This window comes from Schistocerca americana, unplaced genomic scaffold (assembly GCF_021461395.2).
Source record: "Schistocerca americana isolate TAMUIC-IGC-003095 unplaced genomic scaffold, iqSchAmer2.1 HiC_scaffold_24, whole genome shotgun sequence".
NCBI lineage: Eukaryota > Metazoa > Arthropoda > Insecta > Orthoptera > Acrididae > Schistocerca > Schistocerca americana.
Genome location: NW_025725950.1, coordinates 2,568,619 through 2,712,797, shown reverse-complemented (window position 1 = coordinate 2,712,797; position 144,179 = coordinate 2,568,619). Strand labels below are relative to the sequence as shown.

The 144,179-nt window shown below is 40.0% G+C and overlaps 1 protein-coding gene across 1 annotated transcript; it reads left to right on the top strand.

Annotated features, from left to right (window-relative positions):
- The first annotated feature begins 35,757 nt into the window (after positions 1-35,757).
- LOC124575364 (molybdenum cofactor biosynthesis protein 1-like) lies at positions 35,758-108,445 on the top strand. The gene is made up of 8 exons (XM_047131169.1): positions 35,758-35,886; positions 36,993-37,213; positions 44,610-44,865; positions 64,019-64,243; positions 73,204-73,349; positions 78,222-78,307; positions 100,374-100,431; positions 108,338-108,445. Exons 1-7 carry the CDS (start codon positions 35,758-35,760, stop codon positions 100,427-100,429), a joined length of 1,119 nt encoding a protein of 372 aa, XP_046987125.1. The 3' UTR covers positions 100,430-100,431; positions 108,338-108,445.
- The last annotated feature ends 35,734 nt before the right edge of the window (positions 108,446-144,179 follow it).

Below are 144,179 nucleotides of genomic sequence, written 5' to 3'. Positions count from 1 at the left end.
GCTGTTCTTTTTTAATAAAAACAAATACGAAGCACGTGCTTATTCACTCCATTCCTGGCTGATGAAAGTGTCTATTGTAATTATCATCTTTCTCATGTTCCCAGTACCTCGGAAACTCTCCGTCAATTGTATTTCTTTTTATTTGGCATTTATGGTGTAGACATCTTGGAATTCACGAGCATCTATTCTGTTATCAGAAACATTACATTCTCTTCAGACCATTATGCTGCTCAAAGATCTTGAGTTGAAGACAAAAGTTCACTGATGAAACACCAGAATTTAGCTCTTTCTCTCCTGCTCTCACCAATGCAGAGATAATGGAGACTTCGTTTGACAGTTCATCGAAAGACTGATAATGGGCAGAACACTAGTGAACACCTGTGAATGCTAACCAAATGCAACAGAATGGTGTCTGCTTGTGCTCAGCTACTGTTCAGAGCCACAGAGAATTCTTGTTCATTTGTGTCCGCTCCAGTGAAAAATGAGTTTCAGACCTGCAGTCCAGTCTTTTAAGTTTAGCAGGCAGATGGATCGGTCATATTTTGGGCCAGTATGGTATACAGATGTCTGACACATCTCATTTCGAATGAGGCTATTTGAGGGCTGTGCAATGTGATGATAGGATCCTCGAACCTACTGTCCTGTCATATAGTCGACGTTTGGATGATCATTGGTTGTGTTACAAGATGACAATGCACAAGTACACCATGGGATACAAATGATGGAGGAAATCAAAGTCAAAATGAGGGCAGCTCAGTCCGTATTATTGTAAAATATTAGGAGAGAGAGAGTCACGGACATGATATGCAAGTTGAGATGGTAATCACAGTAAGAAATACTTTTTTACTGTGGCAAGATCTTTTCACAAAATTCCAGTCTCCAACTTCATCCTCCAAATGCAAAAACATTTTCATTTTCATAGCACTCACCTTCATAGGGAAATATGATCGTTATAATAAAACACAACAAATCAGAGATCACACAGAGCAATTAAAGTGTTCCTTTTCCCCACACATTGTTCAAGAGTGGAACGGTGGAGAAAAAGTATGAAAGTGGTTTGATAAATCCTCTGTCAGGCACTGAGCTGTGAAATGCAGAGTAGTCATATAGATGCAGACATTTCATATCCCATAAGCACGGTGGTTGTGGTGGTCTAGTGGGTAGCGCACTAGACTCCAATCAGGGGGTCCTGGGCTCAATTCCCAATAAAACATAAAAGGTGGGGATTTTTCCTTGTTCCAGTGACTGCAGGGTGGCCCCAGGTGACGCCAGCCTGTAATCAGATGACTCCTGGGGATATTTCCCAGGGGTAAAAGGAAGCTGGGGTGATAGGCCATAACCCTCTCCCTCCTAGTGCCACGGTGAACAAAGGCTCCACCCTACCTGCTGTCAGGACAACAGCCCAGTCACTGCCTGCCATCATAGACCTTACTTTAACTTCTATGTTGTATGCGTCTGAACAATTACTTTAACACGGAACAAATACGGAAATGAACAAGACCAGAATAATTAACATATTCTGTTGGATTTTCTGTTGCGGCTATATCATAAATTAAACAACAACAGAAAGACATCTTCAATCAATTTTCTAAAATTCATGACATAAAAGTATTGTATAAATCATTAAAATTCTACTATACTCTATCGAAATTGTAATACTCCTGGGTAGATGCCAATGTTAGCATGCAGCTAGAGCCAGTGTGGACATAGTTTTTAGGCTGTTGTCCACATCCGACTAGATGAATAGCAGACTGGTATGCACACCCCACATCAGTTACATGATCCTCAAACATTTTGAAAACATTCTCACACGATAATATTAGATACATACAGATACAGGGTACATAACTTTCATCCTGGTGTGGGTTGGAAGGGGGGGGGGGGGGGGGAGGTGGCACGGAAAGGGCATCTGGCCACAATTTACCACTAATACTACCAAATCCACATTAACATGCTGAGACTGTGATAGCAGGGGATAAAGACTAAGAAAAAGAAAAAGTAAAATGTATCAAAGTTGTGAGGTAAAAGTCTGTGCCCACTGCCAGAAGAAAATTCACTCCAGATTTAATGTTGTAACAGTGCATATGGAGTACATGAAATGATCACATTTACAGATCAATACTGCAAATGCTTCTCAGCTAGCATGTATCGACCCGTGCTAAAACACACACATTAGTATGTGGTGTAGCCCTCACTGGTGACAATGCAGGCACTGACTGTGGCATGCAGTCGATAGTACAGATGGCAAATACTGTCCTGAGATAAATTATGTCACACATGCTCAATCTGTTCACATAGTTATGTAAGAGTTGTTGGTTGACAAGTTGCACGAGTCACTTCTCATCCCATGTTCCCACATGTGCTCGGTTGGAGACAAACTCGTAGAACATGCTGGCCCAGGAAGTCACTGCTCATCTTTCGGAGAACACTGAGATTCGTGGGCAGCGTGTGGGTCAGCACTGTACTGTTGGAACAGTACATTACCTTCCAGTTGCAAGAATGCAAAAATAACGGGTGTAACATCATTCTGCATGTACCAAGTGCAGAAACACAACAGACGAATGAGAGTTGTAGTTTATCGCACCCCAGACCATAAGGCCTGGGGTGGGGCCATTGTATCTTGGACGAATGCACTCTACAAGAGAGTGCTCACCAGATTTATGTCATTTGCTGATACGACCATCACTTGTGTGGGAGCAGAATCTGCTTTCATCACTTACGACCATGGCGTGCCATGCCATCCTCAAAGAGATCCTCTGATGGCACCACTCGAGCCATGCATGTCAGTGCTGAGGCACGATTGGAAGACGGGATAGATGTGTGCACGTCCGTAACGCAACTGGCAATAACTGCTTCGCAACAGTTTGTGTTGGCACATCTGGGGCTCACAAGACCTTTTATCTGTGCTGTGGTAGCCGTACGATCTGCAACTGCTGCCCTTTCAGTACAACAATCCTAGTGAGCATCTGTGCTGTGTGGATGTCCAGAAACTCGACTACGTGTGTGAGAATGTTCACGTGACTACTGATACTAGCAATGTTGCATAACTGACGCAGCACATCCAACTTGTGTGGCAATTCCCCCGAAAGGACCATCCTGCCACTCGGAAGCCCACAATTTGACCCCTTTTTAAACTCACTCGTTGGCTATAAGAATCACAAGTGTGCCTTCCTGGCATGGTTGCCTGCTTGCTTCACATGTCTGCATCACACTGGCTGTGAGCATTTCCTATTAAAGGGTAGACACATATAGCACTCTGATAGCTATGCCATTACACTATCTGTTGGCGGATGACACTGAAACCATTGCCAGTACATCTACTATTCCCAGGTGACATGTGTTGTCATCAGAACAAAATTGACATTGTATTGCCAGGTGTACAATATAAGCTGTATCAGCAGAAACATGTGACTAAAAAGATGCTAGCCTTACATTATTCTTGCACATTATCATTATCTTTGATGTTAATATGACAAGAAACATGAAAAATGCAATATCGAAAGTGAAGTTCATGGGAGAGAACTATGAACCATTCAAAGTAAAGACAGGAGTGAGGCATGAGGAGAAAATAATCAGGACATGGGACAAAAGAGACAGATGGGTGAAGACTGAACCGTCGCCCTCCAAGTGCCGTGCCAAACAAAGACTGCACTCTACGTGTAGTCAGATCATGTCACACACCACACCATGGCTTGCGGAATATATATGCACATGTAGATAAAATGTCTGGCCTTTGCTGATGATATAGCCATCATAACAAATAACAGAAAAGAAGACAAAAAAGCTCTACAAACTATTTATCAAATCTCAGTCAAAACGGGACTACAAATCTTACATGAAAAAAACTTGTACATTGACACAATGTGAAGAGACAGACACCCACTAGTAACAAAGTATGGAACGATATCACATGAAGAAAGTTTCCAGTGCCTGGAAGAGATTACACAGAAAATGGGACTGAACTCAACATCCAATGAAAAAAGAATCACAAAACTACATAAGGTATTCAGACTTATATGGAACAATTATAACAAAAGAAGTTTTTCCATCAATGCCAAATTAAGACTCTGTAGTACAGTAGTTACCACAGGCCTTGTACACCTCAGAACAACAGCCATGAAGGGAAGAACAAAAATCAAAGAGATGGAAAAACAGAAGGAAAGATCTACAGGCCAGTTCAGAGAGAGGGGATCTGGATAAACATATTGACAAAAGAACTGTACAAATACAAACAGAGGATTAAAAACAACACCAGGTAAAGAAGGACAAAGTTCTAGAGACACATACAAATTATGCACAAAAACAGACTTACCAAGAATATTTTTAATATAGTTATGGCTAATAAAGTCAAAACCAACTGGGTATAGGAAACCGTGGAGGACCTCAAGAAACTAAACATCTCCGCAGAAGACATCACAGACAGGAAAAAATACAGAGTAAATAACTGGAAAACAGAAATTTCAGCAGATATTGAAAGAAGGAAACGGGGAAGAACGGTACAGAAGAGAGGAAGAAGAATCACAATGAATATATGAGAAGTTTTTGAAAGACAAATGAAAGAGACAGAAAAAAACCTTGAAAATTGATGGTGCTTTACTGCTCTCCTAAAGGGGGTATTAATTAACAATAATTCAATATAATAATAATAATATTTGTTGTACTTGAGAAAACATCAAACAACAAGTACAAAAAATACTGGAACAAAATAATGTGCAATCAGAAGAGGAAGAAAATACAGTAATGGACTCAAACATCCCAGAGCAAACAAACAAAGAACAACACGCATCAATTAAACAATCAGAGGAAAACGAAATCTTAAGACAGCCACCAGAACAAGCACAAATAGAACATGAAGTGACACACATGTTAGATATAGAAGAAAAATTTCAGCTGACATATATAGAATACAAAGACACAAATACAGACATTAGACCATTCTTGCAAAGACCGCCAAATAACCCACAAGTCGAAACAACGTTAAAAACTATCAACACAATCATACACAACAAAATAAATGAAAACACAACTATGGAAGAGTTACAACTACTGGTTTATACAGGAGCACTCACTACACTAAATATACACACTAGGCAGAGATCAGAACCAACCAACACACACAAGAAACCCACAAAACCAGCATGGCAACACAGGCTACAGATCAAAATAGAAAAACTGAGAAAAGACATCGGACAGCTAACACAATTTATAAGAAATGAAATCTCGGAAAGAAAACGAAAAAGGTTGGGTAAAGTCTCACAACAAGAAGCGACAGAGCAATTAGACGAAAAGAAGCAGAAATTACAAGCATTAGCCAAACGACTCAGAAGATACAAAAAAAGTGAAAGTAGAAGGAAACAAAACCAAACATTCAACACAAACCAAAAGAAATTTTACCAGACAATAGATAACAAACACATTGAAATAGACAATCCACCAAACATAACAGACATGGAACACTTCTGGAGCAACATATGGTCAAACCCGGTACAACATAACAGGCATGCACGGTGGATACAAGCAGAAACAGACACATACAAGATGATACCACAAATGCCTGAAGTGATAATTTTGCAACATGAAGTCACCCAAGCAATTAATTCTACTCACAATTGGAAAGCCCCTGGAAAAGATAAAATAGCAAATTTCTGGCTAAAGAAGTTCACCTCAACACATTCACATCTAACTAAATTATTTAACAGTTACATTGCAGACCCATACACATTCCCTGATACACTTACACGTGGAATAACTTGTCTGAAACCTAAAGATCAAGCAAACACAGCAAAATATCGCCCCATAACATGCCTACCAACAATATACAAAATATTAACTTCAGTCATTACACAGAAATTAATGACACATACAACACAGAACAAAATTATAAATGAAGAACAAAAAGGCTGTTGCAAAGGAGCACGAGGATGTAAAGAGCGACTGATAATAGATGCAGAGGTGACATATCAAGCTAAAACTAAACAAAGGTCGCTACACTACGCATACATTGATTACCAAAAAGCTTTTGATAGTGTACCCCACTCATGGTTACTACAAATATTGGAAATATACAAAGTAGATCCTAAATTGATACAGTTCCTGAACATAGTAATGGAAAATTGGAAAACCACACTTAATATCCAAACAAATTCAAATAATATCACATCACAGCCAATACAGATTAAGCATGGAATATACCAAGGAGACTCATTAAGTCCTATCTGGTTCTGCCTTGCCCTGAACCCACTATCCAACATCCTAAATAATACAAATTGTGGATACAATATTACTGGAACATACCCACACAAAATCACACATTTGCTATACATGGATGATCTAAAACTACTGGCAGCAACAAATCAACAACTCAACCAATTACTAAAGATTACAGAAGTATTCAGCAATGATATAAATATGGCTTTTGGAACAGACAAATGTAAGAAAAATAGCATAGTCAAGGGAAAACACACTAAACAAGAAGATTACATACTGCATAACCACAGCGACTGCATAGAAGCGATGGAAAAAACAGATGCCTATAAATATCTAGGATACAGACAAAAAATAGGAATAGATAATACAAATATTAAAGAAGAACTAAAAGAAAAGTATAGACAAAGACTAACAAAAATACTGAAAACAGAATTGACAGCAAGAAACAAGACAAAAGATATAAATACTTATGCTATACCAATATTGACCTACTCATTTGGAGTAGTGAAATGGAGTAACACAGACCTAGAAGCGCTCAATACACTTACACGATCACAATGCCACAAATATAGAATACATCACATACATTCAGCAACAGAAAGATTCACATTAAGCAGAAAGGAAGGAGGAAGGGGATTTATCGACATAAAAAACCTGCATTATGGACAGGTAGACAATTTAAGAAAATTCTTTATAGAACGAGCAGAAACTAGCAAAATACACAAAGCAATCACTCATATAAATACATCGGCTACACCATTGCAATTTCATAACCACTTCTACAACCCCTTAGATCACATAACATCAACAGACACGAAGAAAATAAATTGGAAAAAGAAAACACTACATGGCAAGCACCCGTATCATTTAACACAGCCACACATCGATCAAGACGCATCCAACACATGGCTAAGAAAAGGCAATATATACAGTGAGATGGAAGGATTCGAGATTGCAATACAGGATCAAACAAAAAACACCAGATATTACAGCAAGCATATTATTAAAGATCCCAATACCACAACAGATAAATGCAGACTTTGCAAACAACAAATAGAAACAGAGATCACATCTCAAGCGGATGTACAATACTAGCAAATACAGAATACCCCAGAAGACATGACATTGTAGCAAAAATAATACATCAACAGCTTGCCTTACAACATAAAGTTATAAAACAACACAGTCCCACATACAAGTATGCACCACAAAATGTACTGGAGAATGATGAATACAAATTATACTGGAACAGAACCATTATAACAGATAAAACAACACCACATAACAAACCTGACATCATACTCACCAATAAAAAGAAGAAATTAACACAACTAATCGAAATATCCATATCCAATACAACAAATATACAGAAGAAAACAGGAGAAAAATTGAAAAATACATCCAACTGGCTGAGGAAGTCAAGGATATGTGGCATCAGGATAAAGTTGACATTATACCAATTATACTATCAACTACAGGAGTCATACCACACAATATCCACCAGTACATCAATGCAGTACAGCTACATCCAAACATATATATACAACTACAGAAATCAGTAATTATTGATACATGTTCAATTACCCGAAAGTTCCTAAATGCAATATAACACATACCATACAGTTGAAAGGAAGTGACGCTTTATCAAGGTCCACGTCACTTTCCATTTTTAACCAGACTTAACGTCTGAGGAAGTAAAGAATAACAATAATAATAATGACACTGTCTCTGTCTCAAGAAATTGATCTTCGAAGATCAGCTGAAGTTATCTCCCATGTCTTACTCTGCCTCTGTCCATGTGAATAACAGTAAAATTTAGGCTTATTTGGGAAAACAGCATCAAAGAAATTGTTTATTACAAATGGAACAACAGTATTATAGATTGCACATGACAAAGATTTATTGTTACAAATTGATGTTATCACCACTCTTGATAAATCCTGTTAATACAGTCCAATAAAAAATAACAACACCCGATAAATCTCTGTACACACGCCACATTACCACAAGTGAAAACTACATGGAGTGGAAACAGAGGGAGATACTACGATGCAAAATTGTTTCCATCTTATGACCTTCTTGTTGTTGCTGTGGTAGTCTGAAGATTGGTTTGCTGCAGCTCTCAATACTAATCTATCCTGTGCAAGCCTCATCACCTCCACCTCTACATATCTATTACAACACCCACCCATTTAAACCTGCTAGTTGTCGTGAAGTCTTGATCTATTTCTACAGTTTTTATACCCCTTCCCTTCCAACACACACACACACACACACACACACACACACACACACACACACACACACACACACAAGCCACCAAGGAAGAGCCTACAGCTTTGATTCAACCTCCCCCCAGTCATACCCTCATACCTCCCTAACTATGCTTTGTTCATTACTCCATCTTCCACAATCACTACGAATTCCTCCATCCTCCACGAGATATATACATCCTAAGCACCAATCCTGTAAAACTGTTGTCAACCTTTCTGCCACAACTCTTAGCCCTGCAGAAGTCTTGGTACTTTCTAAAGGCCTCACCTTTAGCCCAAAACCTAAATTCAAGTGTGCTGGACTTGTAAAGGACCTTCTTTCCTTACCTAATCTCTGCAGCTGAAATTTCTTCAATGTGCATTAGAGAGGTATGAGGGTATGACTGGAAGAGGGGGGGGGGGGGTGAATCAAAGCTGTAGGCTCTTCCTTGGTGGCTAGTGTGTGTGTGTTGGAAGGGAAGGGGTATAAAAACTGTTGAAATAGATCAAGACTATGCTCCAGACTGAATGCGGAAAGGCATAATCAGTCTTAAATGATGATGATGATGATGCATCCCACTAATAACAGCCAACAAAAACCTCACATAGAACCTTGCTTAAAACAGTTCCAGCCTCCCTCCCACCCTGAACCTCCCATTCCAGCCAGTCATCTCTTGGTTATCTTTCAGGAATTCGTCACTTCTAACCCGGCCTTACTTTCCTTTCCTAAATTCTCCCTAGTGAGACCAACATCACTCCTATGTAACACACACCTACCCATATCCTGAAAATCAATCCCTGCCTTATCATCTTCCCTACAGATAAAAGCTTCATCACAGTGTTCATGAATCATAGTGACTATGTGGCTGAGAGTCTTCACCAACTTTCTAACACCTCTGCATACAAACCTTACAACCATGATCACATCCTTGAATTCCAACAAGACACCAGCAGCTCTCCAAGACCTTAAGTCCATCCCATAACCTGACTCCTGGATCTATCTCCCTCCTCACACCACTCCTTCCTTTTTACCTATTCGCCAAACTACACAAACCCAACTACACAGGTCTCTCCACTTGTCCAACTGTGGCTGGGTACAATCCTCCCACTGAACATCACATGCAAACCATTGTCTGTAACCTCCCATCCTACAGTGAAGACAATGCTCACTTCCTTCACCGCCTTTCTGCATTTCCTGTTTTGCTACCACATGACTCCTTGCTGGTTACTATGGATGCAACATCATTTTACAACATCCCCCATGCCCGTGGCCTCACTTTCCAAACATCCTCCTGATACCAAACCCACCACCTCTTTCCTAATCCCCCTACCCAATCACATCCTGACCCACAATTATTTCACTTTTGAAGACCAAGTCACAGGGTGAAATGCCTAAAGCTCGCACCACAAGTATGAAGTGCTATTGATTTGCGGCTTTGACAGAATGGATTGGTTGTCAGGGACTCATTATTGTTACCCAATCAACAGATTGTAAAAATCCTTTCTTGTGCAGATGTACACTTTTTAAATGAAACTGTGCTTACTGACATTAACAAACTAAAAATATGGTAAATCAGAATGTCAGTGGGGTTTGTTGCAGGATTCTAGTACAAGTTGTCAATGAGATACAGTATGTTTAAAAGTTTCCACACCAATACTAGTTTGTGCCACTCAATCTGGGTAGTTGCTAGGTATGATGTTATCAACCTCTTCAACCAGTTATGTGGAAGTCATAGCCTAACTCTTAGCAACATAACAGATGAAACAAGTAGTTGATCCACATGCTACCTCTTGCACAATCGCATGTGGAAATGGCATTAATCGGGCAAGTGTCCTATGCATTCTCCATTGATATAGGTGTATCCCTTTCTATAAAGAGCTGCATGGAATTGATCAACAGAATTGTGTTAACTTCCATACATGGCCATTAAGACAGGATACTCCAGATGTATCATGTATCTTGTTTAGTGGTGAAGGAAATTTTAACAATCGTGGCCTGGTAAAGTGCTGAAATAAGCACAATTGGTCTGTTAAAAATTCTCTTTGGCTGTGGCAGGTGGAATGTCAGCATCCTTGGAGTGTAAACGTGTGGTGTGGGGCAGTGAACATTCAGCTCATAGGCCCGTTTTTCTTAGAAAGAACACTGGATGCGCACAAGTATCACAGCCTCCTAACAAATCATCTTCCACGGATGCTAGAAGAGATTCCTCTGCAGACTAGGAGCAACTTGTGGTACCAATACGATGGCTGTACAACCCACAGTGCACGAAGTACAACATGGCTTCACAAACTGTTTACAAATCATTAGATTGGATGTAGAGGACCTGTATCTCGGTTGATCCATTCGCCAAATTTCATGCCTGCAGACTTTTTTTCTGTGGGGAAAGCTGAAAGACTGTCTACAAGGGCATACCAACTACATCTGATGATATGCAATGATGTATTACTGCAGCCTGTCGGATTGTCCCTGCTGAAATACTGGTTTGTGTGCAGCAGTCTTTCCATACCAGAATGGGAGCATATACTGGTGCTGCCAGTGCTCATTTTGAACACAGCCTGTGATGGTCAATTGTCTCATTACTGGTCACAATCCACATAACTAGTGTATGGACTTGGACTGTTCTTTGGTGTGTGCTACCGCAGTACATTGTTGTACCACACATTACGGTTTTTCCCCATTCAATGCTCATGTGGAGTGTGGGAAGAATGATTCTTTAAATGGTTCTGTGCATGCTGTAATTAATCTTGCCTTCATGGTCCCTATAGGAGTGATACATATGCGGTTATTGTATAATCCCTAAATACCTCACTTAATACACGTTCCTGAAATTTCATAAGTTAGGTTTTGTCATATATTTGGTGTCTATCTTCACTTGTCTGGCATTTCCAATTTTTAGCAGCTTCTTGATGCTCTCCCATGCATCAAATAAATCTATGATCAATCATGCTACACTATTTTGTATACATTCAATGTCTGCCATTAGCCTTATTTGTTATGGGTCATACTTAAGCAATATTCTAGAATGGGCCACACAAGTATTTTGTAAGCAATGTCCTCTATAGACTGATTGCATTTTCCAGTATCTTACCAATGAATTGAAGTCTGCATTCTGCTTTGCCTACAAGTGAGTCTATGTCACCATTTCATTTCATCCTGATATTTGAATGAGTTGACCAATTAAAACTGTGATTATTTGATAATGTAGTCATACAATACTGTCTTTTATTTGTTTTGTGATGTGCTCCAATTTACATATCTTTGGATGTTATGATCTGACTCAAATTTGTGCAGATATTTTTTGGGTAATAATTCATTATAGACAACTCTATCATCCAGGAAAAGTATGAGGTTCCTTATAATATCGTCTTCCAGAACATTAAGGTACAACATTAATGTAATGGTATAAATTACTATAACTGTATAAATAAGTTTATAAGTGTGTAAAATACATTGAACTATTTGTTACAACAAAATATTGTACCGGTATACTCAGCAAGATGTTAAATCAGCAGATAGCTACATTTTATGTTAAACATTTTGTGTACAGCATATATGCTGGAAAGGATTTATACCCAAATTAAATAAATCTGAAGAAATGGTAGTGTGTATCTGGAAAAAATATCCGTAAAAACTCATACAGTCCAATTTGCTATTATGTCACTGTTACTGAAATATAATACAAAGTAACTGAATTCGATGAACATTCTCAGAGTGCAATATGCCTCAGAGTGAAATGCACAGTAATGTCAACATTATTTTTTAGGCTATGTTTGTGAAAATGGATGAAAGCAAACCACACATTTTGTTCTCAATCTGCGGAAGCATTATGCACTGTGAAACACTGTACTGCTGTTATACATAAAAGCTGTCTCATTGCCAACATCTTTCCCCTGCTGGCTGTTCTTCACTTCTCATCACTGATTCAACACATTGTAAGATATTTTATGCTGTATGACACCACAGTCCAATCTGGTTAGGATAGCATAAAAATAATATATGAATTTCAGTATTGAAACTGGAACAGCAGAACAGCTCTCATCACACTGGATATCAAATCGAGGTTGGATTACAGCCATGGGTACATCATTTCATGCTACTCAACTGTATGTCGTATGTCAGAGTTCATCAACAGATTTGAAGGAAATGCTGGATACGGCAACAGTGGAACACTCTCTGTATCGAGGTAGCTCAGGTGATGTGTAGTCTTGCATTATCTTGTTAAAAGATAACATCACGGAGCCCTTGAAAATAGGGCACAGCGATAGGCCTTAACAAAACACAAATGCAATGGCTGCTGTCCAAATTACTGGCTATGTGAACCAGAGGTTGTGACATGAATCCAGTTGCACCCCATACCATCACATCACGTGCTGGACTCACATGAGAATGACAGATACAATCTGGCCAGGTCTGTTGGCATCAGAGCCTCCACACACATGTACATCAATTGTGACGATGTTGCAGAACCGAGACTCATCCGATACGATGACACAGTGCCATTCCTGTGCCTGGCATTGTTGTCAGTTGCACCGCTGTCAGTTCACCTCTCTCTAGAGCTGCATTAAGGGCTTGACAGTCTGTGCTGCTCCAGATGCCATCACATTGTCTGTGTGGATACTTGTCTCACTGTATACAAGCCCACTTCCTGACTAAATGTACACAACTTCACTGCAGGATCACGTACGCATGAGCGAACACTTGTCTGCCCTCTCAGGTGCTAGTTGGGTGGCACTACTGAGGCCCTGCAAGGCATTTAGCATGGCCCTCCTGAACCTACCAATTCTATGTTCGCACAAAATGAGATTCTGAGCAATGCAAGCAGCAATATAGTGAAACAATAAACCAGATTCTCAGCAGACCATGAGCCTGCCACTGCCAAATCTGGAATGCTGATAAACATTTCTCCTTCTTCCATTATGCTTAACACGGTCTTCGTGTAAACAACCAACACTGAAATAGAATTTCTGAATGAGAAACCTGCTCCATATGCTTTTCTTGCATACAGAATATGCATGGGAGTGCTGAAAAGTAATGCCTCTGAATTTTTTATTCTGTTCTCAATATCGGTCGAGGTATGACACGTCACACATATTACTTGGTCAGCTTTTCCACTTCACTGACTCGTGGCACACCCCCCTCCCGCAAACAGATGGAGTCGCAATAGGCAGCCCACTCTGACCAGAGATTGTGAATATGTTTACGGTGCACTTCGAGGAAGAGGCCCTGATGTCATCCAAATGGAAATCCATCTTCTTCTTCTTCTTCTTCTTCTTCTTCTTCTGTTATGTGGATAACACACTTGTCATCTGGCCTCATGGAAGAGACAAACTTCTTGACTTCTTTGTACATCTGAACTCCACACGCCACAAAATCAAATTCACTATGGAGACCAAAGAAGAAGGAAGACTACCATTCCTGGACATCATAGTCAGGAGAATAACGGACAGCACCCTGTGCCACAGCGTGTATCTGACTCTATAAAACACATAAACTCAGTTCTCCCTATGGCACTGTGAATAATTTCAATAACAAAAAGTGAGATGAATGTTGCAGCGGATATTTAATTTCCTCTGTGGCTTTGCATTCAAGATCAGTCTTACCTGATAGTGCAACATTACATCTTTGGTTAATTTAATTATATGTTCATTAGATTTTGGTTATAAGGCACGTTTTGGTGCCTAATGTTTCATCTCCAAATGCTGGAAACAATCCATGGAGGAAGAGGAGTATGTAAGACATTGGTGGACCAGGTTGGAAGAATCTGTGAATTTCAATACTCTGTAGAAGAGCTCAATCATTTGAAAATAACTTTCAGACCTTGTGGCTATTCTAACAGATATACATAAGGCACTACATTCTAAAATATTTGCATCTGTCACTGAAAAACAAGCAACTAGAGGAAAAGTTCTCTTGCCATTTGTAAAAACTGTCGCAGATCATGACCTCCGAGTGCTATGAAGAGAAGGTATTGACGCAGTGCTTAAACCAAACTGAAGACCACAACAGCAGCCATACTCAAGTAAATTGCTATGCAGTAGTTTCAGTGAATTTGACAATGATGTGGCTGCTTTCATGGTGGCCCAGTCATATTGTGGGGTAGGGAATGCCAGTGACAGGGCTGGAATTGTAGGTGACAGATGGATTTTTGGCAAAGCCTTGTATCAATACCTCCTTAATTATTGAGCTGAAAAACTGTAAAAAACATTCATACAGTAAAATCACACAAAAAAATTTCCTATTTCTGCAGGTATTGTGCCTTCTGGTTCTTTTTCATTACAAAAACATATTGATTCATGTTTATAAAGTCGCAACTATGTCACTGTGATTTGTGTAACACACATTCTAGAACATGTTCCAGGAATGTCATGAAACAGACAGCTTTAAATACTTACTCTAGCTCATCTTTCAAGACTTGCATGCCAACAACGACACCATCTATCCAATCTGTTTTTATTTTACTTTCATGTAAAGATTTCTCCACAAAGGATATCATCTGCCATGTAGGCAGTGCAAGAGGAAATTCCACACTAACATTTGGGTAATCAAGTGGATTCTGTGTCTTGTCAGAACCAAGTACAATCAACCCAATTTCATCTTTACCACTGGTAAATATCTGGAAACATATTAAATGGTAAAAATAAGTTTTGTTTATAACAAGTTGTATACCAATAAAAACATCACACACAGATACTCTTTATAAAATTATTTAATTGGATAGATAAAAAATCTACTCACCAAGCAGTGGCAGAATACACACATAAAAGACTGTTGTGATAGGCATGCGTTTGGAGCCAGTGACTCCTTCTTCTGGCTGAAGGGTTGCAGGGGAAGCAAGAAGGGTGAAGGAAAAGGACTGGAGAGGTCTAAGAAAAGGGGTAGATTTTGAGAAAGTTACCCAGAACCGTGGGTCATGGGTGACTTACCGTACAGGATGAGAAGGAAAGACTAATTGTTAGGGACTGCATCAGGCAAGATTCGGAAACCTGAGAGCTTAAAGGTGGAAGACAGGGTAATATGCAAGACAGAGATTACTACTAAAAGTGTACATGAGTTCATAAGAGTGAGAAGCTAAGTGTATTGTATGCAATAGCTGTGGGAGGGGGCAGTGAAAATAGACGATAAAGACAATGACATATGTAAAAAGCTAAAACGGAGTGAAGCAAAGAGTAATTACAGTGAAGAAAAGCTGAGACAGGAGAAATTAACGTAAATTATGGTGAGGTGGGTGGTGAGAACCAAGGACACGTTGTAGTGCTAGTTCCCAGATGCGGAGTTCTGAGAAACTGGTGTCTGGCGGAAGAATACAGGTGGCATGTGTGGTGAAACAAGGGCCGAGGTCACATATGCCATGTTGTAGAGCATGCTCTGCAACAGGATATTGCGAGTTTCCAGTATATACACTATGCCTATGCCCATTTATCCTAACTGATAATTTGGTGGTAGTCATGCAGATGTAGAAAGCTGAACAGTGTTTACATAATAGCTGGTATATGACATGTGTCATTTCTATTTTTCGCCTGATCCGCAGTTCTGGGTGACTTTTCCAAAATCTACACCTTTTCCTGGAACTCTCCAGGCCTTTTCCTTTACCCTTCTTCCTTCCCCTTCAACACTTCTGTCTGGAGGAGCCATTGGCTCCGAAAGCTTGCCAATCACAACAGTCTTTTATGTGTATGTTCTGCTGCCGCTTGGTGAGTAGATTTTTATCTATTCAATTAAATAATTTTATCAATAATTTATTGTTTTTGTTGTTATAGTTACTCATTATAACCTACTTAAAGTACATCACGTACCCTCCTCTCCACAATTCTTCGAACACATAGTTTTGCCTTTTGCAAAAAATCACTGCGTTTCTGTATAACATACTTGGAGTCAAAGTGTCCAACATCTATTACAATTATAAACAGAAGAAAGAAAGTCATTGTATTTATTGGCAGTATTACGCAATCAAATATTTTGAAAGAGTTCCAGTGGTATAAATTTACAAAATCTTACAAATAAATATATACGTTTATTCTTTAATTCAATTCTTAGCAATAACATAATAGTATAAATTACAGAATCAATATAGCCAATTTTAATGTAATGACTGCAATACATATACAATATAACAGTGGTAAGTTATAACAAATGAGAGAGAGAGAGAGAGAGAGAGAGAGAGAGAGAGAGAGAGGGGCATTTAGAGAATGTTTCATTACAGTGTGAAACTTATTAGAATTAAAATGAAGCCATAGTGAATTATTACATTCCAAAAATAATAATTATTGTGTTCTTTCACCCCAAAATAATACATTCATTAGGTAATATATACTTTTAATTTCAGAAATTTTTACAGCTCTGAACTTCACTGCTTCGATGAATTTATTACATGTGTCAATGAATGAGGGTTGATAACACTGCTTTAGTCATTCAATTGTTCGTCATGTGATATTCACAATGTTCTTAATAACTTCTTATGTAAAGTTCTATCATCAAAAAGATAATCTACATAAGTTGTAAAAGTTGCGAATCTTTAAACAACAACTTGAAAATGGGTGTATCAGTATTTTGTATACATTCTAGCATTGCTAGATTTACTTTTAAATTTTAAAGTATATGAGCAGATTGAGCGACTTTCCATCCAGAAAATTTACTGTTGGCAAGACCTCACTACAAAGAAAAATGGTCTTTCCGGAGTCAAATGCTAAAAAATTCATAAATACCAGCATTGTAAGTGATACAAACAGGTATTAAGCAACGGGCATAAATATCGTTCTGCTTGATGAGAAAAAAAGTAGGTACATGAAAGAGTAAATTGGGTGCAAGGATTGAACATAAACTGCAAAGGTTAAAAAAAAAAAAAAAAAGAGGGTCACTGCTCAAGAATTGAGAACTGCCCCCCCCCCCCTCCCCCCCCCCCCCTTCCTTTTACAGGCTTACTTTCACTTTTCAGATGAGACCATGTCCCCCATATGTGAAGAAAATAGCCAATATGTAAAGAGAATTACAGATAAAGCGTTTTCTAGAATGAGATTTTCCCTCTGCAGCATAGTGTGCACTGATATGAAACTTCCTGGCAGATTAAAACTGTGTGCTGGACCAAGACTCAAACTTGGTGATCGTAACCCCAGACCTGTGTTGCCGTTTTGGGAGGTAGATCTTGTATCTGGAAAGAGGAGATGACAGTTAGGATACTATGGGCGAGCAGCTGCCATCAATTTTTGATGGTGCAGAACCCACAATAGTGGAACTGCTGCCTAGTCCAAAGGCACCTATTACCAGTCTTACCCCACAATAGTGTATCAAATCCAGAAGTAATGTCGAAGCTGATAAAAAGTCATATGAGAGATTCCTGTAATCTAGGTGTGACTGCACCAATGCTGCATACAGCCATATCAAAGTAGAGTGGACCACACCGCTGAGGCATAGAAGAGCATTCAGGTGCGACCTACATGTCTGCTTTAGTTGGCAAAGACGGGGAAGCCATGTCAACTAGGCATCAAAGACCAGTCCTAAAAAACACAATGACAGAAATGCATAACGTAGGTCATGGCAGCCAAAAAATGGATGCTATGAGTGAAAGCCCAGGATTGTGCTTGGTGTATTGCTCCCTGCATTCTGCCTCCAGCAATAGCCGTCACGGATGAACAAAAACGATGGGGACACCATATGTCATGCAACTGCCGCCAGATCATTGATAGCCACAAAAAGGAGAGTGACACTCAAAACAGAACCTTGTGCAAGCCCCTTCTCCTGCAGGGGGAGATGCTACAGGAGGCACCAACCTGTACCCAAAAAGTGTGACATGGAAGAAAGTTCTGGATAAAAATCGGGAGTGGGCCATGGAGGCCCCACTCCTTTAAGGTGGCAAGGACGTTATGGCACCATGTGGTATCATAAGATATACACGCAGATCAAAGAAAACTGCAACAAGGAACTGATGCTGAGCAAAAGCTGTTCAGATAGCACACTTCAAGTGGACTAAATTATCTTCAGTAGAGCGCCCTTGGCGAAAAGCACCCTGGATCGAAGCCAAAAGATCCGGGGATTCAAGGACACAATACAGCCTTCGACTAACCATATGTTCAAGTAACTTGCAGGACACTGAGTAAACAAGCTGGACGACAGCTGTCCGTTTGAAGAGGCAATTTATCTGATTTCAAAATTGGAATAACAGCATTTTCTCGCTACTGGGAAGGGAATTCTGCATTGCACCAGGGATGGTTAAAGAAAGGCCAGGTACACTGATGGAAAAATTTGCAACACCAAAAAGTAATTAATGTAGAGTAATGAAATACCAGGAATATATTTGTTGAGACAACGTATGTAAAGTGATTAATGTTGCAGGATCAATGTGAGTGTGAGATAAGCCACTGCAAGACATTGCTGAAGATGCCACTAAGTGAGACAAGTTCATAGAGAATTGCAATAGAAGGCAAAATCGTCAAAAAAAAGGGAGCCGGAGATGCCCAGTGGGAGACAGGCCATTATAGGGTTTATGGTGATAGCAAAGAGAATGACACTCAGAATGGAACCCTGAGACACACCATTTTCCTGGATAAAGGTGTCCGACAAGGCAGACCCTTCATGCACCTCGAAAACTCGGTCTTTTAAAAATGTCTGAAGGAAACAGGGTAGGTGGCCACGGAAGCTCCACATGTGAAGAGTATGGAGGGTACTAGCTCTCTAGCAGGTGTCATAGGCCTTTTCCAAATCGAAAAACACAGCGACAATCTGGGATTTCTGCAGAAAACCATTCATGACATGGGTGGGCAAAATAATGAGACGGTCCACTGCAGAATGCCCTGTTGAAAGCCACACTGTGCATTCATCAAAAATTGCGAGACTCGAGCCACCATATCATCCGGGCATGAATCATATGTCCCATCACCTTGCGAACACACTGGTAAGAGAGATGGAGTGGTAGCTAGTAGGAAGAGTGTGTGTGTGTGTGTGTGTGTGTGTTTTTGTGTGTGTGTGTGTGTGTGTGTGTGTGTGTGTGTGTGTGTGTGTCAGAGAGAGAGAGAGAGAGCTAATTTCGGCAAGAGCTAGATTTCCATCAATAAACTGAGTTGAAGCTGCTGTTGTGGTCTTCATCCAACTACTGCTTTGGTGCAACTCACCAGCCTATTCCTGCCTTTGTAAGCCTCTTCATCTCTGCATAGTATTTCAACCTAAATCCACTTAGAATGGTGAACCACCATTCAGAGAATAACTTTTTAACAACACAGTTTGACTTCTGTAAAGGCTTCTATACTGAGAATCCAACATAATGTCTCACAAATTCAATTCCAGTAGAATTAAATAGTGGAAATTATCCCCTCTGTCATCTTGCCAAAGCCTTTGACTGTTTAGATTAAAAAATTCTGTGAGGGGGAGCAAAAAAAGTATGGCATTAAAAGTCTTCCCCTTGCATGGATTGAGTTGTACTTTAACTACAGAAAATGGAAGGTCACATTAACAAATGATAAGACAGGAGTAAGATTAAACTCAAAAAGGGAGAACATAAAATATGGTGTGGCACAAAGTGTTTGCTGCAAAGTCCACAAAAATGATTTACTTGGGGCACTGGAGGGCTTTGGAAAAACTCTAATGTTTGCAGTGTCACAAACTTATTGATGCAAGATCTAAACTCATCCATACCAGAAACATCCAGGAGAATAACAGAACAGGCTTGTACTGATCAACAGATACCAGCTTAATGCCTAAAAACTTGTATTGTGCAGTTCTAAAGAAATAAAAGTGACTTACAGATACGAATATCAAAAGTAGGGATAAATGGGTAACTAGGCTCCCATGTTCTAAGTTCCTAGAAATGCAGATACCACTCACATGTGAGACCAGCATGTGAGTCAGTTAACCGAGAAGCTCAGTTCTGCCCATTTTGTGCTTAGAAATCTCTTACTGTATCAAACTGGACAAAGGATTGCTAACACACTTTCACTCAGTTTACTCATATGGCATAATCTTCTGAGGTACTTCAGCTAAGCGGAAAAAAATATTTATTCTACATCTTGAAAAAGCTTCTTCAGGGACCCATGGATTCTCACACTTACATGCCTATAGAAGTTATATTCCCTAATGGTATTTGTGATTAATAACAAGAGTTAGTTTAAGATGAACTCAGCAATTCAGAACTGCAATACTAGAAGCAAAAATAATTTCCATATATAAAAACTTAAAATCAGGGTTGCCACAAGTTTCTCCAAGTGAAATTCCCTGATATTTCTCTGATTCCACAGACACGTTTTAGAATTTTTTCCCGACAAATTTTGAGGTCTCAAGGGGAGGTAAAGACATAAGTCGACAAAAGAATGTATTTGTGATTAATAACAAGAGTTAGTTTAAGATGAACTCAGCAATTCAGAACTGCAATACTAGAAGCAAAAATAATTTCCATATATAAAAACCTAAAATCAGGGTTGCCACAAGTTTCTCCAAGTGAAATTCCCTGATATTTCTCTGATTCCACAGACACGTTTTAGAATTTTTCCCCGACAAATTTTGAGGTCTCAAAGGGAGGTAAAGACATAAGTCGACAAAAGAATGTAAGGGCTTTGTATTTCTCCCCCATTTTGTTTTAGGGCGCAAAAACAACTAGGGTCATATGTGTCCATGCCAAAACTGTGAAACACAAAGATGAAATGAGGAGTTAAAAATGATAACATGTCAACGTTTAATGACAGAAGATAGGACAGCTACAAACAGGGACGTGGAGAAAGCTCTATGAAGTACGCAATAGGGAAATGGAGGCCCAGAACTAAAAATTAAATGGCCTTCACTATATTGCTACAACTGATAAAAAGTAAAACACGGTCGACAGCCCACGGATTGTTCACTAAAATGGCCAATAACTCAGATGGCAAACCCAAACGGGAATGTAAACGGTAAAAAAAAAAGGGCATCCCTTCAGGAAACGGCAGACAGTTAAAAGTTGGGTGCAATGTGCACAAAGTAGTAGGGGAGCACCACTTAACAAATGGTGATGGCTAAAAAAGCAGTGCCCAATATGCAACCTAGTTAAAATGACCTCCTTGCCGCAGGAGGACTGAGAGGAGGTTGTCCAAGCCACTGGGAGAGGCATAATAACCCAGAGTTTATTCCTATGAATGGAGGACCAGTGGCGATGCCAAAGTGACACCACCTCCTGACAGAAAGCAACAAGAGATCATCAGAGGGAATGCAAGAATTATTGGGCTGAAGTACGAGGAATGCAGCTTTGGCAGCAGTGTCAGCAACCTCTTGGACCGATATGACCTGGAACCCACATAAACATCAGAGTGGCTCCATAAAAAGTGAGCAAGTGGAAGCTTTCCTGGAATGGGTGCACTAAGGGATGGACATGTCATAGGCTTTCTCCAAATTGAAAAACACAGCCAGTCTGGGATTTCCACAAAAAACCATTCATGACATGGGTAAACAAAGTGGGTGATAGCCAGAAGGAAGGTGTTTGTCCTTACCGGGCTTAGGTGTGGGTATGACAGTGGCTTCACGACAGTGGCTGGGAAACATGCCCTCTGCCCAGATCCGGTTGTACGTATTAAGCAAAAAGTGTTTGCCCACAAGAGAAAGGTGCTGCAACTTTTGAAAGTTAACAGTGTCTGGTCCAGGGCGGAGGATTGAGATGAAGTGAGAGCATGATCTAGCTTCCTCATAGTAAAGGCAGCACAGTAACACTCACGATTCTGAGAAGAGAAAGGCATTGTTCGAGTCTTCTCTGCTCATTTCCAATAGAGGTAGGCAGGACGATAGTGGGAGGAGCTCAAAATTTCAGCAAAATGGCGACCCAAGGTGTTGGAGATAGCAATAGGGTACACGATGATAGTGTCTGCTACTGTCAGGTCGAAAATTGGGGAATGGATCTTGCTCCCAGAGAACCGTCGGAGGTTGGTGCACACGATGGAAGAGGGGGGTGAAACTGTTAAAAGAACTAGTGAATGAAGTTCAGCTGCCTTTTTGGTTATCCCGAAGAATGCGAATTGCATTGCAGCTGGCTTCAGTCCACCAAAGGACTGGGACACAGCATGGTAAAGAGGAAGTGTGAGGAATGGAATGTTCTGCGATGGTAAGGATAATGTTTGTAAGAAATTCCACCTGGTCATGACAACTGCGGAAATCGTGTTCGTTGAAGGTCACCAGGGAGGAGTAAAGTCTCCAGTCAGCCTTAGTGAGCTGCCATTTCGATGTGCACGGAGGTGGGGTAGGAGTTAGCAAATGGATAGCACACAGGAAATGGTCGCTCGAGTAGGTGTCAGAAAGAACGGACCGTTCAAGATGATGTGCAGGACGGGCAGTGAAGAAGGAAAGGTCCAAATGGGAATAGGTGTGTGACGAGTCTGAAAGCAACATGGGTGCTTCTGTGCTAAAGAAGAAAAAGTTAAGTTGATTAAGAATGGCAGCGAAGAGGGCACCTCTCGGATAGGTTCTGGAAGAGCCCCAAATGTGATGGTGTGCATTAAAGTCCCCAAGCAGCAGAAATCGGCGAGGAAGCTGTCCAATAAGCTGGAGGAAGTCGAACCTGGTGACATCGAATGATGGAGGGATGTAAATGGTAGAAAGGGAAAAGCTCAAGTGAGGGAGGAAAATACAAACTGCAACAGCTTGATGACAGGTAGTCAGGGAGATGGATGGGTTGACTATGAATGTCATCCCATAAGAGCAGCATGACTCCCCCATGAGACAGAATGCCAACCTCGAGCGGAAGGTCAAAACAGACCAGGAACAAATGTGAAAGCTCAAAGCAGTCGTGAGGATGAATTTTGTTTCCTGAAGACAGAGTACAAATAGAAGCTGCGATTCTAAAAGCAGTCATAAATCCTCTTTGTTGGATCAAAGGCTGCAAAAGTTCCATTGGAGGACAGTCACGATGAGGACAATAGGAAGGGGTGTCACCTCGGCAGCTGCCGAGTGCCAGTCTGCGAAAACTCACTGCTACAGGGCACAGAGGCAAGGGGATCCTGCTCCATGAGGTCCTACAGAAGTGTCGGCTTTCTTCTGCTGTCGACATGAGGAATCCAGGGCATGTTGTCTGTAGTTCAACAATGCCTAGATGATCAATACTGCAGTTCGATTACATCTGCATTATTACACTGTGCCAAGAAGGGCTCTCAACAAGGGTAGTGTCCAGACATCGTGGAGTGAACCATGGCAATGTTGTTCGGACATGGAGGAGAAACAGAGAGACAGGAACTGTCAGTGACATACCTTGCTCAGGCCACCCGAGGGCTACTACTGCAGTGGGTGACGCTACCAACGGATTATGGCTCTGAGGAATCCTGACGGCAATGCCGCTGTGTGGAATAATGCTTTTCGTGCAGCCACCTCACATCACATTACGACTCAAACTGTGTGCAATGGGCTGCATTATGTGCAGTTTCACTCCACACATCCATGGCGAGGTCCATCTTTGCAACTGCAACACCGTGCAGCACGGTACAGATGAACCCAATAACAAGCTGAATTGGACTGCTCAGGATTGGCATCACGTTCTCTGCACCAATGAGTGTCACATATGCCTTCCGACGATTGTCAGAGATGTGTTTGGAGGCAACCCGGTCACGTTGAACTCTTAGACACACTGTCAAATGAGTGAAGCAAGGTGGAGGTTCCCTGCTGTTTTGGGTGGGATTATGGGGGGCTGATGCACACTGTTGGTGGTCATGGTAGGCACCATGACAGCTGTGCTATAAGTGAATACCATCCTTATATTAGAACAAATAAGCCCTCGGTCACAAATATTAAGTCAAAATTGACCAGGTTTCGATGCTACTATGAGCGTCGTCTTCAGAATTACACTAACTGTTCTAAAACATATTGTGTATATAATACATTAATAAAATTAAAGTTTGTACTGACTGGAAAAGATGAAGTACAAACTTTAATTTTATGAATGTATTATATACCCAATATGTTTTAGAACAGTCAGGCTAATTCTGAAGACGACGCTCATAGTAGCATCGAAACCTGGTCAATTTTGACTTAATATTTGTGACCGAGGGCTTATTTGTTCTAATATAATTCTGACACGGGCACTGAACCTTAGCAGCTATGTTCAAAGTTTTATGAATGCCATCCTCCGACCAATAGTGCAGTCATATTGGCAACATATTGGCGAGGCATTCGTCTTTGTGGATGACATTTCGCATCCCCATTGTGCACATCTTGTGAATGACTTCCTTCAAGATAATTACATCACTCGACTAGAGTGGCCAGCATGTTCTCCAGACATGAACCCTATCGACCATGGCTGGGATAGATTGAAAAGGGCTGTTTATGGGCATGTGATTTGCCAACCACTCTGAGGGATCTACGCCGAATCGCCGTTGAGGAGTGGGACAATCAGGACTGACAGTGCCTTGATGAACTTGTGGATAGTATGGCACGACGAACACAGGCATGCATCAATCCAAGAGGACGTGCTACTGGGTATCAGAGGTACCCGTGTGTACAGCAGTCTGGACCAACACCTCTGAGAGTCTCGCTGTATGGTGGTACAACATGCACTGTGTGGTTTTCATGATCAATAGAAAGGGCGGAAACGATGTTGATCTCTATTGCAAATTTCTGCACAGGTTCAGGAACCGAGGGGATGCAAAACGTTTTTTGATGTGTGTATGTATGTATGTATGTATGTATGGGATGGGCATCAGTTGTTTGGTAAGTGGTGCTTAGGTGTGTGTGTGTGTGTGTGCGTGTGTGTGTGAGAGAGAGAGAGAGAGAGAGAGAGAGAGAGAGAGTGGAGGGGGGGAAACTGTGTTTGGTAAGACCTTTTTCCTTTTTGTAATGTAGTGGATTTGTTTACGGTTCATTGAGATAATTTATGTTTGATTAATTTGGTATTATTTTTTGGGGGTATTTATTTGCTTATATCGGTGGGTTTTATGGAGTGTGGTCTGGTGTTGTTGATTTGTGGCAGTTGGTAGTATTGTGCACCTTGGTTGAGCTATATAGGTCAAGTGAAATTTGCAGTACCAGGTTTTTGTGTCTGGTTTCATGGTATCTCTGGCTATGTTTGAGCCGTATAGACCAAGTGAAAGTTTCAGTGTATGTGTGGGTTTCTAGTATCACTGTCTTCATTGGAGCTGTTTAGTTCAGGCAAAATGTATGATACCAATAGCTGTTATTCGCAGTTTTGGGGTGGGATGATTGTTGAGGGTTTGTTGAGGATTTTGTGTACATAATTTTTGGTTTGATATTTATTTTGGAATGGTGTCATCATCCTTATTGTTGTGTGTGGTGATTGACACTGCCCAAAACCCCTACTTCGAGCGGTTCCCCCATTAGTTTCACTTTATTTCTGGTGTTAAATATTCCACTTGTTAGGGCCTGTTTATGTTTGTTCATGGGTGTAGTGATAGATGTCGTGGTCTCCATATTGAAAACGCTTGAAATAGGAGTGTCACCATCTTGAAGATGCCACGGGTTAAAGCAAATAAGAGAACAAGAACTTTTGGTAATCCCCTGCTGCCTATGTCTGTAAAATATGCTAACAACAAATTATGGCTAGTGCTACTCTGCTCGAATTGATAATTATGAAATTACTTGTAGATTTGTTATGTCAGGGGTAAAACAGCGATTTTGAAAATATCCACTGCTCGTCCTATACTATTTAGCTGCTATTTTTATATAATACTTCAAACAAAACATTCATGTAATGGGACGCAGACTACTGTCAGCTCTCTATATATGGGTAAAGTCAGGATCTATATAATAGTATTAGTATGCAGAATTTACGTTCTGGAGCCCAGGTATTCTTATAAATTATGGACACCTTGTCTCATGGGGTATTTTTTTACTTCATTTTTAAGGATTTGGGGATTTTTGTTTGCCTGTCCGTCTCTTGTCATACTGTTACACTTTTCTAGCAGAATATAAAGCTGTAATCTGAACCGTACGGAGAGGTGCACAGTCTACATGGAAATATGCCATTGGTACTTGAGGGAACATAGATATATTAATGCTTAAATTCACATCATTGATTTTCCACAATAGTATTTGTTTTATAGTCAGTTATAAACCAGCTTTTGGCATTCTGTGTCATCCTCAGACAATTTCTGATGATGTCCAAAAAAGCCAAAATCTGATTCATAACGAACTGTAAAGTAAATGACTTTGATCATGCTGAGCACCACAGCTGAGACCAATATTAATGATTATATGTGTTATTACATATTTATCATGTTGCAGTTGGTTTCACTGATTGAACATCTTCAAATTGCCCATTTGTGTCATGACTTTACACATGTAGGCCACCTGAATATGTTTAGTGAACAAATCTGGTCATAACACAATAAATGTGTAATAATACAGCTTAGATGGTTATTAATATGAAATAAATATTATTATGGCACATCAATCATGTGTATTTCCAGGGTTGCCACATGTTCTGGAAATCAGGGAATTTCAAATGTATCAGGGAATTTTGAAAAGAGCACTGGAAAAATCTTGTTTTTGTCTCAGTAGATGAAATGGTTTGTTTACTGAGATGTCATGTGTCATCACTGGCTGGGTGCAGCTGAGTACGTGCGTAACTTCCGTACTCCCTTATTCTTACTGCTTCTCCCCTTTATACCACTCCCCTCGAATTGCAATCAGTACCACCACCACTTCTTGCCACTAGCCTAGCAGCTATCGACAAGAGACAGGGAGGCAGGAGGAGTGGTTATTTGAATCTGATTCTCAGAGATTGTTGATGCAGCAGCCAGAGGTGGTGATCACGTATACATGAGTTGTGTCTGGGTGACTGTCTGAATATCTGTGTGCTCTTGTTTTCTGACAAAGGGTATGGCGGAAGTTTAGTTGTGAGAATGTTATTGTCTTTTTTACATGCCTGGATGTGGCTCAGCAATCATCTTTACTGTGAGTTGCTACTATCCTCATTAGCGTTGATTCTCAGAGTATTTGTGCAACACACCAGCTACACAACCGGCAGGCCGGAAAGGACAGAAGGAAGACTCCCTTGAAGACTTGCTACATCCCTCCAGCCAATCAACACATGAGTCTCCCTCTGCCAACTGGAAAGGCTCGAAAAAGTCCAACAAAGGCAAATGGTCTTCTGTTTCGCTGACACAAAGATCCTCTTTGATGGTGTCGCCATGTGATACCTTCTCCTGGCCGGACACCATTTCGCCAGTGTGCCCCACCAACCTTTCTTGTGCCCTGGATTCCTCATGTCGACAGCAGAAGAAAGCCGACACTTCTGTAGGACCACATGGAGCAGGATCCTCTTGCCTCTGTGCCCTGTAGCAGTGAGTTTTCGCAGACTGGCACTTGGCAGCTGCCGAGGTGACACCCCTTCCTATTGTCCTCATCGTGACTGTCCTCCAATGTAACTTTTGCAGCCTTTGATCCAACAAAGAGGATTTATGACTGCTTTTAGAATTGCAGCTTCTACTTGTACTCTGCCTTCAGGAAACAAAATTCATCCTCACGACTGCTTTGAGCTTTCACATTTGTTCCTGGTCTGTTTTGACCTTCCGCTCGAGGTTGGCATTCTGTCTCATGGGGGAGTCATGCTGCTCTTATGGGATGACATTCATAGTCAACCCATCCATCTCCCTGACTACCTGTCATCAAGCTGTTGCAGTTTGTCTATTCCTTCCTCACTTGAGCTTTTCCCTTTCTACCATTTACATCCCTCCGTCATTCGATGTCACCAGGTTCGACTTCCTCCAGCTTATTGGACAGCTTCCTTGCTGATTTCTGCTGCTTGGGGACTTTAATGCACACCATCCCATTTGGGGCTCTTCCAGAACCTATCTGAGAGGTGCCCTCTTCGCTGCCATTCTTAATCAACTTAACCTTTTCTTCTTTAGCACAGAAGCACCCATGTTGCTTTCAGACTCGTCACACACCTATTCCCATTTGGACCTTTCCTTCTTCACTGCCTGTCCTGCACATCATCTTGAACGGTCCGTTCTTTCTGACACCTACTCGAGCGACCATTTCCTGTGTGCTATCCATTTGCTAACTCCTACCCCACCTCCGTGCACATCAAAATGGCAGCTGACTAAGGCTGACTGGAGACTTTACTCCTCCCTGGCGACCTTCAACGAACACGATTTCCGCAGTTGTCATGACCAGGTGGAATTTCTTACAAACATTATCCTTACCGTCGCAGAACATTCCATTCCTCACACTTCCTCTTTACCATGCTGTGTCCCAGTCCTTTGGTGGACTGAAGCCTGCTGTGATGTAATTCGCATTCTTTGGGATAACCAAACAGGCAGCTGAACTTCATTCACTAGTTCTTTTAACAGTTTCACCCCCCTCTTCCATCGTGTGCACCAACCTCCGACGGTTCTCTGGGAGCAAGATCCATTCCCCAATTTTCACCCTGACAGTAGCAGACAATATCATCGTGTACCCTATTGCTATCTCCAACACCTTGGGTCGCCATTTTGCAGAAATTTTGAGCTCCTCCCACTATCATCCTGCCTACCTCTATAGGAGATGAGCAGAGAAGACTCGGGCAATAACATCTCTTCTCAGAATCCTGAGTGTTACTGTGCTGCCTTTACTATGAGGATGCTAGACCACGCTCTCACTTCATCTCAATCCTCCGCCCTGGACCAGACACTGTTAACTTTCAAGTGTTGCAGCACCTTTCTCTTGTGGGCAAGCACTTTTTGCTTAATACATACAACCGGACCTGGGCAGAGGGCATGTTTTCCAGCTACTGTTGTGAAGGCACTGTCATACCCACACCTAAGCCCGGTAAGGACAAACAACTTCCTTCTGGCTATCACCCACTTTGTTTACCCATGTCATGAATGGTTTTCTGTGGAAATCCCAGACTGGCTTTGTTTTTCAATTTGGAGAAAGCCTACGACATTTGTTGGAGGACTGGTATCGTTTGTACTCTCTACACATGTTGCCAACTGCGCCATCTCCTTGAGGAATTTTTAAAAGACGAGTTTTCGATGTACGTATGGGGTCTGCCTCCTCAGACACCTTTATCCAGGAAAATGGTGTACCTCAGGGTTCTGTCCTGAGTGTCGTCGTCTTTGCTGTCGCCATTAACCCTACAATGGCCTGTCTCCTGCCGGGTATCTCCGGCTCTCTTTTTGTTGATAATTTTGCTATCTACTGCTGCTCTTCATGAACCTGTCTCATTGAGTGGTGTCTTCAGCAATGTCTTGATCGTCTTTACTTATGGAGCATGGACAGTGGCTTAAGTTTTTCTACTGACAAAAACATTTGTATGAATTTCTGGCAGCACAGCTGGTTTCTCCCACCATTTTTACATCTTGGGCCTGTTGCTCTTCCATTCATTGAAACTACAAAATTCCTGAGGCTCCTGCTTTATACAAAACTATCTTGGTCCTCCCACTTCATTCTCCCTGCAGCTTTTTCGATGGGTGTGAACCCTTCACCATCTTGGCTTCGTGCGGCAGCCCATCTTCACCTTGACCTTCATTCACTTTCTAAAGACACTGCACCAGGCTCGGTCTATTGCCTTCAGTTTCACGACCTATGCATGGAATTTTGCAGTAGTATCTTTGTGTACACTGATGGCTCTTGGACTGACCATGGTGTCGGGTGTGCCTTCAACGTCAACCAACATTTTTTGGTACTGACGTCCGGCACATTGCTCAGTATTTACAGCAGAGCTCTCCACCCTGTATCAGATCATCGAGTACATCTGCTGACATACTCTTTTCACTGTGTCACTGCTCAGACTCTCTTGGCACCCTTCAAAGCCTCTGTGCAGTGTAGACTGTCCATCCCTTAGTGCACCGGTTCCAGGAAAGCTTCCACTTGCTCACTTTTTATGGAGCCACTCTGATGTTTATGTGGGTTCCAGGTCATATCGGTCCAAGAGGTTGCTGACACTGCTGCCAAAGCTGCATTCCTCGTACTTCAGCCCAATAATTCTTGCATTCCCTCTGATGATCTCTTGTTACTTTCTGTCAGGAGGTGGTGTCACTTTGGCATCGCCACTGGTCCTCCATTCATAGGAATAAGCTCTGGGTTATTAAGCCTCTCCCAGTGGCTTGGACAACCTCCTCTCAGTCCTCCTGTGGCGAGGAGGTCATTTTAACTAGGTTGCATATTGGGCACTGCCTTTTTAGCCATCACCATTTGTTAAGTGGTGCTCCCCTACTACTTTGTGCACATTGCACCCAACTTTTAACTGTCTGCCGTTTACTGAGGGGATGCCCTTTTTTTTTTTAGAGTTTACATTCCCTTTTGGGTTTGCCATCTGAGTTATTGGCCATTTTAGTGAACAATGCGTGGGCTGTCAAATCTGTTTTACTTTTTATCAGTTGTAGCAATATAGTGAAGGCCATTTAATTTTTAGTTCTGGGCCTCCATTTCACTATTGCGTACTTCATAGACCTTTCTCCACGTCCCTGTTTCTAGCTGTCCTATCTTCCGTCATTAAACGTTGACATGTAATCATTTTTAACTCCTCTCTTCATCTTTGTGTTTCACAGTTTTGGCATGGACACATATGACCCTAGTTGTTTTTGCGCCCTAAAACAAAATGGGGGAGAAATACAAAGCCCTTACATTCTTTTGTCGACTTATGTCTTTACCTCCCCTTGAGACCTCAAAATTTGTCGGGGAAAAATTCTAAAACGTGTCTGTGGAATCAGAGAAATATCAGGGAATTTCACTTGGAGAAACTTGTGGCAAACCTGATTTTAGGTTTTTATATATGGAAATTATTTTTGCTTCTAGTATTGCAGTTCTGAATTGCTGAGTTCATCTTAAACTAAATCTTGTTATTAATCACATATACCATTAGGGAATATAACTTCTATAGGCATGTAAGTGTGAGAATCCATGGGTCCCTGAAGAAGCTTTTTCAAGATGTAGAACAAATATTTTTTTCTGCTTAGCTGAAGTACCTCAGAAGATTAAGCCATATGAGTAAACTGAGTGAAAGTGTGTTAGCAATCCTTTGTCCAGTTTGATACAGTAAGAGATTTCTAAGCACAAAATGGGCGGAACTGAGCTTCTCGGTTAACTGACCCACATGCTGGTCTCACACGTGATTGGTATCTGCATTCCCAGGAACTTAGAACACGGTAGCCTAATTGCCCATTTATCCCTACTTTTGATATTCGTATCTGTAAGTTGCTTTTATTTCTTTAGAACTGCACAACACAAGTTTTTAGGCATTAAGCTGGTACCTGTGGATCTATACAAGCCTGTTCTGTTATTATCCTGGATGTTTCTGGTATGGATGAGTTTAGATCTTGCATCAATAAGTTTGTGACACTGCAAACATTAGAGTTTTTCCAAAGCCCTCCAGTGCCCCAAGTAAATCATTTTTGTGGACTTGGCAGCAAACACTGTGTGCCACACCATATTTTATGTTCTCCCTTTTTGAGTTTAATCTTATTCCTGTCTTATCATTTGTTAATGTGACCTTCCATTTTCTGTAGTTAAAGTACAACTCAATCCATGCAAGGGGAAGACTTTTAATGCCATACTATTTTAGCTTCCCCTCTCAGAATTTTTTAATCTAAACAGTCAAAGGCTTTGGCAAGATGACAGAGGGGATAATTTCCACTATTTAATTCTACTGGAATTGAATTTGTGAGATATTATGTTGGATTCTCAGTGTAGTAGCCTTTAGAGAAGTCAAACTGTGTTGTTAAAAAGTTATTCTCTGAATGGTGGTTCACCATTCTAAGTGGATTTAGGTTGAAATACTATGCAGAGATGAAGAGGCTTACAAAGGCAGGAATAGGCTGGTGAGTTGCACCAAAGCAGTAGTTGGATGAAGACCACAACAGCAGCTTCAACTCAGTTTATTGATGGAAATCTAGCTCTTGCCGAAATTAGCTCTCTCTCTCTCTCTCTCTCTCTCTCTCTCTCTCTCTCTCTCTCTCTGACACACACACACACACACACACACACACACACACACACACACACACACTCTTCCTTCTAGCTACCACTCCATCTCTCTTACCAGTGTGTTCTCAAGGTGATGGGACATATGATTCATGCCCGGATGATATGGTGGCTCGAGTCTCAAAACTTTTGATGAATGCACAGTGTGGCTTTCAACAGGGCATTCTGCAGTGGACCATCTCATTATTTTGCCCACCCATGTCATGAATGGTTTTCTGCAGAAATCCCAGATTGTCGCTGTGTTTTTCGATTTGGAGAAGGCCTATGACACCTGCTAGAGAGCTAGTAACGTCCATACTCTTCACATGTGGGGCTTCCGTGGCCACCTACCCTGTTTCCTTCAGACATTTTTAAAAGACCGAGTTTTCGAGGTGCATGAAGGGTCTGCCTTGTCGGACACCTTTATCCAGGAAAATGGTGTGTCTCAGGGTTCCATTCTGAGTGTCATTCTCTTTGCTATCACCATAAACCCTATAATGGCCTGTCTCCCACTGGGCATCTCCGGCTCTCTTTTTTTTTGACGATTTTGCCTTCTATTGCAATTCTCTATGAACCTGTCTCACTTAGTGGCATCTTCAGCAATGTCTTGATTGTCTTTACTCGTGGAGCATCAACAATGGCTTTCGCTTTTCCACTGACAAAACTGTCTGTATGAATCCCACGAACGCTGACTGCAAATTTGTATGTCCGTCTGGTTATTTGACCTGTTGTGCTGCCATTCACAAACAGCATTCCAGGAGGTGTTTTCCTACAGGATAACACTTGCTCACATACTGCTGTTGTAAGCCAACATGCTATAGTGTGTCAACATATTGCCTTGGCTTGCTCGATAACCAGCTCTACCTCCCATCGAGCACGTATTGGACATCATCTGATGACAGCTTCAACCCATCCACAAACATCATTAACTGTCCTTATATTGGCCAACCAAGTGCAACAGGCATGGAACTCCATCCCACAAACTGACACATGACACGTGTACAATAGCGTACCAGCATTTGCATTTACATTTGCAGTGGCTTGTCTCACACTCCCATTGATCCTGCAACGTTAATCACTTTACATACGTTGTCTCAACAAATATATTCCTGGTATTTCATTACTCTACATTAATTATTTTTTGGTGTTGCAAATTTTTCCGTCAGTGTACCTGGCCTTTCTTTAACCATCCCTGGGGCAATGCAGAATTCTCTTCCCAGTAGCGAGAAAATGCCGTTATTCCAATTTTGAAATCACATAAATTGCCTCTTCAAACGGACAGCTGTCGTCCAGATTGTTTACTCAGTGTCCTGCAAGTTACATGAACATATGGTTAGTTGAAGGCTGTATTGTGTCCTTGAATCCCCGGATCTTTTGGCTTCGATCCAGGGTGCTTTTCGCCAAGGGCGCTCTACTGAAGATAATTTAGTCCACTTGAAGTGTGCTATCTGAACAGCTTTTGCTCAGCATCAGTTCCTTGTTGCAGTTTTCATTGATCTGCGTGTATATCTTATGATACCACATGGTGCCATAATGTCCTTGCCACCTTAAAGGAGTGGGGCCTCCATGGCCAACTCCTGATTTTTATCCAGAACTTTCTTCCATGTCACACTTTTTGGGTACAGGTTGGTGCCTCCTGTAGCATTCCCCCCCTGCAGGAGAAGGGGCTTGCACAAGGTTCTGTTTTGAGTGTCACTCTCCTTTTTGTGGCTATCAATGATCTGGCGGCAGCTGCATGACATATTTTGTCCCCATCATTTTTGTTCGTCCGCGACGGCTATTGCTGGAGGCAGAATGCAGGGAGCAATACACCAAGCACAATCCTGGGCTTTCACTCATAGCATCCATTTTTTGGCTGCCATGACCTACGTTATGCATTTCTGTCATCGTGTTTTTTAGGTCCGGTCTTTGATGCCTAGTTGACATGGCTTCCCCGTCTTTGCCAACTAAAGCAGACATGTAGGTCGCACCTGAATGCTCTTCTATGCCTCAGCGGTGTGGTCCACTCTACTTTGATATGGCTGTATGCAGCATTGGTGCAGTCACACCTAGATTACAGGAATCTCTCATATGACTTTTTATCAGCTTCGACATTACGTCTGGATTCGATACACTATTGTGGGGTAAGACTGGTAACAGGTGCCTTTGGACTAGGCAGCAGTTCCACTATTGTGGGTTCTGCACCATCAAAAATTGATGGCAGCTGCTCACCCATAGTACCCTAACTGTCATCTCCTCTTTCCAGATATGAGATCTACCTCCCAAAACGGCAGCACAGGTCTGGGGCTACGATCACCAAGTTTGAGTCTTGGTCAAGCACACAGTTTTAATCTGTCGGGAAGTTTCATATCAGTGCACACTATGCTGCAGAGTGAAAATCTCATTCTAGAAAACTCTTTATCTGTAATTCTCTTTACATATTGGCTATTTTCTTCACATATGGGGGACATGGTCTCATCTGAAATGTGAAACAAGCCTGTAAAAGAAAGGGGGGGGGGGGCAGTTCTCAATTCTTGAGCAGTGACCCTCATGTTTTTTTTTTGTGCAATTTGGGTTGGTTTATGTTCAATCCTTGCACCCAATTTACTCTTTCATCTACCTACTTTTTTTCTCGTCAAGCAGAATGATATTTATGCCCGGTGCTTAATACCTGTTTGTATCACTTACAATGCTGGTATTTATGAATTTTTTAGCATTTGACTCCAGAAAGACCATTTTTCTTTGTAGTGTGGTCTTGCCAACAGCAAATTTTCTGGATCGAAAGTCGCTCAATCTGCTCATATACTTTAAAATTTAAAAGTAAATCTAGCAATGCTAGAATGTATACAAAATACTGATATACCCATTTTCAAGTTGTTGTTTAAAGATTCGCGACTTTTAAAACTTACGTAGATTATCTTTTTGATGATAGAACTTTACATAAGAAGTTATTAAGAACATTGCGAATATCACATGACGAACAATTGAATGACTAAAGCAGTGTTATCAACCCTCATTCATTGACACATGTAATAAATTCATCGAAGCAGTGAAGTTCAGAGGTGTAAAAATTTCTGAAATTAAAAGTATACATTGCCTAATGAATGTATTATTTTGGGGTGAAAGAACACAATAATTATTAGTTTTGGAATGTAATAATTCACTATGGCTTCATTTTAATATTCTAATAAGTTTCACACTGTAATGAAACATTGTCTAAATGCCTCTCTTTCTCTCTCTCTCTCTCTCTCTCTCTCTCTCTCTCTCTCTCTCTCTCTCATTTGTTATAACTTACCGCTGTTATATTGTATTTGTATTGCAGTCATTACATTAAAATTGGCTATATTGATTCTGCAATTTATACTATTATGTTATTGCTAAGAATTGAATTAAAGAATAAACGTATATATTTATTTGTAAGATTTTGTAAATTTATACCACTGGAACTCTTTCAAAATATTTGATTGCGTAATACTGTCAATAAATACAATGACTTTCTTTCTTCTGTTTATAATTGTAATAGATGTTGGACACTTTGACTCCAAGTATGTTATACAGAAACGCAGTGATTTTTTGCAAAAGGCAAAACTATGTGTTCGAAGAATTGTGGAGAGGAGGGTACGTGATGTATTTTAAGTAGGTTATAAAGAGTAACTATAACAACAAAAACAATAAATTATTTGTGATTGGCAAGCTTTCGGAGCCAGTGGCTCCTCCAGACAGAAGCGTTGAAGGGGAAGGAAGAAGGGTAAAGGAAAAGGCCTGGAGAGTTCCAGGAAAAGGTGTAGATTTTGGAAAAGTCACCCAGAACTTCGGATTAGGCAAAAAATAGAAACGACACATGTCATATACCAGCTATTATGTAAACACTGTTCAGCTTTCTACATCTGCATGACTACCACCAAATTATCAGTTAGGATAAGTGGGCATAGGCATAGTGTATATACTGGAAACTCACAATATCCTGTTGCAGAGCATGCTCTACAACATGGCATACGTGACCTCGGCACTTGTTTCACCACACATGCCACCTGGATTCTTCCGCCAGACACCGGTTTCTCAGAACTCCGCAGGTGGGAACTAGCACTACAACGTGTCCTTGGTTCTCACCACCCACCTCGCCTTAATTTACGTTAATTTCTCCTGTCTCAGCTTTTCTTCACTGTAATTACTCTTTGCTTCACTCCGTTTTAGCTTTCTACATCTTTCATTGTCTTTCCCGTCTATTTTCACTGCCCCCTCCCACAACTGTTGCATACAATACACTTACCTTCTCACTCTTATTAACCATATACAGTTTTGGTAGTAATCTCTGTCTTGCATATTACCCTGTCTTCCACCTTTAAGCTCTCAGGTTTCCGAATCTTGCCCGATGCAGTCCCCAACAATTAGTCTTTCCTTCTCATCCTGTACGGTAAGTCACCCATGACCCATGGTTCTGGGTGACTTTCCCAAAATCTACCCCTTTTCTTAGACCTCTTCAGTCCTTTTCCTTCATCCTTCTTGCTTCCCCTGCAACCCTTCAGCCTGAAGAATGAGTCACTGGCTCCAAACGCTTGCCTATCACAACAGTCTTTTATGTGTGTGTTCTGCCACTGCTTGGTGAGTAGATTTTTTATCTATCCAATTAAATAATTTTATAAAGAGTATCTGTGTGTGATGTTTTTATTGGTATACAACTTGTTATAAACAAAACTTATTTTTACCATTTAATATGTTTCCAGATATTTACCAGTGGTAAAGATGAAATTGGGTTGATTGTACTTGGTTCTGACAAGACACAGAATCCACTTGATTACCCAAATGTTAGTGTGGAATTTCCTCTTGCACTACCTACATGGCAGATGATATCCTTTGTGGAGAAATCTTTTCATGAAAGTGAAATAAAAAGAGATTGGATAGATGGTGTTGTTGTTGGCATGCAAGTCTTGAAAGATGAGCTAGAGTAATTATTTAAAGCTGTCTGTTTCATGACATTCCTGGAACATGTTCCAGAATGTGTGTTACACAAATCACAGTGACATAGTTGTGACTTTATAAACTTGAATCAATATGTTTTTGTAATGAAAAAGAAACAGAAGGCACAATACCTGCAGAAATAGGAAATTTTTTTGTGTGATTTTACTGCATGAATGTTTTTTACAGTTTTTCAGCTCAATAATTAAGGAGGTATTGATACAAGGCTTTGCCAAAAACCCATCTGTCACCTACAATTCCAGCCCTGTCACTGGCATTCCGTACCCCACAATATGACTGGGCCACAATGAAAGCAGCCACATCATTGTCAAATTCACTGAAACTACTGCATAGCAATTTGCTTGAGTATGGCTGCAGTTGTGGTCTTCTGTTTGGTTTAAGCACTGCGTCAATACCTTCTCTTTATAGCACTCAGAGGTCGCAATCTGCGACTGTTTTTACAAGTGGCAAGAGAACTTTTCCTCTAGTTGCTTGTTTTTCACTGAAAGATGCAAATATTTTAGAATGTAGTGCCCTATGTATATCTGTTAGAATAGCCACAAGGTCTGAAAGTTATTTTCAAATGATTGAGCTCTTCTACAGAGTATTGAAATTCACAGATTCTTCCAACCTGGTCCAACAATGTCTTACATACTCCTCTTCCTCCATGGATTGTTTCCAGTATTTGGAGATGAAACATTAGGCAGCAAAACGTGCCTTATAACCAAAATCTAATGAACATATAATTAAATTAACTAAAGATGTAATGTTGCACTCTCAGGTAAGACTGATCTTGAATACAAAGCCAAAGTGGAAATTAATTGTAAGCTGCAACATTCATCTCACTTTTTGTTATTGAAATTATTCACAGTGCCATAGGGAGAACTGAGTTTATGTGTTTTATAGAGTCAGATACATGCTGTGGCACAGGGTTCTGTCCATTATTCTCCTGACTATGATGTCCAGGAATGGTAGTCTTCCTTCTTCTTTGGTCTCCATAGTGAATTTGATTTTGTGGCGTGTGGAGTTCAGATGTACAAAGAAGTCAAGAAGTTTGTCTCTTCCATGAGGCCAGATGACAAGTGTGTTATCCACATAACAGAAGAAGAAGAAGAAGAAAAGAAGAAGATGGATTTCCATTTGGTTGACATCAGGGCCTCTTCCTCGAAGTGCACCGTAAACATATTCACAATCTCTGGTCAGAGTGGGCTGCCTATTCCGACTCCATCTGTTTGCGGGAGGTGGGTGTGCCATGAGTCAGTGAAGTGGGAAAGTTGACCAAGTAATATGCGTGATGTGTCATACCTCGACCAATATTGAGAACAGAATAAAAAATTCAGAGGCATTACTTTTCAGCACTCCCATGCATATTCTGCATGCAAGAAAAGCTTATGGAGCGGGTTTCTCATTCAGAAATTCTATTTCAGTGTTGGTTGTTTACACGAAGACCGTGTTAAGCATAATGGAAGAGGGAGAAATGTTTATCAGCATTCCAGATTTGGCAGTGGCAGGCTCATGGTCTGCTGAGACTCTGGTTTATTGTTTCACTATATTGCTGCTTGCATTGCTCAGAATCTCATTTTGTGCCAACATAGAATTGGTAGGTTCAGGAGGGCCATGCTAAATGCCTTGCAGGGCCTCAGTAGTGCCACCCAACTAGCACCTGAGAGGGCAGACAAGTGTTCGCTCATGCGTACGTGATCCTGCAGTGAAGTTGTGTACATTTAGTCAGGAAGTGGGCTTGTATACAGTGAGACAGATATCCACACAGACAATGTGATGGCATCTGGAGCAGCACAGACTGTCAAGCCCTTAATGCAGCTCTAGAGAGAGGTGAACTGACAGCGGTGCAACTGACAACAATGCCAGACACAGGAATGGCACTGTGTCATCGTGTCAGACGAGTCTCGGTTCTGCAACATCGTCACAATTGATGTACTTGTGTTTGGAGGCTCTGATGCCAACAGACCTGGCCAGATTGTACCTGTCATTCTCATGCGGGTCCAGCATGTGATGTGATGGTATGGGGTGCAACTGGATACATGTCACAACTTCTGGTTCACATATCCAGTAATTTGGACAGCAGTCATTGCATTTGTGTTTTGTTAAGGCCTATCGCTGTGCCCTATTTTCTAGGGCTCCGTGATTGTAGATTGTATTTTATTGGTCCTGTTGTCTACATAGCAGCTTATGCATAAGACATTGGACAAGTCAAGTTATAAATATACAGGCTGAAAGTAATTTCAAAGCATACATATTTAAGCTTACAATAATACACTTTACACACAAGTATTTATATAACACATTTCATAAATTTAAATATTCTTCAATGGAATAAAAGCAGTGATGCTGTAAATATGACTTTAGAGATTTTCCAAATGTATTGACCTCAGTGATAGCTTTTATGTTTTCAGGAAGTTTGTTATAAAGCTTAACTCCCATGTGAAAAGTACCTTTTTGGCACAGTGCTATGCTGATTTGAGTCATATGTAAGTTCCTGTTTTGTCTGGTAAAGTGCTCATGTATATCACAGTTTTTTTTAGCCTCTGGTCCTTGCCTATTACATTTAATTTAAAGAACAAAAGGGTTTCCATAATGTATACACACGGTAATGGGAGAATACCAGATTTCTTAAACAGGGGTTTACAAGAGTCTCTAGGCTTGCACCCAAACAAGATTCTAATGGCCCTTTTTTTGTAGTTTAAAAGTGCTATTAGCTATTTTAGAGTTTCCCCAGAAGGTGACCCCATATCTAAGACGAGAATGAAAGTACGCATGATATGCATTCAATACTGTTTTCTCACTACAGCATGATTTTAATGAACAAAGAAGATAACGTGTTTTGGTCAGTTCTGCATTGAGACATTCAATATGCTTGTTCCATCTGATGTTACTCTGCAGCCAAAGTCCTAAGAATTTGGTTTCAGTACTGTTACCAACTGGTTCGTCATTGATAGAGACTGATGGGATAAACATGTCCTTGTTAGGAACATTGTGGAATTTTAGAGCAACGGTTTTCTTACTGTTTATTACAAGCCGATTACTCTGTGCCCAGCTGCTAAGTTGTTTCGTGACTGTGTTTACTGTCTGCTGTAACTGTTCATCGTCGTCTCCTTTTAGTAGAATCGTGGTGTCATCTGCAAATATGATTGATTTGTGTGCATCAATATTTAAGCTTAGATCATTTATGTACAGAAGAAACAGAAGGGGTCCCAATACGGATCCTTGGGGTACACCACATTTTATTTGTTTGTAGTCAGATAAGTGATTAGATACAGTTTTTAGTTCAATATTTGTGTGCTTGACGCACACTGCCTGCATACGATTTGTCAGGAAGGAACTGATCCACTTGTTGGACAGACCTCGAATACCCTATCTTTCTAGCTTTGATAGCGGAATTTTATGGTCCACCATGTCAAAAGCTTTTGACAAGTCAATAAAGACTCCTATTGTTTCCTGTTTTTTGTCCATCAGGTTTAGGATGAAATTGATGCACTCATAGACAGCAGTTGTCGTTGACCTCTTATTTCTGAATCCATGTTGTTCATTACATAGGATGCTGTTTTTATTTATAAATTTCATAAGTTTCTCATACATAACTTTTTCCAGTACTTTAGAGATGCAGGAGGAAATTGTGATGGGTCTGTAGTTATTTACATTGTCTTTATCCCCTTTTTTATATACAGGAATAACTTTTGATGTTTTTAACACATCAGGGAAAGTGCCTGCCTGAAGTGAGCAGTCGCATAAATGTGTGAGTACTTCAGTTAGGTTTGATGCGCTCTTCTTTAACACTGTTGCAGGTATACCATCAATACCTGCCGATTTGGAATTTTTTAGTCCTTTTATTGCTTTAGCTACTTCATCTTGTGAAACAGAACCGATGTACATTGATCCTCTACATGTACTTATTTTATATTCATTTGCCTGGATGCTCTTAAAGTTTGATTGTAACATATTTTCAGCAACACCTGTGAAAAAGTTGTTAAATGTGTTAGCTACTTCTAAGGGGTTTGTTACTTTTTTATTTTTATGTGATAGTGTTATATTTTTCCAAGGTTGTCTGTATTCTCCACATTCTTTTTTTATAACACTCCACATAGCCTTTGATTTATTAGCTGAATTATAAATGATTTCATCATTATGCATTATTTTTGCTGCTTTTATTACTTTTCTTAATATTTTGGAGTATTTTTTATAGTATGTGCGTACTACAGGTGAGGAATTTTTCGAGTTACATATTTCATGAAGTAGTCTTCTCTTCTGGCATGAAACCCTTATTCCCTTTGTGATCCAGCTGTTTGTTCTAGAGTTTCCCCGTATGGTTAATGTTTTCAGTGGGAATGCAAGTTCAAAGAAATGGGTTAATGTATCAATGAAAGTGTCGAATTTTTCATTAATATCATTCATTTTGTACACTCCTAGCCATTTTTCTTTGTGTAATAAGTTGTTGAAGTAGTTCACATTATGCTGATTATAGCTTCGATATGCTGTTCTAAAAGACATGTTGTTAATAATACTGCCTTGTACTTTTATGCTTAATATTTGAGCAAGATGATCACTAAAACCTGCATTGAAAATTTTTAGTGAGGTGTTGTGTAAACTCTTATTTACTAGAAACTGATCAAGAGCTGTTTGACAAGTTTCTGATACTCGGGTAGCTGCTTTTACTTCAGCCTTTAAATTGAAGGACGTTGCAAGGTTCAAAATGGTCTCCCTATTTCCACTATTCGTGAGGAAGTCAATATTGAAGTCACCACAGATTATAAATTCACAATCCATTTTATTTACTTTATTTAGCAATGACTCCATTTTGTTTAAGAAAAGTTCAAAATTCCCAGACGGTGATCGGTAAACTGTAGCAATAACCAGGTTGAACTGAGTAATTTTTATAGCTGCAATTTCATAATCCTTTTCGACATTTGCCCTAGTTAAGTCAGGTAGTGTAATAAAATCTACATTGTGTAAATTGCTACCCCACACTGTTTGCTGTTTTTCCTGCAGTAGTAAGCAGCCAAGACAAATTTGTTTATTTTAGTATTCTGGATCAATTCTGGGTTAAGCCAGTGCTCAGAAATGCATAACACTGAGATATCATTAAGTTCATGTGTTAATAGAATGTTAATTTCATCGATCTTATTACGCAGGGATTGCACATTATGGTGATAAATTTTTAAATCGGGCGTATTCACAATTTGGTAATTGGGAATCATATTTACAGCATCACATACCTCTAGTTTAAATTAGGAATGTCACCAGCGTTGTATTTTTGTTCTTCTTTCTTGTTTATTTTGTTTTCCTCGCTGTTGGAAGGATGTTCAGGAAGCTGATAAATTGTTCTATCCCTTACAAGTCTTTCTTTGATGTTATCTTTTAACAAGATAATGCAAGACTACACATCACCTGAGCTGTACTGAGCTACCTCAATACAGAGAGTGTTCCACTGTTGCCGTATCCAGCATTTTCTTCAAATCTGTCACCTGTGGAGAACGTCTGTTCACAGGATGCCAAGAGATGGGTATGCCACCAGCCGCCAGCCACCAGTCGCCAGCCACTACAGTTGAAGAACTCTGACATATGACATTCAGTTGAGTAGCATGAAATGATGTACCCATGGCTGTAATCCAACCTCGATTTGATATCCAGTGTGATGAGAGCTGTTCTGCTTTTCCAGTTTCAATACTGAAATTCATATATTATTTTTATGCTATCCTAACCAGATTGGACTGTGGTGTCATACAGCATAAAATATCTTACAACGTGTTGAATTAGTTATGAGAAGTGTAGAACAGCCAGCAGGGGAAAGATGTTGGCAATGAGACAGCTTTTATGTATAACAGCAGTACAGTGTTTCACAGTGCATAATGCTTCCGCAGATTGAGAACAAAATGTGTGGTTTGCTTTCATCCATTTTCACAAACATAGCCTAAAAAATAATGTTGACATTACTGTGCATTTCACTCTGAGGCATATTGCACTCTGAGAATGTTCATCGAATTCAGTTACTTTGTATTATATTTCAGTAACAGTGACATAATAGCAAATTGGACTGTATGAGTTTTTACGGATTTTTTTTCCAGACACACACTACCATTTCTTCAGATTTATTTAATTTGGGTATAAATCCTTTCCAGCATATATGCTGTACACAAAATGTTGAACATAAAATGTAGCTATCTGCTGATTTAACATCTTGCTGAGTATACCGGTACAATATTTTGTTGTAACAAATAGTTCAATGTATTTTACACACTTATAAACTTATTTATACAGTTATAGTAATTTATACCATTACATTTATGTTGTACCTTAATGTTCTGGAAGACGATATTATAAGGAACCTCATACTTTTCCTGGATGATAGAGTTGTCTATAATGAATTATTGCCTGAAAAAAATCTGCACAAATTTGAGTCAGATCATAACATTTCAATTTGGTCCAAAGATAGGCAACTGAGTTTAAGTTTTCAGAAATGTAAATTGGAGCACATCACAAAACAAAAAAAAGACAGTATTGTATGACTACATTATCAAATAATCACAGTTTTAATTGGTCAACTCATACAAATATCTGGATGAAATGAAATGGTGACATAGACTCACTTGTAGGCAAAGCAGAATGCAGACTTCAATTCATTGGTAAGATACTGGAAAATGCAATCAGTCTATAGAGGACATTGCTTACAAAATACTTGTGTGGCCCATTCTAGAATATTGCTTAAGTATGACCCATAACAAATAAGGCTAATGGCAGACATTGAATGTATACAAAATAGTGTAGCATGATTGATCATAGATTTATTTGATGCATGGGAGAGCATCAAGAAGTTACTAAAAATTGGAAATGCCAGACAAGTGAAGATAGACGCCAAATATATGACAAAACCTAACTTATGAAATTTCAGGAACGTGTATTAAGTGAGGTATTTAGGGATTATACAATAACCGCATATGTATCACTCCTATAGGGACCATGAAGGCAAGATTAATTACAGCATGCACAGAACCATTTAAAGAATCATTCTTCCCACACTCCACATGAGCATTGAATGGGGAAAAACCATAATGTGTGGTACAACAATGTACTTTGTCGGACAAACCCACAGTGGTTTATACAGTGTGCATGGAGACATGGAATCAATTGACAGTAGCTGGGTAATGGTTCATATTGATTCCCATTTCCCTGTTGCAGTAGGTGATCTTATGCCTCTAATTATTTTTTCATTGCTATCTTAACTTGCATTCTTCAATTCAGTTTATTAACCCTTCTTATCTCTTTGTATTAGGGCAAATGTTCAGTTAACTTTTGAGGAATTTGTATTTTCAATTTATCAACTGGAGTTTTGTTTCATATGCAGCAGCAATGTTACAAATTATTTGTTTCAGTTTCTTTAGAATAATTTGCTGTTTCACGGGTGCCTTGAAGGAAATAAAAGATCTCGAAAGTGTCTTAATGACAACCGATGGCCTCATGTTGACAAGACAGCTGGTTGCCTTGCAGAGGGCAGGGCTTGACGGTCTGAACATCAGCTTAGACACCCTGCAGTCCCAACGCTACAACCAGATCACGAGGAGGAAAGGCTGGGAGCGTGCCATGGCTGGCATAGATCTAGCCTTGCAACTTGAATACGACCCTGTGAAGGTATTACTAGTGCAGCTGTCATCGCATGCAGACTTTCATAAACAAAAGATATAAATCTGTTGTTAAGAATATCAATACAAGAATCACCATTTTAAAGCAGTATGCCCACACCCTCGCCCCCATCCCCGCTCCCACCCTCACCTCTGTCTCCACACTGCAGCTGTAAGTGAAGGAAGGTATATTAAGACAGAAGAAGTAAATTTTAGCTGACGATGCTAACAGTTTCGTAGTTTATACAACATAAAAAGGATGCCTTGCAAGTTTACCAATTAAAAATCTTATATTTTCCTCCCAAGAGAGTCTTATGAGACTCAAGATCTTTACAGTTTCTCTTTTTTTCTTTTGTGTCTTTAGTTTAAAATAAGTTTCCACTATTGTGGTGTTGTTTTGGTAAAAATACTCGATTGTTTGGAAAAATTATTCTTAATTCTGTAGTCACATTTTTGTTGTGTCTAAGTACTACTGGTTTCAGTAGCAAGTGCCAGCATCAGTTCATCTTATTATCAAACATTTCTGTGCAAAATAAAAGCTGACCACTGTGGCCGAGCGGTTCTAGGCACTTCAGTCCAGAACCGTGCTGCTGCTATGGTCGCGGGTTCGAATCCTGCCTCAGGCAGGGATGTCCTTAGGTTAGTTAGGTTTAAGTAGTTCTAAGTCTGGGGGACTGATGACCTCAGATGTTAAGTCCCATAGTGCTTAGAGCCATTTGAACCATTTTGCAAAATAAAAAGCTTCTGTACAACTGCAAACTAGACATACCATTTTCAGGGTGCAGTTCACATCTATTGAAAGCACAACAGTGACCTTTACTTTTAGTAGATAAGACACCTACTGAGGTAAGTGACTTGATGACTGCACACAAGAAGTTGTCATTTATTCCATATGTAGCTACCATGTAGACTCATATTTTGTATTAGTTTGTCCTTACTCTTCCAAAAGGTTAAACCTTGTCTCTGCAGCCACAGCTTCCTCTCTTCAGCAGTTGTCTTCATCTCCATGTGTGAAGAAAATCCCATTCATTGATCATATTGTTTAAGTAGGATGTTCTCAGTCATCCCCTTGTTTTCTTACCTATGATCTTGCCTTCAGAAATGTTTTTTAAAAGATTATCGTCTCCAGTTAAGTGTCCAGTGTATTTTGCTTTGCCCTGGCCTATAACTTTCAGTGGTTCTTTCTTCTCTCCTATTTCCTTTAATTTTTCTGTCAATGCAGATAGTTCTTGTACTTCTCCTCCAGAACCACATTTCAGCAGGTCTGAGGCGAGCTTCCTTTGGCTTTTCTAATGTACAGATTTTGCATCTGTGTGTCAGAACACTCCACACAAAGGTCTTTACAAATATTTTCTTAATGTGGAAGCTGATATGTTTATTCAGTTGCAGCTTCTTCTTATTTTGGAAGGAACTCTTCAACTGTGCTATTCTTTTCTTGAATGCCTTGAAATATTGATTGTTTTCTTGCAAAATGCTACTGAGATATTGAATTTCAGTTCCTTTCTTGAGTTGCTCATTGCCTGTTCTTGTGTCAGTCCTACCTCCTCCTCCTTTCTTGTCTGTAGCCATAACTTTTGTCTTCTTTGTATTCATTTTTAGCTTTAGTTTTACCACTTCTTGATTTAAGGCCTGAAACATTTTATTTAGTTCCTACTCTGATTTACTATTGTGATGTCGTCAATCTGCAGTGTATATGCATGCAATTAAGTTTCCATATCGACATCATGCTCCAAAAACCACCTAACTGTGTGTGGCAGGGGGTACGTCTCATGCCACCAACTGATCCCCTCTGCCTTGTTCCACTTGTGAACAGTGCTTGGGAAGAATGACTGTCAGTACACTTCTGTATTATCTCTAACTTCTCAAATTTTCTTCTCGTGATCATTTCGTGAATTGTATATGAGAGAAACTATTATGTTGTCAGACTCTTCTCGGAAACTACTCTCTCGAAATTTGGGTAGTAAATCTTTCCGTGATGCACAACTGCTCTCTTATGGCATCTACCACTGGAGTTGCTGAGGATCTCTGTAATGATCTCACAGCGACTAAATGATCCTGTGACAAAACACTCCGCACTTCATTGCATCTTCTTTCTCTCTTCTGTCAGTCTTACTGGGTAAGGGCACAGGGGTAATTTACATTCACTTAAGATTCTTCCTGTGAATCTTAGTCTGGCATCTGCTCTTCTATTGCTGTTTTATGTGGTCATTCCACTTTAAGGTTGCTCTGGATAGTTACTTCTAGATATTTTATGGTAGATTCTGTTTCCAGCAATTTGTCATTAATAGTGTAGTTGTACAGTATTGGATTTCTTTTCCTGTGTGTGTGTGTGTGTGTGTGTGTGAGTGTGTGTGTGTGTGTGTGTGTGTGATATGTTACATTTATTTATGTGCAGGGTCAACTGCCAGAGCCTACATCATTCACCAATCCTCTGCAGGTCATTGTGCAAATTGATACTGTCTTCTGTTATTGCTACTTTCTGATGGACAAGTGTAGTACCTGTGAACAATATTAAGGAGCCTCTGACACTTTCTACTGGATCATTTATATACATTGTAAATGTAATGGTCCTATCACATTTCCATGGCGTATTCCAGAAATTACCTTTTGATTCTGGTCATCTTTTCTTTGTTGTTGTTATTACTTCCTAGATGAACATATTAAGGAAGTAAGGTGATAGAAGGCACCCGTCTCTCACTGCCCTTCTGGTTTTCCTTCTTTCATATCCGGTTCAGTACTCTGACTTTAGTATATACTCAAAATTAATCATCTGTCCTTCCACTTTGGACATTACTTTAAGGAATGATGATATAATGGTAATCTGTTTATTAAACAATATTTTAACGATACACTATGCTTTCTGATCATATAGTGGCTTGATGATGGAATTTGATACTGAAATTAGAAATCATTAGACAAAATAAAAGTGTAGCTATAATAAAAGAAAGTAATATTTTGGATCATGTCAGTTGTTGTTCCAAACAACAGCACGTCAGGAATAGGTTCAAATGGCTCTGAGCACTATGCGACTTAACTTCTGAGGTCATCAGTCGCCTAGAACTTAGAACTAATTAAACCTAACTAACCTAAGGACATCACACACATCCATGCCCGAGGCAGGATTCGAACCTGCGAACGTAGCGGTCATTCGGTTCCAGACTGTAGCGCCTAGAACCACACGGCCACTCTGGCTGTCCAGGAATAGGTACTAAATTATTTGTCCGCTGATGACCTCACAGCTTAGAACACTAAAACACAAATGTTAATTGTTTGTTATGTGCCCTGGTAGAGTTTACAGCTGTTTACAGTTCACGATTGGTTGTTGGAGATTGGACATTACTCACATAGTGTATTTAGTGCACAGTGCAGAAAAAGGCAGTGTCCAGAAAAGTAAACAAGTGTAAAGGCAAAAGTTTCATGACAGGATGTTGTGTCACCATACTTGGAAGACAATTATAGCCAAAGACAGAAATTTAAAAGAAACTGGCTCATTTGAGCTGCGGAGACCTAGTCGAGGATTCTCAGTAGATAATTGTTAGCACAGTAGAATTTATAAAGAGACAATGTCAGTTCGTGTCAGGGAAGGTTGATTGGTAAGTATCTATCAGCTTTCTCGTAAAACTCACAATTTGAAGAATACACATCAAGGAAAAGGTAGAAGTCCAACAGTGTCAAATCTAGACAATAATATCGATCATCCAACAGTTTTGCAAAATCCCCAGTTGTACTTTACTTACTTACTTACTTACTAACTTACTCAGATTTGCTGTGTACCATACAAGGAACTGGTTTCCACTAGTTCACTTGATCAGCTGCCAAGTTCTCACCTTCCTCCAAGTTTGTGTCCATGGATTGAAGATTCATTGCAAAAGTTCCAGGTGTTAAAAGGTCTTCCTGTACATCTGTATCTGTCCATTGATTTCAACAACAGTGTTGATTTTGGGATTCTTCCACCTTACATGCGTAGAACATAACCTGCAATCCTCAGTCTTCTTTCAACAATAATTTTGTGCAGGCTGTGTAGACCTCTTATTCTCAGCACTTCATCGTTTGTAACTTGGTTGGGTTAACATCTTCAGAATTCATCTCTAGCATTGTTGGTGAAAAACATGGAGACTGTGTGCTGATTTTACTGACATTTTCCAAGTCTCACACATATAAACGATAAAGGAGTGCAGTCAAAGCTTTGTTGGCATATTACAGACCTAATTGCCATATGGACTGATTTTCCAGTTCTGCTGGTGATTTCTGCATCTGTGACCTCATTATTACATATAAAGCTACCGAGATATGGCAATCTGTCAACATCTTGTATTATCTTCTATTGCACTGTAATCGGGGAAGAGACGAGTAATTTCCACTTACTTTGCACATTCTGTTTACCTCATCCCTATTAATTTTCAGCCCTACACAATAGGGCATTTAATGAGAAAGCATATAAAAATTAACTTGATGCCTTCCAAAGAGACGGTCTCTACTTAGTCTCTACTCCTTCAAGCCTGACTTTGTAAGTGTAGACCAGACATGGCTTAAATTCAGAGAAATAGTATCGACATCAATTAAGAGATATATACCAAATAAATTGAAAGGATACCAAATAAATTAAAAGGGTGGTGCACAAAATATGTCAAAACTCAGTTGCAGAAGCAATGAAAAAAAGCATGTCAAAATTTAAAAGAATGCAAAATCTCCAAGATTAGCGATGTTTTACTGAAGCTCGAAACTTAGGGTGGGTTTCAGTGCAAGATGTGTTTAATAGTTCCCATAGTGAAACTTCGTTTTGAAATCTGGAAGAAAATCCAAAGAGGTTCTGGTTGCATGTGTAGTACACCAATGGCAAGACACAACCAATACCTTCACTGCGCAATAGCTGTGGTAATATTACTGATGACAGTGCTACTAAAGCAGGGTTACTAAACACGGATTTCTGAAATTTCTTCACCAAAGACAACAAAGTTATTATTGCGGTATTCAAATCAAGAACAACTGCAACTGTGAGTAACTTAGTAGTAGCTCTCCTCAGTGTCATAAAGCAGTTATGTTTCTTTCAGAGTATGCTGATACAACAGCTCCATTAGAAATCAGATATAGCCCTGGAGATTCTAAAAGGTATCAGATAGATTATATAATGGTAAGACAGAGATTTAGGAACCAGGTTTTAAATTGTAAGACATTTCCAGGGGCAGATGTGGACTCTGACCACAATCTATTGGTTATGACCTGTAGATTAAAACTGAAGAAACTGCAAAAAGGTGGGAATTTAAGGAGATGGGACCTGGATAAACTGAAAGAATCAGAGGTTGTACAGAGTTTCAGGGAGAGCATAAGGGAACAATTGACAGGAATGGGGGAAAGAAATGCAGTAGAAGAATAATGGGTAGCTTTGATGGATGAAGTAGTGAAGGCAGCAGAGGATCAAGTACGTAAAAAGACGAGGGCTAGTAGAAATCCTTGGGTAACAGAAGAAATATTGAATTTAATTGATGAAAGGAGAAAATATAAAAATGCAGTAAATGAAGCAGGCAAAAAGGAATAGATTGGTCTCAAAAATGAGATCGACAGGAAGTGCAAAATGGCTAAGCAGGGAGGGCTAGAGGACAAATGTAGGGATGTAGAGGCTTATCTCACTAGGGGTAAGATAGGTACTGCCTACAGGAAAATTAGAGAGACCTTTGGAGATAAGAGAACCACTTGCATGAACATCAAGAGCTCAGATGGAAACCCAGTTCTAAGCAAAGAAGGGAAAGCAGAAAGGTGGAAGGAGTATATAGAGGGTCTATACAAGGGCGATACACTTGAGGACAATATTATGGAAATGGAAGAGGATGTAGATGAAGATGAAATGGGAGATACAATACTGCGTGAAGAGTTTGACAGAGCACTGAAAGACCTGAGTCGAAACAAGGCCCCTGGAGTAGACAACATTCCATTGGAACTACTGACGGCCTTGGGAGAGCCAGTCCAGACAAAACTCTACCATCTGGTGAGCAAGATGTATGAAACAGGCGAAATACCATCAGACTTCAAGAAGAATATAATAATTCCAATCCCAAAGAAAGCAGGTGTTGACAGATGTGAAAATTACCGAACAATCAGTTTAATAAGCCACAGCTGCAAAATACTAACACGAATTCTTTACAGACGAATGGAAAAACTAGTAGAAGCCGACCTCAGGGAAGATCAGTTTGGATTCCGTAGAAATACTGGAACATGTGAAGCATTACTGACCTTACGACTTATCTTGGAAGAAAGATTAAGGAAAGGCAAACCTACGTTTCTAGCATTTGTAGACTTAGGGAAATCTTTTAACAATGTTGACTGGAATACTCTCTTTCAAATTCTAAAGGTGGCAGGGGTAAAATACAGGGAGCGAAAGGCTATTTACAATTTGTACAGAAACCAAATGGCAGTTATAAGAGTCGAGGGACATGAAAGGGAAGCAGTGGTTGGGAAGGGAGTAAGACAGGGTTATAGCCTCTCCCCGATGATATTCAATCTGTATATTGAGCAAGCAGTAAAAGAAATAAAAGAAAAATTCGGAGTAGGTATTAAAATCCATGGAGAAGAAATAAAAACGTTGAGGTTTGCCGATGACATTGTAATTCTGTCAGAGACAGCAAAGGACTTGGAAGAGCAGATGAACGGAATGGATGGTGTCTTGAAGGGAGGATATAAGATGAACATCAACAAAAGCAAAACGAGTGTAATGGAATGTAGTCGAATGAAGTAAGGTGATGCTGAGGGAATTAGGTTAGGAAATGAGACACTTAAAGTAGTAAAGGAGTTTTGCTATTTGGGGAGCAAAATAACTGATGTTGGTCGAAGTAGAGAGGATATAAAATGTAGACTGGCAATGGCAAGGAAAGCGTTTCTGAAGAAGAGAAATTTGTTAACATCGAGCATAGATGTAAGTGTCAGGAAGTCATTTCTGAAAGTATTTGTATGGAGTGTAGCCATGTATGGAAGTGAAACATGGATGGTAAATAGTTTGGACAAGAAGAGAATAGAAGCTTTCGAAATGTGGTGCTACAGAAGAATGCTAAAGATTAGATGGGTAGATCACATAACTAATGAGGAAGTATTGAATAGGATTGGGGAGAAAAGAAGTTTGTGGCACAACTTGACCAGAAGAAGGGATCGGTTGGTAGGACATGTTCTGAGGTATCAAGGGATCACCAATTTAGTATTGAAGGGCAGCGTGGAGGGTAAAAATAGTAGGGGGAGACCAAGAGATGAATACACTAAGCAGATTCAGAAGGATGTAGGTTGCAGTAGGTACTGGGAGATGAAGAAGCTTGCACTGGATAGAGTAGCATGGAGAGCTGCATCAAACCAGTCTCAGGACTGAAGACCACAACAACAACATATAGCCACTCATTTGATAAAGATCCATACCTAGAGACTGAAAAGTTGCTCAGGTCACACCAATGCTCAAGAAAGAAAAGAGGAGTAATCTACTAAATAACAGACTCATATCACTAATGTTGATTTGCATTAGGATTTTGGAACATATATTGTGTTTGAATATTATGAATTATCTCAAAGATAATGATTCATTGATAAATAGCCAAGATAGGTTCAGAAATATTGACCTTTTAAAACACAGCTAGCTCTTTAGTCACACAAAGTAATAAGTGCTGTCGACTGGGGCTCTCAAATTGATTCCATATTTGTAGATTTCCAGAAGACTTTTTGAAACAGTTCCTCACAAGTATTTTCTAATCATATTGTGTGCCTATGGTGTATTGTCTCAGTTGTGCAACTGGATGTGTGGTTTCCTGTCAGAAAGGTCACAGTTCATAGTAATTGATGGAAAATCGTCAAGTAAAACAAAAGTGATATCTGACATTCCTCAAGGAAGTGTTATAGACCACCTGCTGTTGCCGATCTACATTAACAATTTAAGAGAGAATCTGAGCAGTCCTCTTAGATGATGCTATCATTTACAGTCTTGCATATCATTTACTGTCTTGTAAAGTGATCAGATGATCAAAACGAACTGCAAAATGATTTAGGCTACCTATCCATATGATGCAAAAAGTGGTAACTGACCTTAAATAATAAAAATTGTTATGTCATCCGCATGAGTAGTAGAAGGCATCTACTAAATTTTGGTTACATGATAATTCACGCAGATCTAAAGGCTGTGAAGTCTATTGAATACTTTGGAATTACATTTACAAATAACATAAATTGGAATGCTCACATAGATAACGCGGTGGGAAAGCAAACAAAAGACTGTGATTTAATAGTAAAACATTTAGAAGGTTAGGATTACTAAAGAGACTATCTACAACTATACTTGTCTGTCCTCTTTTGGAGTATTCTGCATGGTGTGAGATCCTTACCAGATAGGACTGACAAAGGACATCATTTAAAAGTTCAAAGAAGGGCAGCTCATTTTGTATTATTGGGAAACAGGAAAGTGCATGCCACAGATATCGCATGTGAATTGGGGTGGCAGTCATTAAAGCAAAAGCATTTTGCTGGAGCAGGTTCTTAAAATTTCAATCATCAATTTTCTCCTCCGAATGTGAAAATATTTTGTTAGAGCCCTCTTACATAGGGAGAAATGATCATTGTAATAAAATAAGAGAAATCAGAGCTTGTACGGAAATATTGAAGTGTTTGTTTTTCCTCAAATGCTGTAGGGGAGTGGAATGGTAGATAAAGAGGTTGAGGGTGGTTCTCTGAACCCTCTGCCAGCATTTAATTGTGAATTACAGACTAGTCATGCAGATATAGATTATGTAGATAGGCTTTCAATATTGTGCACTGATTCTCTAATTTTATACATTGCTCAAATACTTTCGTGGCGCTTTGGAGTGACCCCTTTAAAATAACACTTTACCAGTGTTCTTAATATGTATTTTGGTAACCAGGTTGATAAGAAGTTACAACAATACTCTCTTATTACTCCCCAGTTTTGGGTTTTATTAATGAACAAAATCGCCACAGTGTTCCATAACAATTACGGGCTGAAGTTTCCTGCTGATGGAACCAATATGATTTTCTGTGTTTCTGAGCATACAGGTTGTGTACGCTGTTTGGAGTCTGGTGTATGCTGAATCAAATGTTTTTATTGTTGTGATCTTCCATCTGAAGATTGGTTTCATGGAGGTGACCATGCTAGCCTATCCTGTGTGACCCTCTTCACCTCTGCATAACTACTGCAGCGTACAATAACTTGAACTTGCTTACTGCAGTCAGTTTTTGGTCTCCTACAGTTGTTACCCCCATTATATTCACAGATGACCACATATTGTGGAAATTGCATATTGTAATGTAGGATGCAACAATAAGGTACAGAAAGTTTCTGTTGAAAATTACGAATTATTTAGGAATAAAGGAGATGGCTCACCAAAAGGCAGAAGCACTGTCTCATCGATAGGCACACAAACAAAAGGTATGTAGAATGAGATTTTCACCGTTCAGTGGAGTGTGCACTGATATGAAACTTCCTGGCAGATTAAAACTGTGTGCCGGACCAAGAGTCAAACTTGGGACCTTTGCCTTTCGTGGGCAAGTGCTGAGCTATCCTTGCACGACTCACGACCCGTCCTCACAGCTTTACTTCCACCAGTACCTCGTCTTCTACCTTCCAAACTAAAAGGTACGTTACTTGGCGAGCTTCCAGAATGCACTTTCTTTTTCTAGCTGTAGGGAAAACATGTGCGCGCGCCCACACACACACACACACACACACACACACACACACACACACACACACTCTCTCACATGCGCATGCATGTCTCCTTATGCTGTGGTCGCTCAACTGCCAGCTCTTTACTGGCCCATGGTGAGTGTTCTGGAGTGAGGTGGGGCTTTAGAGTGGGGTAGGATGGGGTGGGTTGAGGCAATGTGAGAGATGGAGAGAGATGGGAGGGGTTTGGAGGGAAGCATTTAGTGGCTCGTGGGAGAGTGGGGAGCCATCTGTGGGCTAGCTAGGGGTGCAGGTAGAGGGGTCAGGTGCCAGACAGCTGGGCACTCATAGACTAGGGTGTGACGTGAGATAACAGCACACAACTAGCTGATTTGCGAGGGGGGGAGAGAGGGGTGTGTGTGTGTGGGGGGGGGGGGGCTGGGAGTTAACTTGGATTTAGGCCAGGAAGCAAAGGATGTGCTGTAAGTATGGCTACGAAAGTTGAGTATTCTTAAATAAGATCAGCTGGTGCCAATGTATTGGAAAGTAACTGGCACACAAAGTGCAATTGTGGCTCCTTTTTCTTCAAAAGTTTTAAATAGTCTGCAGAGCAAATTGAATTAGGAGGATCAGGCATTTGTGTGGGTCTAGGAAAGTAAGTTGTAGAGCCAGATAAAAGGCGCACAAGACAGGAGGGGTACTACTACTCATCACAGCTGTATCGTGCTACTAGTACATGTCAGTGTGAGTGCACCGAGAGTGGTGTTGCCGTACATGCGTCTTTAAATTGGTCACCGACTGATCATTGCAGGCTGGCTGCTGGAGGCCGTCTCTGGGAGCCAAGCGTGCCGTGCGGTCCCTGCCGTGCCATCTGCTGGTGACTCGCACATATGTTAGTGTGGAACAGTGCTGACTGACTCTCTGTGTGATTCTAGTTTGCAATGTGCACATCAGTGTTCTGTGTCTTGTTGAGTCCTTAGAGGCATATTGTTCGGAGGTTATTATTAAAGCCATATTTGTGCGACTTGGATCACACTTCAGTATTTATTTATTTATTTATTTCTTGTTCCATAGATCCAGTTAGTGAGTCAATCACAAGGATATGGAACGTGTCAAATTGTACAGGTTTCAATTTAAACTATACAAGGGCAATTCAATGGCAAATTGTACATAGTTTAAGTAAGACATACTATAAATACAGTAACAGATACAATATCAGCTAGATAACATAACAACCATTTGACAGAAAAAGGAGTTTCAAATAAAGGTTAAAGGCAAGAGCACAAAGTTAAATCAGATATTAGGCCTACAAGAGTAAATACATGTACAGCCAATCTGTTGTTACAAAAAGTGAGCTAATTCCCAAATGCACAATAAAATCAATTGATCTACTTCTAGACACAATAAGTTTAGTGATGCTATACATTTTCTTTCAGGTATTCATCCACAGTATAATAAGATTTCTCTGTCAGGTAATCTTTGAGAACTCGTTTAAATTTTGGCAGTTCTGTATGAACACATTTGATATGTAGTGGTAGAGCATTGAACAGCTTAATGCTGGAGTAGTAAACTCCTTTTTGTACCAGAGTGAGACGTTTCATTTCTAAATGTAGATTGTTTTTGTTTCTGGTGTTATAACCATGGAATTTACTGTTGTCTTGGTAGATGGAATAATTTTTGCACACAAAGGTCAGCAAGGAAAAAATATACTGTGAGGCAGTTGTTAGGATACCTATCTTCCGAAACAAGTGCCTGCAAGAGTGTCTTTGATTAACCCCACACGTTATTCTGATTGCTTTTTTTTTGGATGGTGAAAACTTGTTTTGCAAGTGGTTGGTTCCCCCAGAATATGATAGCATATGACATCAATGAGTGGAAGTAGCCAAAGTAGGCAACCTTAATAGTGTCGACTTCAGCCACTGAAGAAATTACCCGTAGTGAAAATGTTGCCGAGCTAAGTTTTTTACATAGATGAAGAATGTGAACTGACCAATTACATTTACTGTCTATGTAAGCACCCAGGAATTTTGTTTCTTCAACTTTCTGTATTGGTTGATCTCTACATTTTATGTCAATTTCATTGGGATTACTTTGTGATGTATGGAACCTCATATAATGAGTTTTATCTGCATTGAGTGAGAGACGATTTGAGGAGAAACAATTTAAGATGTCATTAAAAACAGTAGTTGTAGTTTTTTCAAGATCATGATCAGTCAAATCGTCAATTAGAATTGTGGTATCATCGGCAAACAGGGTAAATTTGCTGTTTGTCTCAGAACAAAGAGGAAGATCATTAATAAAGATGAGTAAAATCAGTGGGCCCAAAACGGAGCCTTGAGGCACACCACACGTTATCATGCCCCATTCAGACGAGGCAGGTTCTCCAGAAGAGCCATTTAGCATTACAGTCTGCTTCTGATCCTGTAGATATGATTGTAGCCACAAGCCAACAGTACCACCTAAACCATAGTATTCTGCCTTTTTCCAAAGAATTTGGTGGTTTACACAGTCAAAGGCTTTCGTAAGATCGCAAAAAATACCCACTGGAGACATTTTTTTGTTAATGGCTTCCAAAACTTGGTTGCTGAAAGAGAATATTGCCTGTTCAGTACAAAGACCGGCACGAAAACCAAACTGATTTTTGCTTAAGATACTATGGAATTTGAGATGGTCTACAATCCTCCTGTGCATGAGTTTTTCTAGAACTTTCGAGAAGGTAGTTAATAGGGATATTGGGCAATAGTTTGTAACAATGCTTTTATCCCCTTTTTTAAAGAGAGGAATCACTACAGCCAACTTAAGTCTGTCAGGGACAATCCCATCTTGTAGGGATGCATTGTATATGTTGCATAAGGTGGGACTAACAAATTTATAACAGTGTTTCAGTATTTTACTAGAAATATTGTCCACACCAGCAGAATTTTTGTTTTATAATGATCTAATTACTCTTATGACTTCGCTTACAGTAAATGGAGATAAGGATAACTGTGGGATTCTGTTGCTAATAGCTTTCTGTAGGAGGGACAATGATTCTTCCATAGAACCATTACAGCTTGTCTTCTCTGCTGCTCTCAAAAAGTGGTTATTAAATATTTCTGCAACCAACTCAGGTTTCTTTATGATATTGTCCCCTGTTTTAATCTCTACCTGAGACATGTTCCCTGTTGTCCTGCCAGTTTCCCTCTTTATTACATTCCTTATAGTTTTAATTTTATTTTCTGAGCTTTCAATTTCTGACTTTATGCACATACTTTTAGATTTATTTATAACCTTCTTGAGAATGCTACAGTAAAGTTTGTAGTGTTGTCATTTCTTTGGATCATTACAAGTCCTGAGAGAACTGTATAACATCCTTTTTGTTCTACAAGATGTTGTTATCCCTGTAGTGATCCAAGACTTCTTGGCATTGCCTATATGACTATTTCTAACTACTTTTTTTGGGAAAGATGGACTCAAATACAGACATGAATTCATTTAAAAATGAATTGTACTTTTTGTTTACATCTGTTTCCCTATCAACTCGGCTCCAGTCTATCTCTTTTAGGCTATCACTGAATTTTTTAAGGCCCTGTTCATTTATTATCCTAAAAGATTTCCAAGAATGCTCGGAACTGTTGCACACACTGATGTAATTGAGCCTAAGCAATTGACCACCATGATCAGAAAGGCCAAGGATTGGATGTACAGTGATCTCATTCCATGTAGACTTATCTATAAATATATTATCTATCAGACTTTTACTGTTAACAGCAACCCTAGTTGGGAAATCTACTATTGTCATCAGATTATAAGACTCCATTAAATGTACTAAATCAGCTTTACTATTGCTCTCATTTAGGAAATCAACATTAAAGTCACCAGTAATTATCAAGTTCTTGGACTTTGAGTACAGTATGGATAATAAAGAGTCTAAGTGCTTAAGAAATACATTCAAATTCCCTGAGGGAGATCTATACAGTGCTAACACTACAGCCGTGAAGTCATTTACAGTAATCTCAACACCACATACTTCAATTTGTTGCTCTATACAATGGCTCTTTAAATCTAATGCATTGTAAAATATGTTGTTTTTTACATAAATTACCACTCCACCTTTTTCCATGATGGTTCTTGAGTAATGCGCTGCCTGACACACAGTATTACTTGGTTAGTACATCACCACAAACATATGGACCGGGACTGTACATGCTTTGACAGTTTGCTACGTCTCTCTCTTCTAGGACTGACATGGTAGCTGCCTTGCATTTCTTAATGACTCTGACCTTGTCAACCACAAACCGAATCTTAGTACAGTCATGATTTCCCTGAAGAGATTACATGACAGCAGAGACTTGTAAAATTGTGTTACCCATTTCTCTAGCCAGTGAAGATTCATTCTATACCTTCAGATACAGTGTCATTTAGGAGTAGAACAGCAAGAAATACGTAGCTCCTCTAACAGTAATGACAGTTTATCACCTCCCAACACTACATGTGCCAATGTTTCAGTGCATTTTTGAATATGTTTGTTAACAGATTCATCAACACAACAAAAATTTACGATCTCAGTAGCATCTTATTTCTTAACTCATACTTTACTATTCATCAGAATCTTCATCGCTGCTCTTTGATTCGTCAGAGCTCCCTGCTGTACTTTGTTTTATTTCATAGTCAGAATTAGTTGAAATACCACCTACCGTATTTACCCAAATCTAAGCCGCACTCAAACCTGAAAAATGAGACTCGAAATAAAGGAAAGAAAAAAAAAAAAAATTCCCGAATCTAAGCCACACCTGAAATTTGAGACTTGAAGTTCAAGGGGAGAGAAAAGTTTTAGGCCGCACCTCCAAATCGAAACAAAGTCGGTCCATTGTAATATGAGACACAATTTAGGTCGAATGAATGACGATACAGCTACAGTAGTTTGGTTCGAGTCGTAAGCTTAGCAGTTAAGCTTTACCAGGTAGCCTTTGCTATGCGTCAGGCGCTCCATCCGTATTTATACTGGTACCCTTCCTTTTTCATGTGCTTCATCTGGTTTGAATCAATTGCTTATTTTGCTTTGATCTGATAAGTGCCGTTTTCCTTGTTATAGGCGTTTATGTCACTCTAAGCTGAAAATGCATTACTGTACTGTGTCATGCATTGTTTGTTGCTAGTGCGTGTTTGCGGCCTGTCGTCACTCGTGGCATGGCTTGCTTTTGTGCACGCTACCGCTGCCTAAAAAAAAAAAAAAAAAAAAAAAAAAAAAAGAAGAAGAAGAAGAAGAAGAGTGAGAAATCATCTCATTAGCGAAACAATGGCAAGAGACTACTATTTGTTGTTCCTTACACTGCTGCTTTCTTTGATAATGATCAACAAGAACCAAATAATAGACTGCGTATGATAGAACATGTTCTGAACGAGAGTTAGGTGAAAATATTTCTCCATTTGAAAATCTTTGCGGCCGCTTCTTTAGTACATCAAATTCTGCACAGAAATTAGAGTCATCTTGGATCATCTTGGATATAAAAATCTAGTCAGTTGCCGTGCTTCATTTCTGACTGTATCACTATTAGGCATAAGAATAATATGAATATAAACATGACACGATACGTATATTCCTCCGCGTTTGCTGTTGTCTCACTCTAGTTTCGTAGTTTATTAGGCAGACAGGATTTAAATAAGATAGCAGCAAACACGAAAGAATATGTGGCAAAATGTTTATATTCGTATTACTCTTATGATGAAGAGAATACTGCATGTGATTCACATTTCATCAGGTTCCTATTAGCAACCGTCTCTTCTCACAGGTAGGAAAAAATTCAGAACATTGAGTTGGCCATATTGACAAACATCCCAAACAGTCTTGCCGGTCGGATTTTCGTAATACATTGAAGTTCTGCTACATTCGAAGATGAACAATACGGAATTTGTATTTACTTCGTTGGATAATGTATGAAAATTGTCTTCCACCTTTTTTTTTTTAATTTATTTACTGACGCAGAGGTTTTGGCGCCAGTATTTATCTTTGTGCCTACGAAGCATGCCTGTGTAGCGCTACATATATTCGACGGCAGAAATTAGTTCTTTCAGCACCTACTGACATTTTTCAGAACTTCCACTTGCTTTGCACTCGATTCCAAGCCGCATGCGGTTTTTTGGATTACAAAAACCAGAAAAAAAGTGCGGCTTAGATTTGAGTAAATACAGTACATCCTCTCCTTTGGATTCAACTTCTTAAGTATTATATTTCAAGTCAACACCTGCTAATCTGTGAGACCGAAATGATGAGCCATACTACTCTATTTCACTGTACCTGTATGTTTCATTTGTATAACATTTTATTCCATCATAGATGCTGCACTTATAGTTTCATATATGCATTGCAGCAGCAGACACAATAAAAGTAGCAATCAGCAGTGCTTAGTTTGTTGAATGGGTAAAAAATATGCCATTGTCCCAGTTCCACATATCCCCAAAATTTGATTCTGCCAAATTCTGTACTCTCTGAAATCGAATGTTTAATCCAAAGATGAAAGTGAACAAGTTTGATGCAGTATTGCTAATATTGTTTATTACTCATCTTGCTGAATGAAGTGCATACCGTATCCTTTCTGAAAGGTTTGCAGAAGTAATGCACATACCAGTTTTCTAAAAACTTACATTGAGATTGTGCTCTCCTTCCTCTTGTACAAATTAGTAGAGCCCTTCGGATTACTCCACAATATGCCTCTTGGCAAGGTGGTAACGACAGTATTATGAAAAGGATAGATTGGCACTCACTGTATAGTGTAGATGTGTTGCTGGCAGGGGGGGGGTGGGGGTTGGGGGTGGGGGGGAAAAGGAACACCACCTATTATTAAACACGTAAGCTTTTGGTGCAAACCCCCCCCCCCCCCCCTTCCCTCACACACACACACACACACACACACACACACACACACGCACACGCACACACATGCGCGCAAATGCAGATCACACATACATGTCCACTGTCTCCGGCTGCTAGGGCCAGACTGGAAGCAACTGTGCATCATGGGAGAAACAACGGTCGGGTGTGTGTGTGTGTGTGTGTGTGTGTGTGTTTTTTTTGTCCACTTTGGAAGAAGACTTTCTGATGGAAAGCTTACGTGTTTAGTAGTCTTTTTGTTGTGCTTGTCTGTGACCTAACATCTCCTGTATACAGTGAATAGCAATGTATCTTTTTTATAATATGGTCATTACTCCAGCCTAGATTTCTATTGTTTGTTGCCTTTTAAGACCTTATAAAGACAGTTACTGACAATTTCTTTTTTCTTATTGGGGAAAAGTAAAACCATATGGGGGCCAGACGTAGATTGTAAATGAATATGGAATAGAGTATTTTTATTCTCCCTGTATGCAGTGTCAATAACGTCACCTCACACACTTCATTTCTGGCAGCACCTCCTTCTCAACACATGACTGTCCCCCACCACCTCACCATAGTCTTCAAGTTATATCCTATAGCACTTCTGGGTGGACAAATAGATGAAGGATGTAGTTTAAAACAGTATAACTAAACTTAAAAGTCAAACTGCCCTTTTATAGAGACTGCCATCATTATTTAAACATACTAAACAACATCAAAACAGTCAAAAGAAATTTTTTTTCAAAAGAGCGGAAAATTGTAGTGAAATTCATGAGAGGATTGTTTTAAATTGTTATATCTTAAATCAATAAGTATGTCAGCATTTCCCAGGATTTTCTGGCTTAATTAAGACTAGGTCATGCCACCACAGTGGTCAGACAGTGGACTTGACTTCCAGAGGACAACGGACCCGAATCCCATCGGGCCATCAAAATTTGGGTTTTCCTTGATTTCCCTAAATGATTTAAGACAAATGCTGGGATGGTTCCTTTGAAAAAGATGACATTCGGCTGAGGAAGCTAATTTCTGTGGCATGTCTGATGACACAGTGCTGGTGGAAGCACAAGTATTTCAGAGCACACCATTCATTGCACATTGTTAAACATAGGGCTCTGCTGCAGACAACCCCTGTATGTTCCCATGTTGACAACACAGTTGAATTACAATTTCTGTGGCTCAGGAGCATTGAGATTGGGCAGTGAATCAATAGAAATGTGTCATCTGGTTGAGTCATTCGAGTTTTGCATTACACCTACTTGACGGTTTTGTGCACATACACTGTCAACAGAGTGAATTGGTGCTTGAAAGGTGCACTTTGCTACAGACTTAGGCCAGTGGGAGCAATATTATGCTATGGAGGACATTCACCTGGTCTTCTATGGGTCCTGTGGTAGTAACTGAAGGCTCCATAACAGCTTTGTTCTGTGTGAACATTATTGTGCACTGTCCGCACCCTGTCCCTAATGAAGGTGACATGTTTCAACAATATGACTTTCAGTGTCACGAGGCCAGAATCAAATTCACCCCTTCTGAATCTGATGGAATACATCTGCGATGCTATCAGATACCAGTTCTGCACCCAGAAACCACTGATCTCCAATTTATGGGAATTACATGTCCTGTGCTTAGACATGCGGTGCTGCATAATGCTGGGAACATACCTCACATAATGCTGGGAACATACCTGAAATTTGTTGAACTTGTCTTACACAAAATCACTGCTGTATTGTGTTCCAACAGTGGACAAACACATTATCAAACAGGAGGTCATAGTGTTTTGTCTCATCAGTTTATATATTCAATGCTTGAATGAAAGGTGTGCTCTTTTCCTTTTTTCTGCCATTGCGTGTATGTGTAAAGCAGGATGTTCTACCATTTGGGCTTGTTTATATGATGGCTGTCAGTGTTACCACCTGCACAGATACTAAATGCTCCTTTTCTGAAGACCTTTTATCTTGAGAACACTTTCAACTTTGTTTCACAAATGGCAGCACAGTTTCATGTAATTGTTAAAATAATACTTTCAGCAAAAGATGTGTGCGTTGGAGTGGGGAAAAAGATTGGAGATGTATGTAGTTTAATTTTCATAAATTGTTAAGAAGGTTAACAGCTTGGCATGCTAAGATAAATTCAGACATTCTCTAAAAAGAGAGAAAAAGATTAATTTAACAGAATCAGTGAGGTATACAAATATAACAACAGACTTGTAGAACCATTATTTTGTAGGTTAGATTAGATTAGATTCAGCTTTTGTTCCAAGACCCAAAACATGAGACGATTCTCATGGGTGAGTAACATGCCAGAAAGTATAACATAAAAAATATAAAACATTTGAATACCCTGATCATTTGTCAGGAGATTGTCAAACTAGGTGAATACAATACAAACTGGAACAGCTAATATTTTCAGAATTGATACGCTGTCAGACTGAAACATTGTTATGCACTATTCATAAATTTATCAAACAAAAAGTACATAATCTTGACTGTTATGACAAAGTGCTCTCAGAACTGAAATCTAACAGACATTCTTATTTAAGCTGGCCTAACAGCCACTGTTAAGATATTCATGTATAGAGTAGGATGAGTTGCCTATCAAAAAGTCTTTCAAACTCTGTTTAAACCATGCTTTATCTGATACCAAGTTTTTAATGGTGTCTTTCTTCCACAGATAAATTGTGTTGTAATGCGAGGTTTTAATGAAGATGAAGTGTGCAGTTTTGTGGAGTTAACAAAAGAGAAAAATGTTGATGTAAGATTTATCGAGTACATGCCTTTCAGCGGCAACAAATGGAATGATGGGAAGATGGTCTCATTTAGTGAAATGGTCCAAATAATTAGAAAGCAGTGGCCTAATTTTGATCCTCTGCCCAATGGGCCCAATGATACCTCAAAGGTACGTGCAGTATTACATATGAACATACATTGAAAATAATTTAATGTTTATGACTTACTACCAATCACAATAATACTTCACATCTGCTGGTGGTATGAGAGATGGACTGGTTTAGTTACATATTTCTCATCCCATTCAGTAAGTCTGTCCTGGCCTGGGTTTCTCTGCAGCTTTTCTACAACTCTCCCCATTTCCTAAACCTTGACAATCCTTTTCTTTCTTCCCTTTTCCGTCCCCTTATTGTTTCTGCCAGAAGAAGAAGCCACTGGCTCCGAAAGCTTGCACATTTCCATAACTTTAAGGGGAAAACATTCTTTTTCACTTTTTTGGGTTTTTACCTGATTATAAAATTTGCAATTTTCCAAATAAAATGATATGTATATTACTTATAAACTTGCGTGGGAAGTATTTTATTTTATTTTCTAAAATATAATCTACACTAGTTGAAAATGTTAAAATTTTGACACACATTACTTCAAGACCTAATAAAATCGGTAATTTTTTATATACAGGGTAGTCCATTGATCGTGACCGGGCCATATATCTCACGAAATAAGTGTCAAACGAAAAAACTACAAAGAACGAAATTTGTCTAGCTCAAAGGGGGAAACCAGCTGGCGCAATGGTTGGCCTGCTATAAGGCGCTGCCATAGCTCAAACTGATATCAACTGTGTTTTTTTAAATAGGAACCCCATTTTTTATTGCATATTCATGTAATACGTAAAGAAATGTGAATGTTTTAGTTGGACCACTTTTTTCGCTTTGTGATAGATGGCGCTGTAATAGTCACAAACATATGTCTCATAATTTTAGACGAACAGTTGGTAACAGGAAGGTTTTTTAAATTAAAATACAGAACGTAGGTACATTTGAACATTTTATTTTGGTTGTTCCATATGTGATACATGTACCTTTGTGAACTTATCATTTCTGAGAACGCATGCTGTTACGGCGTGATTACCTGTGATTACCACATTAATGCAATAAATGCTCAAAATGATGTCTGTCAACCTCAATGCCTTTGGCAATACGTGTAACGACATTCCTCTCAACAGTGAGTAGTTTGCCTTCCGTAATGTTCGCACATGCATTGACAATGCACTGACGCATGTTGTCAGGCATTGTCGGTGGATCACGATAGCAAATATCCTTCAACTTTCCCCACAGAAAGAAATCCGGGGACGTCGGATCCGGTGAACGTGCGGGCCATGGTATGGTGCTTTGACAACCAATCCACCTGTCATGAAATATGCTATTCAATACTGCTTCAACCGCACGCAAACTATTTGCCGGACATCCATCATGTTGGAAGTACATCGCCATTCTGGCATGCAGTGAAACATCTAGTAGTAACATTGGTAGAACATTATGCAGGAAATCAGCATACATTGCACCATTTAGATTGCCATCGATAAAATGGGGGCCAATTATCCTTCCTCCCTTAATGCCACACCATACATTAACCTGCCTAGGTCGCTGCTGTTCCACTTGTTGCTGCCATCATAGATTTTCCGTTGCCCAATAGTGCATATTATGGCGGTTTAGGTTACCGCTGTTGGTGAATGATGCCTCATCGCTAAATAGAATGCATGCAAAAAATCTTTCATCGTCCTGTAATTTCTCTTGTGCCCAGTGGCAGAACTGTACATGACGTTTAAAGTCATCGCCATGCAATTCCTGGTGCATAGAAATATGGTACGGGTGCAATCGATGTTGATGTAGCATTCTAAACACCGACGTTTTTGAGATTCCCAATTCTCACGCTTTTTGTCTGCTACTGATGTGTGGATTAGCTGCCCCAGCAGCTAAAACACCTACTAGGGCATCATCATTTGTTGCAGGTCGTGGTTGATGTTTCACATGTGGCTGGACACTTCCTGTTTCCTTAAATAATGTAACTATCCGGCGAATGGTCTGGACACTTCAATGATATCGTCCAGGATACCAAGCAGCATACATAGCACACGCCCCTTGGGCATTTTGATCACAATAGCCATACATCAACACGATATCGACCTTTTTCGCAATAGGTAAACGGTCCATTTTAACACAGGTAATGTATCACGAAGCAAATACCGTCCGCACTGGCGGAATGTTATGTGATACCACATACTTATATGTTTGTGACTATTACAGCAGCTGGCTGGAGTGGCCGAGCAGTGCTAGGCGCTACAGTCTGGAAACGCGCGACCGCTACGGTCGCAGGTTCGATCCTGCCTCGGGCATGGATGTGTGTGATGTCCTTAGGTTAGTTAGATTTAAGTAGTTCTAAGTTCTAGGGGACTGATGACCTCAGAAGTTAAGTCCCATAGTGCTCAGAGCCATTTGAACCATTTTTGACTATTACAGCCCCATCTATCACAAAGCGAAAAAAGTGGTCCAGCTAAAACATTCATATTTCTTTACGTACTACATGAATATGTAATAAAAAATGGGGGTTCCTATTTTAAAAAAATGCAGTTGATATGAGTTTGACCCATGGCAGTGCCATCTACCAGGCCAACCATAGCGCCATCTGGTTTCTCCCTTCAAGCTAGACGAATTTCGTTCTTTGTAGTTTTTTCATTTGATGCTTATTATGTGAGATATTTGGCCCGGTCACTATCAATGGACCACCCTGTAGAAAGCTGTGGATTGCTGTGTTATAAAGGTTAAATTATGTGTTTGTATTGGTAGCTCTGTCAAAAATAGTATCGTATCTTTTCATAGTATAAACATGCTTTGTATATCGAAGTGCTAACATTTTTCTGAGGAATAGTGACGAATAGACTGGTAAATCTCTCAAAAAGTATGACTCCAAAATGAAGTGTTTTTAAGAAATGTGGGTTTCATGGTAATAAATTTTTGAATAAAGAGAAACATTGTGTTCAGCATGTGGTGTGTGAAGTTACAGACAATGAAATACTCGCAAACTCATGAGTATCTAGAGAAACACCCATTAGTGCTTCGAAGATTAAAATAAAACATAGTGATAACACAGTTATCTCAAAACAAAACTCATGTAAATGGTAGGTTAGGTTATATTCTGATACATCTACACATCGTAACAGGGGTGTTATGTGAATGTGTGTGTTGTACGTATGTGGAGGGCCAGTTAGTTTACATGAAGACATTGAGGTATCAAATGGACTAGCCAGGAAACTTATCATTAATTCTGCCAGTTGTAAATATACTCATTCATTTTGGAGTTCTGATAAGTGTAAAGATAATTATTTTGAAATAAATGTTAGGTGGTTTTATGGATTGAGAGCTATTGGCAAAGGACACACTGCAGCAGAAACAATGTGTGTCGTGATGTATATGCCACGCCCACTTTGTAAAATGGACAAGTATGCAGGATTTATTGGAGCTGCTGTGAAATCCACTGCATGTGAGTCAATTAAGGGTGCTGCAAATGAAGCTGCTGAAATAAACGATGGTATGATTGACATATCAGTAGCTTTTGGGGCACTTGGTAGAAGCGCAGCTGAAGTTCTAAGAATTCTGTTGCTACAGTGACCAGTGGTGGATACTGGAAAGCTAATAGATTTCCAGATTTTAACCAAACATTGTTATAAGTATAAATCAGGTAATGAAGAAGGGCATATCTGTGACAGAAATTATGAAGGACAACTAGTCGTACGGAGGCCTGTGCAGCTGTTGAAATGTATAATCGATCTGTAAACTAAAGGGGAGTGTGTTACACTAAGTTCTTAGGTTGTGCAGACTCAAATGCATATAACAGTGTAGTAGCCACTCAGCCTTATGGTGAGAAGCTTATCACAGAACTGGAATGTGTTGGTCATGCCCTCCTGGATCTGGTTCATGGTGCAATTACCGCAATGCCCAGTACTCAAACAGGTCATACAGCCATAAACATTATATCCCAGCAGCAGTTGTGGATATCATAAAACCTGTTTACAGAGACCTGGCAATCCTGAATTATTGAAGAAGTGTCTGCATTGTCAGACTCAAAATCCCAATGAGTCGTTCAATAATCTTATAGCGTCAGTGTCGTCGTAACTGCCGTCTGCGTCACGTCTGCTGTGCAGCGAGCTATGCTGATTTAAGTATTAACTCTATTTTTCTTACTTGTAACTTCTTCTTCCGTGTGTTTTTGCTTTTAGGAAGCTTTAATTGTCGAGTGCTAGTAACAGTGTTCCATAGATTTTGTGTTTGTTTTGAATACAGTCAGAGAAAGTCCGTATAGTCAGCCATAGTGCCAGTAGTGCTAGTGTTTGTTTTCAATACAGTCCAGAGACAGGTAGTGCTATTTTCATTGTTTTCTACAGGAAGTGTCTAGTAACCACAGTGTAGTCAACTATCAGCCGCCTTTAGTGAATTAGCAGTCTAGTTATAAGTTGATTAACTCTCTACAGTAAATTGATTTCTTAAGATGGATAGGATGTGAGACTGCTGTGTACGGACACAGGAGGAGCTGGCCACTGTTCGCAAACAGCTGAACGTGTTGATGGCCGCGGTTAGCCGTCTTCAGGCAGTGGTGAGTCTGGTGCGTTGCATGGTACACCCCAGGTGTTACATGCTTCACCCACTGACCCTGCTGTCGACACATCTTTGCGGATACCGGGCGCGGTTGTGCCACCCTCTTCCCAAGGGGAGTGGCGGGTTCAGCGGCGTTCGCGGCGCACGAGGTGGAGGGTCAGTGTGGAGGCTGGCCGTGTGGCATCGCCCGTTCTGCCTGTGAGTGGACATGTGGCCACTCCTTCAGCAAGGTCCGAGCAGGCACATGGGGGGAGGGGTTTATTAGTTATTGGGAGCTCCAACGTTAGGCGGGTGATGGAGCCGCTTAGGGAAATAGCGGAAAGGTCGGGGAAGAAGGTCAGTGTTCACTCTGTCTGCTTGCCGGGGGTCTCATCCGAGATGTGGAGGAGACCGCGCCGGCAGTGATAGAGAGCACTGGGTGCACCCGACTGCAAATTGTTGCTCATGTCGGCACCAATGACTCCTGCCGTCTGGGTTCAGAGGTCATCCTCAGTTCGTTCAGGCGGTTAGCGGAGTTGGTGAAGGCGGAAAGCCTCACGGGGTGGAATCTGAGCTAGCTATTTGTAGTATCGTTCCCAGAACCGATAGTGATCCTCTGGTTTGGAGCCGAGTGGAAGGCTTAAACCAGGGACTCAGACGATTCTGCGGAGATCTGGGGTGCAAATTTCTCGACCTCCGCTATCGGGTGGAGAAATGTAGGGTCCCCCTGAATAGGTCACGCATGCACTACATGCAGGAAGTGGCTACAAGGGTAGCGGAGTATATGTGGAGTGCACATGTGGGTTTTTTAGGTTAGAGAATTCCCTCCCTAGGCCCGACAAGACACCTCCTGAGATGCGGCAAGGTAGGAGTAGACAAAATGCAACAGGGAATAACAATATTAATGTGCTAATAGTAAACTGCAGGAGCGTCTATAGAAGGGTCCCAGAACTGCTCTCATTAATAAGTGGTCACAATGCCCACATAGTACTAGGGACAGAAAGTTGGCTGAAACCAGATGTAAACAGTAATGAAATTCTAAACTCAGATTGGAGTGTATACCGCAGAGACAGGCTGGACAGTGAAGGGGGAGGCATGTTTAAAGCAATAACAAGTGCAATAGTATCGAAGGAAATTGACGGAGATCCGAAATGTGAAATAATTTGGGTGAAGGTCACGGTTAAAGCAGGCTCAGACATGGTAATGGGATGTCTCTATAGGCCCCCTGGCTCAGCAGCTGTTGTGGCTGAGCACCTGAAGGATAATTTGGAAAATATTTCGAGTAGATTTGCCCAACATGTTATAGTTCTGGGTGGAGATTTTAATTTTCCGGATATAGACTGGGAGACTCAAACTTTCATAACGGGTGGCAGGGACAAAGAATCCAGTGAAATTTTTTAAGAGCTTTATCTGAAAACTACCTTGAGCAGTTAAACAGAGAACCGACTCGTGGCGATAACATATTAGACCTTCTAGTGACAAACAGACCTGAACTATTTGAAACAGTTAACGCAGAACAGGGAATCAGTGATCATAAAGCGGTTACTGCATCGATGATTTCAGCCGTAAATAGAAATATTAAAAAAGGTACGAAGATTTTTCTGGTTAGCAAAAGTGACAAAAATCAGATTTCAGAGTACCTGATGGCTCAACACAAAAGTTTTGTTTTAAGTACAGATAGTGTTGAGGATCAGTGGACAAAGTTCAAAACCATCGTACAATATGCGTCAGATGAGTATGTGCCAAGCAAGATCGTAAGAGATGGAAAAGAGCCAGCGTGGTACAACAACCGAGTTAGAAAACTGCTGCGGAAGCAAAGGGAACTTCACAGCAAACATAAACATAGCCAACAACTTGCAGACAAACAAAAATTACGCAAAGCGAAATGTAATGTGAGGAGGGCCATGCGAGAGGCGTTAAATGAATTCGAAAGTAAAGTTCTATGTACTGACTTGGCAGGAAATCCTAAGAAATTTTGCTCCTATGTCAAAGCGGTAGGTGAATCAGAACAAAATGTCCAGACACTCTGTGACCAAAAAGGTACTGAAACAGAGGATGATGGACTAAAGGCCGAAATACTAAATGTCTTTTTCCAAAGCTGTTTCACAGAGGAAGACTGCACTGTAGTTCCTTCTCTAGATTGTCGCACAGATGACAAAATGGTAGATATTGAAATAGATGACAGAGGTATAGAGAAACAATTAAAATCACTCAAAAGAGGAAAGGCCGCTGGACCTGATGGGATACCAGTTCAATATTACACAGAGTATGCGAAGGAACTTGCCCCCATTATTGCAGGAGTGTACCGTAGGTCTCTACAAGATCGTAGTGTTCCAAAGAATTGGAAAAGGGCACAGGTCATCCCCGTTTTCAAGAAGGGACGTCGAACATATGTGCAGAACTGTAGACCTATATCTCTAACGTCGATCAGTTGTAGAATTTTAGAACATGTATTATGTTCGAGTATTATGACTTTTCTGTAAACTAGAAATCTACTCTGTAGGAATCAGCATGGGTTTCGAAAAAGACGATCGTGTGAAACCCAGCTCGCGCTATTCGTCCACGAGACTCAGAGGGCCTTAGACACGGGTTCCCAGGTAGATGCTGTGTTTCTTGACTTCCGCAAGGCGTTCGATACAGTTCCCCACAATCGTTTAATGAACAATTTAAGAGCATATGGACTGTCAGACCAATTATGTGATTGGATTGAAGAGTTGCTAGATAACAGAATGCAGCATGTCATTCTCAATGGAGAGAAGTCTTCCGAAGTAAGAGTAATTTCAGGTGTACTGCAGGGGAGTGTCGTAGGACTGTTGCTATTCACAATATACATAAATGACATTGTGAATGAAATCGGAAGTTCACTGAGGCTTTTTGCGGATGATGCTGTGGTATATCAAGAGGTTGCAACAATGGTAAATTGTACTGAAATGCAGGATGATCTGCAGCGAATTGATGCATGGTGCAGGGAATGGCAATTGAATCTCAATGTAGACAAGTGTAATGTGCTGCGAATACATAGAAAGAAAGATCCCATATCATTTAGCTACAATATAACAGGTCAGCAATTGGAAGCAGTTAATTCCATAAATTATCTGGGAGTATGCATTAGGAGTGATTTAAAATGGAATGATCATATAAAGTTGATCGTGGGTAAATCAGATGCCAGACTGAGGTTCATTGGAAGAATCCTAAGGAAATGCAATCTGAAAACAAAGGAATTAGGTTACAGTACACTTGTTCGCCCACTGTTTGAATACTGCTCAGCAGTGTGGGATCCGTACCAGATAGGGTTGATAGAAGAGATAGAGAAGATCCAACAGAGAGCAGCATGCTTCGTTATAGGATCATTTAGTAATCATGAAAGCATTACGGAGATGTTAGATAAACTCCAGTGGAAGACTCTGCGGGAGAGACGCTCAGTAGCTCTGTGCGGGCTTTTGTTGAAGTTTCGAGAACATACCTTCACCGAGGAGTCAAGCAGTATATTGCTCCCTCCTACGTATATCTCGCGAAGAGACGATGAGGATAAAATGAGAGAGGTTAGAGCCCGCACATAGGCATACCAACAATCCTTCTTTCCACGAACAATACGAGACTGGAATAGAAGGGAGAACTAATAGAGGTACTCAAGGTAGCCTACACCGTCAGGTGGCTTGAGGAGTATGGATGTAGATGTAGATGTAGACCAAAAAATGTTTTTCTTGTAATGAAGGCACTAAAGTGGGGGTCAGTCATGCTGTTATTGCTTTTAATGATGGCAACATTGGTAGCGTGAAAGTGCTACAACATATGGGAATTAATTCTGGAGCAAACTGCATCAGAGAATTTGAATGGATGGACAAGGTTTGCAATGGTAAAGCACTGTATGCAGCACAGTTGGCCACTACGGAGTCCAGAAAGAAGAAAACAAGAAAAAACTTAAAAAAGGTCAAGAGGATGATATACAGTATGGTGCAGGGTGCTTCTGAGTGACTAAAAATAAAATGTTAAGCATATATTGAGTTACAGTCTATTAAAACTTTAAAAACTCTTCTTGAAAATTTAGATTTTCTCTTGCATTTTTCCCTAAATCTCAGAAACTACTTCGAGTAGCGAATTAAAATTTTCAGGGAGTAATAACATACGTATTCTGAGTCTTCTGAACTAAAAGAAGAACATAATATTATGCATAAATAAAATTATTTAGAATAACATACAAAAAAGTACACAAAATTTTAACTGTGTAATTAAAAAATTGCATTTCCAAAAGCAGTGGCTGAAATGCAATTATTGTAAGACTCAGAACATATAGTTTAATGTCCTGTAAAAGTTTCTTGTCAATGGCTACAGTTGTTCCTGAAATACGGGGAAGTTAAGTCACCAAATTTAACATTGTCAGGATAGGGCGTTCAAACTCCCCTTAATGCACATTTTCTCCTTCCTCCACTTGGTGAGCAACACATTTATAGTATTTACACAACAGCAGTAGCTATTTTCTTACAATTTCTTTTTGCAGGCATACCATGTCCTGGGCTTCAAGGGACGTGTGGGATTTATTACCTCAATGAGTGAACACTTCTGTGGCACGTGCAACCGTTTACAGATAACAGCTGATGGCAATTTGGAGGTGTGTCTCTTTGGGTATTCAGAGATATCTCTCAGGTGAGTGATGAAACATAGAATAATCATGTCCAAGTGAAAATTCATGCGAGGAAACCATAAAATTACTAGAAGACTGACAGACTGATCAGTATTTTACCTTCAGGAGGTGAAATTCCAAAACTTCTTATAGACACATTCGTTCCTCTTGTCCTCACATTAGTCATGGAGTCCGAGTGACCTTTGAGACCTTCAGAAACTTATCCCTCTTTCCTCTCTCATGAAGGAACTGATAGTTCCAAATGCTGAGTATAGAATAATACTTTCAAACTGTTTGCCATGCACATTAGGTATGTGGTTGGTATATGGAAGAGATAAACTGCAGTTAAATCCAGCAGGTATGAAATGAGTAATCTTTTCTTGAAGTTTTCAGCTTGCACCCTCCTCCCTCCCAGACATACAAACCAGATACCTCTAGCTAAATAATTTGTGAGTATATATAATTTGCCTCTGTCAACATCATGTTACACTAACCTATTTGTGAGATTAAATTAAAGGAAAGTAATCAGAACTGGAAATTATGTAAAGACATTTTTGGCTATGTCCCTGTGTTGTATTAAAGTTAACACAGTATTTCTGTCCATGTGATGGTAACTATGATTCGCCAGCCACCGTTGCTGAGCGGTTCTAGGTGCTTCAGTCCAGAACTGTGCGACTGCTACGGTCGCAGGTTTGAATCCTGCCTTGGCTCAGATGTTAAGTCCCATAGTGCCCAGAGCCATTTCAACTGTGATTCATGATTATCAGAGTCTATATGTTCCAAATAAAAATTGGAACTTCATGTGTATAAATGTACAAATTATTAGACAATGGGACCAACAACTGACACTTTTAAATTGATGACTAGACTAAGACTTGGCGATAAGTTTGTTTCAGGACATGGTAAGGGGGGTGAGGGGTGGGAAGAATCAGCTCTCTCTTTGTGAGCATACCAGAAATCCTTTATCAACCGAAGGCAAAATAAGATATAAAAATACAGGGTCAAACAATTAATTTAAGTATCTTAAAAACCAAATGACTAATAAAATTGGAAGCTAAGAAAAGTAAGTTCATAGTAAGTAGGGTGAAACACAGGGGGCTGCAACATATTGCCATTGTTGTTTGACTTGTCTATCAAAGAAAAAAGAAATGGATCAAAAGAAAATAAAAGTGAGAATGGAAATGTATCAGAAGCAAATAGGAATAAGCAAGGAACATATTCTTTAATTAAAAAAAAAAAAAAAAAGACATGTGAGGCAGATGTTCCTACAATTTTATGTTCAAAGCACAGCAGCCTGTGAAAGCAAAATATTTATGACATTGAAAAAAGAAAATCAGTGAGTGAAAAGTGTGTGTAGGTGAATTGTGGTGAAAGACTGGATATTGGAACTTCTGTTATGCTGCCCAGTATTAGTTGACTTGGTAGTAAAGGAGCAAGTTTGCAAGGGCAGATAACTGTTTGGCTACGTAAAATAGAGTGGGAGTATGGAAAAGCTAGTCCAACATAGGATGAAAAAGATAACAGCAACTTAAAAAATGAACCCCATGAACCCCATTCCCATCTAGTGAATGCAGTGGTTGACAATATCTTGTGACATTCACCTATAAGGCTCAAACTATAATTGCTAAATAAAAATACAAAATGTTGACAAGACTGTTCTAAGCTGTCACTCTCTTTTGAAACAAGGGTGTTTAAACCAACAAACACGCAGGAAAGCAGGGACAACTCACACACTAGAGAAGGATGGGCAGTATCATTGAAGGAGTGAGCATGAACCGTGTGGAATATGTGTGGTACAAGTAAAAAAAAAAAAAAAAAAAAAAAAAAAAGGTAATGATAGTAAAATTCCAATCCCGGGAGCGGAAAGACTTACCTTAGGGGGAAAAAGGACAGGTATACACCCGCACACACGCACATATCCATCCACACATACAGACACAAGCAGATAATATATGTCTGCTTGTGTCTTTATGTGTGGATGGATATGTGCGAGTGTATACCTGTCCTTTTTTCCCCTTAAGGTAAGTCTTTCCACTCCCGGGATTGGAATGACTCCTTACCCTCTCCCTTAAAACCCACTTCCTTTCGTCTTCCCCTCTCCTTCCCTCTTTCCTGATGAGGCAACAGTTTGTTGCGAAAGCTTGAATTTTGTGTGTATGTTTGTGTTTGTTTGTGTGTCTATCGACCTGCCAGTGCTTTCGTTCGGTAAGTCACCTCATCTTTATTTTTATATATAGAAGTTTATTATTTTATTTACCGGTCTTGCAGTTTCCTTGATTTCTTGCAAAGTACAGTACAATGAAAACCTACCATATTGCATAACAAGTAGATGAGTATAAACTTCAGAATAGCATCATCGCCATTAAATGACCTATGTTTTCTTTACTAACAAGAGAAGGGACAGAAGCAATAAACACAAAATCAGAACTGCTTTTGCTTGATTACAGCAGGGACAATAATTTTTAACATCTACATTTACAACAGATCATATTTACAAAATGTTTTCGAAATTTGCTCTGTTTGCTCAAATGAAAGTATTGCACTGCTCAATCATTCATTTACACTCAACCCCGACTGCTGCACATGCTGTAGGGTGTGTCATCTGGTTATGTCATATGTTCAGTGTTTCTCACCAATTTTTGGGGTATTTTGAAATGTACAAAAAGGAAAATGCAGAAAGTTATCACATTTTGCTGCACATTACCTGCGTCACAGAAAAATAATGTATACAAATCTTCTCAGATTTGCCACTGAATAACTTTGTCCAAGCCTCACAATATTTCACCAACACAACTGTTCGTCATCTTCAGGTAGTGGTGGGTCCTGTCATCACTGCTGCAAGATGTGGCTGGTGATATTCGCACAGCAGAATTGAAATTTGTCAGGCTAGAAGCAGGAGTACGAATGTGTGGACAGGCACTCCCAGTTGGATGTAAATGCCATTCATAGTAGCCTTCTGCTTATGTGTTGTGGGCAATGACTGCACTTCTGGACACTCGTGTGGTTAAGAGCTGAATTAACTCTCTGCAAGGTACTGCATCAGGTCATACATCGGAGGATCTGGTTTCTACTGTTTTAATTTCATGGCAGTCAGTGCTGGATTCTGGGCAGTGCTTAGTCAAAATTCCATATTCCTGTTGGTAAGATTGCCCACCGTATGGATACATGCCTCATTCTTAAAAACACAGTCCTAGAGTGATGATGCTGAGGATAAAATTTCAGTCCTCTTGGGAAACGTGTGGTGCCCTGTATTCAGGCAGTGTTCTGCTACCATTAATTTACTGGGTGGCATTTTTGTCAGCGCTGTTGAACACAGTGTTCTTGCACAATGTGAGGTGTCTGCCCTATATAAGGTTTCCCATAATGGCATCAGATCTTATATATGATCTGTGTTTTCTAAGGTCAAGATTGTCTTTAACTGAACACAAACAATTCCTTAGTTTTGCTGGTAGACGAAAAACACACTTGATTCTGTTTCTCTTAGCGATTCTTTTAATTTTGAAAACATGCCACTGAAATATGGCAAGAAAGCCATTTGCAGTGCTTGTCTAAGTATCTTCATTTACATCCCTACACTGAACTTGCTTTGCTCAGAACACATTGCAAATCTGTTTACAAGAATAAACATTCTGCTGGAACACTGTTCTTAGGTGTTACAGTTCACCAGGCAGACTGTCGGTATCTGAAATCACGTGTGCTCTATGTGCCAGGGAGTGTAAGACACTACCACATTGTGCAGGGTGACGGCAACTTTTGGACCTCAAATATAACTCTGCGTGTATCAGTTTGCAGTAGAGACTAAGCCCCAGTGCTATGTCAGCTTTTCTTCTAACCGTGACATCCAGGAATGGTAAGCTGCTATCTTTTTGTACTTCCACAGTGAACTGAATATTCAGATGGAGCGAGTGCAAATGCTGCAGGGACCTAGGTAGTGTCTGTATTATGTGGGCCACACCACAAATGTCTCTTCAGCATTCTGCCAGAAGGAGGAATGTTGGATATTTACTAAGGGAAATAGAGGATCTCCCATGGGAACACTGTCCACTTGATTAAAGTAGTTGGTGTTACATAAGAAATAGGATGAGGTATGCACATGTTTAAACAGCATCACAATTTCTTTCTCGAACTTGCTGCTAATAACCTCTAATGAGGGCTGCAGGGACACTTTTGTAAGTAATGATATAACATTTGAGCTAACTAAAAGATCTGAAAGTTCTAGTTTAAGCATCTTCAGGTATTCTATGAAATCCTCTGAATTCTAAATATGATGGTCATAGACATCCACATGATAAATTTCAAAGCTGTCACGTGGAAATTGCCAGTTGCATCTTGCAGCAGTGATGGTGGAAATCACCACCACCTGAAGATGCCAAAACGTTGTGTCACTGAAATATTGAGGGAGGGGCTTGCATAATGTTATCTGGTGGGGAACCCAAAGTGTTTTTGCAACAGATCTATCAGGCAAGCCTGAAAAGTCACATATACTCCAAGCAGTAAGTACCTGTCGTAAAATGATCACATTAGTGAGCTTGGCAATTAATTAAGAGTTTATCAATAAATTTGGCTTCATTTTGCAAGAAATTGTGCTGTGTTCCAGTACTCCCTCTTCAACAAAACTAATGTCAGTTTCTGCTCCACCTCTTCAGCCCGAGATCCTATGTATACTCTTGAGCATTTGTGTAAGATACCTGTTTATTTATAAAAATAAAAGTAACTTCTATCATGACTTTCCCATTCTTGTCCAGTGGGTTTGTTATCCTGCTGTTGCCTACTGCAGACTACAAGATTACTGTTGAAGATTTCTGCAAAGTTTTTCTTCCTTTTTAGTGTACCAACATTTCACTGTGTGGTAATTGCCTGGTACTGTTTAACGGGTGTTTTAACTGTTGTTTCAGAGATGCAATACGAAGCAAATGCAGTGAGGATGACTTGCTTGCCATGATTGGGGCAGCAGTGAGAAGAAAGAAGAAACAACATGAAGGTAAGATACATTACAGCAAATGTAACTCTGTAGATAGAAAGAAAATTTCTGCTTAACAAGTCATAGCAAACATAAGAGCAAAATAGAATGAAAAGCAACAGTGATAGAACCTGTGTTTTTTGTGTAAACTTGGATTTAATTTTTTATTTAGTATTCATTCTGATTAATGCCCATTGGTCAACAGTATATTTCAGCCCTAGAATTTGGTTCTGCAAGGTCCACCAGATAACCATATATGGCTGTTGTAACTCCTTTATTGGACTTCAGAAGTTTTCCAGCAACAAATCTTTTTGTTTCTTTCTTTCTTTCTTTTTTTTCTTTTTTAAAAAAAAGCTAAAATGCAGAAAACATCATAAAGCAAACACTCACAGAAAAGCATCAGTGTCCTTGAAACAATGGAAACTCCAGTAGGAATATCAACAATGTTGGAAAAGACAGATTACTACTTACTGATGAAGGCTGTGGCTGAAAGCTTTATGTAAGTGTCTTTTAATTCTTCCCATCTGCAGCCTAAGGTATCTTCTTTATGGTAAGTAGCAGTCTGTCTTTTCCTTCATTATTCATTAGTGTTCTTTTTTTTTATTGCTGTTTAGCAAGCATCGTGTGGTATATAAGGGATGTGAATAGCGTCAGATGTTGAATCATCACTCTGGAGGATATGAAGGTGCTGCATATTGGTGTGAGACAGCATTATCTGATGAGAGTTTGAAAGAAACCTCATTGTGGATGTCCATTTGGTCCCCTGGTTAAACCTTGCAACATCTGTATTTTTGGAGTATTTGGATCTGACAGTGGCCTGATGTTGGAAAGTAAGGGCTTACTCATCATCAATGTTCCAGTTGACTACATCAGACCACTACAAGGGAGCATCACTGTGTAGTGTACTGAGTACATTGTAACCTGTTCACGTCTGTGACTGCCATCTGAGAACAAGTACAGTAAACTCTTGTGCAGCTACACTTTTGGCTAGCTAGATTGACACTTGACAAATTTCAATTTGCGTGCACCTGGAGCCAAGCATTTGCTGGTGTTTTTTGGCAATCTACTGCTAATCAGTGCACTGGTGCGTGTCAAAAGTCCAAGTATCGTCAATTCGTGCGTGTGTTGGTTGAAGCTCTAGTGCGTTTCTTATTTGTATTGCATGGTTTCATGCCACTGCCATCTATTGGAACTCCTTGGAAGTACAGTACATACAGTATTGTTCTATGGAGCGCAACGTAGGCCTGTCGAAACTGACAATTAGAGTGCGCCGCCTAACACTTTCCACTTGTTGTCGGTACATCAAAGCTGAGTGTTTAACAGTGAACGTACAACACCCTGTTGTGTTGCCACGTGGGCTTGGGTAGAACAGAGGAAATGGCATAGATGTATCGAATGCTTTCATTTGATGGCTGCCACAGCCTGGTTTCAAAAATCAAAAGTTTGTCTAGTGCATCTCGAGTGTTGTCAAGTTGTGCATTTGTGTGTTTCTGATTTGAGGTTTTGTGCTCCCACTATGTGCCTTAAAGTGTCCAGAGATAAAAGGGGCCAAAAACCATAAAGGACTCAGTCGAGTGTCTGTAAAAAGAACACTGAACGTGACTACGGGCACGTAACATAAAATGAATGTGATCTTGTTGGAAAAAGAGCATCACACTTTGCAGAGAATTGATGCTGGTGAGCCACCCACAAAAGTTGCTGCAGAGTAGGAGTACAATTACTGATCGGAAGACAAATCGATCAGGAATTGAAAAATTTTTGTTCCATCCAAGCATTGGGCAGCGCAGTGAAATCTTGAAAAACAATGAGAAAAGGTGCACATCCTCAGTTAGAAGAGGCATTATTTTTGTGGCACGAATAAATAAGAGCCAAAGGTGTGTCAGTTTCAGGTCCTCTAATTTGTCAAAATGAGCTAATGAGCTGATAGAAGGAAAGAAGCAAGAATTCCTCGGAAGTAATGGCTGGCAGGATCATTTCAAGAAGCAGCATGGCAGCCATGAAATTGCCATCAGTGCCAAATCATTATCTGGGGATGAAGCTGCTATGCTGATTTTAAGAAGAAACTGCACACAATCATTGACAAAGGAGGCTATACTGACAATCAACTTTACAAATGTGATGAAACTGGGTTGAATTACAAAATGCTGCCAACGAAAACCCTTGCCTCTAAAGAAGAAGAAATGGCTTCCAGATACAAAAAAATCAAAGAAAGATTTACTGTCCTCGCTTGCAGTAATGCCACTGGCAATCATAAACTGTGTCTTACTTTAATTGGCAAATCCAAAACACCAAGAGCATTTAGACACCAACCAACCAGCTTTCCCACTGAGGTACACGAATCAGTCTTAAGGCATGTATGAACAGTGCCGTGCCATCTTCAGAGAGTGGTTCCAGGCAGAGTTTGTTTCAGCTGTAGTAAATTACATGGAAGGAAAAGGACTTCCTTGAAAAGCGCTACTTCTTGTGGACAATGCTCCTTCTCACCCAGGTGATCTGCAAGATGGGGATATCAAAGTTGTATTTCTTCCACAAAATGTCACATCTCTATGTCAACCGATGGACCAAGGTATTCTTGAGGCGATGGAAAAACATTACAGACACAAGATGCTGGAATACTTAATAGGTGTGATTGATGCTGCAGATGATTTTGTGGAAGCTCTTAAAAAAATTGATGTTTTAAGTGTCATTCATTGATTGCTGAAGCTTGGAATCTAATTCCTCCAGTTCCTCTTGTTAGGTCTTGGAAAAAACTCTTAGATCGTAAGGCAACCTAAGTGGTGGGAAGGAGGAGACAACACCGAAACTCAAGCTGACATAATTTTGGTGAATTTACTGGAGAAGCTGGTTGTAAAGACACACACTTCGAAGACATTGAAGAGTGGATGGAAAATGGCATTTTTTCATGTGACTGAGGATGAAATCGTCCAAATTGTGACCGATCATAAAGCGTTAGAAGACTATGTTTCTGATGATGAATCAGAGAAAAATATTCCTCACACATTCTGTTACGAAGTGATCCAAACTGCCCTGGAGTACATCAGCCAACAGGAGGAGACGATTTATCCTGAAATAGTTTGATTTCAACGTTGGAGATGTATTGTTGCAGCAATAGTTTCTCAAGCAAAAAAAAAAAAGAAAAAAAGACATTCGTGACTTCGTTACCAAAAAATAAACTCTAATGAAGCATCCTAGAACTTCTATGTCCATAACTTAAAAAGTTTTTTTTTTTTTTTTTTTACTTTTCTTGAAAGTTCCTCTGAACAGACTTTTCGTTCCTTTGAGTAATCTCTAGATTTGTTTCATAATTTTGTTCAGTAGTTTATTTTTTATTCAAAAGAGTAGGTAATAAAATTAAAACTCCTGTTTTTTCCTGCTGCCAAATAAGGGAGATTTTTTCTGTAAGAATGCAAAATAAACGAGCTTTGTTATACAGCATTTAAAAACTTTGAGTTTTCAATCATAGTTTGGTGCCTTTTTAACATGTCAACACAATTTTTTCAGTAAAAAAGTGTAGGGTTATTTGCAACCATATCAGTAATGTTTTACATACCCTACGCACGTTTTACGATCGTATTTCGCAATATTGACGCAATTTGGAGTGTTCACATGTGAAAACAGGGGGACTTTGATTTATCTGGAATTTTCGTTATCGGAACTGACCACCGTCCTGATCATTTCGGATAAACAGGAGTTCACTGTAATAGTCTCCTTGCAACATGCTGTGTCATACAGCTAGGAGCAGCCAGACTATGGAATTGCCGTCCTGCGCATAGGCTGCCATTAACACCCAAGCAAATGACTGCATGTGAAGTGGTGCCATGATCAAGAAGTACGGACTGCTAATGAATGGCGTCACATTATGTTCACTGATGAGTCCCAGTCCTGCACTGCTCCAAATGACTATCGTGGAGAAGTTTGACAGTGACCCGGGGAGATGGGGAGAGGTCCCATTCTTCCACATTTTGGGGGGGGGGTGGGTCACAAAGAAGTCCCATGGTGTGGGGAGCCATTGGGTATGACTTCAGGTCACGGCTTGTAATGGCCGTGGGAACTCTGATGGTACAGCAGTGTGTAATAGTATTGTGGTGCTATTTTTCAACAGGCCGGTGCTTGTCCACATGTAGTATGTGTCTCTTTAAATTGTCTGTGTGATGTTGATATACTCCTGTGGCCAGCAAAATCCCCATATCTGTCCCCGATATAACATTATGGGACCAACATGGACGTCAACTCCATCCCACTGCCTGTATCCATGATTGCAATGTCCAGTTACAACAGTTGTGGATCACCTTTCTCAGGAGGGTATGCAGCAGCTTTACGACATCCTCCCGCACTGTCCAGGCCAGACAGGGTGCATTGCTGTATTGATAAGTGGGCTCAAACTGATAAGTTCTGTGTAAATTTGACTCTGTTTTGTTGTCACTGAAATAACATCACATACCCTCTAAATTAGCTATGTTTCAATTTGTTTTCTCCCCACCTTCTGAGTGTCTCACTTTTTTTCAAGCAGTGTAATTTAAGACAGACATAAGAATATGAAAATGGGATGGCATATCACATTGCTATTCAACTATGCCCCTAAGAAAATTGTAAGATAATGGAGAAGAGCAGGTGCACTATTACACTGACTAGAACGTAAACTTAAAGATAGAATTATATTGTGTAACCTATACCGATGACATAATACTAATTGACAAAAACATCACTGATATGCTAAAGCAATTTGAAATATTAAGGGAGCAAGCTAGGAAAATTGGACTACTAATTTCACCTGGAGAAAAAATTCTTGGCTGATACCAAAATGGCACTGGTTGAACTTATATAGGCAATGACATAGTATTCGGTGTTAAATAGTTTAAATAATTTGGTGAAAAAGACCACTGAACATCATAATGAAAAGAAGGCCATAGAATCCAGACTTCAGAAAGTACAAACTGTCTCTCAGTTAACTAAAAGTATTTTTCCTGGAACTCTAAAATCTAACATTGTACAACAGTGATCAAATTAGAATTTCTTTATGCATGAGAGAGACTCTTTGTCCAACACAAGACATGAAAACAGCAAACTGAATTAGAAGAATGTAAAATTGTAGTAAAAATCTTAGGTCCAAGAATAAAGGGTGGGATACATCACACAGAACCCAGTGTGAAATCTCCAGGCAAATTCCTAAAAGCTCTTGTTACAATGTGTCTCCAAGGAATCCAACTTGTGGGACATACAGAAAGAATGTATCCAAACAGGCAGCTCATTGGATTCCCACATACTTGAAAAATAAGATCCTACTGATGAAAACAAACAGGAAGAGACCTTAAGAAATTGGAATCACCACATTTACAGTATTCTGATGTAGTGATGAGTCACACAGAGTGCAGTTTCGCGGTAGCTTGATCGATGCTTGTACTTGTGTATGTAGTATATGCAAGTGTGTACAGCGTCTCTTCTGGTGTACTCACGATATGCTAATTTAGTGGCCGAGCAGTAAACCGGATCCCTACTCGGTTCCAGTGTGCTGTGCTAATTATTCTTCTTCACTTGACATTTATGCCTGGAGCTGCAAGAGAGGCCATTTTCCAGATAATGCCACAAAAACAACAAATTCTCAGATATCAGTTTAACTTACACGCTTCAACATCATAGACAACATTTCACATTAATATGTTGCAGAACACTAGATTAGTGTTAAAATTGCCAGAGTAAACATTGTTCTCCATGTGACAGATTGTCAAAAGATGTCCAAAATCGATAAATTTTATATCTCTGCACAGAGAAGAAGCTGGTTGCTCATTGTCATCTGTGGTGCTAATCAATGGGTCGAGCTCGTTGCTGGCACAGCGCCACCTCAGAGAAAGTGGCCCCTCATCCCAGCAGGTGTCGATGTTTAAACACCCGTATAGCTCCCAAGACTTACTGCGTCTGTGGATAACTCCATCTCTGCACAGAACTTCCCACATTTCCCACACAGTGGGCCCTCGTGTCTCTTACACACAATAAATCTTCAAACTTATTTCATTGGCTAAGTTAAATTTCGAGTGTGATGTGCTATTTCGTAAAAAATAGCAAACGGTAGACATGGATGTTATTGTGACTCTTTCCTAAGGCAACATTTGTGTATTACACTTGTAGAAGTGCACTGCAACATAAAACAGTAGACCGTAAGTTCAAACAATGGAAACTCCAGGTTGGAATATCAGCAGTGTAGGAAAAGATAGAGTGCTAATTACCATAAAGATGGCACGTTAAAATGCAGACAGGCACAGTTAAGACACTTACACATAAGCTTTTGGCCACAACCTTCATCAGAAAAAGAAATAGAAATACACACCATTCATTCACACAAGCAAGCACACCTCACACACACATGACCGCCAACTCCGACAGCTCAGACCAGAATGCTAGTCTGTAAGTTTGCTACACAATAAAATAATTATTCTGAGCTACAAGAAAAATGGATTCAAAGAACTAAACAGCTTGAAGAAAAAAAAGGGAAGCTCCCTGAAGCAACGTAGTTTCACGAGTGTGCATACCAGTGGTAAATTATGAGAGTCGCAACTCTCTGAAATGGATACAAAGGCCACCAGATTGCATTAGATTTGTTTGTGTCTTGGATTGTTACCAAGAATGGTAGGAGCTATAAGAGATGTGAAGAGTGTAAGATGTTGAGTGATCCCTGTGAAGGACACAGATGCCCTGTACTTCTGTGAGTCAGCATTATCAGCACGCAACAAAATTTGAAGGGGCCTAATTGGGTGTCTCCATTTGCCAGGCTGATTGAATTATGCAATATGCAGATTTGTGAGTCATTCAGATGTGGTAGTGGCCCCATGTTGGACTGCTTGGGAACGTAAGGGTGGTGTGCTTGTCAGCAAGCTTCCGGTTTACCGTGTCTGACGAGCCCATGGGAGAATTGCTGTAATGTACGCCGAGCACATAGTAACCCTTTCACACCTGCACCTGTCATGTGACCAGCAGTGAGACATTCTGCAAGACCCGCGATGACAGTTGTCAGTGAGTATGACAACGACATAGGGAGAGGGCGTGTGGGGCAGCATCGGATATGACTTCAGGTCACTCTGACAGCACAGCAGTATGTCATGGACATCCTACATCCTCATTTGCTACCTCCGTGTCCAACGGAGTTACAAGAGACAGACCAGTGAAAACATATCCAGTTGTTGACTCACAAAACGGTTTTGAGCTGTGACGCATGTAGTCTTAAGTGAATCATTCATACAAAAAGAAAAGAAGAAGAAGCTAAAGTCAGAATGTGAAAAAATTGGAGAATGGAATAGATATTTGAAGACTTCACACTTGAAACTCCCAGTTTTCCTATTGTGAAAGTGCCTTTGTGACCATATGCATTTCACTGACAATAAACTTTTTTTTTCCCCCTGGGTCTTGGCTCCATATTTTTTCATCCAGTTGAGTCAGAATACTTGCATTGTATTTGTGAGGTATTGTTTCAGTCTTGCAAGCTAATCTAAAATAGAAATCCCTTTTGCATCCTAGAAAACAATGACCACTCTTTCTCTCCGATTAAGTCACCTTGGCTATTTTTGTGCAACTGCTGTTTCATTTCATCCACGGGAACAGATTGGTGCATAGAATCAGTTGTGTGTCAGATTGTCCCAAATTGTTTTTCACATTAGGTTGTAGTCAGGCTTCAACAGACATGCCACTCACTTTCTGGTATGGCCATGGCATCAAATGTTTTGCACATCTTTTTAATTACTGATCTTGCAATATCACACTGTGTTCTTTCTCAGCATTTTCATATTTGATTGTAATTCTAGGAAGTTGTTCATGAGTCATCTTACAGAGACATATGCTACATATGAATTCAGCCATCCATTCCTTAACTGTTGACTATGAAGGAACTCCCCCCATGAACCATGGACCTTGCCATTGGTGGGGAGGCTTGCGTGCCTCAGCGAGACAGATGGCCGTACCGTAGGTGCAACCACAACGGAGGGGTATCTGTTGAGAGGCCAGACAAACATGTGGTTCCTGAAGAGGGGCAGCAGCCTTTTCAGTAGTTGCAGGGGCAACAGTCTGGATGATTGACTGATCTGGCCTTGTAACATTAACCAAAACACCTTGCTGTGCTGGTACTGCGAACGGCTGAAAGCAAGGGGAAACTACAGCCGTAATTTTTCCCGAGTACATGCAGCTCTACAACTTGACTAGAAGAAGAGATCGGTTGGTAGGACATGTTTTGAGGCATCAAGGGATCACAAATTTAGCATTGGAGGGCAGCGTGGAGGGTAAAAATCGTAGAGGGAGACCAAGAGATGAATACACTAAGCAGATTCAGAAGGATGTAGGTTGCAGTAGGTACTGGGAGATGAAGAAGCTTGCACAGGATAGAGTAGCATGGAGAGCTGCATCAAACCAGTCTCAGGACTGAAGACCACAACAACAACAACATGAAGGAACTGACTCCTAATAAGTAAGATGATGCCTGTAGAAAAGTACAACAAAACAGTAATCTCAAAAAAGGACAGGATAGACAGTACATTCTGTAGGACATATTAAAAGTGATTGGTAAAAGAGACTTGGTGTGTTAAATGCAGCTTTTGGTTACATGATAATTGAATTGGATAGATAAACAATCTACTTGCTAAGTGGCGGCAGAACACACACATAAAAGAAGATTATAATTAGGCAAGCTTTCAGAGCCAGTAGCTCATTCTTCAGGCAGAAGGGTTGAAGTGCAAGGAAGAGGGGTGAAGGATAGGTCTAGGAAAAATTGTAGATTTTGAGAAAGTTACCCAGAACTGCAGATCAGGGGAGACTTTCCAGATGGGATGAGAAGGAAAGACTGATTCCACATCTACATACATACTCCACTAGCCACCATATGGTTCATGGCAGAAGGTACCCTGTCTCACTACAATAGTCTGAATAAAATTACTTGATAGTTGACATCAATCACTTGCCGCAACAATGTTGCCACATTGGCTACCAGCTACCGTTTGGTTACAGGTGACAACAAACAAGCGGCTCACTTCACAAATTATGTTAAACGTTTAACACAGAGCAATTTTTCTAGTGGCTGGTGCAAGGTATGTCAGAAATGTCGGATACTCTGTCGACTATTGATTTAAAGTGACCAGTGACTGAACTGGGGAAGATGACCCGTTTTGTATCCCTGACTGTAAACTTGTGTCCTAACCCAGCCGAGAAAATTGTGGTCAACAGTCTGCAGCAGTACTAATATCATGATCGCTTTGTTCATGGCGATTAAAGCTAACGCTTAAGGGTAAACTCAAGACAACAAAAACTCAATTTCAGGGCTGAAAGCAAATTAAAATTTCTCCGTTTCATTTGTTACCTGTAACTATCCTTACTCTAGCTGCACATGCTGCCATGTTAGAAACCAGTGAACAGTCCATGTGGGCACTTGTTCGTGGATTATAGATGACTGAGGCAGATTCCAAATGAAGAAATAGTGACAGGAAGAAAAATAAGACCAAATAGAACAGTCAAAACAATGATGAAAAATGATGCAGCAAAGTATTAAAAATAAAAAAATACATTTAAACCAATTAATTGAATGAAAATAATAATCACACTCTTTTGGTTAGATTTAGAAATAAAAATTTTGCTACATTGATGAGATTCAAACCTACGACATGCTACACATTAGATTAATCTGCCAACCATTGTGCTATGCCACAGCACTGCATGAAGTATTTATATATGTGAATGTAGTGACCCAGTTGCAACTATGAACTGCAACCTTAAAAATTTCAGTTTCACACAATGTAGTGAAAAGCTTATCTAATGTAAGATGATCTCTGTGAATATGATAACTATATGTATGATACTGAATTACACCTTGTGCTGAGTTATTCGGTAGTGTTTGGTTAGTGCTATGAATGAAATGTGTGTCTTTCATTAGCATTGTTAATGTGTGTTGTTTTTGGTGTAGCTATCGCGTGTCATGAAATACATAATAAAAGTGTCGGGCTCGTAATTCGGGATACAAATACATCAAGAAAGAATGCTGAACCAGGAATTGGAAGTGACTGGCCAATTTTGGTGGAGTTTGGCAACAGCAGACAGTTCAAGTGTGACGCTGACTACTCTTATTGGCGTTTGAAGTGCCAACTATCAAGTAATTTTATTTCAACTGTAGTCAGTTCCTTTTCCGTTCCATCTGCCAATCGATTGAGGAAAAAGTGAATGTCTATATCCCTCTCTATGAGTCCTAATTTGTCGTCTCTTATCTTCGTGGTCCTTACGCATAATGTATGTTGGTGCAATCAGAATTGTTCTGCAGTCAGCACAGTGTTCCTCAAAATCCCTCCAGGGATTCCCATTTGAGTTCCAGAAACATCTCCATAATACTTGTATGTTGTTGTTTCGACCTACTGTTAACAAATCTAGTATCCTGCCTCTGAATTACCCCAATGTCTGCTTTAATTCGACCCCTTGTGGATCCCAGACACTAGCATCCTATATGTGATGTCCATCACAGCTGAGCCACACTGTAGTAAAATCCACCCAACAAACGAAAGATGATTATTCGCCCTCCCTACCATGACCCTCACAAGTTTGTTCCATTTCATATCACATTGCAACGTTATGTCCAGATATTGAAACAATGTGACTTCATTCATGACACTACTAATGCTGGATTCTGGCATTATGGATTAGTTTTTCCAACTCATCTGCAGTAACTTATATTTTTCTACATTTCGGGTTAGCTGTCATTTATCACACCAACTGGGAACTTTGCCCAAGTCATCTTTTATCCTCCTAAATCACTCAACGATGACACCTTCCATACACCACAACATCATCAGCAAACAACCACAGATTACTGTCCACTTTGTCCATCAGATCAGTTATGCACATAGAAAATATGAGTAATAGCGCTCCTATCACACATCCCTGGAATGATCCTAATGATACCCCAGTCACTGATGGACACTCACCGTCGGGATAATGTAGTGGGTTCTATTACTTCAGAAGTCTTTGAGCCACTCACATGTCTGGGAATGTATTCCATGTGCTTGTACCTTTGTTAAAAGTCTGCAGTGAGGCACTATGTCAAATGCTTCTCGGAAATCAAGAAATATGGAATCTGGGTTTGTGAATTTTGTGATGGCAAAGTTAGAGGAGCAATGCATCTGCATTAAATTTTGCGTGAAACTCAAGAAAACCTTTACACAGACACACCAAATGATGCAGGGAGCCTATAGCGATGAGTGCTTAAGCCATACTTGGTGTTATGTATTATTCACACGTTTTAAAATGGCTTTACAAAAGTCAAAAATAATCCTTGTTCAGGATGCTCTTAGATGTCCCCTGATGTTGCTTGTGTCAGGAACGTCAAAGAAATTGTGTGTGGCAGTCGAAGATACACTGTCTGAGAGATTGTAGTAGAATGTAACATTTCAATTGGATCATGTTATGAAATGACACAGCATCTTGGAATGCATTGTGTTGCCGCCAAGTTCATTCCACGGCTCATGAGTCAAGACCAAAAAAACTTTTGGATCTCACAAATGAGAATGAGATGTTCCTTGCGAGAATAGTATGACCCCTGCAGACTTCTTTTTATTTCCAAAGTTGAAAAGGATGAAGTTTTGCAATGGTAGATGAGATAAAAGAAAATTCGCAGACGGCACTTTATGCGACCCAGCAAGAGGTGTGTCAAGACTGCTCCTGGAAGTGGAAATGATATTGGGAGCAGTGTATCAATTGTGGAGGAGAGTATTTCGAAGGAGACAATCCATAGTAATTAAAAGATAAGCATAGAAAATTTTGTGGACAAAGTTTTGGAATTTTTTGAACAGACGTCGTATGACAAAAGGGCATGCTGAGTTGCCCATGAGCGATGCTTTGTACTGATTTGTGGACATAAACTTATTGGTCTCTATGAAACTGATTAGATTCAAACCCAGAATATGTTCAAGAATTCTGCAGCAAACTGATGTTACGGGTATTGGGCTGTAATTTCGCGGGTCTGTTCTTTCGCCCTTCGTATATACAGGAGACGCCTCTGTATTTTTTTCCCCAGTTGCTAAGTCTTTCTGCTGGGTGAGAGATTCACAATAAATACAAGCTAAGTAAGGGTCCAGTGCCATATAGCACTCTTTGTAAAACCAAATTGAGATTCCATCTGCAACTGGCGACTAATTTGTTTTTAATTATTTCAGGCGTCGGGGATGCTTACGAGGGTGGTTTGAAAAGTTCTTGAAACAGAATAGAAAAAATGTACTTATGTCACTGAAACTTTTTTATTTTTCAATGTACCCTGCTTGTAGATTAATTCACTTGGTCCAACAGTGTTCCAATACCTCGATCCCATCTCGACAATGATTTTCCTCCAGGCCTATAAAATAGTTGTCAACTCAGGCTATCAATTCTTCATTTAAGTGAATCTTCATCCACAAAGAAAAATTTTAAGTTTAGGGAAGAGGCACGTGTGGCAACAATTCATACCTTAGTTTGTGTAATTTTACCATGGCGATGGTACATGCATGCGAGCGTGCATTTGCTTGATGCTAGACGACTTTCTTCCTTATTAAACCTGGCCTTTTTCGCATATCATTTGTTGCAATTTGTCCAGAAGGTTAGCATAGTATTCTCCAGTAATTGTTTGCCCAGTGGGGAGATAATGTACAAACAGAATCCCCTTCTCATCCCAGAACACTGATGCCATGCCCTTCCCCGCTGAAGGAATTTGGTGGCGCATCCCAGAACACTGACGCCATGTCCTTCCCCGCTGAAGGAGTTTGGCGGCGGAGATTCAGCATGTTTCCACTGCCTTGATTGTTGCTTTGTCTCTGGGGTATAGTAGTAAACCAAAGTTTCCTCGTGGTCACAAACCAGCACAAAAGATCTTGTTTGTTTCTCCTAAAACAGGCCAAACATTGTTGTGATATGTCCATTCTCATGCGTTTTTGACACAGCGTCAAGAGTCGCGGCACCCATCTTGTGAATACCTTTCAGATGACATCTGGCAAGCGTGAGCAATTTCATGCACTCTAAATTGGTGATCCTCCTTGATCATTATGCGGACTTTTGCAATGATTTCTAGAGTAGTGACACGTTTTGGCTGACCTATTCATGGATGATCATCATCTAAGCTCTCCTGACCAAATTGAAATTCATTTATCCACTTGGCAACAGTTGAAGACAAAGGAGCAGAGTCCCCTGGTGTTTTCTGGAAATCGGCATGAATGTCCTTCACTTTCATACCTTTCTTTATGAAGTATTTAATCACTGCTTGAATCTCGACCCGACCCCCCGTCCCGTACCGTCGCGTCTTTGCAGATCACTGCACAGGAACAACAACAGAGCCGTGTCACTGCCACAGCTCTCTTCCAAGAGCACTGACATGGGACGGGTTTACAGGCAACAGTCCAATGAATATCATGTGAACAACTTGTGCTAGTGCTGGCCTCTTGTGGTGATTGTTGTTAGGTGTCTTTGTGCTATTGTCAAATGACGGTATGTTTATATGATTCTCTTGCATGAATGATTTCTTAAATGCAAAATTTAAAACATTTATCTCCTACTGCCACCCCAGACTGGTCAAGTGACTTGATGGAATTCTTTGACTCACTTAGTGATTTTACATAGGACAATAAATTCCCCTGCTTCTCAGCCAGATCTTTTGCTGAGGTATGACAGTGGTAGTAACCTTTCCTTGTTGCCATTTGGCATTCTCTTTTGAACCAAGAGTGCAGTAGCTTTTCCTTCCTCAGTATTTTCCAAATTTCATTGTTAAACCGCAGTGGCTCTTTTGCATCCTTAATTCGTTTACTAGGTACAGACTTGTTGAGAGTGCAATTCACGATCTGTTTAAGGTTTGACCATAATCTCTCTACGTCCGTCTTAATGGAACTAAGTGATGTCAGTTCTGTCTAAGTAAGATGCTAACATCTGCTTATCTGCTCTTTCTGGCATGAACATTTTCCTAGCCTTCTTGACTGATTTATTAATTTTTGTAACCTTAGTTGTTATGATGTTATCATGATTATTAATCCCCATCTCTATGCTGAAGTCATTGATGATATCTGGCCTGTTTGTAACTACAAGGTCTAAGATATTTCCATTGCATGTGGCATGGCAAACTAGGTGCTCAAGACAATTTTCGAAAACCACATTCAAAAGTGCTTCACAAGATTGACTGCACCCCCTGCAATGAAGCCATAGGCTACCATCTATACTCAGTAGGCTAAATTAACCTCCAACTAGTATTGCATGATCTAGGTATTGACGTGCTACTGTCTGTAGACTTTCTGTGAATGGCTCCAAAACTGTCATAGCAGAACCGGGTGGCTGATTAAAACATTCATTAATTAACTTGATTTCACGTAGACTTGTTATATGCAACCAGATAACTTCACTGTCACAATCAGCTTTGACCTCAATAGAGACAATGGACACTCCCTCTCCTACAGTGTCTAACCTGCCTTTCCGATATATATTCCATTAATCACTAAATATGTCAGAGCTTTCTACTCTGGGTTTCAGCCAGCTCTCAGTCTCTGAGAATAATTTGAGTGCGAGACTTTCCTTGATGGCAGTAAATTCGAAAACTGTGTTACAAGTACTTTGACAACTGATAAAATTTTGACAATCTACACTGGAGTGAATTCAAAAGATAAACCTCAACCAACATTGAATGTATCTTGGTGATAAAGAGCCCAAATAAATAAATAGATGATTTTATTCCATTTCATCTGATTGAATGAAACACACACAGCATAACTACTCAGAAAACAACTATAGTGCTGATTACATTTACTATCATACATGTAGCACTCTGAGAACATTTCACCTTGTCATAGTAGTCCTGTGTTTTGGAACTAGGCAGTGCTTCATTTCACAAAGCGAAAGGAATAGCTTGTGTAAAAAACAAAAGAAGGGGAAATAGTGGTTGCTGGTGTTTTTAACACTATCATTCAATTTAGTTCCTATTGTGAACTTTGCAGCTAGGATATGTAAATGCTCTGAGACTGCTATTGATAATATCTTTATGAACAAATCTAGGGGAAAAACGTCATATCGCAAAACCAGTAGTAAATGGACTATCTGATCACGACGTGCAGCATCTTGTGTTAAATGTTGAAACTTGTCAGGATAAAAAAATATTAAATCTGAGTACAGGAGGATAATAAATAAGCCAGAAATTGAGGAATTCAGGAAATTGCTCAAAGACATGAACTGGAGAGATGTTTACCTGACTCAAATGGAAAATGCAAAGCATTTATTAATAAAGTTACCTCCTCTTTTGAAAATTGTTTTCCCCTAAAGGTAACTCAGATCACACAGAAGTCAAAAGATAAACCATGGATTATACAAGGAATAAAGATATCATGTGGGGCAAAAAGGAGACTGTATCTACTATCTAGGAACGTTTCTGATATTAGAATTGTAATGCATTACAAAGAATACTGCAAAATATTGAATCAAGTAATCCAGAAATCGAAGTAGCTTTATTAAGAGAAAATGATAATTGTATCGGGCAACAAAATAAGAACTGTTTCAGATATAGTGAAGACAGAGAGAAGTGGGGCCAAAAAGGAAGTGGAACAGATAGCTCTAAAAGTAAATGAGACTTTGGTAACAAGTGCATGTAGTGTTGTAAATCTCTTAAGCAAGACTTAATTTTTGTTACTGACGGCTCGGGGTTATCAGGTTCGGTGAATGGTGCAATGGAGTATCTGGGACCAGTCTTTGAAGAACATCGTGTAGAACCTATTCGAGGAACTTTGAATTCCAACCATTGCTTCTCAGTATACTTACTCCTTAATGAAATTTGTTGCAAGTTATATATCTATATTTCCAACAAGTAGCTCAATACATATTATCAATACTAGGAATAAGAAAAATCTACATAAAGACCTAAAATCACTTATGTTGGTCCAAAAGGGGGTCCAATATTCAGGAACACACATTTTCAATAAATTACCAGCAACCATTAAAAACTTGGTTTCAGATAAAGCACAGTTTAAACAGAGTTTGAATGACTTTTTGATAGGCAATGCCTTCTACTCTATAGATGAATATCCTAACAGAGACTGTTAGGCCAGCTTAAGTAAAAATATGTTAGATATAAGTTTTGACAGCACTTGGTTGCAACAGTCAAAATTAGGTATTTTGTGTATGATAAATTTATTAATAGTGCATAACAATGTTTCATTCTGACAGCGTATTAATTCTGTAAATATTAGCTTTTCCAGTTTATTGTATTGTATTCACCTATTTTGACAATCTCATGACAAATGATCAGGGTAGTATTCATTATATTAAAATGTTTTGTGTTATACATTCTGACATGTTCCACACCCTCGAGAATCATCTCATTTTTTCGGTGTATGTAATGAAAACTGAATCAAATCAAATCCAATCACCATCTCTCATCATGTAATAACTTCACTTCTTCTTCTTCCCTTGTCGTCTCCTGTTTTTCCAGTACTCGTCCATCTCCTCCTCATGTTTTTCCCCCTTTATTCTATTCGTGTTGTTCTCAATCCCCTATTTCTTCTGCATTGAAAGCCTTTTATTTTTATTTACTTACTTTTTTTTATTGAGGTGAGTCTCTACGGACTGCGTGGTAACAACCGACTTCACTCTAGTGTCCAGGTCTTGTTCTTGCTCCAGCTTTGACTTCCTGCCAGTATCTTCTGAGCCCCTGCAAGAAGTGCCTTTTTATGCTCTTCAGATAATGGTCCTCACTGTCTTTCGGATGTTGATGCCATGTTAAAACCTTGGTAGTTGGTCACCAATCTTCTAAATTTGTTCCTTTCAGGAATTTCTCTCTGAGATACCAATCTGCTTAAGATCTTTTTCACATTCTTTGAACCATCTCGGCCTCGTTTTCTTAGATGGGATGAAACTCCATATTCTTTTTGTTAGTCGATCACCGTCCATTTTCATGAGATACCATAAAATAACAATCATTTCTTCGTAATGGATGCTGTGATAGGTTCTGTCTTGCTGCACGAGTCCTCATTTGCTCTCATTCGCCATTGTCCATCGACCCATCTATTACCTTAGGATTTTCCTTAATATCCTACACTCACGCTTTTCCAGCCGCTCAGCTTACCTTGTCTATTCGTGGTCAAAGATTTGGATGCTTATAAGCCCTCAGGTTTTACAACTGTATTATAATGTTGGAACTTGGCCCATATACTCATAGACTTTTTGTTATAAGTATTCTTTGTCAGTTGGTATGCTTGGTCTAACTTCCTCATCCCGACAATTGCTTCTTCTTTTAATCCATTCTCCAGGTGGATGACTTCACCGAGATACCTGAAATTCTTAACTCATCCAATTTTTTCCCAGGTTGGTTATCATCCATTCAGGTCCATCACAGATGTTCGTCATATGTTTTGTCTTTTGAATAGAGATCTGGAGTCTAACTTTTTTCAGCAATTTCTGACAGCCTATTTATCTTGTTGACTGCTGACTCTATGTTGTTAGCAAAAATGGCTAGGTCAGCCGCAAAATCTAAGCAGCCAATGCACACCCCTTTGTTCTTAGGACCAAGTCTGAACCACTCTTCATTTGTTTCTCCTTGGGCTAATAACTTTCTCCACTCTTGAATGACCTTTTCCAAGACACAATTGAAAAGGTTCAGATACCTCACCCATAAATTTAATTTTTGACACTGTGTTAGTAAGAGTTTGTTTGATCAGCTTTCTTGATGTATTATCCACCCCAAACTTTTCCAAAATATTCATTACTGCCTGTCAGTCGATGGAGTCATATACTTTCTGAAAATCAACAAATATGACCACATAGTTATTTTTCCAATTTTTTTTGTACCTGATCATGCTCTTCAGGTTAAAGATCTGTTCTGCGCAAGAATCGCCCTTTCGGAAACCAGCTTGATAGTCCCCAATCAGTTGGTTACAATGATCTTCTATTCTATTCTGTATCACTTTGGAGAGAATCTTACATGGAACAGATACTAATGAGGTACCCTTATAGTTATTGACATTCTATTTATCACCTTTTTTGTGTATACGATGGATTAAAGCTGACTGCCATTCAGTTGGTATCATCCCAGCTCTCCAGATCTCCTCAAAAAGTTGGACTAGTATATCTAGAGTTTCATTATTTGCCAGCTTCAGTAGTTCCACCACTATTGAATCCTCTCCAGCTGCCTTATTATTCTTAAAGTTGTTGATGATCTCTTTGGTCTCTGCTTTACTAGATGGAGATGAGGGGTAGTTTGTGGATTGGGGCACATACAGGGAATCTTTCTTTCGGTTCATCACAATTAAGTAGGTTTTCAAAGTAACGAGACATTATCTTGCAGTTCTCTTTGTTGGTCAGGCCGAGTGTGGTGTGCGTACTGTAAGATCTTCAGTACACACACCATCAGATTATTTGACTTGTTGCTCTAACAAAGTAAGCGAGTGTCAGCAATATGTCTCGTGGTCTTATCATGGCATGTTTATCTTCTGCCATTAGGTCAGACGATAGAAATGCCACTTGCACACTTAGAGTAGCAGATTGATGGTGACCAACTTTAAATAGAACTTGATTAATTTTCACACACATTTATTAAAATAATAACAAATATAAAAATTATTTAACTTGGTTCTGGATGCTATTTACAATTGACAATCTGAAGTTCCTTTGGTATTGGTACGTTAATCTTATTCTTACATATATCTCGGATACTTGACAAAAGTGTCTATACATTTATCTTCATGGCTATGTACAGGAATATGGTAATCTTATTAGGCACAGACTGGATCTTGACTATGGACTGGCACAGACAATTGTAGAACTCGTACAGACTGGTACAGACTAATGCAGACTGGTACAGATTAATGCAGACTGGTGCAGACAAATGCAGACTGACTGATCGAAGGTCTTTACACCCGTTATAATACCTCGCACGTTCATGTATCACTGCGTGAGTGTGATGCGCGAGGAGAAAGTGTTCTATGTTAGCAGCAATCTCATTGGCTGCGTTACATATTAATTTGCGGATCGGCGGAAGCAGAATTTGGTCCGTCTCTATGGCAGCGCCATCTCGTAGTGGGGAGATGGACGAGTGCTGCGCCTGCGCTGTTGTGCTTAGCGGGGCGCACTCTAGTGGGAAATTTGTGTACGCGCTGAATACGCGGAACTATGTACACAACACTGAGCTTTCCATTTTCGTCTCTAAAACAAAAACTAGGGGCTTGGTATCCTTTCAAATTCGATTTGAACGTCTGATAGAAGTCTCTGACATTGTTTATCTGGAAACGCTGATCGATCTGTTCTAACTGCTGTTTCTCATGCAGTAGAGTTCTGGCTGCATATTTTTGAACTTCATGGAATACATCAAAATCATCAGGTCTCCTGGTAGAGTTCCACTATTTCCATGCACTTGCTGTTTGGGCCACCACCTCACCACAAACCTCATTCCACCATGTATGATTCCTCTTTTTAGCTGTCAGGATTGTAGTATTAGCTGCTTGTTGGATCATGGAGGCAATGTCTGCCCATTTATGGGATTCAACTGTCAGTTACTGGTGGCATTGTTCCAATACGTTTTGATTGATTTTGAGCTTCGCAGTATCATATTTATGAAATTTATTTCCGGTTTTCACAGTCTTATTGAGAGGGATGAAATTAATTTTGATCTTGGAGAGGTGATGATCCTTTTACATTCAGTATGTTATCTGTAAAAAGTTTCTTTCTATTATTTCTGATTGTTTGATGTTGTTTCTTTCTTATTTCTGTAATCCATGCTATCATTGATTCCTTCTTCCAGAACTACTCATTCAGTAGAGGTCTCTAAAAAAAGATTAATCTTCTTTTAGCCATTACTTCTGATATTTTCTCAAAATTTTTGTATATCTCCTCATTACTTCTCATTTTCCAGCCATCTGTAGCTTGTATTGCAACCATTATTTTCTAATAATGCTCCTTTGTGGAACCTCTGTTCTGTCCAGCTTATAGTTCATCATTAGGCATCCTCATCCATGTAAACATCCTGGTCATACCACTGTGGGATAGTGTTTAAATTTGTTTTTTTTAGTTGTACATTTCTTGTTGTAAATATCCTTTGTCAAACGATTTGCTCTTTCCAGTTTGCTGACTCTTGCATCTACTGTTAATTCTTCTAGTCCATTTTGTTGTACAGTTTGTCCAATATATTTAAATTTACTTACTAATGCTATTTTACATTTTTGTTTTTCTAAGAATGTTGATGCATTGTTTGAAATTGTCATCAATGTTGTTTTTTTGGCTGAAATTTTGGGACCAACTCTCTTTGCTATTTCTTCCAAAAGATTTCTTTTAATAACTGTCTGTCAGATTTTTTGAAAGTATATCAGAATCATCTGCAGAAGCCAGGCAGTTTACCTTAATTCCATTTGTTTTTCGTCCTAAAACTATTGGTTCAATTTTGTGATTTTTTTTCTCCAAATTCCAATAACTTTCTATTTTTTCTAGAATGTAGTTTTACAGCAAAGGTGATAAACTGTCCCCTTGTCTAACACCAGTTTTTATTTCAAATGGTTGAGATACTTCCCCCATAAATTTAGCTTCAGTCACCCTATTTGCTAGTGTTTTGAGGATTATGTTTGCTTTAACACAAAATTCTTTGATGATTTTACCCATAATTTCTCTGCCTACCAAATCAAATGTTTTCTTGAAAGCAATATGTGATACTATTATTGGTTTGGTGATTAACAGTCTGTGGAGAATTATCAATTTTCTAATAAACATCTGTTCTGTGCAGGGTCTTCCCTTTCTAGAGCTCCTTGAGATTCTCCCAGTTATTTGTCTAAAGTTTCTACAACTCTGTCCAGAGAATTTTTGATAATATTTTGTATACCACTGGCAGAAGTCAGGCATCTCTGCAATTGTTGACATTTTGTGTGTCCCCTTTTTTTCACAGCTGTGGATTAATGCTTTCAATAATCTCTTCAGCTTTCCAAATGTTCTCAAACAGCAGTTGTAGATCATTTGTGTGTTCTGACTATTTCAATAATTTTGCTGTAGTGGAGTCTTCATTTGTTGCTTTGAAGTTTTGGAATGATTTGATGGCTTCATGAATTTATTGTTCTGTTAGTGGAAAATCTTCCTCCAGATGTTGTGGGACTGCTATTATATATTGCTACAATGTGCTGTTATTGTTATTGTTGTTGTTGTTGTTGTTGTTTGGTTGCCTGTTCTTCAGCACTATCTTTCTGTTTCGTTTATCTATTTGCCGCCATTTTAGCCCATTTACCGGTATTTTCAGCTTGTTCTTCACTTATTTGACCTTTTGGTGGCTCCTCTTGAAGAGATCTTATTTCTCAGCATTTAAAATTACATCATCTGCTGCTCTTTCGCATCTGAATTTCATCATGTCCAGTCTAGTTTTTTCATTCATTTAACCATCCATCTTCCATGACTCAAGATCCTAAATTATCATCCTTATTTCTTGAACAGTCTCATTTCTCTTTTTACATTTTCCAGATGAAGAAACTTTTGGTCCTCAAAGCTAAGATTAGTATCAGTTTTTTTATTTGTTTCTGCCTATGGCTGCTATATCTCTTTAGTTAGAATATTTTCTCTCTCTGTATTTGATTATAGTCTAAGTCTGAATATTTTTATAAGTACATTTATTGCTGTAGCAATGAGTAAAATAAATTGTATTGCACTGCCTGTAGCATGTAGCACCATTTTGACTGTTAGTCCTCTTGCTGTACAAAAAGTAGCTTTGATGATTACTTAATGCAAGTATTTTGTAAGAGCTGTGGAATGGTTAGTATCTGTTTATATTTTTCTGATTAATTCAAGCTCGTCAATGCACATCCTGTGTTAAGGAAATATTTGCACTGAATTTACTGTGTGTTAAATATAAGCAGTGGATCCATTGGGGTAGTCTTTTTGGTAGAAATATGTCAAGGTGAACAAAACAGGAGATGGTGAAGGAAGAGAGGGAAAAGATCAACATTTGCTTCTCATCAGCAATATAACTGGGTTGAAACATTCAGTGAAAATTATCTGTGACAGGAAGTTGTCAGAAATACATTTTTTGAAGAAACTTTATGTTTGTATAAGCATTTATTAAATTTAAAAATTGGATTTCATGTGTTAATACAAAAGGTAATGTTTTGCATTGCAGGCATGCTGAACCTGTCAAAGATGAAGAATCGGCCAATGATTCTTATTGGAGGATAACAGTATGTATAACTTAAACTTGAGATTCTTGAAAATAAAGCTAGTCAGTATTTCTTAACAGTACTGATTTAAATACATCTAAAAGATCGCTGTTACCTAAATGAAAGTTGACGAGCAAAGTCTTAGTGGACATTTGTATAAATTTGTCATAGGTGTTATTTACAAGAAGAGTAGGTGGTGGTGGTTAGTGTTTAACGTCCCGTCGACAACGAGGTCATTAGAGACGGAGCGCAAGCTCGGGTTAGGGAAGGATTGGGAAGGAAATCGGCCGTGCCCTTTTTTTAAAGGAACCAACCCGGCATTTGCCTGAAACGATTTTAGGAAAATCACGGAAAACCTAAATCAGGATGGCCGGAGACGGGATTGAACCGTCGTCCTCCCAAATGCGAGTCCAGTATGCTAACCACTGCGCCACCTCGTTCGGTCAAGAAGAGTAAATAGTTTCAATAAGAGTAAATAGTTTCAATAGGAATGTGGTGAGACATTTAACAAATGTGATGACCACACATTAATAGGACCTTGTAACACTACCATTATGATATTAGTATGCTTTTATGTAAATAACAGAAACCCTGTCTCTATGTTGCCACGTATAACCCTCTTACTAAAATTTAGTTTAGTTTCCAAATAAAATACACTGTGGACGGATAGTCCTGTTTATAGGAAAAGATAATCAATAGAGTTATCCTTCTTACAGGATTTACCGTTTGTTGCGTCTAATGGATAAGTAAATTGGACTATTCACTTCTTTTCCTAAGATCTTACCCAGTGGCTAGATAGAAACACAGTATGAATAATAATATACTGAAGCTAGGACAACTCATTTCCAAGTTCATTTAGTGGTTTAAAACATGTACTTAATGGTCACCAACCTATCCTGGCAATGAAATAGTGAAGTATTGGAGAAGCAGAAATGTGAATTTTGCCTACTTTCTTGCTACTGTTTAGTTTGGCTCTTCGAATAAATTACCCCACTTAAACAATTTTGGGCTACATCTTTATACATTATGATTTAAAAAAAGAAAAAGCCCAGTACATAACTTCAAGGAAGGTAAAAAAAATTAGCCGGGGATGGGGGGAACAACCTTTAGATAAGCACTTTCCATAATCAAGAAACTTAAATACTTAGACACTAAAGCACACACTTTTTAACTGAACATTTCACTTAAAGAAAACCTCTTTCTTGGTGGAATTTACTTTCAAAAGCTATTATTCTTTGAACTAATTCTGTATAGCCATCTAACAGGTTCTAGTAACTTGGCTTCACTCTGATTGAATTTTATGTAAGCAAACTATAACACTTTGCAATAGTTAAGAAAACATTTTTATTATTTACACTAAAGCAATTTAAATGGTGCCTCTTTATATTAACTTGGTACTTCACTCTGATTGAATTTTATGTAAGCAAACTATAACACTTTGCAATAGTTAAGAAAACTTTTTTATTATTTACACTAAAGCAATTTAAATGGTTCCTCTTTATATTAACTTGGCACTTCATAAGTCTGTAAAACAGGACACTCGGATCAATCAAACACCAGGAAGGAACCCTATACAGATGTATGATTAGGATGAAATGACAGGGTGAGCCAGTTTCCGTAAATTTCAAGAATGATTATTAAATCACAGTTTAAATTAATGGTTCATGCTGTACAAAGGTAAAAATAGAAAAAAAATCTTATCTGGTGGCTATAGGCTTGGGTTTGGCGAACAGTTATGACGGCTACACTACCCACACTATGGCCTGCAAGTTTCTTGCTGTATGGGCTCAATTTCTCTTCTTGGCTTCATTCAGTTTTACATACAGTAGCTCAACAACTCGCAGCTATGCTGTAAGCTGTTTGCAGTCTTCAACCAAGGCATTTTTATGAAAATTTGCAGGCAAAGCTTCTGCTCCACAAAGGAGTTACCTCAATCACTGCTGCCTACAGACTGTGTGACTTACTTCCCACACTTGCTCAAGGTAGCACGCCAATTCGCCTTTCGCACCTTTTCCACTCCCCACAGCTATTTTCGTTTCAAACAAAAGCACACTGGCTTTTACATAACACCTATTTCTTACATTGTTCCTAAGCATGACCATTTCTTAAATTGTCAAATTTACATCAACATGAACAATTTATACACACAAATATTTTTAAATACAAAATGTTATCAAAACATTATTTAGACCCTTGGTATCCTTTGTAGAGGACTTGGGCAGGTTTGTCCCATCCTAGTACACATTATTTTGTTACCTCCCTTCAGATATTCCATTTAGCTACATCTACAATAATTCCCAATGTTCTGCCTTTTGAGGTGTCCAGTGCGGGTTGTTTTTATTTTTTATTTGATATGCGTATTCCATAGATCCGTACATGCGAGGGATTCGCCTGGATGTGGAACGTGTCAATACAATTGTACAAATACAATTAATGCTACAGAATAGTAATATAATTCAATGATATAGATATTACAAGCTGTCATTAAACTAGTATAGCAATTCTCAACATAACATTATAACTATAACATTAACACTATAACATTAACATAATATTGTATCATCCATCTAATAACTAAGAGACTAAATACATCTATTATTAAGGGAGGGCATTACTTCTGGAAAAGAATTCATCTAACGAGTACAGTGGATGGTCGAGCAGGTATTTTTTTAACATACCTTTGAACAGCGTTTCATTTTCTATTGTACATTTAATATAATTAGGCAATGCATTAAAAGTCTTTATAGCCGCATACTTTACTCCCTTCTGTACAAGTGTTAAATTTTTTAGTTCAACATGTAGATCATCTTTACCTCTAGTATTGTAGTTATAGTATGAACAATTTGTTTCATACTGAGCATAGTCTTTATTAACTACATTCATCAGAGAGTATATGTACTGACATGTTGTGGTCAGAATACCTAACTGTATAAAAAGTTTTCTACATGAGGTTCGTGGAGGAACCCCACACATGATTCTGACTGCTCTCTTCTGAGCATTTAAGATTTTTTTTGAGGCTGGTGAATTACCCCAGAATATTATTCCGTAACTCATTAATGAGTGAAAGTACCCAAAGTAAGACGATTTTAAAATGTTGATGTCCCCAAAATGAGTAATTATTCTTAGAGCAAAAGTTGCTGATGAAAGCCTTTTTAGAGTAAGGGACACATGCTGTTCCGAGTTGAGCCTACTGTCAATGTGAACCCCCAGGAATTTAGTGGATTGCACCTGTTCTAGTTCCTGGTTGTCATGAGCAATTACTATACTTTCTAGAGTTTTATTTTTGTGTGGAACTGTATAAAATTAGTTTTTTTAATATTAACTGAAAGAGAATTAATTGAAAACCAAGCTGTAACTTCTCTGAGTATATCATTAACATCAGTCTCCATATCAGCAGTAGACTGACCATCAACGACAATGCTTGTATCATCAGCAAACATTGTGAATTCACAATTTTTACTAATGGACAGGGGTAAATCATTAACATATATTAAAAACAGCAAGGGTCCAAGGACAGATCCCTGGGGAACTCCATGCTGAATTTTGCCCCATTCAGAATCCACTAGATTAGGAGATCCTTTGTTGCAGCCATGTAGAACCACCTTTTGTTTCCTGTCTTGAAGATATGATTTTAGCCAGTTACCTATAGGCCCTTTGATTCCGTAATGATAGACCTTCTCCAAGAGTATCTTGTGGTTTACACAATCAAAGGCCTTGGAAATATCACAGAAGACACTAACTGGTGACTTCTTACTATTAATAGACTCCAAGACATCATTTGTGAGTGAATATATGGCACACTCTGTGGAAACCCCTTTTTGAAAACCAAACTGTCTGTGGTTAATAATATTAAGTTTATCAAGATGTGCCACAATCCTGTTATACACTGCCTTTTCAAGAACCTTTGAGAATGTTGTTAAGAGAGAGACAGGACGATAATTTTTTACATCTGTAGCATCGCCAGACTTGAAAAGAGGTCTCACAGTGGCATATTTCATTCTCTCTGGAACAACTCCCTCATAAAGAGACATGTTGCAAATGTGAGCAAGTACTACACTTACATCATTACTGCAGGCTTTCAACAGTTTATTAGAGATGTTATCTATACCTGAAGATCCTTTACTTTTCAATGAGTGAATTATTTTTTTTATTTCATTAACAGTTATGGGTGTTACATTTATATCATTAAAACATTGTGGGAGGTTAAGTTTCAGAATATCTAAAGCTTCTCTTAGGTCACCACTGAACCTATTTGAGAGGTGACACTTAGAAAGTGGTTGTTAAATGTGTCTGCTATCTGTTTACTATCAGTTATTTCCAAATCGTTAATTTTTAGGACAGCAGATTTTTCATTGTCAGATGGTGAAGTACCTGTTTCCCTCTTTATTACATTCCAAATCGTTCTGATTTTATTGTTTGAACAGTTAATTTTAGATTGCATGCACATACTTTTAGATTTTTTAATGACTTTAGTTAAGATTTTGCAGTATGTCCTATAATATTTCATCTGCAGGGGATTATTGGATTGTCTAGATATTATATACAGTTCCCTTTTTCTCTGGCATGATATTTTTATGCCCTTGGTGAGCCATGGTTTTTTGCTTGATTGCCTGTTCTGTAGTCTACAGACCTTTTTTGGAAAGACATTTTCAAATATATCTGATAATTCATCAGTAAATAAATTATATTTTGTATTAACATCATTTGCAAGATAAACATACCTCCAGTCAGTCTCCCGAATGCATAATTTGAATTTTTGGATATTTTCCTCATTCATGTTTCTAATGGTTTTCCACTGTGCACTAGCTTTGTTCTGATTTGTATTAAAGTTGTCAATTGTGAGTATTTGCCCATCATGATCAGAGAGTCCATTTATGACTTTTTCAACTTTGATGTGATTAGTTTTACTCATATCTACAAAGATATTGTCTATTAGAGTGCTGGAAGTGGCAGTAGTTCTTGTGGGAAAACTGACAGTGGAGACAAGGTTGTAGGTATGCATTAAGTTTGCAAACTCTGTCTTAGAAGATGAGCTTCCTAGGAAATCTATATTAAAATCTCCAGTCACTATAATGTCCCTATTTTTTCTTGTGAGATACAATAGCACAGAATCTAATTGTTTCATGAATACTTTAAAATTACCAGATGGAGCCCTGTATACTGCTACGATTACCAGTTTCTTGTTACCTTCTACTATTTCTGTGACACATGCCTCAAAGTCTTTCTCTACACAATATTTCTCTACATCTATTGTATCAAAGGACAGGCTGTTTTTCACATAAATAACTGCCCCACCTTTGCACATATGCTTTCTACAAAATGAGGTAGCTAAACCATAATTTGGTATATTGAGCATTTCAATGCCAAAAGTGATATGGTGTTCTGTCAGACAGAGAATATGAGCACAATTTGCGCCTGTTGGTTCATCAATAATTACAATAAATTGGTCTAACTTACAGAGCAGGCTTTGAATATTTTGGTGAAAAATTTTGAGCTCATTTTTAATTACATGATTAGTTGTGGTGTTACCATTGCTAGGACTGAGTTTTATTACTTTTGACATACCAGTATTACAGGAACAGTTTTCTGCAGGGAAGAGGGAGCTGTTGTGCTGGTAACACCCACATTTGTTGTTATTAACTACATTACTTACATTCTGATTGGAACCTTCCCCCTTCTGCCCCAGTACCATAAAAAATCCCCATTTGCAGCTGAGGACTTTCTTGATCTCAGGCACATCCTATGTGGAGCAGCTGCAGTCACTACTGTTCTCCTTTTTGCCATAGAGGGTGGATCTCCTGTTGGTGAGGTTTCTACACTGTCGGCTTGTACACTTGATCCTGTGGGGGTTGGTGTTGCTGTTTCTGCTATTGATGACTGTTCTTCCTCCTTAAATGCTGCTGCTTCACAAGTTGGCGGTGGACTAACGTTTCCCACTTGAGTTGTAACTGCTGGTGCTGTCTTGCTTTTGTATAAAAGACCTGTTTGTGTTGATTCACATACAGGTGCTGCTGCATATGAAGTCTTCCCTTCAGCTGTTCCATTAGGTTTGAAGGAGTATTTTGACGACACTGTATGTATTTCTTCCAATGGTACAGTTTCAATGGGCACAGGTGCTTTTAGAATGATTGGAGGAGTGGTGTTTTCAAATAGTTTGAATGTTTCTGCTAATAATGCTTTAGCGAGTACACGTTTTCCTAGCCAGTTCCTGTGCATTCCATGCCGAGTAAAATGGTTTCTCTCTTCGGAATTACTGTCCAAAAACTTCACGTCCTTGAATGCTTTGCATACCTTTTGAAACATTCTGTTTGTGAATTTGATTTCATTATTTACACATGAACTGTTTATTAGGTCATGTCTATATGGGATGCTAACGATGATTGTTTTTCTTGGCGAGATTCTTTTCAGTGCATTTCGCAATGCTGTGATTGCATTTTTCGACTCATTTTTATAAACATCGTTAGCTCCAGCAATAATTACACAAACATCGTTTGGTTGAGGGCTTAAATCTTTAATTATTTGCTGGAAAGGAGCCCCGGGTTTTACTGTGGCAGTAACGGAAAATTTAGATTGCATATTCGTAAGAATAGTGGCTAAATCTCGTCCATGGCTGTCTGCAAAGATATAAACTTTTGGTTTTGTCTCGTCTTCTCTCAATAATTTCGTTTGTCGGTGTTTCTCTTGTGCAATGGGCGCAAACGAGTTTTTCGTAACTATAGCAGATATTGGAGCACTTTGAATTTCAGTAACGGTTTCTTTGAGAGTGTTGTAGTTTTCACTTTGTACATTTTTCACAAAAGGATTAAAATCGACATTCAAAGAATTAATTAACGATTCGATGTCATTCATATATTTTTTAGCTATTGCGAGTTCTTCTTTCAGCACATCAGAGATGAGTTCTTCAGTACCAGCATTATACATCTTGACTGCACTTTTTCGAGCACTGCACTTAACAAAGCCACATACACAATTCGGATTTATCACTTTTCTGTTGTTCATACACGATAGATGGATCCATATATGTGAAAAAGAGCACAAACAAATACCGCTATGAATACTGTTTTGGCAGACTATGCACTTTAAACTAAATGTAATACGATTTTCTATGGCACGATTTACTACTGCTTGCACACTCGACGCCACTTCCTGGGTGTATTGTATCGAGTTAGCTTTTTCAAATTTCCATGTGGGTTTATCAATGTATTTTGTAACTGATATTTCAGCACCAATGATAACTTATGTGAGCCAATGTACACTCCTTGAAAAATGTTTCAGTACTACTATTGAGTGATTCAGTGGTAATTTGTTCTCATCAGTGGAAAAGATGGATGGGTAAGGTTTTGTATCAGTTTCCATCTGCCTGCCCAAAACGTTTTAAATTCCTTGGCATCAAACTTAGATAATTTCTTGTGTGTTGATCCATTCGAACAATGGTTCTCTATTTTTGTCTCTATTTATGTATCTCCGGGTTGTGTTTTGGAATTAAAATCTTAAACATATACGTGCTGTCTAGTTGCTGTGTGTAAGACTAGTGTCAGACACTTTCCGTTAGGTGATTTGTGGACTGATGTAATAACCAGGCCTTTGAGTTTTATTCTAATTACTTCTACATCACTAATTTTCTGACAGCTTAAGCCAGCATAATCCAAGAGCTGTTTCTTTTTTCATTTATTGTGGTAGCACCTAACAATTGAGAGGAGTATTGATATTGCTTTATATTGCGTAATCTTGCATGTAGCTTCTGAATTATCACCTAAATGCATTTCCTATAGAGCTATAATACTGATGGCATGCTCATCATCTAATTTGCTTTGGTAACTGCATTTGTCACTTGTTAATCCTACGTTAATTTGCATAATATGGACACCTAGCCTGATAATTTTTGACTGTAAGCTCTGAGAAGTGCTGGACCATCTTTTGTGTACAGTTTTTGCTGTATGCTCCTGCAGTCACACTGCCTTGGTGGACCATCTCGGGGGTTGTCTACATGCCACACAACAGACTTTTTGGTGTCCCTTGTGAATGATTCACTGGTAAATATCCTGTCCCATACACTTTTGTTTGTAGACAATACTTCTGTGTTAGCTGAAAATAGAGCCAGGAAGCAGTAGTCTCAGTACCTCAGAGAATTAGTTTCAGGTAAAGTATATGGATCTAACATATCTAAAATGCACATGGTTTAGTTTGGAAACCACACAAACACCCAAATGTACACACCCGCAGTAGCTGCACGGGGTGGGGTGGGGGGGTTGGGGGGGGTGGGGGGGAGGGGGGGGCAGAGTGATTGGAGAAGACAGTACATTGTCTGAATGGGAAAAGATTGGTGGGTACAGAAGAGAGAAGGGAAAAGGTGAAGTGATACAGTGGGAAACAAATTAGCAGAGGTTTAGGTCAGGTGGATGGCACTAGATGTGCTGGAGAGACAATTTCCACCTGCGTAGGTCAGAGAAACTTGCACTGTAAGGGAATATCCAAATGGTATATCTAGTGAAGCAGTTGTTGAAGTGGTGTACAGCCTCTTGGCAACTGCAATGTCAAGTCTGTGGTTTGCCACAGTTTGGTGCTGGACATTACTGCGAGTGAACAGTTGGTTACTTGTCATCCCTACATGGAAAATTGTATGGTAATTGCAGCATAGCTGATTTTTAACAGGTTGCTTTTGCACATGATCGTGCCTTTTATATGGTGGGAGATTCCTGTGACTGGACTGCTGTAGGAGGTGGTGGGTGGATCTGTGGGACAGGTCTTGCACCTGGGTCACTCACAGGATTAGGGGCGGACAAGGATGTTCTCTAGATTGTGTGGGCAGTGGAACATTACTTTGCAGGAATAGGGTAGTATCTTGAGTATAGTATACCCCATCTGAGATAGCCAAAGCCCCAGTGAAGGATGTGGTTGAGCTTTTCAAGGCCTGGGTGATTAGATGAGTGCTGACCATTGTCTGGTTAGCAGGGTTACAGGTGTGAAATGAGGAGATGGCACGGGAGATCTATTTATGAATGAGACGGATAGGATACTGTGGCTCTGGTAGTGCTATTGCCATATTTAGACAACTTCTGCTTTCCACTGGGGATAGTGAGTCCACGTGTGACAAGGCTGCATGGAAGAGCCTTTTTGACATGGAATGGGTGACGGCTGTCAAAGTGGAGGGAGGTACTGTTGGTGGTTGGTCCATTTGACATGTATTTATGGATATCGATGTCTAGTGATATGGCGCATTGAGTTGAGAATAATCAGGTTAAGATGATTTGGGAGTAGGTTTTTAGGTTATGGAAGAAGCAGTCTATACCATGAGTCCAGATCATGAAAATGTCTCAATTACTCTGAATCAGACAATGGGTTTTAGGTGTTGACAGGATAGGAAGGACTTCTCCTGATGGCCAATATAAAAGCTGGTATAGGATGGCACCATGCGAGTACCCATGGCAGTACTACAGATTTGTTTATACAGGGATAATCACTTAAAACCTGCACGACAAACATTGCAGAAATGGAAAGTGCTATTGATGTGTGGTTTTCACAGAATGGATTGGTAGTTGGGGGCTTATGCTAGTAACCAACCAACAGGTTGTAGTGATATTAGAAAGTGCATTTTTTGTGCAAACATAAACTTTTTTAAATGAAACTATGCCTATCGGTATTAACTAAAAGTAGGGTAAATTAGTCTATCAGCGGTGTTTGTTGCAGGAGTCTAGTGTGAGCCATTCATGAGATATCATATTTTGAAAAGGTCCCACGCCAACACTTGTACATTAGCTGTAAAGTTCCCACACCAACACTTGTACATTAGCTGCGGTAGCACACACCAAAGAACAGTCCAAGTCCATACACTAGTTATGTGGATTGTGACCAGTAATGAGACAATTGACCATCACAGGCTGTGTTCAAAATGAGCACTGGCAGCACCAGTATATGCTCCCATTCTGGTATGGAAAGACTGCTGCACACAAACCAGTATTTCAGCAGGGACAATCCGACAGGCTGCAGTAATACATCATTGCATATCATCAGATGTAGTTGGTATGCCCTTGTAGACAGTCTTTCAGCTTTCCCCATAGAAAAAAAGTCTGCAGGCATGAAATTTGGCGAATGGATCAACCGAGATACAGGTCCTCTACATCCAATCTAATGATTTGTAAACAGTTTGTGAAGCCATGTTGTACTTCGTGCACTGTGGGTTGTACAGCCATCGTATTGGTACCACAAGTTGCTCCTAGTCTGCAGAGGAATCTCTTCTAGCATCCGTGGAAGATGATTTGTTAGGAGGCTGTGATACTTGTGCACATTCAGTGTTTTTTCTAAGAAAAACGGGCCTATGAGCTGATGGTTCACTGCCTCACACCACACGTTTACACTCCAAGGATGCTGAGATTCCACCTGCCACAGCCAAAGACAATTGTTAACAGACCAATTGTGCTTATTTCAGCACTTTACCAGGCCACGATTGTTAAAATTTCCTTCACCACTAAACAAGATACATGATACATCTGGAGTATCCTGTCTTAATGGCCATGTATGGAAGTTAACACAATTCTGTTGATCAATTCCATGCAGCTCTTTATAGAAAGGGATACACCTATATCAATGGAGAATGCATAGGACACTTGCCCGATTAATGCCATTTCCACATGCGATTGTGCAAGAGGTAACATGTGGATCAACTACTTGTTTCATCTGTTATGTTGCTAAGAGTTAGGCTATGACTTCCACATAACTGGTTGAAGAGGTTGCCTAGCAACTACCCACACACACAAACACACTGTAAGCAAACAACATCATACCTAGCAACTACCCACACACACACACAAACACACTGTAAGCAAACAACATCATACCTAGCAACTACCCAGATTGAGTGGCACAAACTAGTATTGGTGTGGAAACTTTTAAAAATACTGTATCTCATTGACAACCTGTACTAGAATCCTGCAACAAACCCCACTGACATTCTGATTTACCATATTTTTAGTTTGTTAATGTCAGTAAGCACAGTTTCATTTAAAAAGTGTACATCTGCACAAGAAAGGATTTTTACAATATGTTGATTGGGTAACAGTAATGAGTCCCTGTCTACCAATCCATTCAGTCAAAGCCGCAAATCAATAGCACTTCATACTTGTGGTGCGAGCTTTAGGCATTTCACCCTGTGACTTGGTCTTCGGAAGTGAAATAATTGTGAGTCAGGATGTGTTTGGGGAAGGGGATTTGGAAAGAGGTGGTGGTTTTGGTATCAGGAGGATGTTTGGAAAGTGAGGCCATGGGCATGGGGGATGTTGTAAAATGATGTTGCATCCATAGTAACCAGCAAGGAGTCATGTGGTAGCAAAACAGGAACTGCAGAAAGGCGGTGAAGGAAGTAAGCACTGTCTTCACTGTAGGATGGGAGGTTACAGACAATGGTTTGCATGTGATGTTCAGTGGGAGGATTGTACCCAGCCACAGTTGGGCAAGTGGAGAGACCTGTGTAGTTGGGTTGGCGAATAGGTAAAAAGGAAGGAGTGGTGTGAGGAGGGAGATAGATCCAGGAGTCAGGTTATGGGATGGACTTAAGGTCTTGGAGAGCTGCTGGAGTCTTGTTGGAATTCACGGATGTGATCATGGTTGTAAGGTTTGTATGCAGAGGTGTTAGAAAGTTGGTGAAGACTCTCAGCCACATAGTCACTATGATTCATGAACACTGTGATGAAGCATTTATCTGTAGGAAAGATGATAAGGCACGGATTGATTTTAAGGATATGGGTAGCTGTGTGTTAGATAGGAGTGATGTTGGTCTCACTAGGGAGGATTTAGGAAAGGAAAGTAAGGCCGGGTTAGAAGTGATGAATTCCTGAAAGATAACCAAGAGATGACTGGCTGGAATGGGAGGTTCAGGGTGGGAGGGAGGCTGGAACTGTTTTAAGCAAGGTTCTATGTGAGGTTTTTGTTGGCTGTTATTAGTGGGATGCATCATCATCATCATTTAAGACTGATTATGCCTTTCCGCATTCAGTCTGGAGCATAGTCTTGATCTATTTCAACAGTTTTTATACCCCTTCCCTTCCAACACACACACACTAGCCACCAAGGAAGAGCCTACAGCTTTGATTCAACCCCCCCCCCCCCCCCCCCCCCGCCTCTTCCAGTCATACCCTCATACCTCCCTAACGCACATTGAAGAAATTTCAGCTGCAGAGATTAGGTAAGGAAAGAAGGTCCTTTACAAGTCCAGCACACTTGAATTTAGGTTTTGGGCTAAAGGTGAGGCCTTTAGAAAGTACCAAGACGTCTGCAGGGCTAAGAGTTGTGGCAGAAAGGTTGACAACAGTTTTACAGGATTGGTGCTTAGGATGTATATATCTCATGGAGGATGGAGGAATTCGTTGCGATTGTGGAAGGATGAGTATCGAACAAAGCATAGTTAGGGAGGTATGAGGGTACGACTGGGGGGGGGGGGGGGGGGCGAGGGGGTTGAATCAAAGCTGTAGGCTCTTCCTTGGTGGCTAGTGTGTGTGTGTGTGTGTGTGTGTGTGTGTGTGTGTGTGTGTGTGTGTGTGTGTGTTGGAAGGGAAGGGGTATAAAAACTGTAGAAATAGATCAAGACTTCACGACAACTAGCAGGTTTAAACGGGTGGGTGTTGTAATAGATATGTAGAGCTGGAGGTGATGAGGCTTTCACAGGATAGATTAGTATTGAGAGCTGCAGCAATCCAATCTTCAGACTACCACAGCAACAACAAAAAGGTCATAAGATGGAAACAATTTTGCATCGTAGTATCTCCCTGTTTCCACTCCATGTAGTTTTCACTTGTGGTAATGTGGCGTGTGTACAGAGATTTATCGGGTGTTGTTATTTTTATTGTACTGTATTAACAGGATTTATCAAGAGTGGTGATAACATCAATTTGTGACAATAAATCTTTGCCATGTGCAATCTATAATACTGTTGTTCCATTTGTAATAAACAATTTCTTTGATGCTGTTTTCCCAAATAAGCCTAAATTTTACTGTTATTCACATGGACAGAGGCAGAGTAAGACATGGGAGATAACTTCAGCTGATCTTCGAAGATCAATTTATTGAGACAGAGACAGTGTCATTATTATTATTGTTATTCTTTACTTCCTCAGACGTTAAGTCTGGTTAAAAATGGAAAGTGACGTGGACCTTGATAAAGCGTCACTTCCTTTCAACTGTATGGTATGTGTTATATTGCATTTAGGAACTTTCGGGTAATTGAACATGTATCAATAATTACTGATTTCTGTAGTTGTATAAATATGTTTGGATGTAGCTGTATTGCATTGATGTACTGGTGGATATTGTGTGGTATGACTCGTGTAGTTGATAGTATAATTGGTATAATGTCAACTTTATCCTGATGCCACATGTCTTTGACTTCCTCAGCCAGTTGGATGTATTTTTCAATTTTTTCTCCTATTTTCTTTTGTATATTTGTTGTATTGGGTATGGATATTTCGATTAGTTGTGTTAATTTCTTCTTTTTATTGGTGAGTATGATGTCAGGTTTGTTATGTGGCGTTGTTTTACCTGTTATAATGGTTCTGTTCCAGTATAATTTGTATTCATCATTCTCCAGTACATTTTGTGGTGTATACTTGTATGTTGGAACATGTTGTTTTAAAAGTTTATGTTGTAAGGCAAGCTGTTGATGTATTATTTTTGCGACATTGTCATGTCTTCTGGGGTATTCTGTATTTGCTAGTATTGTACATCTGCTTGTGATGTGATCTACTGTTTCTATTTGTTGTTTACAAAGTCTGCATTTATCCGTTGTGGTATTGGGATCTTTAATAATATGCTTGCTGTAATACCTGGTGTTTATTGTTTGATCCTGTATTGCAATCATGAATCCTTCTGTCTCACTGTATATATTGCCTTTTCTTAGCCATGTGTTGGATGCCTCTTGATCGATGTGTGGCTGTGTTAGATGATACGGGTGCTTGCCATGAAGTGTTTTCTTTTTCCAATTTACTTTCTTCGTATCTGTTGATGTTATGTGATCTAAAGGGTTGTAGAAGTGGTTATGAAGTTGCAGTGGTGTAGCCGATGTATTTATATGAGTGATTGCTTTGTGTATTTTGCTAGTTTCTGCTCATTCTAGAAAGAATTTTCTTAAATTGTCTACCTGTCCATAATGTAGTTTTTTTCTGTCGATAAATCCCCTTCCTGCTTTCTTTCTGCTTAATGTGAATCTTTCTGTTGCTGAATGTATGTGATGTATTCTATATTTGTGGCATTGTGATCGTGTAAGTGTATTGAGTGCTTCTAGGTCTGTGTTACTCCATTTCACTACCCCAAATGAGTAGGTCAATATTGGTATGGCATAAGTATTTATAGCTTTTGTCTTGTTTCTTGCTGTCAATTCTGTTTTCAGTATTTCTGTTAGTCTTTGTCTATATTTTTCTTTTAGTTCTTCTTATTATTGTTATTGTTATTATTATTATTATTATATTGAATTATTGTTAATTAATACCCCCTTAAGGAGAGCACCATCAATTTTCAAGGCTTTTTTTCTGTCTATTTCATTTGTCTTTCAAAAACTTCTCATATATTCATTGTGATTCCTCTTCCTCTCTTCTGTACCGTTCTTCCCCATTTTCTTCTCTTTCAATATCTGCTGAAATTTCTGTTTTCCAGTTTTTTACTCTGTATTTTTTCCTGTCTGTGATGTCTTCTGTGGAGATGTTTTGTTTCTTGAGGTCCTCCATGGTTTCCTATACCCAGTTGGTTTTCACTTTATTAGTCATAACTATATAAAAAATATTCTTGGTAAGTCTGTTTTTGTGCATAATTTGTATGTGTCTCTAGAACCTTGTCCTTCTTTACCTGGTGCTGTTTTTAATCCTCTGTTTGTATTTGTACAGTTCTTTTGTCAATATGTTTATCCAGATCCCCTCTCTCTGAACTGGCCTGTAGATCTTTCCTTCTGTTTTTCCATCTCTTTGATTTTTGTTCTTCCCTTCATGGCTGTTGTTCTGAGGTGTACAAGGCCTGTGGTAACTACTGTACTACAGTGTCTTAATTTGGCATTGATGGAAAAACTTCTTTTGTTATAATTGTTCCATATAAGTCTGAATACCTTATGTAGTTTTGTGATTCTTTTTTCATTGGATGTTGAGTTCAGTCTTATTTTCTGTGTAATCTCTTCCAGGCACTGGAAACTTTCTTCATGTGATATCTTCCCATACTTTGTTACCAGTGGGTGTCTGTCTCTTTACATTGTGTCAATGTACAAGTTTTTTTCATTTGAGATTTGTAGTCCCGTTTTGATTGAGATTTGATAAAGAGTTTGTAGAGCTTTTTTGTCTTCTTTTCTGTTATTTGTTATGATGGCTATATCATCAGCAAAGGCCAGACATTTTATCTACATGTGCATATATATTTCGAAAGTCATGGTGTGGTGTGTGACATGATCTGACTACACGTAGAGTGCAGTCTTTGTTTGGCACGGCACTTGGAGGGCGACAGTTCAGTCTTCACCCATCTGTCTCTTTTGTCCCATGTCCTGATTATTTTCTCCAAAACTGAGTTAAATAGAGTGGGTGATGGCCATCCTCATGCCTCACTCCTGTCTTTACTTTGAACGGTTCATAGATCTCTCCCATGAACTTCACTTTCAATATTGCATTTTTCATGTTTCTTGTCATATTAACATCAAAGATAATGATAATGTGCAAGAATAATGTAAGGCTAGCATCTTTTTAGTCACATGTTTCTGCTGATACAGCTTATATTGTACACCTGGAAAAACAATGTCAATTTTGTTCTGATGACAACACATGTCACCTGGGAATAGTAGATGTACTGGCAATGGTTTCAGTGTCATCCGCCAACAGATAGTGTAATGGCATAGCTATCAGAGTGCTATATGTGTCTACCCTTTAATAGGAAATGCTCACAGCCAGTGTGATGCAGACATGTGAAGCAAGCAGGCAACCATGCCAGGAAGGCACACTCGTGATTCTTATAGCCAACGAGTGAGTTTAAAAAGGGGTCAAATTGTGGGCTTCCGAGTGGCAGGATGGTCCTTTCGGGGGAATTGCCACACAAGTTGGATGTGCTGCGTCAGTTATGCAACATTCCTAGTATCAGTAGTCACGTGAACATTCTCACACATGTAGTCGAGGTTCTGGACATCCACACAGCACAGATGCTCACTAGGATTGTTGTACTGAAAGGGCAGCAGTTGCAGATCGTACGGCTACCACAGCACAGATAAAAGGTCTTGTGAGGCCCAGATGTGTCAACACAAACTGTTGCGAAGCAGTTATTGCCAGTTGCGTTACGGACGTGCACACATCTATCCCGTCTTCCAATCGTGCCTCAGCACTGACATGTATGGTTAGAGTGGTGCCATCAGAGGATCTCTTTGAGGATGGCATGGCACGCCATGGTTGTAAGTGATGAAAGCAGATTCCGCTCGCAGACAAGTGATGGTCGTATCAGCAAATGACATAAATCTGGTGAGCACTCTCTTGTAGAGTGCATTAGTCCAAGATACAGTGGCCCCACCCCAGGCGATAAACTACAACTCTCATTCGTCTGTGGTGTTTCTGCACTTGGTACATACAGAATGATGTTACACCCGTTATTTTTGCATTCTTGCAACTGGAAGGTAATGTACTGTTCCAACAGTACAGTGTTGACCCACACACTGCCCACGAAACTCAGTGTTCTCAGAAAGATGAACAGTGACTTCCCGGGCCACCATGTTCTACGAGTTTGTCTCCAACCGAGCACATGTGGGAACATGGGATGAGAAGTGACTCGTGCAACTTGTCAACCAACAACTCTTACATAACTATCTGAACAGATTGAGCATGTGTGACATAATTTATCTCAGGACAGTTTTTGCCATCTGTACTATCGACTGAATGCTATAGTCAGTGCCTGCATTATCACCAGTGAGGGCTACACCACATACTAATGTGTGTGTTTTGGCATGGGTCGATACATGCTAGCTGAGAAGCATTTGCAGTATTGATCTGTAAATGTGATCATTTCATGTACTCCATATGCACTGTTGCAACATTAAATCTGGAGTGAATTTTCTTCTGGCAGTGGGCACAAACTTTTACCTCACAACTTTGATACATTTTACTTTTTCTTTTTCTTATCCCCTGCTATCACAGTCTCAGCATGTTAATGTGGATTTGGCAGTATTAGTGGTAAATTGTGGCCAGATGCCCTTTCCATGCCACCTCCCCCCTCCCCCCCAACCTTCCAACCCACACCAGGGTGAAAGGTATGTACCCTGTATCTGTATGTATCTAATATTATCGTGTGTGAAAGTGTGAGAATGTTTTCAAAATGTTTGAGGATCATGTAACTGATGTGGGGTGTGCATACCAGTCTGCTATTCATCTAGTTGGATGTGGACAACAGCTTAAAAATCATGTCAACACTGGCTCTAGCTGCATGCTAACGTTGGCATCTACCCAGGAGTATTACAATTTCGATAGAGTACAGTAGAGTTTTAATGATTTATACAATACTTTTATGTCATGAATTTTAGAAAATTGATTGAAGATGTCTTTCTGTTGTTGTTTAATTTATGATATAGCCGCAACAGAAAATCCAACAGAATATGTTAATTATTCTGGTCTTGTTCATTTCTGTATATGTTCTGTGTTAAAGTAATTGTTCAGACGCTTACAACATAAAAGTTAAAGTAAGGTCTATGATGGCAGGCAGTGACTGGGCTGTTGTCCTGACAGCAGGTAGGGTGCAGCCTTTGTTCACCGTGGCACTAGGAGGGAGAGGGTTATGGCCTATCACCCCAGCTTCCTTTTACCCCTGGGAAACATCCCCAGGAATCATCTGATAGCAGGTTGGTGTCACCTGGGGTGATCCTGCAGTCACTGGAACAAGGAAAAATCCCCACTTTTATGTTTTATGGGGAATCGAGCCCAGGACCTCCTGATTGGAGTCTAGTGCGCTACCCACTAGACCTCCACAACCACCGTGCTTATGGGATATGAAATGTCTGCATCTATATGACTACTCTGCATTTCACAAATCAGTGCCTGACAGAGGATTTATCAAACCACTTTCATACTGTTTCTCTACCGTTCCACTCTTGAACAATGTGTGGGGAAAAGTAACACTTAAATTGCTTTGTGTGATCTCTGATTTGTTGTGTTTTATTATAACGATCATTTTTCCCTATGAAGGTGAGTGCTATGAAAATTAAAATGTTTTTGCATTTGGAGGATGAAGTTGGAGACTGGAATTTTGTGAAAAGATCTTGCCACAGCAAAAAAGTATTTCTTTTTGTGATTACCATCTCAACTCGCATATCATGTCTGTGACTCTCTCTCTCCTAATATTTTACAATAATACAGACTGAGCTGCCCTCATTTTGACTTTGATTTCCTCCATCATTCATATCCCATGGTGTACTTGTGCATTGTCATCTTGAAACACAACCAATGATCATCCAAATGTCGACTATATGACAGGTCAGTAGTTTCGAGGATCCTGTCATCAAATTGCTCAGCCCTCAAATAGCCTCATTAGAAATGATATGTGTCAGACATCTGTATACCATACTGGCCCAAAACATGACTGATCCATCTGCCTGCTAAACTTAAAAGACTGGACTGCAGGTCTGAAACTCGTTTTTCACTGGAGCGGACACAAATGAACAAGAATTCTCTGTGGCTCTGAACAGTAGCTGAGCACAAGCAGACACCATTCTGTTGCATTTGGTTAGCATTCACAGGTGTTCACTCATGTTCTGCCCATTATCAGTCCTTCGATGAACTGTCAAACGAAGTCTCCATCATCTCTGCATTGGTGAGAGCAGGAGAGAAAGAGCTAAATTTTGGTGTTTCATCAGTGAACTTTTGTCTTCAACTCAAGATCTTTGAGCAGCAGAATGGTCTGAAGAGAATGTAATGTTTCTGATAACAGAATAGATGCTCGTGAATTCCAAGATGTCCACACCATAAATGCCAAATAAAAAGAAATGCAATTGACAGAGAGTTTCCGAGGTACTGGGAACATGAGAAAGATGATAATTACAATAGATACTTTCATCAGCCAGGAATGGAGTGAATAAGCACGAGCTTCGTATTTGTTTTTATTAAAAAAGAACAGCACAACAAAGTTCCTTGAAAGTAAACATGTACAAAAATGTATCCATCATGCTGATTAAAATTGCGTACATACCCCACACGAGCTTTGTATTTGTTTTTATTAAAAAAGAACAGCACAACAAAGTTCCTTGAAAGTAAACATGTACAAAAATGTATCTATCATGCTGATTAAAATTACGTACATACCCCACAAGCCACCTTAGTAATTTCTTGCCCTGTTCCACTGACAAATAGTGCTAGGAAAAATGATAGTCTATATACCTCTGTACAAGCCCTAATTTCTCTTGTCTTTGTGGCCTTTACATGAATTGTAAATTGGTCGCTGTAGGATCGACCTAAAGTCAGCTTCAAGTACGAGGTACCTAAATAGTTTAATAGTGTTTTGTGAAAAGAATATCATCTTCCCTCCAGGGGTTGCTATTTGAGTTCATGAAGCATCTCTATAATACTTATGTGCTGGTCAAACTTACTGGTGACAAATCTCTGAATTGGTTCAATGTCTTCCTTTAATCCAATGTCGTGCAGATTCCAAACACTCAAGCAATGCTAAAGAATGGGTCACACTAGTGTTGTGTCCTTTAGAGATAAGCTACACTTTCCTAAAATTCTTGCAATAAACCAATTTGTCCATTTGCCTTCCCTACAACCAATTTTGCTTGTTTCATGTTTTACTGCTTTGGAACATTATGCCTAGGTATTTAATTGACATGACTGTCAAGCAGCATACTACTGATGCTGTATTCAAACATCATGGGATTTTTTTTTCCTTCTCATCTGCATTAACCTACATTTTTTTTATATTTACAGTAAGCTTCCATTCATCTCACCAATCACAAATTTTGTCCAAGTCATCTTATATCCTCCTATAGTCACTCAATGGCGACATTTGCTCATACACAATAGCGTCATCAGCAAACAGCCTCATAGTGCTGGCCACGTTGGCTGTCAGATCCTTAATGTACACTTATTAGCCAAAACATTATGACCACTGCCCACTGCGAGTTGGATGCTGCCTGGTGGCATTGGGGGCTTGTGATGCAGTAACAAAAATATGTAAATAGAGCAGACGCAGATGGGGGCTCACTTTAGGGAAGATATGGGCTGCAAATGGGGAAATCAGTTGAGATAAGTGATTTTGATAAATGGCAGATTATTATTATGCTGAGCCTGTGACACACATCTCAAAAGCGGCAGTGCTGGTCAAATGTTCATGAGCTATCTATCACTAGGTGCTAAATGGTTAGACATCCATGACTCTTCACAGTACTTGGGGTTTGGAGGCCTGTCTGGCTGCAATGTGGATAGATGGTGATTTGTAGCACAATGCTGGTGCACGCACAAGTGTTCCATAGCACACTGTTCATTGTAAATTCTGGAACACGGAGCTCCGCAGCAGACCACTCCTACATGTTCACATGTCTACCCAACAACATCATCAGTTGTGATTGCAGTGGGCACAGGACCATTCGGATTAAACCATCAATCAATGGAAATTTTGGCTCTTTGGGTGAATCCCATTTTTGCTACACTAGGTTGGTAGGTGTCTCCACAAAAACCATCATTGAGGTGAATGGCAGCTCCAAATGTGCAGCACACCACGGATGCTGGCTGGTGGGAGCAGCATTATGCTTGGGAGACATTCTCCTGCACTTGCATGTAGTAATCGAAGACATGCTGACAGCTGTGAATCACCTATGTCCCTTCATGCTTGATGTCTTCCCCGACAGTGATGTAATCTTTCAGCAGTGTAAATGTCTGTGTCTCAGAGCCAGAATCATGCTACAGAGGTTTGAAAAGCATTATAGTGACGTCATGTTGATGTCTTGGTGGCCAAATTTGCCTGATGTAAACCTAAAGAACCCATCTGGATCGCTATCAAGCATCATTACCACGTATGCAAATCAGTGATATGTTATTTACGTGAATTACAAGACCTGTGTGTAGACATCTAATGTTTCATACCTCCTCAAACCTTACAACAAGCTGTCTGATCCCTGATATGCAGAATCAGTGATGTATTTTGTCCCAAAGATGGACAAACAAGCTATTAAGCAGGTCATAATGTTTTGGACCACCAGTCTAAACAGGATATTACAAAAAGGTACAGCCAAACTTTCAGGAAACATTCCTCACACACAAAGAAAGAAAATATGTTATGTGGTCATGTGTCTGAAAACGCTTACTTTCCATGTTAGAGCTTATTTTATTACTTTTCTTCAAATCACATTAATCATGGAATGGAAACACACAGCAACAGAATGTACCAGCATGACTTCAAACACTTTGTTACAGGAAATGTTCAAAATGTCCTCCATTAGTGAGGATACATGCATCCACCCTCCGTCGCATGGAATCCCTGATGCGCTGATGCAGCCCTGGAGAATGGCGTATTGTATCACAGACGTCCACAATATGAGCATGAAGAGTCTCTACATTCGGTACCGGGGTTGCGTAGACAAGAGTATTCAAATGCCCCCATAAATGAAAGTCAAGAGGGTTGAGGTTGGGAGTGTGTGGAGGCCATGCTATTGGTCGGCCTCTACCAATCCATCGGTCACTGAATCTGTTGTTGAGAAGCGTACGAACACTTCGACTGAAATGTGCAGGAGCTCCATCGTGCATGAACCACATGTTGTGTTGTACTTGTAAAGGCACATGTTCTAGCAGCACAGGTATGAAATCATGATAACATGCTCCATAGAGTGTAGGTGGAAGAACATGGGGCCCAATCAAGACATCACCAACAATGCCTGCCCAAACGTTCACAGAAAATATGTGTCGATGACGTGATTGCACAATTGCGTGCAGATTCTCGTCAGCCCACTCAAGTTGACAGTGAAAATTTACAATTTGATCACGTTGGAATGAAACCTCATCCATAAAGAGAACATTTGCACTGAAATGAGGATTGACACAATGTTGGAGAACCATTCGCACAAGTGTAACCGTGGAGGCCAATCAGCTGCTGATAGTGCCTGCACACGCTGTACATGGTATGGAAACAACTGGTTCTCCCGTAGCACTCTCCATACAGTGACGTGGTCAATGTTATCTTGTACAGCAGTAACTTCTCTGACACTGACATTAGGGTTATCGTCAACTGCACGAAGAATTGCCTCGTCCATTCAGGTGTCCTTGTCGTTCTAGGTCTTCCCAGTCGCTTAGTCATAGGCTGGAATGTTCCGTGCTCCATAAGATGCCGATCAATTTCTTCGAACGTCTTCCTGTCGGGACACCTTCGTTCTGGAAATTTGTCTCGATACAAACGTACCGCGCCATGGCTATTGCCCAGTGCTAATCCATACATCAAATGGGCATCTGCCAACTCTGCATTTGTAAACATTGCACTGACTGCAAAACCACGTTCCTGACAAACACTAACCTGTTGATGCTACGTATTGATGTGCTTGATGCTGTTACTGTAGAGCAATGAGTCGCATGTCAACACAAGCACCGAAGTCAACATTACCTTCCTTCAATTGGGCCAACTGGCGGTGAATCGAGGAAGTACAGTACATACTGACGAAACTAAAATGAGCTCTAACATGGAAATTAAGCATTTCCGGACACATGTCCACATAACGTATTTTCTTTATTTGTGTGTGAGGAATGTTTCCTGAAAGTTTGGCCGTACCTTTTTGTAACACCCTGTATAGAGAATGAGAGTGATCCTATCATACTTCCCCGGGGCACTCCTGAGAATAACCCCAATACCCCTGCCTCTGATGAACACTCACCATCAAGGACGACATTCTGGCTTCTACTACACAAGAAGTCATCTCGAGCCATTCACATATCTTGAAACCTAATCTGTAATTTCAGACCTTCATCAACAGTCTGCAGTGGCGCACTGTGGCAAACACTTTCTAGAAACAGCAATGTGGAATCTGCCTGTTCCCTTCATCGCTGATTTGCAGGATATCTTGTGAGAAAGGAGCAAGTCGAGTTTCACACGAACGATGATTTCTAAATCTGTGCTGATTTGTGAACAGAAGCTTTTCTGTCTCGTGGAAATCAAAGAGAAAATACATTCAAGAATTCTGCAGCAAACCATTGTTAAGGATATTGGATTGTAATGTGGGTCCATTTTTTTACTCTTCTTATATACAGGAATTACCGTGCTTTTTTCCAATTGCTTAGGACTTTGCATTAAGCAGGAAATTACAATAAATGCATGCTAAGAACAGGACCTATGCCATAGTGCACTATTAGTCGAGAGACCCATTGCTGAAATTTTGACATTATGTTGGCTAGACAGTAGGTTGGAGGATTCAGTTCTGATACTGCACAGCTCTCAAATTATACTTACTAGTTATTAGAGGCATTTGATATCCATAGGTGACGCCAGACCAAAACCAGACTGACTCAACTATGTGCTGAATCTGTGGGTCTTCACACTTGAGACATGCATTGGTACCTGGCCATTTCCGCACCCTTCTACAAGGATCATCAGGTATCAAAGAAATGCTTCACTTATTGTGAAAGGAATACAATACCACTGATCCAAGTTCCGCTGGAGGACACCCTGTATCACCACTAGTAATTTCCTTTCCTGTTGCGCCACAAACAGAGTGAGGGCAAAATGACTTGTCTATATGCCTATTAGTCGCAGTAGATTGTTCTGCAGTCAGCGTCAACAGCCATTTCTCTAAATTTTCTCACTAGTGCTCCTTAAAAAGATTGTCGCTTGCCATCCACCGGTTTCCATGTACACCACGATTCTTTGTGCACTACATTCCCTGGGGGTTTGTACTGTAGTACATAATGGACACCTAGAGACCCCACTGAATGTGTCGAGATGGTTGTGTACCGTGTGAGTCAACACAGCTCTCCCCATTATCTGCAAAAAAAGTCACAGTGCAGTTACAGTAAGTTCCCGAGGTATTACCTGTCAGCTATAATTTGAAGTTAGCAGTCATCAGTTGTTGTTGGCTCTGAGCAATCTCTGTAGTGCTGATTTTTAACATTTTGTTACTGCAAAGGCTGTGGAATGTTCATTTGATGTCGCTGTAGCGTTTGCCAATTGTGTGGTAACTTTCCATGCTGACAAGCATTCTTACTGTAAAGTAACAATGCCTGGGCAGTCTTTAAGCATTAACGCTTTAATCCCTTTGCAACGTCAAATTTTTTGATGTTATATTGGACATGTGATCAGTTTGTTTATTTATTTATTTTTGTAATTTTATTTTTGTGGTTTAGTACAAAAACTGTAGTGGTAGTGTATTTCTCCTAGAGCCCTTTTGTGAGCTGCTATTTTCCTCTGTGAAAATGAGGCAATTTTTTTTTCCAACTACACAAGTGACGATAGTAGTGATCTGACAATAAACAAAAACTGTTTGTTGTAGCAATTTTTATGCATCTGGTACAGTGTACTATCACAAGATACCAGGTACATCTACAGATGGTAATATATATTCCCAAAAGCTTTGTAAAACCACTAAGTGGTTGGCAAGTGTGCTTCCCGAGATTCACAAAAGACATAATTGTGTTTACTCGAATGTAAGCTGCACTTTTTTCCGGTTTTTGTAATCCAAAACACTGCCTGCGGCTTAGAATCAAGTGCAAAGTAAGCGGAAGTTCTGAAAAATGTTGGTAGGTGCCGCCACAACTAACTTCTGCCGTCGAATATATGTAGCACTACACAGGCATGCTTTGCAGGCACAAAGATAAATACTGGCGCCAAAACCTATGCGTCAGTAAACAAACTAAAAAAAAACAGGGGTGGGGGTGGAAGACGAGCTTTTTTCTCTGCCCCAAGGTTCAACCACTGCATTTCCATACTTTATCCAACGAAGTAAATACAAATTCCGTATTCTTCATCTCCGAATGTTGCAGCCTTTCAATGTACTATGAAAATCTGACTGGAAGACTGTTTGGGATGTTTGTCAATATGGCCAAGTCTACGTTCTGAATTTTTGTCCTACCTGTGACAAGAGATGGTTGTTAATAGCAACTTTTGTGAATTGTGAATCACATCCAGTATTCTCTTCACCATAAGAATAATTCGAATGTAAACATTTTGCCATGTATTCCTACATGTTTCCTGCTATCTCATTTAAATCCTGTCTTCCTAATAAACTATGAAACTAGAGTGAGACAACAGCAAACGCGGAAGAATATATATATCATGTCATGTTTATATTCGTATTATTCCTATGCTGAATAGTGATACAGTCAGATATGAAGCACGGCAACTGACTAGATTTTTAAACCTAAGATGGCTCTAATTTCTGTGCAGAATGTAATGCACTAAAGAGGCGTCTGCAAAAATTTTCAAACGGAGAAAATTTTTCGCTAAACTTTTGTTTGGAACATCTATCATATGCAGTCTATTATATGGTTCTTTTTGATCATTATCAAAGAAACCAGCAGTGTAAGTAACAACAAACAGCAGTCTCTTGCCATTGTTTCACTGATGAGATGATTCCTCTCTCTTTTTTTTTTTTTTTTAATTGTAAGCGGCAATAGCGTGCGCAAAAGCAAGCCATCCCGCGAGCGGCGACAGGCCGTAAACACGCATAATCAGAATGCGACAAACAATGCATGGCACAGTATGATAATGCGTTTTGAGCTTAGAGTGACGGAAACACCTATAACAAAGAGAATGGCACTTATCAGATCAAAGAAAAATAAGCAATCAATTCAAACCAGACGACGCACGTGAAAAAGGCTCTCTAGTATAAATATGGATGGAGAGCCTGACGCATAGCAATGACTACGTGGTAAAGCTTAACTGCTAAGTTTACCACACGCACCAAACTTCTGTAGCTGTATCGTCATTCATTCGACCTACATTGTCTCAGGTTGAAAGGGCTACTCTGAGATGAACAGGTTGCCACAGGAGAGTAATGCATGGACTTTAACTGTTAGTTGCCCTGAATGTGAGTCCAGTGAGCTCACCACTGTGCCACCTCGCTCGATATATTTTGAGGGAAGTTCCTGATTTAACCATTTCACAGGATGTGGGAAGTGTACTTCCCATCAACTGTATTTCTTTACTGTATTCCTGAGAACACATCATACGAGCTCTGTATGCACCTGGCACCTGATGTTAGTTTGCTGCACCAGCTGAACTTTCTGTCTGTTATGAAATGTAGCTTTTAATTGTCATTAAATGTCACTTGTTCCTTTCAGAAGCAGTTGCAAATATACGTGCCACCAAATAATGTTGTTTTGAAGGCCACTGGGAAGTATGCTTACTACCAAAGTAATTTTTCCGTGATACAAGGGGAATATACTTACCACAAAATTAATTTCTTTTTTGGACTGCAGAAAAGATACTTACCACCAACTGACCATACTTACCACTAATTTAGTTGTTTTACTATGCTCTTGGGAAAATGTTGTACCTCCTCTGGATGTGGTTGACCTTTTGTGATAATATGCTAAACAACTGGTGTCTGTTTGTCATGACATCAGTGCTGTTGTCACTTGTTACAACAGAACACATTGTTTCATTCTGCAATATATGCTATTGTGACTTGTCTCAGCTCGTTTCTTTAAGCAGTGTTAAATGAAGTTTCTAGGATTGTAAAATAGATAGTCAAATAAAAACAGAAAATTCCTTTTTTTCACATGTAGTAGTAACTCATAACAGCTTACTAAAGACAGTGGGAAGTATACTTACTACTATAGTTTTTTGCTCCTAAATCACAAAAATAAAATAATCAAAAATTAAATTTAGTTGAAACTTCTAAAATGATACCAAAACAATTAACTTTACAGGGCTGCTACAAAAAATGTGCCTACAAATGGGTTAAAAACAAAGTATGCAAGCTGTGGGGGCAGTGTGAAACTTTTTTAAGCACTGTATTTGAAAAATATTATTCATTTTGTTCCACTTCTAGAATGTTAGGTTTTGTGGATTCTTGCCTGTACATTAATGGGTGTGGATGCGTTCAGTGGAGGCAAGTGTGTCGTGTATGATTTTTCTCAGTAAATATGTCCTACTGACGTTGCAGTATATCTCCAATGTTCTGGATGCATCAAATGAAGTTTAAAAGACAGCTAACTGCTGCTGCTGGTATGCCTCTTCATGTAAATGTCAGAGTTACTATTATTATTCAATACAAAAAGGAAGATTACCAGCTTAGCAATTTGCTGAAAATGAGTTCATTAAAGGGAATATTACAATTAACATCCTGTTAACGACAAATTAATTAGAGATGGGAAGCAGCCACAGATTGGAGAAGGAAATTAATACATTTCATACTGTGCTCGAGCACAGGCAATAAAAAACAGTGAGCAAACATGATGCGTGTACTTGTTGCCTCAGGGTCTCCTGCGAAGCTGAGGTGCTTGAGTAAGCTACATCACACTGCTTCGTTGTGTGCTTGTTGTCAAGCCAGTTTATGAAGTACACATCCCTCTTCATTTTTATATAACTTTGTTTTGAATGCACTGTACAAGAATATTGAATACCTTGAAAATTATCGAGTTCAGCCATTCATTCACATGTAATATTCCAACAGCTCCATCACCGATGAGAGCCTTCAGGGGTGTAAAACGAGTAAGTGAGAAGTGCCACTGAACTACTAACAACCATTTTCATCTACTACTAATCTGCTCACATTAATCATTATTCAAGGGGATCAGTTCTACATCATTTTATTTTTATAAATATACAGAGAAGCAACTACTTGAAAAAAGCCAATGCTCTGCTACTTAAACTGCTCTGCCACTATTTTGATTTAATACTTCATGCTAAATGGGCATTTAATTCTACACAGGACACTGTCATCTAAACTTATTCTGATAAATTCATATACTTCCTTCCTGTGCAATGTCCTTTATGCTGTCAATGCCACGTTGGGACCAGTACAGTAGTTTCTGTTCCGTGGAGAACCAACCGTACCTGCACATAGGCTATTATTATGATGGAATCACCACTTCAAAAGGCATTCCAAAGCTGCTGCCAGCTTCCCTCTGTGGAGTAAACCATCTACCATTCCTGTCTGGTCCTAGAGAATATGTTGCATGGCTAAATATGGTTTTCTGTTAGAAAGTGTTTGTGCGTTGTGTATCTGAGGTGGGACAGGTAGGTAAATTCACATATCCAGGTAAATTATTGGTGGACTGGCTAATAAAACATTTTTTACTTTAAATTTGAATATTTGGGGATTTCCAGATTGCTCCTAATTTCGGCTGGGAGATGTTAAAAGGGTGTTGCACCTGAATATAAAACAGTTTTCTTAACCCTAAGCTCTTTACGGGTGTCAGTCCTATTGAGGAGGGGTACTCCTGGGCTGTGCACCTGAGTTTCTCCTGGGCCACCTGCAGCATCTGTACTTGTAACATGCCAAGGTCATTATACGAGTGGTCAATTGGCCATAAAGAGGTTTGGTTGGATATGTTTATGTTTAGTGTGCAATACTGCTTTCCCGTATTGCCAGTTGGTCAGCTAGATATTTGCAGCTGGCAATGCCATTTAGTTTTGCTGTAATGCAGGGATTCACCAGTGTTTATTTTGTCTGTGAGCTTGTGCTGTCCACAGGTGATTAATTGTCCCTAGATAGAAGTGTTTTTCAGCAGTTGTGTTTTCACCCGTGGTTGTGGTCGTAGTTTCCCAGGTTAAGAATGAAGTGATTGTCAGAGTGTCTCAAGTTCCTGTACAGTAATGTGGTGAGTTTTTTGAATATCTGTGTGTGAGTCTCAAGGCAGTATTCTCTGTGAAGGTCGACAGTGTGTGTGGACTGTGGTGCACTTCGTTCTGTATCACCTGTAGGCGGCACAGGCGGTCAGAGCCACGTAACCCCAGACTGCAGCTGCATGTATCATCATGGGTCTAATCAGTATCACGTACACGGACCTCGATATCCTCCTATTCAGTGTGCTTTACCTGTTGAGCTTAGAGTAACACTGTTTGAGCCTTGCATTTGCTCAGTTGGCCTGTCACTGAAGTATTTGACTTTCACACTGAAACGTATTGGGCGTGTGTGTAGTGTTATTTGTCTGCAGTCTTAATGTGGGGTCCTACCCACTCATCTCATATAGGGTGCCTAAAGGATGCTGCATTCTCAAAATGCTATACAACAATTCAAGCAAACAACATTAATACACTCCTGGAAATGGAAAAAAGAACACATTGACACCGGTGTGTCAGACCCACCATACTTGCTCCGGACACTGCGAGAGGGCTGTACAAGCAATGATCACACGCACGACACAGCGGACACACCAGGAACCGCGGTGTTGGCCGTCGAATGGCGCTAGCTGCGCAGCATTTGTGCACCGCCGCCGTCAGTGTCAGCTAGTTTGCCGTGGCATACGGAGCTCCATCGCAGTCTTTAACACTGGTAGCATGCCGCGACAGCGTGGACGTGAACCGTATGTGCAGTTGACGGACTTTGAGCGAGGGCGTATAGTGGGCATGCGGGAGGCCAGGTGGACGTACCGCCGAATTGCTCAACACGTGGGGCGTGAGGTCTCTACAGTACATCGATGTTGTCGCCAGTGGTCGGCGGAAGGTGCACGTGCCCATCGACCTGGGACCGGACCGCAGCGACGCACGGATGCACGCCAAGACCGTAGGATCCTACGCAGTGCCATAGGGGACTGCACCGCCACTTCCCAGCAAATTAGGGACACTGTTGCTCCTGGGTATCGGCGAGGACCATTCGCAACCATCTCCATGAAGCTGGGCTACGGTCCCGCACACCGTTAGGCCGTCTTCCGCTCATGCCCCAACATCGTGCAGCCCGCCTCCAGTGGTGTCGCGACAGGCGTGAATGGAGGGACGAATGGAGACGTGTCATCTTCAGCGATGAGAGTCGCTTCTGCCTTGGTGCCAATGATGGTCGTATGCGTGTTTGGCGCCGTGCAGGTGAGCGCCACAATCAGGACTGCATATGACCGAGGCACACTGGGCCAACACCCGGCATCATGGTGTGGGGAGCGATCTCCTACATTGGCCGTACACCACTGGTGATCGTTGAGAGGACACTGAATAGTGCACGGTACATCCAAACCGTCATCGAACCCATCGTTCTACCATTCCTAGACCGGCAAGGGAACTTGCTGTTCCAACAGGACAATGCACGTCCGCATGTATCCCGTGCCACCCAACGTGCTCTAGAAGGTGTAAGTCAACTACCCTGGCCAGCAAGATCTCCGGATCTGTCCCCCATTGAGCATGTTTGGGACTGGATGAAGCGTCGTCTTACGCGGTCTGCACGTCCAGCACGAATGCTGGTCCAACTGAGGCGCCAGGTGGAAATGGCATGGCAAGCCGTTCCACAGGACTACATCCAGCATCTCTACGATCGTCTCCATGGGAGAATAGCAGCCTGCATTGCTGCGAAAGGTGGATATACACTGTACTAGTGCCGACATTGTGCATGCTCTGTTGCCTGTGTCTATGTGCCTGTGGTTCTGTCAGTGTGATCATGTGATGTATCTGACCCCAGGAATGTGTCAATAAAGTTTCCCCTTCCTGGGACAATGAATTCACGGTGTTCTTATTTCAATTTCCAGGAGTGTAGTTTTTATTACAAATAAGAAGCTTGACAATGCTTGACCTGGAATTTACAATGGTGTCGCAAGCAATAGGCGACATGCAGTATAAATCCGAGTCCTTTGCTATATACAATGTTCGTGCAAGTTTCACACACAGCTTGTGGATCACTAGTAACTGTTATTGTAGCATTCTGCGCTAGGCCTGTCCGTATACTGTCCTAATCCTGTCCAAATACTGAGTGGCCGAGGCTGGCAGGAGTGGCACTTATATTCTCTTTGTCTAGGGGCCTGCTCCCATTGTGGTGTGGTCCTTGCCAGTGGGCTATTCGCTGACGGTGTGTTCACTGCCTTCTTTGCTCTTGCGATCTTAATTTTCATTCCAGTGCTTGTGGGTATGCCAGAACACTTAATGATTGTGCAGTTGTTATGGTTTGTCAGTGAACAGAACTGCTTCACACTTGTCAGCATTTGCTTTAACACACTGTCGTTCCAGCTAGGCAGTTTTGTTTGCAGTTGCGAATTATGCCTGATGGTTTCCAGTCTTGCACTAGGATGGTAGTGTCATCTGCGTAGATGGTTGCCATTGTGTTTTGTTCAGTTGGAAAGTCATTGACATAGAGATTAAACAAGAGGGGCCCTTGGATGCTGCCTTGGAGTACTCTCACTTGTATACTGTGTTGTGTTGACTGTTTGCCCTGAATGTCGGTGTTGAAGCTTCTGTGAGTGAGATATGAGTGTGTAAGGTGTACGAGCTCGTCGGAGAGACTAGCAGTGCAGAGTTTGCGAATGAGACGATTGTTCCGTAAATGACTGAAGACCAGGAACAGTGCTCCTGTAGCTTTATGGTGTTGGGGGTGTGTGTAATATGTTCTACTACACGGAGGAGTTGTTGTGTTGTGGAGTGGTGATTGCTGAATCCAAATTGCTCCAGTCTCAGCGAGTCATTGGTGTTGCAGTGCATAGTAAGATGTTTGAGAATCATCTTCTCAACAATCTTATTCAGGGAGCTCAGCAGGCTGATGGCTCCATAATTTTGTGGTAGGGAGTGGTATTTCCCTGGCTTCCTGAACATCAGGACAGGGAAGTGTTGATGTTGTAGAATGGTATTCATCACATGTGCGAGATGCTCTATAGCTTTATTCGTGAACTCCTGGGTGACATGGTTTTGAAAGTGATTGGGACCAGGAGCTTTTCTAGTTGTTTTGTGCTTAATAACCTGTGTAATTTCATGTGTAGCAGTATGTATTGTTACATTGCAATTGGGCTGGGTTACAGGCCATGTAACCTCCTGGTCCATTTCAAGTAGCAGTGCTGGATTGGAAGGAGCCAGATTCAGTGTGAATGATGTTGCTAGTGTTCTGGTCATCAGCTCATGCTTCCCCTCCATGGAGTATGCTGGTCTGTAAGGTATTTGTAAACTTGGTGTGTAGTATTTCTTCTTGGTGGAGTGGGCAGCTATTTGCCACACTCCAGGTCATGTGGTGTGCAGCCCTGCGAGTCTATTGTCCCAGTTTGTGGTTTTAAAAGTTTTAATTTAGCCTGTATGATCCCCTGGAGCCTGCTAATATGCTGCAGCCAAGCGACTAGCGCGAGGTTTGGTGTTCTCGTAAAGATAAGTTATTTTAGATTATAAAACACATAGATTAGTACTGATTACGTGGTAAATAAGTGTATTAGTGTGCCGTTTAAGTGTACCATTAAAGGTTTCATTTCTCATTACGTAATATAGCAGAAAACGCGAAAAGACCGTACAGTCGTATTTTCTGTTTACGTTCTGCTGCAGCAAATCTATAGAATTTCGTTTAGTTGTTCCTTGCTCTCTCCAGCAATTTAACTTAGCGTACCTCTTCATTATTTAACTAGCATTTCCGGAAAGTAGCGTAAAGTTTAACTTGTTGTTTCAGAAACTTTGCACTTTTGTTTTTGTTTACACACAGTTGCGTATAGGCCAAATTTGTGTAACCATATTTTCGTGTTTATCTGTAATTTAACTGACTTATTCTTAATAAATTATTACGTTTATCATGAGTGAAAAGTGCTTGACTTGCCATAGAATTGTTAGGTCGGGGCTTTGGTGTGATGGGTGCTGTAGTTTTTTCCATGTGGGTGACTGTAGTGGCGTGGGAATAGGGGAAGTAAATGAGACTCATCAGTGGTTTTGTAGGATTTGTAGTAGAGATAGGAAGATACTGGAACAGGAGGGGAAAATTGCTGCCCTTCAGGCTGAGTTAGACAAGGCCAGGGGAGATCTTGACAGGTTAAGGAGGGAGAAGGGTAAAGAGAGGTGGGAAGTGGCAACAGGCAACAGGAGGAACAGGCCTAGAACTTTGTCTGACAGCTTTATGGTGAATGTGGAAAATAGATTTGACCTGTTGCTTCAGTTAGAAGCTGGTGAGCCTCAAGCAGTTACAGGTGTAGACAGGGCACAACAAACTTTCAGCAGCAAATTGAAAAGTAAGAATGTAGGGAAATCAGTAAAGAGAAAGAAAGTGTTGTTGTTAGGTAGTTCCCATGGAAGAGGTGTTGGCCAACTCTTGCAGGATGAACTAGGATCAGAATACCAGGTCACCAATTTTTTTAAACCTAGTGCTGGTCTGGAGCAGGTGACAGAGGATTTAGGATCACTTTGCAAAGATTTCACTAAGGAAGACACCGTGGTTATAGTGGGTGGGGCAGGTAACAGTATTGACAGAGATCCTGGGTACAGCATAGAGTGTGACCTGGCGAAGATGGCATCAGCATCGAGGCATACCAGTGTTGAGTTTGTATCTGTTCTTGGGCGCCATGACCGACCTCATTTGAACTCTTCTGTCAAGAGAGTTAATTTGGAGCTGGAACGGCTGCTCATGTCGGGTGCGGGGTCACACATTGGTGTGGTTCATGTTGATTCTGTCAGTAGGTGGGATTATACTAGGCATGGCCTTCACCTCAACAGGAAGGGGAAGGGTAAATTGGCTGGGGAAATTGCAGGAAAGTTAAAGGGGGGAGGCACTGTCATGAGTGGTAAAATACCAGTGGTTATAGGATTCAGAAAAGACCCTTTTTTAGGGTAGGGAGGACAGAAAGAAAACAAATTTTAAGAGAGGTTAGAACTGAGACAAACCTTCAGTTTGAGAAAGAAATCAAAAAACATAATTCCAGCTTATTACATCAACATAAACAGCCATTGGTTAAGAATTTTCAACTGTCAGCAGATATTTTAACTCCATCCAATTTTAAGTCAGTCAATGTGAAATGTCAGCTATCTTTATTGCATCAAAATATTCGAGGACTGAGAAATAAAATTAATGAATTAACTATCTGCATAGATGAATTAGAGTCTTCAAACCCAGCTGACATAATCTGCCTCTCTGAACATCATGTGACCACTGGTATAGAACTTTTAAGTGTTACAGGGTTTAGGTTAGCATCTCACTATTGTAGATCAGAAATGGAGAAAGGAGGAGTTGCCACATTCATCAGGAACTGTCATAAATTTAAGAACATAGACATTCATAAATTTTGCCTAGAACAGCATATGGAAGCATGTGCAACAGAATTAGATTTTCACAAAAAATCTTTCATAATATTAAGTGTATATCGAGCACCTGCAGGTAACTTTAATCTGTTTGTAAACCACCTTGAAGCTGTACTGGCCCATTTAACAACCAAAAACAAAGAAATAGTGGTTGCTGGTGATTTCAATGTAGATTTCCTTAAAGACTCTCCCAATAAGAACCTATTTGAGTTAGTAACACTATCATTCAACTTAATTCCCACAGTAAAGTTCCCCACTAGGATAACCACTTGCTCACAAACAGCCATTGATAATATCTTTATAGAAAAGTCAAATGAACAAAATTATATTACAAAACCAATAGTCAATGGCCTCTCAGACCATGACATGCAGTTCCTTCTGTTAAATGTTAATACTGAACAGGATATAAAATCTGTTAAATCTGAGCTCAAGAGGGTAATCAGTAAGCCAAAAATTGATTATTTTAGGACACTCCTCAGAGACATTCACTGGACTGATGTTTACAGTGCTCATGGCATGAATGAAAAATATAACATTTTTGCTAATAAAGTGCTTACCTTATTTGAACACTGCTTTCCCCCAAAACTTACCAAGGTTAGAGCAAAGTGTACAAAGAAGCCATGGATTACTCGAGGAATAGGGGTATCTTGTAAAACAAAAAGAAAACTGTATCTGTCAATCCGAAACATTTCCAATGTTGATGCTATAGCACATTATAAGAAATACTGCAAAATATTAAAGACTGTAATACGGATGTCAAAGCAAATATATTACAAGGAAAAGATAGTCATATCAGATAACAAAATAAAGACAATATGGGATATAGTGAAGGAGGAGACCGGTAGAACCAGACATGAAGAGGAACAAATAGCATTAAGAGTAAATGATGCATTCGTGACAGATGTGTATAGTGTTGCAGAACTTTTTAACAAACATTTTATAACTGTTACTGAAAAGATGGGGTTGTCAGGTTCGGTAGATGCTGCTATGGATTACCTTAGACCAGACATTTCAAGTAACTTCCATAATATGAATTTGACCCTCACTACCCCAACAGAAATAATGTCCATCATAAAATCTTTAAAATCAAAAACATCTAGTGGGTATGATGAAATATCAACAAAGTTAATTAAAGAATGTGATTCTGAGCTAAGTAACATATTAAGCTATCTGTGTAACCAGTCGTTTATCAGTGGAATATTTCCCGAATGGCTGAAATATGCTGAAGTTAAGCCACTGTTTAAGAAGGGAGATAAAGAAATAGCATCAAATTTCCGTCCAATTTCACTGTTGCCAGCATTCTCAAAAATTTTCGAAAAAGTAATGTACAGTCGTCTTTATAACCATCTTATCTCAAATAACATACTGTCAAAGTCACAGTTTGGATTTCTAAAAGGTTCTGATATTGAGAAGGCTATCTACACTTACAGTGAAAATGTACTTAATTCATTAGAGAAAAAATTGCAGGCAACTGGTATATTTTGTGATCTGTCAAAGGCATTTGACTGTGTAAATCACAATATCCTTTTAAGTAAACTAGAATATTATAGTGTAACAGGAAATGCTGCAAAATGGTTCAAATCTTATATCTCTGGCAGGAAACAAAGGGTGTTATTAGGAAAGAGACATGTATCAAGCTATCAGGCATCATCCAACTGGGAACTAATTACATGTGGGGTCCCACAAGGTTCCATTTTGGGGCCCTTACTTTTTCTTGTGTATATCAATGACCTTTCATCAGTAACATTACCAGATGCCAAGTTTGTTTTGTTTGCTGATGATACAAACATTGCAATAAATAGCAAATCAAGTGTAGTCTTAGAAAGATCAGCCAATAAAATATTTGTAGACATTAATCACTGGTTCCTAGCCAATTCTTTGTCACTAAACTTTGAAAAAACACACTACATGCAGTTCAGAACTTGTAAGGGGTGTCCCAAGAGTATATGTCTAACATATGATGACAAGAAGATAGAAGAAGTGGACGGTGTTAAATTCTTGGGATTACAGCTTGATAATAAATTCAACTGGGAGGAGCACACCACAGAACTGCTGAAGCGTCTTAACAAATCTCTGTTTGCAATGCGAATTTTGTCAGACATAGGGGATATAAAAATGAAAAAGCTGGCATACTATGCTTACTTTCATTCCATAATGTCATATGGGATTATTTTCTGGGGTAATTCATCAAGCCAAGCTAAAGTTTTCCGGGCACAAAAACGTGCAGTAAGAATTATATGTGGTGTGAACTCAAGAACATCCTGCAGAGCCGGCCGAAGTGGCCGTGCGGTTACAGGCGCTGCAGTCTGGAACCGCAAGACCGCTACGGTCGCAGGTTCGAATCCTGCCTCGGGCATGGATGTTTGTGATGTCCATAGGTTAGTTAGGTTTAACTAGTTCTAAGTTCTAGGGGACTAATGACCTCAGCAGTTGAGTCCCATAGTGCTCAGAGCCATTTGAGCCATCCTGCAGAAGCCTGTTTAGGGAGCTAGGGATACTAACTACAGCTTCCCAATATATTTATTCCTTAATGAAATTTGTCATTAAAAATATATCACTTTTTCAAACCAACAGCTCAATTCATGGAATCAATACTAGAAATAAGAATAATCTTCACAAGGATTTAAAGTCACTTAGTCTTGTACAAAAAGGTGTGCATTATTCAGGAACACACATTTTCAATAACTTGCCAGCAGCCATAAAAAGCTTAACAACCAATGAAATTCAGTTTAAGAGAAGCCTAAAGGATTTATTGGTGGCCAACTCCTTCTACTCCATTGATGAATTTCTGAGGAAAACCAACTGATTTGTATATAAGTACAACATAACTTCTGCACAATTTCAGTGAAGTAAAGTGTTCACTGAAAATTTGTGTGTGTGTGTGTGTGTGTGTGTGTGTGTGTGTGTGTGTGTAAGTATAATCTAACTTCTGCACCATTTCAGTGCAGTAATGTGTTCATTGTAAATAAGTATTACAGTAGTTGTATTACATGTTTCTTACCTTATAAATAAATATAAAACTTTTTTATTTTAAATTCAGTGCAATAGTATTTGTAAAATGACTCTTAGTGTTCATTAAAAAATGACGATCATTCCACTTGGGACCTGTGGAATGGTACATTAGCTTATTTGTTTTAGTTTAAATATTTGTCATGTATTGTTGTTTTTCTGACATGTTCCACATCCTGGAGGACCTCCTCACTACGGATCAATTGGAATGAAAGTAAATCTAATCTAATCTAATCTATGTTTGTACATCCAGTATCTCCCGAGATGATCTCTCATTGACATTGGCCCCTGTATTTCTGGGAGCAGGGCCATTGAGCATTCTTGTGGTATAAGTACTGTAATGGTACCTGCTATTGCATCCTGAACTAAGGTGGTAAGGGCTTTGACAGCTTCAACAAGTTTCCTGCATTGTGTAATTTTGGGAATTTGTGGGATACGACTTTTCAAGCATTTCCTTGAACAATGCCCAATTCACACGCTTGTAGCTCAGTATCCTGTGAGATTCATCATACTGCTGTGTTTCTTGCGAGTAAAGTATTACAGGTGTTTGATGAGGCCAAATCATGTATAATTTCAATGTTGATTGTGACTATAATGCCTATCACATCTAATGTCTATCACATTTAGTCTCTCTTCCCTGTTTTAAGTGTCACCTCAGCTGGCACTAGTGTAATGTAGTTTGGGCGCAGTGCATGTTCGCATAGTTTTTTTGCTATTGGTGTTTGATCTTTGTTAGTTCCAAGCAGAGTGTTTAGCATTAAGATCACCAGTGGCTATTAGTCACTATGCTATGTTGAGTATTGTGCTGATATCGCTTGTTATGATATTACCAGATCAATTGTATATCGATATCAATGTAGTGTTCACTCAATTGACTTGACCCTAACAGCTGTGGCTTCTAGTCTTTCAGGTTCAGGGATCTTAATATTTGTGTATTCTTTGTCTCAATATATGAAGATTGCTGTTCCACCAACAGTTGTGCCTTCAGGTGGTCAGTACAGTAGATGTAATATCTTGAGAAGAGTAGTTGTTTGTGTGACTGGAGCTCAGCTTTGTTCATGAGAGCATTCCAGATTCCCTTCTCCTCCATAAATGCAGCTAGCTCTGCCCTTTTGTTGCCAATCCCATCTGCATTCCAGAATAGCATCTAGGTCAAAGTACTGTTGTTTGTGTTTTGTGGTGTATTATCTATGGAAGTGTGTGGGCAGTGTGGTGATAGCAGTTTGTATAGCAGCCATGCACTGGCTGTGTGTAGCCGTCATGAGTTTGTGCATGTGTTACGATGAAGAGCCTCAAGAGGATCTTAAGCCATGTGAGTGGGGTATAGTGTCTCCACTATGCCTCTGATTGTGGTGAGAATGTTTGTTATGTCAGCCAAGGTGCTGGCGGTGGTGTTGGTGGCTGGTGGTCCTTATGTTGGTGTACTGGATGGGCTGGCTTGTGTGTTATTCATGGTTCGTATTTCATCTGGGGTCACCTGTGTTATTGCTTTGGTGAGGGGGGCAAGAGTGTGAGTTACAGTTACATTGTTCCTTTTAATGTGTTCCTATGTTTGTCTGGTCTGTTGTTGGTGTATTTGTTGTGGTGTGATAGTGTCCCCTCTTTTGTTTTTTGGGTACCTCTGTTTTATTTCGTGTGTTTGTGGTTGCCCTAGTTTGGGTGTGTCTTCTGTGATATCACAAGTGTCACAATCTGTCCTAGACAGAGTTGACTTGGTGTTGTCTGGGACCGGCAGTTTTGTCATCAGTACAGGGGCAGTTTCTAGCACTGCAGGTGTGGGTTGTGGTTCTGTTGTTGTGGGAGTGTGCCGTGAGTTTGTGGAGCTCTGTGCATCCTCAGTTCATCCACTTCCACTGACAATGCCAGTAAAAGAGATTCCACACCTTACTGGTTTGGGGGGTGGGGAGTGTCTTGGAGCTGTTCTGGTTACCACTTGTCTGTCTTTGGCACTTTTGCACCTTAGAGCTTCTTTGTATGCTGCACACCATCTGTAGTTTGCACATGGACCCCTCCACATTTGGTACATTTGATAGTTGTACCAAGTTTAAAGTGTCGTGCTACACGGTTACCAATGCATTTGCGGCACCGTGTGCCAGATCACATCGGGTGCCGCATGGCCAAACTGCTGGCAGTGGTGGCACTGTTGGGGGACACACGGAAGTGTGTATATTTCTACTACGACCATGTGAAGCAGGAGCATCTGCGTCAGAAAGTTGCAGGAGTAAGCTGTGTCATCGAACTCCACTAAATAGTTTGGCTGCAATCTGTGTGTCACGAATCCAAGAATTCATCTCATGCTCTCACAGTCCCAGCTGAGAGCTGTGATTATACCATGAAGAATGTCATTGAGGGTTGTGGTGTCAACTCCTTTCACGATGTACATTCGAGTTTTCCCCCCTTGGGTGTTATATTTATGATACTCAATTCCCCCAGCTTTGATGATTTTCAGGAGATTTGTGCAATCTGTTTTGTTGCATACATACAGTGATACATGGTCCCTTGTGAGTTTTGTGTTTGGTATATTGTGGGGAGTGACATTCTACAAATGTCTTTTTTAGCTTGCCGAGGCAAGTGTAATTGTGTATTATGACCAGTGGGAAGCCAGTCGGTGTAGTGTTCTGCGTAGCGGCTGGGGTAGTGTTGTGTAGTTGAGGTGCTGCAGAATTGTTTGTATGGTCCCTCATATTACCGATGCTCAGAACTGGTGTTGGTAAAAGCACGCTGCATTTGCCGTGTGAGTCAGTAGGCTCAGTTGTTTGTGTATGTTGCTGCTGATTGCATTTTGGACCCAGCAGCTTCGAAGGTCCATCTTTGTTCCACGGAGCTGTCACTTCCAGCTCGAGGACTACTGCGGTGGTATTGAGGGCCTCTCTAGTATATTCACTGGTGGTGTGACTGATGTTGGTGTTGCTGTTGCTGTTGCGTTGCTTCCACCCGTCAGTTGGACAATGAGCTCATGCTGTCTCCAAGCCATTGCTTCTTGATTTGTGGCAGCAAAGTCCAGATTTAGCTGGTTCATCACTTACTGATAGGTGGCAAAGCAAGACAGAAACGTCAAAGGGAACAGATGGCACTCCTGCCTCTTGTGCTGCAGTCTTGCTACTGGTCGTCGGGTGGGATCTGCTCGGTGGATCTGCGTCTCCCAGACATAAGGATACTTTTAAGGATAGAATGTGGATATGAGACAATTTTACTTTTTCGTCTGAAAAGACAATTTTGCTTTTTTAGTGTACATACAGAAGAGGGGAGTCCTTATGACTCACTTGTGCAAGATGCAATGCTCAGTGCAAGAGAGCACGGGTGGAAGACAGCAGCCTGTACTGGACAGTGTTGTCCAATGTGAACGTGCCCCGGACACTGAAATACCCTATTAAAGAATGGGAGAGTCACACTGGGGAAGTTCCAACCACAGTTGCAGGAACTTTGAGCCAGAACTCATGGCCACCTAGCACTGTCAAGTGTGTAGCAGCGTGTGCTTGTAGGTGACACTCCAAAGAGTGTCCTGTGGCATCTACACCAGTTTTAGCGTATGTGTAACACAAATATCCTCTCGCAGCTACTGCAGGTACAGGGGGAAGGCAGCTGCTCAGCTGCAACTCACCCGTAGTACTGCCCGAGGTTTTCCTTGGTGGGAGGACTGGAACGAGGTGCACCAAGCCTTGTGATGCCCATTGAGGAACTGTTGGAGTGAGACGTAGTGACTCTGAGGTCAAGAAAGCTGGCAGTGACCAGAACAGGGTGTGCTGACTCCCCCCCCTCCCCCTCCCACCATACTGCTTTCAGTGATGCCATTGCAGAGGATTACACTGTGGTTGGTCATCTGGTTTTTATGTGGGCCAGAACATGAAGCTTTCCTATGCTTTTTTTTTTGCTAAATTGACTCATACTTCTGGACACAAACACCTATACAGAGCAAATGTATTGGCATCCAGGGTTGGGTTATTTGGGGGGGGAGTGACAGTTTGTTATTGTTTCCGCCCCCCCTCACCCAGCTTCCCTCAAAAATGCAACTCGCTAGCAACCTCGCTGTTAGCATACGACAGACATCTACAATTTTAATAACAATAATAAACACACAAAAATATATTAAATTATTCAATATAATAGTAACAATACAAATAGGTGGATCAAAGAAGGAAGAAAACATAGAACAAACAAAAGAACTTCATAAAGTGTACAAACTGACGTGGACACACTGTAATAAAAGAAACATTTCAGTACAAGGCAAACACATGCGCTATAATACAGTTATAGTATCAGAAGCACTCTTCGCATCAGAAATGACCACAATCTGTGGACCAGGCACCACAAAGCAGAAAGAATACAATGCAAAATCCTCAGAAAATTTTTTGGAGCAGTGCACAGAGATGGCATATGTATGAAGAGATCAACCAGAGAATTATAAGAACACAGAGGCAGATTCAGTCACAATCAGAAAACACCGACTAACATTCTGTGGACACATACACACAATGAACAGCGACAGATTCACAAAGGGATTTAGGATGTAGTAAATGCCTTAATCAAAAAAACCAGTTGGTTTAAAGAGATAGAAGAATGCCAAAACGAGCAGGAATCAGAATGGAAATGATGAATGAAAGAGACAAATTCAGAATCAAAATTATGAACATAAAACTTGAAGTAAAGGGAAGGAAGAAAACAGAGAAAATATGTACATATCAAAGGAAACAGGAACACAGTCAAAGAATGAAAAGATTTTGGGAAGAGAAAAGGGAGGAGGAAAGAAGGAAAAAGCTGAACAACCATGTAACAACGAAGTTGAACTCTGTCAGATTGTGTGCTCACCATCATTATTTCAATAAACATTATGACTGAACAGAGGTCTGCAAACACATGTGAATGAGGGGAATACTGTTTCTATCAGTGATTTCCAACTGTGTTCGGGAAGTCATTCTTTCTGTTGTTGTTGTATCGGATCTGTTGACAGCTGGTATGTTCAACCCAGTGGTGTGCAGCTTTACCCGGCTGGAATGTTGTCAATCAGACCAAAAGCATGTCCTTGTGGGCAGACCCTAGCACGAGCAACTGAAAAGTGTCCTTTATTAAATGTAGCTTGTCATTGCTGGAAGAACTTGGCGTTTTTGACACACTTCTGTTTCCATGCTACCTCCTTCTCCAAAAGTTATGTGTGCATTTGGAAATTGGTGAAGTATGAAATATAAAGACATCGTGTCATTCTGCCACATCTGTCTGTAGTGTGCATTTTGGGGTGCGTGTACGATACAAGGCATTTAGGTATGATGAGGTTACTTAGCCATTAATGTTCACAATGGCTGGCATAAAGGAAACATGACAAGTATTACATTAGAAAGCAACAGCGATAGCTTTCCGACCGCATAAATTCTACTAGGCAGAGTCAGAAGCAGACACAGTGGCCTGTGCCAGATACGAGGGTTGGAAGTGGCTGAAATGTGAGTCGTGGGACAAAGAGAAAGAGAGAGAGAGAGAGAACACACAGACAGCACCATAAAGCATTCCCCATCTCTTTGTGCACAGAATGCACCACACTGCTGCCTTCTTAAGTGCACCCCAGTATAATATGTTGTTTGGGAAGTGGGTGGTAGTTTTCACCATTGCCACGACCTCCCCTTATATCCACTCCTGCAAGATTGTGAAATCTACAGCCACTGAGGAGATTTATGTGAGATGTTCCTATCAACTTTGTGTAATATTCATATTGCACACTTCTGCAGACAAAACAGATTTTTGACCTTAGCTTAGGAAAGAAAAGAATCATAACAGATCATTAAGGTTCAAAGAACTTGTCTTGAACACTGTAAGGGATCCGTGATCCCACAAACAAAGATGCTAGTATCTGACGCCCAGGTCGATAGCGGACAGGAGTAGATTGTCGAGCGCTGCAGTAGGCAGTGAGACTAGTGCTGAGTGCGCAGTAGTATGGTAGAGTGTCAAGTGAGCAGTAGAGCAGGAAAGACGGGCAAGAATGGTGGTCGAGTGAGTTGTAAACGGTAAAATTCACTGGAGTATGACGAGTGAGCACGTCCCCCTGATCGTCATGGGGTTGACTCTCACTAATGCCGATTCGCAAGTGATAAGAAACAGAAAGTGACAAGTGCCAAATTACGTGTTTCACGTCAACCGTGTCGGCCAGCAACAACCATGGATTGCAGTGAGGATTGTTGTGAATGTTAACCATCAGCATTGCGTGTGACAAAGTACTGAAAATCAGCAATCAATAAAAAGAGATAACCACAATTAGACGTGTAAGGCAAAGGTAGCAACTGCCTCAGAATTTGTGTGTTAGTAGGAAATATATATCAGTTGTACATCACAACCTTTGTGATTCTTAACAATAGACAAACTTTCAATCATTAGCTATTCCGTCTCAGAACAGCCGCATTCAGTTGAAATACTCCTGAAACCACAGCAGAACAACCAATAGCTTTTCATCCATTAAGCACACGGTCATATATCATAATAATTAACTGTTTGGTGGCTTCGGTAAATTACCCAAAATCCAGTAAAGGAATTAATCGGGGGTGTTTCAACACGAATGCTTAAAAATTCTTTTGTAGTTATCCTATTTTCAGATTATGAAGAGTTCTTTGTTACAGCTTGTATTTTTGTTCCAGGTGGCCCTGAACTTGATGGCTGTAGTGATGTCGTGAAGGCACAAAGTCGGAAGTTGTTAAACCTTCAGAAACAAG

Coding starts and splice junctions, on each gene's coding strand:
- LOC124575364 (XM_047131169.1), top strand. CDS start 35,758: ATGACTTTCTTTCTTCTGTTTATAATTGTAATAGATGTTGGACACTTT. Junction 35,887..36,992: donor GAAGAATTGTGGAGAGGAGG/GTACGTGATGTA, acceptor ATATGTTTCCAG/ATATTTACCAGTGGTAAAGA. Junction 78,308..100,373: donor AAAGAAGAAACAACATGAAG/GTAAGATACATT, acceptor TTTGCATTGCAG/GCATGCTGAACCTGTCAAAG.